This window comes from Eutrigla gurnardus, assembly GCF_963514095.1.
Source record: "Eutrigla gurnardus genome assembly, chromosome: 11".
In the NCBI taxonomy this organism is placed as follows: domain Eukaryota; kingdom Metazoa; phylum Chordata; class Actinopteri; order Perciformes; family Triglidae; genus Eutrigla; species Eutrigla gurnardus.
Window position 1 is genome coordinate 26,992,967 of NC_139925.1, and position 144,179 is coordinate 27,137,145.

A 144,179-nucleotide genomic window follows, 5' to 3' on the forward strand; every position below is an offset into this window, starting at 1 on the left:
TACTGGCCATCAGGGGGCGACACCTCTGGTTTCAAAAAGAAGTCTGATGTATAGAAGTCTATGAGAAAATTATGCTACTTCTCACTTGATTTATTATCTACAAAATGCTGAACTTTGGGGTTTGAAACAAACCAATAGGTGATGTTACAACGACTATGTCTACCTCTTATACACAGTTTATGATGTACGCTAATAAAAGCATCGTGTTGATAGCGATATACTGTTGCACTTTCTTACAACTTATTGTAAGTTGCTTTGGATAAAAGCATCTGCTAAATACCCAAAATGTAAATGAGTGTCCGTCGGCGGTTCTGCTCCCACTAAAGGGCGTCTTTGTTGTGATGGTGTCTGTCTGACATACAAAGTCCAAGACAGACAGACACAGACCTAATAAGCTTCTCCTCCATTTCCTAGTCATGTCACCAGAGCTTTTCTCAAAAGTTCACTGAGTTTCAACTTGAAGCGGCCAAAAAGGTTTGGCGCTCAGAAAAAATACACTTGGTGCAGCACTTTTTAGCTAGGCAGCTTTATTTATTTGGAACAACTGCAAAAGAGAGGCTGTGGAGGGCGTATCATCTAGCATCTCCCTTGCTTTCTCTTTTCTTCCATCAATCCCAGAATTGATTAGTAGGCAGAATGCTTCACATGCTGCCACGGGAATGACCCCTGAAATCCTGAAATCGATACCGTGGTTTTGTGGTAATTTAATGCACTGTGAACCAATCATTTGAGGTATTTAGACTGTCTGTACATAATGTATGTTATATAAATCTAAAGTCTCTCTCTCTCTCTCTCTCTCTCTCTCTCTCTCTCTCTCTCTCTCTCTCTCTCTCTCTCTCTCTCTTTTGTCTTACAGGACCTCCAGTAAGTAGACCAGACACCGTATCTGACCTGCATGTGGTAAAGTGACGGCTTTTTTTTAGCACTTTGGTGTGACGTTGCCAGTATCGCCTTGTGTGGATGCAGTGATAATATGCTGTGCTTTATTATATGGCTCATTATAATTCATCAATTGATGGTATTGTTTTATATTGTTTTATATTTTATCATAGATTTTTTTTTGTGCTTATTGTCCTAACAGTACTGATTCTTACAGGACCTTTAGGACATTTTAACTAAACCCCAGAGGTATGGCTGAAGTGCCTCTAGCCTAGAAGCGCAAGTGGAGAGTTACATCCAGTCACGTTTATCATTGGATAATTTTCCATAATCAGTTCATCATTACAAACATTATCTGCTGATAGGAATGTACTTTCCTCCACTGGGACAATAGTGCATGGATGAAGTGAGGTTTTACTAATTTAAGGACTGGGCAGCTAGATAGCAAGCTAGCTAATCCCATGCTATATTTTCCGAAAATGAAAAGCACCACATGAACTACTGGGCTTGGTCTACATTACTTTAACATGTAGCTGGACTGGTTTTAACTTGGCATTTGTGATGGCTGATGCTAAATTGGTATATGGTAATGTTATGTCTAACAAATATTGTTTGAGGAGTGACCAAATGTTCTGCACCAAATCATACTAAGTCCTCAATTTGAGGATATTCAAGTAAACTTGTGTCCGTTTCTCAACAGTAATATCCATTCTTATTCTTGCCAAGCAGTTACCTATAGTTACCTATGCGTTTGTTATGATTATAGCTAGCATTAATACTAATAGCTAGCGCTAATCTCAGAGGCTAATCGCTAGCATGCTGGCTATTGTTATGATATTGGTTAGTTATGTCCGGTAAAGGTCTGTTAGCATGACACAAATTATAAACATTTGCGAATATTCATTTAAATACAAGGCTGTGTTTAACAATTCTAACAGACTAACTAAAGGTTGAAAGGGGGGTGGAGGGGAGGGTGGATCAGGCATTGGTGACGGAAGCTGCCTCCATATACATCACCTGTCTCCAGATCAGCTAACAGCAAAATTCAACTCGTAGAGGGCAGTCACGTTCTATATTTTTAACACAATTTGAAATTAAGTGTTGAGAGTTGGACCTGAATCCATCAACAATACTACTAAATACATACTGTAGATACTAGGGGTGGGAATCGAGAACCGGTACATTGCGTCACTCTCTGCGACGACCCTGCGCGCAACGACAACCTATAAACAACGAGGCAGCATCGAAAGTCTGGCTACATTTCACCAAACGCAATGAAAATGCTGCCGTGTGTAATCAGTGGAGGCATAGACCCATTGTAGCTAATACGCTACAAAAGATCATGTCGTCTTTAGAGCGTCATAACTCCGTAATGGTTTGCGCTAGGAACATGCATTTTTTCCTCTTAAACTAGAGAAAGGGGGCTAAACAACGGTACCCTGCTTGCCCATGTGAGCGATTAATTTCTGACAACAAAACAAATGCGTATAGTTGTAAAGATGTGACTAGATGTCTCCTCGTCTCCGTGGCGCATTTCCCCCTTTTGTTTATGTATGTCGATCAACTTCTCATCCGCCATCTTGCTAGTGACGTATAGAGTTACGTTTATGCATCGGACATTCGTATTTGCTCCCGCAGCGGCTTTTACAGCCAATCGGAAAGCCTGATTTACGCTTGGCCGTGTTTGCCCAAATAGGAGACACACACACACACACAATCCAAACAAGTGTGTGCAACTTTCTATGTTGAGCTTTTCTTTCGTTATAATGGTTTGCGGTGCTTTTTTAATAAAATGTGTACAAATTCAAGGTGCGTTTTTTATTTATTTTTAATTTATGGGCTAAAATCCCTTATTATAGTGTGTATAAGTATTTATTGAACTACTCAGGAATCGGTAAGAGAATTGATAAGGAATTGGATCGATAGGCAGCATTGACAATGGCATTGATAGTTTTAAAAACGTATCAATTCCCACCCCTAGTAGATACATTGGTTTTCACCTACAAAGAAAAGTGGTTTCGGGGTTTAGTTACTCTTTACTGCAAGTCTTTTGACTTCACTGTGATTTAAAGCACCTGGGGCCTCATTTATAAAACTGTGCGTAGGATCCTGACTAAAAGTTTACGTACGCCAAAAAGCCAAAGTTTGCGTGCGCCCTGGCTAGTATTCATTAAGTGGTGGCTTGCAGCTCTGTACCCATGGTAACTCTTCCTAGTTCTGGATCTTCTTCTGTGTGGAGTCTACATCTTCCCCTCATGTCGGTGACTCTTGCCTGCCTGTGTGAGCAGAGTGATACTGTGAGTCGTTGTTGGCCAGTCGTGCAACGGACTAGGGACCTGTCCGCCTTGCGCCCACTGAATGCCGGGATAGGCTTCAGCTCCATGCAGATCTGCACGCACAGGATGAGTGGCTCACATCTTAGCATTGAAATCAAGCCTTTGGTTAAAAGGAAAATCTTATGAATCTGAGCCTTGATGGCACAAAGTTTCCAAACATCTGGCCACTATGAGTTTGACTTTTGTACAGCCGTGTCAGTTTTAAAGTCAACTCTGCCAAATATCCCTCCCTGGAAAATTTGAGGGATAGTTCCTACGAAGGAAGTTTAAAGGTACATGAGGTGGATTTTCCACTCTCACTACACAGGATCCCAGCATTTTAAACTCCAAGACATGGTCAGATTCCACATGCTCTCTTACTTGAGCTACAGCACGCCAAACACCTTGATGCCGGTCTAGCATGCTGAACAAGCTGCGATAAAGATTATGGTTCTCCTTCGGCTTTTAGTATGACTTCACAGATCTAGTCAGACAGACGAAATCATTCAGGATATTTCAATATTGGACACAATATTGATGAGTTAAAGTCTTGTAAATATTACAGGTAAATGTCCAACACAGTCTCACGGAAATCGCAAAAAAAAATCACAAAATTTAATTTATTGATTTTGTGGTAAGCGGCAGTTTAGGCAACCTAAACCAACATTAGGTTTAGACAACAAAACCAACGTAAGCTTTAGACAACAAAACCAACGTTAGGTTTGGACAGAAAAACTATGTTAGGTTTAGACAGCAAAACGAACGTTAGGTTTAGACAACAAAACCAACGTTAGGTTTAGCAACAAACCAGACGTTAAGTTAAGACGACCAAACCAATGTTGTTTGTCCACCAAAAGAGACTGAGAGACATGAAACCATAGTCGAGACATAGACATTTGGTGACCATTTCACAACCTGCCATGAGACAGGGCTGGAATGTTCTATTGAGCAGTAAATATAATGTATTCACGAATACAGTATTTCACTGTTTACACCTGCTCAGGCTCACAGGTTTCTGGTTCCCATCCTAGCATCCACTACACGCAGGCCAGGTTACTTCTCCATCAATCATCAGTTTTTTAAACTCAATTTTGGACTGCTGGTCTCCGTTAATGTAAATATGAAACATGACAGGGGCTTGTAACACACTTGCCTAAACTCACTGTGATGATTGTTTCACAATAAACTAAATGGTACGATGACAAACCTAAGACACTCTGAGACTTTCTGGACAAGAAAAATTATAGTTAAAATTGAAAAAACATCATATGTGTAATTCATGGTACAATTCAAACAGGACTTAATCCCCATATATACAGGTTTGCCCATACGTTTGGAATAATTTGCAAATCTCTTTTATAGCGCCAAACATGAATTCATTTGGCCTGGGTAATTGTGACACATAATGTAATCATTGCACCTGGTCAAAGGTGATTATTGATGCATTTAAAAAGCAATAAACAGAGAATTGTGTCTGAAAATACAATATTCCAACTTTATATGTGTATATATATTTTGCTGACTACTATACATATTTTTTTCCAAAATTAATTCCCATGGGGGATGCAGGAAGGGGTGGGACTTAGCCTTTCTATTGAACAGAGGATAACCAGAGGACCATACATCCAGATATACCCCTCTCCCAGCACCCACCTCCCTACCTTCCATTCATCCAGCAGCACTTTGCCAAATGGGAGCCACATGTTGGAGGGTTACTGTGTAATTCAAGTGAAGGGTTCCTTCCGGCAGTGGGTGACCTTTGCCCCCTGTGTACGGCCCCAGGAGACCCAGTAGCTAACGGACAGGCGCTTGCATGCAGTGTGTTCACACTCAGCACCTGGCCATGCACCTTCGTACACCGCCCCCTCACTGCTAGTGGGATTTATTACAGCCAATGCTTCTCCAACTAGACAAGCACCAGTCACAACATTGGCTCCTCTACTGCCCCACCAATGTGCGTTGTCACCATAACGACTAATAACATTTTACCATTTTATGTTGTGCTTGTCACATGTCACACTGAAGACAGTTCATTGGTTGTGTTCCAATTCAGCAACTCCAGCCTTGCAAGGACACATCGACCGGGAAATCAAATCATTACCGCCGCACAATGGATCTTGGGATAAGTTGGGCCGTGAAGGATCCATCAGTTGGATCTTTTTGAATCAGCTGCTGTGACACACTCGGTTTTCAAATGCAGCCGCTGACTTGGGACAAAGCTTATGTCCGTTCAACTCCTACACTCTTTCTATCATGATTTTATTTTTCAATTGTAAATGGACGTTTTTATTCAGTCATCAAAGCCACACACAGACACTCTCTCTGGACCAGAATATTTTATTCATGCCAGGATTCAAGAGCAGCTTTTTGGAAAATGTCAAGATTTCCTGTTTTGACTTCCAACCAATTAGCGCTCCATCCTTTACTGAAGAGCTGCTCTCACAAAAAGCATTTGTGTTTCTGTTCACTCAATGAAAACAAAACACTCTTGGCTTTTGACGGTGTGCTCCTTGCTCTTAGAACATGCTCATAACTGGTGGCCATTGTATTCTAGCTCTTGTGGTGGAAGCCACCACGCTAACATGTTGTCACATCCGCATTAGCAAGGTCCTCAAGTAGGGTGAGGTCACTGAGGAGCTTTCAATAGGGTTTGTTTGGACTTCCAGCATGCATTCTCCCAAAATCTTTGCACGAGTCTTTGAGATGAAATTAGGATTGTTGTTTAATTTTTACGAAAATGTTGTGTTAAAATAAGTTCTGTCCATTCCTGGGACCCTGTTTCAGAAAAAATATGTATGGGTGGGAGACAAATATGACTTTGATCCCATTTGAATTGTACCATGAATTACAACATTTGTTAATTTAAATAATCACTTTGCACACCAAGAACATCTAATTTTTTGTTGAAGTACTAGACTTTAGCTGTTGAAATACTAGACTAACTGTTGAAGTACTAGACTAATTGTTGAAATACTAGAATAACTATTGAGGTATTAGACTTTAACTGTTGAAATACTAGACTAATTATTGAAGTACTAGACTTTAACTGCTGAAATACTAGACTAACTGTTGAAGTACTACACTTTAATTGTTTAAATATTAGACTAACTGTTGAAGTACTAGACTTTAACTGTTAAAATACTAGAGTAATTATTGAAGTACTAGACTTTAATTGTTGAAATACTAGACTAACTGTTGAAATACTAGACGTTTACTGTTGAAATACTAGACTTACTGTTTAAGTACTAGACTTTAACTGTTGCAATACTAGACTTTAACTGTTATTAAATACTAGAATATGAAATGATGTAATTCTCAATACTTTAGTGGCGTCTCTCACTGAAGCTACAATGATAAAACACATATAACGTTACATCAATACATCAATGATGAAATGTAGCTAAATTAGCTAGCATGCTAGCAAGATGCGTGAGACCAGAGATGTAGTTCACTGAGCTGTTTGACAGTAAACTAAATACGATGACAATCCTACGACACTCTTTCTGGACTGGAAACATTACCTTTTAAATTGATCACATCATATCATCTGATGTGGAATTCATGGTACAATTCAAACAGAGTCAAATCATTGTCCTTTGCCATTGACTACCATACATATTCTTCCCAAAAATAAGATCACAGGTGGTCCACAGTAAGGGGCGGGACTTAGCCTCTCTATAGGATTCACTGAACGCCTGTTGGAAATTTAAAGAGGCATGTCACTGCATCAGCATTGTTCTTCCTGTGTGCTGTCACTGAGCTGAAAAGGCCAAAATGAAACCTAGTAGCTACCCGAATTCTCTGTCATTTGATTCTGGCCCAGCTTAGTGCAGCCATGTTTCATTATGTGGACTTTATCTGTTAAACTCACACTTTCCTTTTTTGTACCAATTTTCTCTCACCCCTTTTTCAGGGTCCTCCTGGACGGGCAGGTTTTCCGGTAACTGTCTTTTGAACTTGTGTCTGTGTGTGGCTCTAGTATTTGCATGAGTTAAGAGTTATCCCTGCAGTGTTGATCTCTTGCCTGCTCTCGACTGAGTCATTGTCAATGTGTTTGCATGATCATAGAAATAGTATCATTTTATTTCCAGCATTCCTCATCAGCTGTTTTCTTTGAAGTCAGTGTACAGATCATCTAAAACAACTCCAACAAAACACATCTATGTCATCCTAATTGCCTTTGCTGAATTTGTTTTTGAGGGAACATATTTGCGACATTGGACTTTTTAAAGAGGCTGAAACTCTATTTTACAAAATGAAAGGTTTAATTCCAATGTGTCTCACAGCTAGACAGTCCCTCAGTTGCTCCCCTCACACTGTCCTTGTGAAACTATCACTATTTTATAATCTTCTATTTGTAAAACATGAATGTTGTACTGTTTTGAAAACATGAGGTTTTCCGATGTATAATCTGTAAACCAACTGTTTGTTGTAAACTATCATTGAGAAGTCTTTTAACAGTGAAGTTGTACCAACTTGGTAAATATACAATTTTGTTATTATTATTATTATTGTAATGTATAATTTGAGTATAAACATCTTGTAATTATTATTATTTTGTTTTAGTTTATTACTTACCATGGATTCATATTGTTTAGCTTCTCATCTTTCAAATGAAGCCAGATGTATTCATGTAAGCCTTATGGTTGAGGAGCTATTATTGATTCATTTTGAGTGTATTATTTTGGGTAGTTTAACTAATGGATAGGGTTATAATAATATAACATTTTCTAGGTTTCTACAATATATATTTCCTCACTGTGGCGATGAAAAATCCCACCACATCCCAACACATTCACATATTAGTTTCATATGAATGTAATTTGAAGGAAACAGTGTTGCATTGAAATTGAACCTTCTGCACTTCATCAAACACTTCAACATGTCCAGATACATTTGCCGGGGAATTAAAATGAGTCCAACAATGTTATTTCTATGATCTCAGTGAGATGTCAGTACAGCAGTGATGCTTACAGCTTTAAAACCTTAACACCATCCATTCATAACACCGTGGGCTGTTGGCTGGATGTTTGAATTCAGACGCCACTTCTCTGCTTCAGTTTGGATTTAATTCCAGTTTGATCTCTCTGACTAAACCTGCTTCTGTTTGATCGTCTCTACGCCTCCCTCCTCCTCCGTCCAACACTCTCCTTCCCTTTCTGTCCAGTCTCAACTTGTCAACCCCACATGGTTCCCATCATGACAACAGGTGGCCCTCTCGTATCTGACCTTTGTCCTGGGTTGCCAGTCACAACCAGCAATCCCCCCCATTTGGTTCTGACAAGCTCACTGGTAAAACAGGTCCATAAAGCAGTCTCCAGCAGAGATGCGTCACATGTTTTCTCAGAGTTTCTCCGTGTCAAAGCGAGGATGAGATTCCTTCCAGGATTTGTGATTGATTACAGCCGCCAAGCAGCGGGAAATTAAATCAGGAGCGGCCTTTGAGTGGATGGGGGCGGGAGGATGTGGTTTGTGAAACGACGGGCTGTAAGAATTGGAAATCAGGGAGCAGTGTTTTCCAGAGAATGTGGTTATTTCAGAATGTGACAGTGTAGGTCTTTATAAACACAGGAGGTAAACCCCACTGTTCTGACGATGGATCACCATCACATTGTGTTCACCGCCTTCCTTGCCGTCTTCCTCTACTTCCTACTAATGAAAATAATCAATAACTCCTTGATGATTATATGTACAATGATGGAAAGGTTGACATCAGATGTCTGGACACATTCTCACTCCCAGCCATGCTTGGCATTTCAAACCATGAAACTTTAAGTAGTCATACGTAGTTTTGGTTTGCTGTTTTGCATTTCAAAGTCGTATATCCATACAGTTTGATTTTTTTGAGCCGTAAATGTCTTTTTTTTTATTTTCTGTTGGCTTTGCTGAAGTTTACTGCAGCATTTTATCAGGTTACAGGTGCATCTTATGAAGATTAGCTGCTCCGCCAATGATCATTTTGATTAATTCCCAATCAGCTGATATTGGTCCTAAATAGACACTGTACACACTCAGCTCAATCAGCTGGAGCCCGGGAGCCTGTCCCAGTGTGTCCTGTCTGAACAGGTCAGTTGGTTATGTATAGACCAGGTGGAAACCTCCGGTTCTAAAAAGTAAAGCCAAGCTGCCAACTGGCCATCAGGGTGCGATTCCTCTAGTTGTAAAAAGAAGTCTGATTACATGGAAGTCTATAAGAAAGGGGCGGGACTACCTGATGATTGACAGGTCGCTTCCACGCTACCAATACAGTTAGCTGCTAAGATGACTTTAATACTTAGCTGTAAAGTTGACCTTGAATTATGAAGTTAACTTTGTTAGCAGCTTCACACCAGATGGATCCGTCTTATACAGGTGTGTCTGAGTTGAGATAAGATCGGGTTTAACACCTGTCTTCCACTGATTCACTGCAGAACTATATCAACAAATACGGTCTCATGGGAGCCTTTTTCCCAAGTAGTACATCTACTGGTGGTGAGCAGAGGTGTGTGTGTGTGTGTGTGTGTGTGTGTGTGTGTGTGTGTGGTGTCTGGTTGGTGTGAGTCCAGCTGAGGCTCATTAAGGCTGTAAATTATGCCTCAGACACCTTGACGTTGCACCACTAAGGACCTGCATAAATCCTTGTGACTGACATGTGTTTGCTAACGCAGGGCCTGGTGTGTGTGTGTGTGTGTGTGTGTGTGTGCGTGCGTGCGTGGGTGTTCGGCGGTAGAGGAAAAACAGCCTACCTGACCTTTATCTGTCCAGTCAAGAACCAATGAGTAGAAACATGGACCATGCAGCCGTGCAGCAGCAGTGATCAGGTTTCATCTGACTGTAGTGCAACACCGGACTGCATGAGGTTTTACAAAACACTCTATTCGTCTCATGGCTATAAAACCTACTTTAGTGTAAGTTGTATTTTGTGGGCACAGCAAATAATCACGTTAGGCACTCTGTAAAGTCTGGATTAAAACCATTTTGGTGGTGCCAGATTCTCCCCAAGGCCTCGGTTTAAATCAAGACCATGGACAGGAGGCTTCAAAGAGCCCAGCTGGAGCCTGGTAGTAGTTCAAGGGTTTCAAAAATAAACTACATACTAATGACAGAGACACTAGCCCATCTGATGTATCAGGACCGAAACATCTGAATCTGTGGAGATTGGAGGGGTCAAAAAAAAACACGGGACTTTCACCCAACGCTGTTGTCCCGTGTGAAACCAGCTGATTACAACTCTGTCTCCCTCAAAATTATGTTCCCATTCAACTAAACTCTACTCTCAATTGTGTTTCCAGGAAATATATTTTATCTGGACCGAACATTCTTAGTTTTGAAACACAAAACAACAATTCAACAAGGTTTGGGCAACAATTCTACTTGTTGTTTCATTATGTAACCTTAGCCTTTTATACAGCCTTTTTGTTGTGGGAGTATTCCGCTGTTAAATCCGCCCCGCCGTCAGTCTAAATGCTCGCTGAGGCGGAAAGGCGTAACAGAATATTACACCTCTGAGACGCCAACGGAGATCGCCACAGAACCACATCAGAGGAGAGACGAGGCGATACGGCGTTGTATCTAAACGCTCCAAGCACCCGAGGCGGAAAAGACGTGACGTAGTGAAGACGTGTTACCAGGGCGACACGCCGCCAGCGGATTTAACGAGCTCAAAGGGTAGATCAAGAAGATAAAACACCGGTAGTTACTCGTACAAGGCCGCCGTTATACGCATCCATATGTTTATGATGCAGCAAATTCACTTGTTGAAGAGTCGTGTAAATATGTGAGACGAGCAGAAGTTCACCTTTCATTGTTGTTTGTAAGCGCTCGAGCAAAAATCGGATTTCAACGCTCATTGAACACAGCGTCGCTCTCATCGCCATGTGGTGTCTGTCTCGTTCCGCAAAGCCGGGATGCTTTGTAAACGCAGACACTGTTGTGGTATAAACGGTGCGGTTTGCGGTATATTTTGACTCTCCTTTCTGCTATTACGGCAGAATAGTCTGTGTAAAAAGGCCTATTATGTTTTTATTTGAACAAAACATTTTTTTTTTTTAAACGTTAACGTGATATGGGGCTGATATAAAACATATTTATGAAAGGCATTCATCATTTAGAAACAACAACTTTCAACATATTGTGGGTGCAGAAACATATCCTGCTAACATTTTTATTTGCCGACTTGGTTGATACATTTTATTTTATGCATTGGTTCAGGCTGTACGGCTGAAATTAAGGTTCTGAAATAAAAATTCAAGGAGGGTAATTTTCTCATAGACTCCCATGACTTCTTTTTGCAACCAGAGGCGTCGCCCCCTGATGGCCAGTTGAGAGAATGCACTTCAGAGGTTACCGCCTGGGCGCGACTGGTGCGTCTACATGAGCCGAAGCCACCAGTCCTCCGTGTGAAGTCCTAAACCACACCGACATCTAAAAGGCGTCCATCAAAATGAATCATTACAGTTTTATCATAACAGGAAAAGATTGTGGGTTTAGTTACAAAAAAGTCTGGTGTATTTAGACCCACCTGCCTGAACTCGTCACTACACTGACTGATTTATGGTTATCTATAGTGTGAAATCTATAGTGTTCATAAAGCTATGGAACCGCCTTAAACTGGATGTGTCAGTAGAGTAGAGTAGTAGAGTAGAGTATTTGTCTCGGCCACTAACAACTTGCCTCAAATAACATCAGGAACATTTGATGCACATTCTGCAACATTATTCAACATCTCAAAAGTGTCAGGAGTCTCTGGCATGAATGCATTATTTTTTTCCTATCACAGTATGGTGGAATGCTTGCCTCTAGTCTCAACAATAGGTCTGCATCGTTAACTAACAAAGCCCTCTCAGCACCATTGATTCTGGTCCTTGAATGGATACCATGACATTAGGACAATCCCAGTATCACCTCTTTTCCAGTAACGCACCCATTAGGCTCAATGATCAACAATGTGCCCAGTGCAATTTGATTCAAAGTAGGTTCTGTTTAATTGGATGAGATTTGATCAATGTGGTGAAAACGACCTGACCGAGTCTGAATGTCAAGGTATTCCTTTAAGAGTTTACTTCAGTCTCCAGTCTAACCTTCACATTGACCCTTGTTCCTTCTGAATTTGCATTAATCAATAGGGTGACAAAGGAAGTATGGGGATTCCTGGGAGAATGGTGAGTGACTCGTGGCTCAAGAGCACTTCAGTAATGCTTTCGTATGTGCTGAGAGACAGAAAGGAAATGTGACTATTTATTTTAATAAATGGTTTTTCACTTCCATTCTCTGAGCCTCTGCTGCTAAATGAGATTGTGTATTGTTCATGAACAGCCTTAATGTAACTACATGAGGGACAGCGATATAGAATGCATAGAATAATGTGGTAGGAACCACGCAGTGATGCTGCTATATCGTCCTCTGCACAGAGACAGTAACTCAACATAAAAACCTCTCAGTGTGTCTTTAGGGCCTTCCAGCTGTCAGTGGCAGCCTATGTAATATATTCTGCAGCTATTAGACGTCGCTGTGTGTATTTAAGACAGCTTGTGCTTGATGTCCCCCTCGGCCCACCCAGGCTGCAGTGGAACCACTTATTACAAAATCTGTTTTACTTTGGTATTACCTCCAGTCGCTTCTATGCAGTTAACGGCCTGTAATTTTCAACGTTACCGCTCACTTTGTTCGGTTAGTTTTGAACTTTTCTTTTTGGATTTGGCCATATTTCAAGCTACTCCAGCCATGCCACATGTGGGTATATTTGAAGGCCTCTCACCTGGATGAGGAAAGTCGCCGAGTGAAAACAATTATCAGACCTTCAGGTCTCAGTATGCTTTAAATGCATGATGAGAGTCACTGTGGGAATAATGAAAAGCACTGCAGAAAACTGACCTGAATGTAAAATTCATTTTAAGAAATTATTTTTCTGGCCAAGACTGCAGCACAAAAAATCACGTAAAAGCACAAACAATAGAATTTAAAGTAAAAGGGAAAATTACATCAAACAAGTAAAATCTAGTTTAAAGTGTCTCTGTTGTTCACACCAAGACGAGGGACAAAAACCTTTAAAAGCACTTTGACCAACAATGGTGCACGTTTCAGATGCTAGTAAACTTCTCTGCTCGAACGAAGCCTGAAGCTTTCAGGAGTGAGTGGAGAACGTACAGAAGGAGGCCATGTGTTTAATATGGCTTCACAAAGAAAATGTGCAATGATGTGTGCAGAAACATGAATCAGACAGGAATCATAGTGCAGCATGAGACACTGAGTTTAATGTTGTTCACACCAAACGTGAAATTAATCATCTCGTCGTTTCAAATGAGTTTGACCGCTGGATAATTTTTGTTTATTTGCGTCACTCACACTAGATGCACCGGAGAGGAGGCTGGGCTTATCTCCATGTAGACACCAACAAGGTTTCATCCATCATGGCTGAAATCACCACTGTTGCTGCTTTGTACATGTTGAAGTCCAGGATCCACCATACTGTCTGAGTTCATGACTTCATCCAGAGGTGCTCTGTGGATTTCACTAAGCTGGATTCACTGCATCTAGCAAGATACATCAGCTGGTTTACTACAGCTGGATGAACCAGAATAAACTATTTATCTGTAATTTATTATCAATAACCAGATGCTGAAATAACTCCATAATGATGGTGATCAGTAGAAGACATACTTTGTTAGGTCTGTCTGTAAGACCACAAGCTAACTACTTTTAAAGTGTTCTGAATGGAGTCTGCTTGATGGATGCTAGGCTATGCTAACGTTGTAGCTGCTCCATCAACACTCCAAATAAGGTCATCTAGACATAAATACAGCAGAGACCTTGTTGTTTGGACCATAGACAGTCTCTGGTTTCTCCACATAGTCTGGTCTGGTCTCTGGACTAATGTGAGCTACTATCTAGACCTCTGGGGGACCACAGACAGTCTCTGGTTTCTCCACATAGTCTGGTCTGGTCTCTGGACTAATGTGAGCTACTATCTAGACCTCTGGGGGACGACAGACAGTCTGGTTCCTCCACATAGTCTGGTATGGTCTCTGGACTAATGTGAGCTACTATCTAGACCTCTGGGGGACCACAGACAGTCTCTGGTTTCTCCACATAGTCTGGTCTGGTCTCTGGACTAATGTGAGCTACTATCTAGACCTCTGGGGGACCACAGACAGTCTCTGGTTTCTCCACATAGTCTGGTTAGGTCTCTAGACTAATGTGAGCTACTATCGTAGACATCTGGGGGACCACAGACACAGGCAACATTTGTTTCCTCGAGAATCCCAACACCGATAAGAATGATGCAAATTTTCATATTTGCATCCTTCATTGACTATGTATGCAGTTACGCCACACAAATAATGTGCTTTGCGTTTGGTGTGAACACAGCATAACATGTTGGGATTCCCGATTCCACCAGCAGACAGGATGATTCCAACACTGTAAGATGATCTGAGGTACACACTGAGGCCATTAGCTCCACTTAACCTCCACACAGCTCAGTCATGACATCACCTCCTCATCACTAGTCCTGAGGATGCTGCATGCCCCGATCCCTCTCCATGCCTCTAACACTGGTTCCTCTCTCTCTTGTGTCTCCTCCCTTCACACCTTTTTGCATGTGACTGTATCTGCTGTGACTGATCCCAGGGCTTAAAAGGACAAGCAGGACAGAAGGTAAGTTTAGGTACACGTGCCGTTAGCAGGATTGCACAAAAAGCTGGAATTTAGCACCAGTCAAACACAACCTTTGTCCATGAAACGTTTGGACTTTGGTTCGGTGTCCTCTTCGGTCATCGTTGTGACCAGGCTGCTCCTTTGAACCGCTGCTAGGGTGACACGGTGCAGGTTAGCAGTGCAGAGCTGTGCACTGTGCAGGTAGCATGTGATTTATTTCACTGAAGACTGAAGTCTGTATTTCGTACGCTGTGAGGGTCACATTCTGCTAATGGTTTCCCACCCTGGTTGGATTACCTGAACTCTTTACACCATGAAACACAATAGTAACCATTTGTCACATAAGCGTCCGAAAATTCTAATTTAAGACTCCCCAAAGAAAGTGGTTTATAGAGGCCACAGCAGAGGAGGAGGCTCTTAGAGAGAGCTGAATAGAGTTATATATCGAGATAAATATATGCATGTCTTATAGAAGTTACCCTGAATATAAGCAGCCGGCTGGGACAGAAAAAGATTGATATTGGCCTCAAGGTGGAAATGACATGTTTTTCAAATTTTACTGGAGGCTCCGATGTCTCCCGCTTGGCTTCATGAATCGCAAAAGCGTGTCAACAGAGACGGTAAACATGCAGTAAATCTGTCTCGGTCAGCACATTAAACCTAACGAATCACTTTTATTCACTTCAATGAAACCGGAGGATTTGATGTCTGCTGCAGTTTGTCGGAGGTTGAGTTTTAGTTAATCAAGGACAATGAACTCAGGTGTAGAAGTGACAGCATAACACTTTAAACCCTGTGGAGTTGTTGATGGTGGTTTTAAGAAAGCGTCTTGCACTGATCAACAGGTGGCAGTGGCGTGCCAAGAAATGCAATAATACCTCAAATACGACAGGGAAAAAAGAAGAGGTTTGAAATAGAACGACGATTTATCATTTGTCCGACTTAAGAAAAACAGCTCAAGTGAAAAAATGTAACAGACACATGACTAATGGTCAATATGTCCCATCATGCTCTTATGTATATGTTTGTGTAAGTTTATTTACTTCATAATATCGGAATTGGACCCACAAATCCCATATGGGTTGGGCTCTAGATTAAAAGTGTTGAATTTTTAAGTAAAAGGCGTTTTAAAATCGGCTTTGCTGGTGTTTGATGAGGAAGGAAATATGTGCCACAAGTGTATTTCCAAGTGTATATAAAAAAATAAAAAATAAAATAAAATATGTTGAATTTAATGTTTGACACCTAACCACAGTGTGAATTCTGTCTCCTACCAAGTTATGTTTCGACAACCAAACTACTTTGTTCTAACGGGACACTAACGTCGGTCTCCTGGTGAAAGCCAGACCTGTCCACCACCCAGACCCCTCCCTACGTGGACTTCCACCGACTCATTTGAAAGTAATGTGTGATACATCCAGAATAAATATGATCTACGACAAAATACGTTTCCCTCGAAAGGTAATTCACAACGTAGTTCGGTTGTGTGGGAACCTAGTGTTTAGGAGAGCAGGATGCTTGAGAATAATGGCCATCATATACTTCCATCACACTGTTCTTTCCCCTGACATGTTATTTTAATTATTTATTTTTTTCTGACTTCCTCTCAGCGTTTAACAGTTGTCTCGTTGGCTTCAATGTTTATGTCTTCAAGCCGGCGACTTTCTTTCATAATCACCTTTGTTTCCAGCAATAACACCTGTCCTGCCCGGCACCAAATAGCAGACAACTTTAACAACTAGTTTTAATAAAGTGTCTCCTGTTTCACCTCAACATGCAACGAACGCATGTGCCTGTCGGATTTGACCCCATCTCCAAAACTGGCCCTCCACATTTGCTAAAGCCATCTATCGGCTGTATCAAAGCCAGAAACAGCAGATTTACAGATTTGTTCTCATCAAATACAAAGTGATTTGTGACGTGTAGTGTTTTCAATGAAAACTCAGCACATTCTTGACTGTAATATCACAACGACAAGTGTGGTTATTAGCCAAACGTCTTTATTGATATTGTCAGTGAGCCAACGTAAAAGTAGTTTCAGCCTCAGCCGACGAGCAGACGGTGTAGCTTTCTGGATCGCTCCACAGATCTGCAGCCAAAATCATCTATTGGTTTCCTTTTTATTTCGAGGCAGGGGATTAATTGTAATAGTGCGATCGGGTTTTGTCCCATGTGTGGCTGGTCTCTCAGAGTCGAAATGAAGAAATGCAGGAATTAAACCGAGCAGACTTGGCTGTAGATCATCCAGCGACGATGGAAGCATCTTCCCTAAGAAAGCAGAGCCAGCTTTTTTTCCAGAGCACTCCACTCTTCAAACAAGTGGCTTCTGTGGGTTTTGCGGGCACAGCGAGCCCGGCGGAGAGAAAAAACAGAACGACGTGATGGATAGCTTTTGCAAAAGAACCACAGCAGATGGACGTTCTGCTCTTTGTGGGCTCGAAAGTCCATTTAGAAGGAAATGAGATCTGCAAAGTTACGTCTGCTTGTGACTCCGCAACACATGAGTGGTTTTATGCAGGTCCTGGTTTTAATTCACCCCGTTACCTTGACCTCCAGCAATTGGAGTAATCCAACCTCTGCACGAGTGTATCTGTAGATCTTCACTTGTCTAATCTACTTAAGCTTTAGAAAACCAATGAGCCGCCTGAGACGACAGGAAGCCTCTTTTTCCATCATTACCTTTTCCTTCTGGCCCCCGAGTGACACATCTGACTTCAAACCAAGAGTGAGAAACTGGACATTTGTTCTGAAATGTTTAGATCTGATGGATGACTGGGACAGATATGATATCAGATATGTCCTTGAGATAGTGTTTCCCTTCAGGAGGAAAGGAGCTAATAAGGAAAAGTGCTGGAAACCTGAGTGGGCCAGTTTGGTCCCTGTGGTTTGTTGGATTGTGTAGGGGGGTCAGACGGACGTCACAGGCCACTGCTGTCACAGTGCAAATCCAGAAACCGGAGGCACCTTTAGAGTCACTGACTACGTTTACATGCACTAAATGTTCCCCTTATTCCTAAACGGACAATATTCCTACTAATCTGTTTACATGGCTGATGAGAATGAATATTCCGTTTACATGCAGCTGTGCATATTCCCATCAACATAATAGTTGTCTTATTCCCTTTACTTACCGGCATCATCTGGTCCATTTGAATCCAACGTCGACGCCAACATCCTAACATGTTGTTAATCACGTCAAAACATGGAAAGTGGAAGGGCAGAAAACGCGACTCCTTTGGTTGCAAAAAGAAGTCTGCTTGCTTGGAAGTCTATGGGAAAATTACCCTACTTCTGACTTGATGTATTATCTCATTAAACATTGTAAAAATTATTGTATGGTCTCAATCTCTAGTTTCAAGTCTTGCTTGCTCGGGGAGCCGATCTGCTGCTTACGTGCACAATCAACCTATTGCTGCTCCACAGTCCAAATGGTCACTTCCTTCACTGGTTGCAAAAATTCCAAGATGGCGACGGACAACATGTTGAACTCTAGGCTTCATAACGTAGTCAACAAATCAATGAGTAATGTCATGGTGACTTGGATGGGTTGTTGCCTAAACCTAACATTGGCATTGTTGTGCAACATTGTCCCGACTGACAGAAAAACAGACTTACTTCTAATTGAAATACATTAGTTTGGATGTTGTGCTGAGTGACAAGAAGAGAGAAAAAAGGAACATTTGTCCGTGGTATCCACGCAAATCAGAAGTTCTTAATTTTGTGAAAATTCACAAACTAGCGTGAGATTGTTTTGTGTTAACTGACATTAACAAGTCAACAGGGAAATAGGCTGAGCATGTTCCTGGCTGGCATATCAGCAGTTAGCTTGCTCGCTAAAGCCGACTAACCCAATAAATATATCTAAATATAATATATGCGTTTTCTAGAATCACCTATAAGATCAAGCTGAGCAAATGAACTGTGGAGCTTTCTAGTGACCGGAGCTTTTATATTTCTTTGCACATCCACCAAGAAGATATTTATATGCCGGGATCAGAAAGAGTTGAATATATGCTAGGGGAGGGATTGAATTATTTACCATCGGAGGAATGCAGTGATATGCTGAACGTCTCTAATGATACCTACCTATTTCTTTTTCTTTTTCTCTCTGTATATAGGGAGCACCAGGGGAGCCAGGTCTTTCCATCATTGGACCACGAGGACCTCCTGTAAGTGTTCCTACTACTAATAGACATCCTATCATATTGATCAACTAGTTTATTAGACCTCTGTTGAACACATTCGTTTCTTAAACAGCAACAGATTCCTCAGTTCTGTTGATGAAAGTAGACAAGTGGAGAGCCCAGCCAAGCACATGAATGCACCACATGTGATAGAATAATGCTATATAATTACAGACAGAAGAACTGTGATTTGGCCATATGGTGGATCATTAGTCATGTATCAGAAACTCCATCCTGGTCCAACTGTGACACCTGTTGTTGTTGTTGTTACGAGGCCAAATTTGTTTTTCATTTACTTTCTGGGTGTTTTTAATATAGTCCTCTTTAAAGGTACCTGACTCAGTCCTCTTTATGTGGACCTTCATTCATCACTGGTCAATGACATGTTATATGTCTATGTCTATGTTTATATATATAAATAGCATGATGGGAAATATTGACCGTCAGTCAGGTGTTATATTTCTCGACTCCAGCTGACAGGGCCCAGCTCATCTGCATTGTATAACTTAATACCAGGTTGTATTGCTGTTGAAAGTAATAGCGCTCTCTGCTGGGAAAACTATGTAATAACACCTTTTCCGAACAATTTCAGCAGTACTTTCAATATTATATTCTTTAAGAATTTATGTTTTATATCAGCGCATATCGGTCAGCATATGCACTGATATTGACTTATCTGTGATCTGCTAATTCAGACAGACACTCTCATGGTCCATTTGTCTTTTGTTTTAGGGCTCATATGTGTTGGCACAAGATTTGAGCATAGGAGTTACACCTTGACCTCAGGAAATTTCATAAAAACAATCTTAACGCCCACTTAGTAGCACTTGGACAACCATTTCATATGGTCTAATTCTCATCAGCGTTAATCATGACATTTTATTCTTCACCCTAGAAATAATATTTTGCTCGAACAGAAAATACCATACCTCAAGTATACTTCCTTTTTCCAACAGCTTTCAGCAGCATTCCATGGTCTTCATCTTTTAGGTCTTTGTTTACATGACTTTGAGAAGTTTTGAATGAACCTTGTACCCTCAGTTACGATATTGTTTTGTCAAATAAATAATCTTGTGAAAAAAACAAAAAGGCCGAACATCCCCGGGGGTAGAAACCATGTGAGGCTTCCTGTAACTCAGCCTCTGGACTGTCTGTGTCATTTGTCACTTCACTACCTTGTAATTGCCTTCCCCTGCATCTTTATTTTCTCGGCCCTCCTTTTCCCGGGGATATTAAATGTCTCGTTCCAGTTAAAAAAGCTACGCTGGCTAATTATTATTGACATACACTCATTAAGCTTGCCTTCTGTCCCTCGTCCTACATTGTTGTGAGATTAGAACGCTTTTCTTATCAGTGGTTCATTTCCTTCTGTGCAGAGACAACACACACACACACACACACACACACACACAATCAGTGTCGGCCCTCACCTCATGCCTCAGTGTCTCTTCTTCCACTGACTTGTCTTTCTGTGTCTCTTCAGGGACAACCTGGGACAAGAGGATTTCCGGGCTTCCCAGTAAGTCATGACCACGTCTCGAGCTGAGATTTTTGATTTCACTTAAATAAGAAAAGCTATAAAAATAGTATAGTAGTAACTAAAAAATAGTAGTAGTAACTATTAGTTGCCATGGAAGTATAAGTGCATACTAATAAATAGGTAACTTGTAGTTTGTGATTCCCTCTTGAATATATAGTGATAGCAGACTGAGTGAATTGAGAGCTAGATAACATGCTAGTGAATAGTTAGTTCCTGTGTCCACAGAGTGCCGTTTTCTCTACAGTGACGTCATCAGCACTCTTCTGAAAAGTTCACACATTTTATATTAGAAGCGCTTACGCACCACAAAGGTAGAGCACTTAGAAAAAAGACAATGAGTGCAGCCCTTTTTTTTCGAGGCAGCTTTTTCTGCTCATTCAGAACTATTGAAAAAAGCTGTTGGTGCTCAGAATAAAATGCTTTGTGGACACAGATCATGAGTTAGATTGATTAGATTTTTCTTTGTATCGGTATCTATCGTATCTGCATCAACATGTCGACACGAGCCAACTGACAAAGCTACAGAGAGGTTCATCACTTTAATCACTGGTCTTAAAAGTGACGTTCCCACAAAACTAAACTGCATTGTGAATTACCTTTGTTGTGTTTTACGTTTGCTCACAAATTCAGCGATGGTGTAGTGTCAATCAACTACCAACTTGGGTTTACTTACGCAACCAAACTATTTGATTAGGCTGATGTTCAAATGAGAATGTTTGTTATAGAACTGGTGTTAATAAAGTACATAACGTACGTACATTACATACATTATTGTTTCAAACTGTTTAAAAAGGCAATTGAGAGTGTAGTCTAGTTGTGTGGAACGTAATTTTGTAGGAGTTATTTAGGAATTATGTGAAAGGCCTTTCTAGGCACAATCCTGAATCAGGGCTCATTGTAATCTGCCAACGTTATTTAATTAATCTACACTGATGACACCTGAACATTTGACCTGCTGCGTATTTTTTGAGCCTTCCATCTGATGTTGTAATGGGACCGGCTGTTGGTGCCTTAACTTGTGATGCCGATCTCCGTATGAACTCAAACATCCCCTCCGCTTCTTTTATTCCAGGGTCCCATTGGGTTGGATGGCAAGACTGTGAGTTTCCCCCCAAGTTCCTGTCAAAAAGAAGCACTCTGTGATGATAATTAGCATAATTAAGCTAAGAATGATTATGGTCATTATAGTAATAAAATCTCTATTAGTGTTATTACTGTTATTATAGGGTGGGGTTAAACATGCTTTAGATATTTCTAAGAACGTTTTCCAAGCAGAGGTATCTGTTTAGATAGCATTATTATACCAGCTGCACTCACTGTTTTAATGTCCACACAGGGACAGACCGGGCCGAAGGGAGACATGGTAAGCATTCCTTGAATTAGCGTAAACATTGTTAATACCATTACCACCAGTCCCACACTCATTTCAGCCCATAAAACCTTTTTTGAGCATGTTTATCAAATTTACCCCACAAAGCCAAAGCAAATATGAAATAACCAGTCTCACAGCAGTATGTGAAATAGTCACAAATCTATTGGTTTCATGTACAGGGACACAAATAGTCAGAACTAAAACAATGTCAATGGAAAGTTAATTATGATCATTTCATCAGCATCCACATGGCATGGGGTTGTGGATTGGTCCAACAACGCAGGACTTTCAACCACCAGACACCACGTGTGCCAACGTGTTGTTGTGAAGTGACGTGTTCGTCAAACAAAACATTGCTGTCACGACTGACAGAAAAAGAAGTCTTGCTGAGAAGTGCAAAAGAAAAACCAAATAACAAAATGATAATTCATATCGCTCAGCACGGACTTTCAAGACTTTTTCACAAACTGCCGTGAGACTGGACTGAATAATTGCATTGAACCTGGTTTTGCTGTTTATTCCCTACCCAGAAAGTTATAATGAAAACAGAGTGGTGGCCTGATTTATGCCACACTGTGATGGGCTACACGCAGGAGGCAAAAGGCCCAGACAGATGGGAACTGTTAGCCACTCTGGCTTTCAATTAGGGTTCGTAGGTAAAACTCAGAGTAAGTGAAATGGGGCCTCAGGGATTTTTGACTTACTAAGACATTTAATGCCTCACCGCTTACATTTTCTAGTGCCAAATCACTTGATTCCTTATGAGCCGTACAATGAGCTTCATGTTGTTTCCGTGTCATTCGTAACCAATTATCTGAAGACGACTTATTCTGGCCAACTCACACAGCCAAACCGAGTATGTGGGTTTCCAGCGTCCACATGCTATTTAAGTTTATGATCAGTTTCAATTCAGGGAGTATTGTGTCCCGATGTCATTGAGGTGGAAAAGGAAGGTCTGCAGTTAGCTAGGTATCTTGTCCCTTTCTAGAGTCGCAGGAAGTGAGGTGGAGGAACTGTTAGATTCAGTTCAGTTCACGAGCCTGCTTCTCGGCTCATTTTCTGTAACCAGTGTAGCGTTAAAGAATTACATAATTAGCAAGCTACCTAAGTAACCAACTGTCCACTAGTTAGCTTGCTAGCTCGCTAATTCCACTGCTTTAATGTTGCACGAGTTACAGAAAATCATCTGAACAAAGTTGTCACTGATATGGCGATTTAAATGTTGTTTCCTACGATGTGATCAGAGAGTGGATGAAGCATTAATTAGAGTAAATTTGACTAATATATTCTGTCTCTCTGTACTTCGTAACGTTACGACTCCACTGATAGTCATTACTGGGAAACCTCAGCTCAGTGAGTCCGACACTTGATGTAAGTCAGTTTACTTTATACAGTGGCCAACTACATCGATCACGATAGCAACGATAGAAATGAAAATGGCCGCTATGACTATCGTGCTAATTTGATTTGAATGGGAACGTCCGTTATACTCCTGTTTTATTTCTATGGTCAGGGACAATTAAATAGAGCTGTGAGGGCTTGTATACTAGATGTACACAGATGCTGTTGCCTTCACAACGTGGCTTTGGAGCTGCTGAGCCTGTGGAGTCACCAGCATGGGGTCCACTGGATGTGTCCTACTGGGCCCTGAGTTCATTAATCAACCAGTCGCTGAGCTCTGACAGTTTACTCATGTTTATTGGAGGTATTTGTGTTCAGTCATGTTGAATTCTACTGCGACTTGACTGTGTTGCTGTCATCTTTCAGGGTCAGCGGGGTGCTAAAGGACTCCCAGTAAGTTTCTCCGCTCTGATTTAAATAACCTAGAGATAATAACCACTCATTCATCTCATTCACTTATTTTCTTTGTTGTTTCTTTTAGGGGGAAACTGGGCCCAAAGGCGAGAAGGTGAGCCATGGATTGCAGTAGTTTAGCAGTGAACAGCAGTGGCAGAAATGTTCAGATATTTGACTTAAAGAGTAACCCTCATTTTTTTCTTTCTGATATTCATTTGTATCTCCATCATCTTGTTTCTTCTAAATGAACTGTCTTCTGTTCTCTTTAGGGCGTTTGTGGAGACTACACACACCGGGTATGAAAACCTTATGGGGGAATTAATTCTTTCTTCATCAACAGTGGTTATGATCAGCCTGTGTCGATGTCCAAATGTTATGACACAAACTGAACCTGCACCATTCTCATCATACAGCGTTGTAGTATTCATCTCTCCACAGTTTCAGAAAATAATAGAAAAGTGAATTTGGAAGAAGAAGAGAAACTGGTAGAGAAGCTGGACGGACACATGACGGCAGCACAGTGACGGGTAGCACATGCAGAGGTCTGCAGCTCTCCGTCTCTGGGGTTTGGCTAGTTGAGAGAAAATAAGGCAATTACCGGCAGCCTGCCGGAGCACTGCGTGATAAGAGCCTCTGTGCAGGGTGCCAAGAATAAGAGTCTCCTGTGTAAAAGGGGATTTTTCACATCCAGAGTCCATTTTCAGCATAATTCAACCTTTCTTTCTTAAATTGCTCCTGCTAAGATGATCAAAGTTACGTTTTTTGGCATGCTTTGCCATCACCATGACGTTTGCTACCTTGTGTAAAAAGCCCCTAAAAAAAACAGTATGGTGCTGAAATGGTTTTATGAGTTTATTTTTGATAATGCATCAATGCTGTGATATTCATCTCTGGACAGTAAACGCTTCAGAGGAAGAGGGACCCACAGAGGATTTGGGGGGTTTGATGACTTTAGCCTGCAACAAGCTTGTTGAATTTCTTTTATTTGCAGAAGTCTGTACGGGAGGTCCAGTCCCAGAGTGTGATCAGAGTCGAGGCCTCAGTTAATATTGAGACCCTGGGGGGTAAAATGTTCAGTATTTAGGGACTTTGACTTTCAGGACGAAGCCAACAAGATCAGCAAATTCTTCTTGTTATTGTATAATGTGTATTTCAGCAGTAGCCTCACTGTTAAAAGAATAGTTCAGCATTTTGCCTTCTTTCTGAGAGGATCCATGTCACATCTGTGCAAGTACGAAGCTGGAGTCAGGACGTAATTAGCCTAGCTTTGCATAAAGGCTGGAAACAGTGGGAAACAACTAGCCTGGCTCTGTCTTACTCACAACCACCAACCTGACTACCTGACGGTTGTCTGATGGTATCCCTTTCATTTCATTGTTTCAGGAAGGAAGTAGCATTGTTGTGTTTGTGAGGGTAGTTGCGTTTGTTGAAGGCCATAATTGATGTGTCGCTCTAGTGCAGGTTCCTCATAATTCCCAAAACATCTTAATCATAAAGTGCTATTTTACATTTCTGTTCAAAGCTAAACCAACAGGATACATCATGAGGTGAAGTAGGTGTTTTTTACTATGCACCAAGCCAGGCTAGCTACTTCCAGTATTTATGCTAAGCTAGGCTTACATCACCTTGACTCCAGCTCTGTACTTTTCTATCACAAAGATGTAAGATAGCTGCCCTGTCTCCTGCAAAATTACATTCCCATATAATGAAACTACACTCTCAATGACTGAGTTTCCTGTGCCACACAGTCGCTTCCACGCTACCAATGCAGGTAGCTACAAAGATGACTTTAACACCTGACCTTGAATTATGAAGCTAACTTTGTTAGCAGCTTCACACCAGAATTCAGATGGATCCAGATCCAGTAAGGTTGCTGCTTGGGGTGTTGCTCTGCTACTACTCCACCCGTCTCTCCTCCACAGTCCAAATATGGTCACCGCATTCACTGGTTGCACAAATTTAAGAGTGACGGCCCAAATCCAAGATAGCGACGGCTAGAATGCCAATTTTAAGGCTTCAAAAATTTTGTCCAGAAACAAACGGGTGATGTCACCATGACTACGCCCACTTCTTACATGGTGGGAATGTAATCTTGAGGAGACCAGGCTGAAGATTGATATCCATCCGAACATCAGACTCTCTGAAAGCAAAGAAATAAACAGTCGTATTCCTTTAGGCGGAAATCATTTTGGATTCAGGAGACATGACTTACTTTTGGTGTGGTTAGAAAACAGCTTTTTGACTGAAACCACCACTTCCCTGGTGTGTAGGGCCTCTTTGTGCAGGATCTTCCTCTGAAAACCTTGGCTGCCTTACGTTCCAGTCAGGCTCTGATGTTGAAGGTTTGTGGGTGCCATCGAACACCCAGATAGTTAACCCTCAGCAGGGGTGTCACCAAGTCATGCCGCAAAGAGAGCCAGTGCCCTTGAGCGAAGGCAATCCTCATGCCCCTGCTCTCCACCCAAAGAAAGAAAAAAAAAAAGATCAGTGTAGTAACAAGGTTGCTACTGTTAAGGTTCAACATATTTTCAAAAAAGACATATCTTTAAAATAAAGATGAAAATAATGTTATATAAAATGCAGTTAGTAGTATTTGAATTGTTCTTGGAATTAAGGGTAATTGTGTTTATTACAGAAGCACAGGGATGCCAATATTAAATCCATGTGTGTGCACTTTCAAATGTCAGTTGCACCTGGTCTGCCCTTTGGAAATTCCAAATTAGATTCCATTATAGTTATATCAATGTTTAATTTGAAATTAAAATACATCTTGGTCTATCAGAAGGATGTCTGCCTTCAGAATGGTACCATAGAAAAAGGATATAACAGATTATATGGCTCTACAGGCTGAAATGGTAATTAATTGCGCAAATCTTTTTATAATAAACCACACATTTGATGTAAAAAGGGGCGCTGATACACAAAAATATATATTTCAATGGAGTTTTCTTTTTTTGTTAATATTAAAATTGTATTTATTTTACATACAAAACCACAATTGGATGACATTCCGTTGAATGATTGACTTTAATATTGGCAGCTCTTGACTTCCAACCTGTTGTGGTGGATAGCTGGAAATGGTGAGGGACAAAGCTGCACACTTGCCTACTTACTACATTTATACCCCCTACTTATATTCATAACATTCTGTATATATTTCCATAGATATGCTACTATTGCTATATTTAGCTTTAAACTTCAAAATAGTGTGACTGACCAAACAGTGAAAAGAAGTATATCTAAACAAACGTGTGTTTAAGTAAAACATGATAATACTTCTTTACTTTAGAGCTTCCTGCAAAATCAAATTGTGGAAATATGTACTCTGTGTAAAAAGTAGGCAAGTTGCATGCAACTGGTTGTACTTGGTGTCAGCGGGATCATACCTGCATCGTCCCGTCCTAAACCTGTATCTGATCATGCTGGTCGTCTCAACAGAAGCGGCGTATTGTACAGCCCTGTGTTGGACAGTTGGCCACAGTAAGTCTGGATGTGCTCTGTAACTGTACTGCTGTACTCTCTTTGTGGCAAGACCGGCGCCCACCTCTGCTCCGCTGCCAGCTAGGGGCCTGGCTGCCTGCTAACGGGGACGACGATGTACAATGTGACGATCGCTGCTTTCAACCGGCAGATTCAATAAGAAAAGAAGCATCGCAGTACATCGATCATCCCCTTTGCTGCTCCAAGCCCATAGTTTGCCTTTTCTTCAACATTGTTTCCTTTTTCTCTCCTCTGCCCTCCCATTTCCTTGCTTTTCACTCCGATGTTCTATTTGTCTTTTCCCCTCCTCCTTCTTCTCCCCTATTTCCTTTCTCCGGCCTCCTGGTGACCTTTGCCCTGTGCCCATTTTTTCACCGCTGGCTACCTGTGCTTGTGAATCCCCCTTCCCCCCCGACAGATGTTGCCCATCACCGTGCGCAACATGCCCTCAATAAGCCCTCTAATCCTAAAACGCCTCAAGGTACAATTCTCTCTGCCCCCTACTTGCCACCCGCCATCATCTGTCGCCAAAACACTCTTCCTCCGCCGCCGCTGTCGTGCTGTAATTAACCAACTTTTGGCTGCTGCTGCTTCTGAATGGTCCGTCGTGTTCAAGTCCTTTTCTGTCAATGATGCATGACAGGAAATGAAGATGCATTTGTTCTGGTTTCACACAAATCATGAAGCATTATGTTTTATTTTCAAACTCTCTGTAACCTTCCTTTTGGAAGTCCAGCTTCCTGTTTCACAGGTTGGGTAGAACTCAGCAATTAATCAGCTCACCTGTAATCGGTGCTAGCCATGTGCACATAGAGAAGAAATACAGTTCATATATATGCACACTAGTTCTATATGAACAATGTGACAAATATATGGCATACCATTAATAATAAAAACAACATTAATAACCATAATAGGCAAACACAGTTCTCTACACGTTTGGAAAGGGAGGGGAAGCAGAGTACTTAGTTTGTTGCAATCAACTTCAACACTAGATGCCACTACATTCTACACACTGCTCCATTAATCAACACAGTATTGTTTAAATGCGATGCTACCTGAAGAACTATTTTAGTTTATAAATCTATGACTATAACCGTTAGTAGAAAATAGAAAGTAAAAATGAATATGGAGCATAACATTACCAATACTGTAACCATATATTTGAGCCATTCACAGAATTATGTAAAGTTATAGAGAGGCTAAGTCCCACTCCTTCTGGTGTCCCTCATAGGACCTTAGTTCGTAAAAAATATGAGAGGAGGCAAACTATTTTTTTGATTCTGTTTTAATTGTCCCATGAATGCCACATATGATGTTTGTTAACATAAAAACTAATGTTTCAAGTCCAGAAAATTTTAGAGCGTCGTAGGTTTGTCGTCGTATCATTTAGTTTAGTGTGAAACAACTCAGTGAACTACATCTCTGGTCTCACGTACCTCACCAACACGTTAGCTTGTCTTGATAGCTAGCAAGCTAACTTACCTACGTTCCATCACTAATGTAACGTTATGTTAGCTGATGTGTTTGATCCAGCAACTCATTTTATCAGCAGGAAGAGAAAGAGGAGAGAGACCTGTTGTTAGTGTGAGTAACGTTACATCCTGGTACCCAACACACAGAGAGACCTGTTGTTATAGTAACGTTACATCCTGGTACCCAACACAAAGAGAGACCTGTTGTTATAGTAACGTTACATCCTGGTACCCAACACACAGAGAGACCTGTTGTTATAGTAACATTACATCCTGGTACCCAACACACAGAGAGACCTGTTATAGTAATGTTACATCCTGTTACCCAACACATAGAGAGACGCCACTTACTTCACTATTGGTGGAAAGGCTTTAGAATGATACTTCAACAGTACAACCTCAAGATGAGACTTTATTGAAATTAACTTTGTAATTGACATTTGTGATGATAACTGGTCATATATTTTCTGAAATAAGGCCCTATGGGGGACACAGGAAGAGGGCGGGACATAGCCTCTACATTTAAAGTTATTACATGTCCTGCAGCCATTTCGGTCCAAACGTTCCACCAGACAAAGCTGTGTGTGGAGGACCTGGCGCTTCTCCTAGTTGGCATTGCACCAGGACACAATATCTTGTTTGGAGATCAGTGACAAGATGGACTGACATACTGGACCCAGTTAATGTTGCCACATGATTATAAATGCAGACATCAGCCAATCAGTGTTGACCATCTGATATAATGAGGTTTGATTCGTGACGAGAATTAAATATAGCTTTTTCTTTTTAAAAACATTCTTTTCTTGTGGTCAAATTGTGCAGAGCGGCACATTTTATTATCAGCTATTGGCAGCTGCACACCAACAGAAACAGTGTGTGTTTAACCCCCGAGACATAAATCATATCTGGACACATGATAAAATATGGATCCAGTTTGGATGGAGAGTTCTCCATTATTAGAATAGAAGCTTGGAAGCATCTCTGGTCCTGAGCTACTGTACATGTGTGTCGTCCTGCAATAACACAGAGATTGCTGAGTGACTGAAGTGAGGCCAGTGCTTTGTGTGAGGAACTTCTCTAAGTCAGAACACATGTGCAAATAAATCTCAAACCGGAGCATCATGCATAAATTTCATGCCATGCAAACTTGCTGCCCTCTATGAAAATTGCATATTTCCATATGGAGGTGTCTTCTCTAAAAAATATTAGCAATCAAGAAATTTAAATTATGAGCTCCAAAAGTTGCGTAGCAAAAATAACTTTAGGGTGAAACAAAGAGGACGCAGCTTCAGAACAGATTTTATTCCAGCCACTGAGGTGTATTTATTCCCTTCACATCCTGTGCTCATTGTAAATGTCCTTTATTTGATTTGGTTTCGGATCATTCCCAGGGCTCTGGCAGTCTGCCTTCACTATAAACACACATAGATTTGTGTTTCAAAGAAGCTGCAGGAGAGATCAATGTCAAAATTACGTTCATTTATTTCAAATATAAACATTAATCATTTTTGCAGTTACAGATCTTTTACCCGAAAGAAACTTGAAGCGGAACTCATGGCTTATTTCACGTTTCCCAGTGCCTTGCTCTCCGTTCACAGCTACTAACCGAGAGGAATACACTGACTGCACTCACCAGCTTTCTCGGGAGCTTTTCCACAGCTAATGGAACCTGCTCAGGTGCCATCATGTGACCGAAGTACCACCTTTGTTAACATATGGTGTCAAATAGTAACTGAAGATATAAGATAGGAGTAGAAGGAACATTCCCATTGAAATCCACATAGCAGGATGGTCGGCGGCCATTATTGATGTGTACCTTTGCCATTGCAACCACTATAGTGGGCCACTATCAGTGGAGTCGTAGTCTGGCTTTGACGTTTATTAAAACAAAAGAAAAACATAATTGGAAGATCGACGACCCAGCGGTGAAGCCCGTCTATACTTAAACTCTGGAGTACTGGAGTAGCTCACTTGACTCATTAAAAACATCAACAATTTGCTAGCTGTTTGTAGCTCTCTGGAACATTTACATTTAGGGCATTTAGCAGACGCTTTTGTCCAAAGCAACTTACAACAAGTATAAAAAAAGAAACCACAACATATCGTTGCCGATAAAGTAAAAGCGAAAAAGTAGAAACAAGTGTTAGGTCCTCGTCTGAGTAAAGTAGTAACTGTTCAGCAAGAATACCTTAAGAACAACAGTGCTATGATCAAAGTGCTATAGGTCAGAACATAGAAGTGCATTTTTTTTGTGGAAGTGGGTCATGCTATGCAGAGTCGCAGTAAAGTCTGGACAGGTGAGTCTTGAGTCTTTTGCGGAAGATGGGAAATGACTCTGCTGTCCTGACATTGATCGGGAGTTCGTTCCACCACTGAGGCGCCAGAACAGAGTCTGGATTTGCTAAGCGACATTTGTTTGATTTCAGCGATGGTGGTACCAGTCGGCCAGCCGAAGTAGAGGAGCAAAGTGCTTGCATTGGGGCATGTGGTTTGACCAGTGTTTGAAGGTAGACGGGTGCCGTTCCATGGTTTTAGAGAGAAATGCAAGAAGAGATACAGGTCTGTAGTTTCGGATGTCAGCACATTTAGTTTTTTTTTTTTAGGAGTGGCTTCACCGTATCTGTCTTGTAAGCCGCTGGAAAGTCATCAGCAGTGAGGGAGAAAGGAGGGGTGTGTCCTGTTATCTAGACTAGTGGAGTCGTAACGTTAGGAAGCAGAGAGAGACAGACTGCAGGAGTAACATTTAACAACATAATGCTTAATCAACACATTGATATGACTTAGCAAGCTAGCTAACTAGCAGAGTTAGCTAGTTAACTGTGCTAATTGCTATTCCACTTGATTGTTGTTTTCCCTGGTTGATGCTGTTTGAAGTTGGTCTACGCTACCGCGGTTGCAATGGCAAAGATACACGTACACTCTGGCCATCCTGCTACATGATCCTATATTATTTCTGCAGTAGAGCTGAAGAACAAGCTTATGTATTCTACGAGTTGGGAGTGAGAACGTGTTGCAGCAGGTGACTGGAAAAAGATTAAGAATACCTGTCACAATCTCCTTGAAAGGGACACTGAGTATGCTTTCACCCTTGTTCTTCACTTCATGACTGAAGTTCTATATTTAGACCATTGTTTGCTATTGTTGCTCTTGAACTTAACATGCTGCGTTCCTGGGTGAAGCCAGGCAGCTAGTTACAACATCGACAAGGAAGAGGTCAAACATTCATCCAAGCCCCAGAGGAGAAAACTAACCCAGCCAGAGTACTTCCTAATTCTCCCACAAGGGGTCCTGGATCATGTCCTGACACCTAAACAAGCTATATTCCTTGAAGTCCATTGGATGTGGTACAAGCCCTGAAAAAGAGTGAACCTTGAGTTTGGAATATTTATCCCACATACATGTTCCAAAGGTCAGAATGAATCTCAAGCATTACAGCATCACTGCTTGGCTTGCTCCCCGGCTAACCTCCTTCTCTAACCCCCCCCCCCCCCCCCCCCCCCCCGCTGTAGTTATTTGTGCTGTTGTGTGAAGTTGTTGTGTTGGCATGGCCAGTGTGGCAAGGCATTCTCCAGCATGGCAGGTTGTAACTCAAGGTCTCCCAGCAGGGCGAGCCTGGAGCGCAGGGACCACCGGGCCCTCCAGGACTCCCAGGCACCCCAGGCCTGCATGGACCCAGTGGCCCAATGGTGAGTTCACACGTGTAGCCGCTTTACTGAAGTAACGTTAGTAAGGAGTGTCCGTATTTTACTTTAAGGAGTTATTTTAAGCCAAACCATGACGTTTTTTCTCAAAAAATCATCTTAATGGTTTTGTTGCCGAAACCCGACATTGAGTTGTTGTTGCGTCACAGTTCAGTTCCACCAACAGGCAATGTGCTGTTAAGAGCTTGTTGATTCAACTTACTTCTGTGAGATCACATTGGTTAGATGTTGGCAACAAAACTAGCCTAGACTGGAAATGGGTCGAGTCACACATTAATCAGGGCCATCATTAAAACATGACTCAACTGTTTCAAAATTGACATCAAGACATTGTTGCTGCCTGAGAACATCCAAGTATGAGACAAATGTTCACTTTGACAACCAATGGAAATGTTAAAGGTGCAAGTTTAATCCTGATACTTTCACTCAATAGATTCTGTCTCCCAATAAGAGTTGTTTCACTTCTCTTACAGGGTAAACCTGGTGAACCAGGAAAACCAGGAAAAGATCCGAGGGTAAGCATTGGTTCAGTGAGTCCTGCACTTTCTTTTCTCCAGAATCTTCTCATTAGTGAACATTTCTCGGCGTGATATTAACCTTCTTGTGAATTTCTTTGTTGTTTCTGCAGCTTTTACCAGGACTGAAGGTAAACACATTCCTCTTCTTGTCCAAACAGCAAAATAATCATTCCGAATAGCGTGATTAACTTCACTGTGACCTCTCATGAAGTTATTACAGTCAAACACACCTAGGCCCAAATAAAACCAGGGATCAAGTCAAGATGTTTCCACTTGGTCTGTGTGCAGCTGCTCTGATATTCAGACCAAGCCCACCTACACAACAAAAACTCTACACATTACAATGTTTCCTTTGGACTGGATGAGTAGATCTCCACATGAGGCATTAATCGTCACAGATTATTGAACAGGGGGAAAGTAGATTGTGAGGTCAGAGGCCTCTAAATGCCTTTCGTGATGGAAAACAAGCCCAATCTCGCAGCAGGAAGTGGTTCAGGCTCGTGATTGGCTTCAATATGAGCAGATATAACTGAGCTGACGTGGAGCTCTCGATGTTCCTCTGCTGGTGGATGGGGAGGAAACATAAACAGATACAAACTGAAAAATGATATAGTTCATGCTATTTAAAAAAACATTAATATCAAGCTTTCATTGTCACATGACACATCTACTGCCATCAAAACAGGAAGGAAGGAGTAAAGCCCGCATCTTGTTCCATTTGAAGACCAGGGTGACTCCACGCTGGAGCTGAAGTTGAGAATATTTAAAAAAAAAAACACTTGAAAAGTGCATTGTGCAATAGAGGAACACAGACCAGGCAACAATGGTTTTGCTGATGACATGTTTCTAGTGATGTGTTTTGGTGTGATTTGCCCCGAAGAAAACAATGGTTCTTTGGTTTCTCTTTGGAGGTATTTCTAGAGGCGTGTGCTAGAGGTGTCTTTCTAGAGGTGCGTTTCTTTCTAGAGGTGCGAACCAATGGTTCTGCAGGCACCACGTTTCGTGCCGAGTGTCTTGCTGTGATCGACCCCGAAAAATCTATTATTTAGCGGATGACACATTTCTGGCAATGTGTCTCTGTGGTGTGATCTGACCCTAAGAAAACAATGGTTCTGCAGGTGTGATCAGACCCAAACAGGATTTTGAAGTCCTTAAATAACCTCAGCCACCTGCTCTTCTGAACCTACATGTGTCACGCTGGCTTAAAATGTACTTTGTATTCACATACATTCGTTCATATCTCCAGGGTGAACCAGGTGTGCCAGGACAAAAGGTGAGCTGACTTCTTCACTTTTGAATAAGAATATGGTTGGTAGAGTCCAGGATGTAGCTTGGCTAGGAAATACTTTTTCACTACACAATCTACTATACACATTGTAATTCATAGACTTTCCTTCACAAATATAAAACATATTGTGTTGTCCACTGTCAATCAGTGTAAAGTTATAATATTTGTCCGACGGTGCCTCCACAGGGGGATCGAGGTGATCTTGGCCCACTAGGTCCTGAAGGCTCAAAGGTATTCCAGTTTTTATAATGTGTCATGTTTAACCATGGTGTCAAAAAGTTAATACAACCCCGATTTGCTCTTTCTCTAAAGCAACTATGCTCTGATATCCTTTCAGACCAAACTTAGCCAGCTTATATGCATTTTTTTTATAGATTGTGAAACATTAAAACAGGCATGACACTTCTTGATGGAAAAATACATTTGTTTTACTTTTTCCATTGATTGTTGAGAATGAACACACACACTGTGAGGCTCTAACCTTGACTCTGGAGCTCTGAGCGACGTTACACTCTGCACGTGTTTGTCCTTCTTCACTTGTCCATGCATAGCAGATGTCCTCTGGAGGACACACACACACAGCCATGCACTCAGCACTGTTCTACACTCACATGCACAGGCTTATATGGCATTGTTGGGGATTATGGAAGAGGATGCTAAAAACAAAAATGATAAAGTAGAAAAAGTAAAGATTTAGTTAGTTTGTATCTGTGGCAGGCGGGAGACGGGATGTCATGGTTGGACTCAAATTTCCATTAAGTCAGAGTGAATTACAGGGAAGGATTTGATGACTTTTCAGCTACCAAAACGTTTAGAATTGTCATTGGCTGAAACTAGACTACAACTATGGAGGATGAAAATGACTAAAATGTGATTCAAACTAATAAGCATTTTGTTTAGAGATGAAAGGTGTATTCACACCAAATACAAAGTGAATTTCACTCGTGTGAAAACCTATTCGTCTCATTTGCGTCTTTGCATGGACTTTGCATGAAATGTTGCTTCCAGTTTGGTGCCAACACAGCATAAGACTGAATCTCAAATAGCTGCCAAAATGAACAATGGCCCAGTAAACACTGTTAACATGAGTTTATGATCTCAATTTTATGGTTTCAAGTATTCTATAATACAGCTTGAGATCATTTGTATCAATGGGAACGTAATTGAGTAGGAGACAGGGTTTTATCTGAGGTGTCTACTGTCTGCCTGGATGATAAAATGTGGATTGGACTGAAACCAATGTTTCGTGTGTGTCTCTGTGTGTCTCTGTGTGTGTGTGTGTGTGTGTGTGTGTGTGTGTGTGTGTGTGTGTGTGTCTGTGTGTGTGTGTATGTGTGTGCCTGTGTGTGCCTGTGTATGTCTGTGTGTGTGTAAATGAATAACTGGAGAGTGGGTTATGATTCTTTGCGGTTTGGTGATTAAACAGTTATATGATTCATTGTTAATTGGAAGAACTGCTTTAAAGATTAATCTTGTGATTTTTGAAAACTTCAAAAAGTAATTCATGAAAAGTAAAGATGTAGTTAATAAATGGTTCAGAACTTTTACTCTTCCCAGGGCTGAGATGATGAGCTTTAGCACATCATCTCAGCCATCTGTGTCTCATCAAACGTCATGCTGCTGCTGTCACAACAGAACCACCATTTATATCTAGAATGTGACTCCGAGGCGGCAGAGGCCGCTGGAAGAACCTTGTCGCTGCGAGCTTCTGTGCAGATTATTGCCTTGTAAACTTCAACCATTCTTCCGTCTCACTTTTTTTTCCCATGAACTCAGCCGAGAATGCCGATCCCACTTTCTGCCATGAGCTTTATGAGCACATTAGGCAACTGAGCTGAGGGTTGCTGGGAGGACGGAGGAGAGGCCTTCACAGGCAGCAATATCTGGCTTGGGTTCCAGATGTTGCACAACAACTTGAAAATGCTCCTTTAGCTTACACATCCACTGGCTGGCTTTGGACACATTGTAATGCTTATGGAGGATCATGTACGCCATCTAGTGGATCGCTGTTGTTGTTACATTTACTTCATCTTTATTTCTTTCTGCTTTACTTCACAGGGAGTAAAGGGAGACCAAGGAATTAAGGTAAGACTATTTTTAAAGTGTCAGACAATATAGTAAATGGCTGCCAATAAAAGTTTCAGCCTGATAATGTGTTCTGTTCAGGGTCATTAGAAAAAAAAGGCAATGCCTACACATTACTCCGCACCAAAATGTATTGATTGTGGATCTTCGATTGTGGATCGATTTTACAAAGGAATTATTTTTAGATAATAAACAGCAAAGAAGCTGCATGACAGGCTGCTTCATGATGAAATCTCGACAAAGTACATAGAAGAAGTTTTTAAAAACAGCGATATAAAAAATATATATCAGAAAACACATCACCTACGATCAAAAAAATATATATATAAATAAATATATAAACATTTTCTATCAATGACTTGGAATTATTTTGTTAAACATTGAGTGAATTTAAAAAGTCAAAAAGCCTAACTATTAGTAATTGAAAGGTACAGCACTTTCAGGGACTAAAACTATATACTTTGAACTTCATGCTTTTATATTTCATCAAAAAACAAACACTAAACAATACAAACTGAGGTCAGTTGTAGCTTCGGTCCAGATCAGCTTTAGTGTGTTTTCACATGTAGTGCTCTTTGTGGCAGTCCGTAACATTTTCATCTATTTAATTGTCTTTTAAGTTCCTATCCATCACAGAGTGAGTTAAAACAATGGTGATTGATCACATGACCCACTAATGAAAGAAATAGGATCTCTGTGTCTGTGGCCACATTCCCGCTAAACTCTAGAGGCCGCTAGAAGCAAAGCATCTCACATCTTACGGAGTACAACTTTAAAGGAACCAGACCTTGTAAAGTGGACCAACAGAAGAGGGACTCAGCTCTATTTTTGGGTTCACATTGTCGGTTCATTTGAGAGGACTCTATTCTGTTTCAGATCTGTTTGGGCCCCAGTCCTGTTTCTGCTGGTCGATCTGCTGGTTGATTATGTTTAATGTTGTTTCCATGTAGAACTCTGAGCTTTCTCTTCTTCATTCCCTCTAAAATATCTATTCAATTCATGTGAAAACATCTCCTTCAAACACTAGATGTATTTAACTTTTCTCAAAAAACTTTACTTCACCTCTGTTAACATTAACATTGGGACTGAGCTCCCCACCAGCAGCTGCTGATGAGTTCAACACAGATTTGTGGATCGGTGACTAGAAAGCCTTATTACACACATTGTCTACTGATAATGGTCGGTGACTGATCAGATGGGCAGCAGCACGGCTAAAATCCAACAGCAGAGAGCAAAGGGAACCGTATTCAGACCACCTCCTGAGGAGGTCTAAGTATGTTTCACCTCACTTCGAGGTCTTTTGGAGGGCTGAAAGGGACCACATGGATGTAACGAGAATTAGGGACCTTGCATTGCTTGTATCTGTCTGTTAACTTTGTTACCAAGAACAGAAGATAGAAGGGCCCTCGTATCATCTCTGAAGGTTTAGGTCTCCTCCTGTCAGGTCCATGTCAACATGGAGAACTCCCCGTATCCCCTGAGCCTTCACTTGTCTTTTAACATGGTTGGTCTGTTCTCTGAGCTGATGTTTCCATGCACTCTGTAGGGAGATGAAGGGAAGAGGGGTTTCCCAGGAGAGAGGGGGGAGAAGGTAGAGCGAAAGCCAAGCATGGAGTTGTGTGTTTGTGTGTTTGTGTGTGTGTGTGTGTGTGTGTGTGTGTGTGTGTGTGTGTGTAGCATGTCAAGGTCTATTTATGCATGGTGAGATCACAGACAGGGCCGCTGAAGTCTGGATGATTGAAAGGCTCCAAAAGCACTTCAAAAGTCACCTGACATCCATCATGAATATAAATCCATTAAAATCCATTTGTGAGGACATGGATTTATTCTGTAAAGGTATAATCAGCTGTGCTATCTGAGTGTCTTTACCTTGCAAGAATTCACATTGTATCAGGATGTTTTATTTATTTATTCATGGTGGCTTATCTGGCCTGTTTTCTTCTATTTGGATTTATTTGGATGCTATTTAATAGAGACATCTTAGTGTTGATGAGACACAAACCAAAAGGTGACATGACAGTGACTATATACTGTACATCCACTTCTTATAATCAGTCTCTGACCACTCCATAATTCAAAACAGCACAGCCTCGAGTTCAGTAATTTGGCTATGACCATCATGGTTCACGGCCTTCGCCATCTTGGTTTTTGGCTGTCATCATCTTTTTTGCAACTATAAGTGATCCAAGAGGGTGAAGCTACGTACAATCGAATGCTGATTTCATTTTAGGCAATTTTAGGACCAACAGACTCCCAGACTGGAAAATGCTGTGTTTTGTTTATCACAAGGTACCTCTGCTTTCTGGTCTCATTGCCTCTAAATGGACGATCATTCACTATATGAACATCATGCTGGATTGGAGAAGACTTGAAACTAGAGAATGAGACCATGAACTCATGTTTTACTGAGATGATGATATTATATTATTATGATTATGATTATTATTATGATTATTATTATTATTATCTCATAGACTTCTATAGAATCAGAGAAGAGTCACCCCCCTGGTGGCCATTAGGGCACTTTGGCAATGGCTTTACTTTTCAGAACCGGAGTTTGCTGCCTGGGGGGCCTCAAGGCTCTGTTTTCCAGTGCCCCCTGATATAACATATCATCCACTTTTATGTGGACAACATGGAGGAGTCCCAGTCCCTGCTGACCTACAGCAGCTCTCTGGCCACAGTAGCATGGCAGTAGCAGCCGCTGCCATGTGTGTGTTTTCTCCATTAAGTCTCACAGATGGACAGATGGGGGGAGGGGAAAGAAAAAGTATAAAAAGGAAAACTTCAAGGAAAGTTCATTTTATCCACAGGAAACAGCATTCTGGAGAGGGTTTTAACGTTTACTAATAAAGAGAAAGTGCTTTTGCAGGCCAGTCCTTCCATGTTAGGGTATGACCACCTCAGAGTAGAGGATACCATCAACTCAGGGGAAATCTGTTCCATATACAGTCTTTTGCCAGAGTGAAATAAAACGGGTAGAGGTAGAGGTTTTGTGAACCATTAATATCTGCAAGGCCCTGACCACAAAGGATGATGATGATGTTGACTCGGGCCCATGTCATGAAGAAAGCAGACCCAACAACCACCTCAAGACCTGGGGCCTTATTTATCCTGCCAAAAAAAATTGAGATTCATAAAACCGTGCATATGCAAACTGTATGCAATTTTCCCTTTACAAATCACAGATCACCTACAAGTGTGCGTACCTGAATCAGCCTCTTATCTCACCCTGTACATGGCCATTTTTAACCATAAGCCAATGCAAAGCACCAAAACACATTGTATTTAGAGGCCACAGCAGCAGGAGAATGAAAAAAAAAAGCAGTGCGAGTGGCAACCCATTGCTGCCACAGTCAACGTTATCAGTGGGACAGAGCGGACCAACATGAGTGGACTAACATGAGCGTACCAACATGAGTGGACCAACATGAGCGGACCAACATGAGCGGACCAACATCAGCGGACAGTGGCAGAATTCAAGAAGAATCTAGGCACAGCGTCCGGCACCAAGCAGCATGGCACACCAGGAAGCGGTCAGGTTCTCACGGATGCCGTCCTGTGACTCAAGCGAGACTCCATCAGCGCAATAAACAACGTTGCAGATTCCCTGGTGGAAGTCACTGAGCAAATCAACAACTCCTCAGTGGCAAAGCCACGGGAATTGATGAGATCCGTCCAGAAATGCTGAAGACTTTGGTGGTGGAGCAGCTATGTTGGACATTGCATGGAAGTCAGGGACAGTGCCTATGGAGTGGCAGACCGGGGTGGTGGTCCCCCTGTTCAAAAGGGGGACCTGAGTGTGTACCAGTTACAGGGGTATCACACTACTCAGCCTCCCTGGTAAAGTCTACTCCAAGGTGTTGGAAAGGAGGGTTCGGCCGATAGTCGAACCTCTGATTGAAGAGGAACAATGAGGGTTCCATCCTGGCCGTGAAACAACGGACCAGCTCTTTACTCTCATGAGGATCCTGGAGGGGGCCTGGGAATATGCCCATCCAGTCTACATGTGTTTTGTGGACTTGGAGAGCGTATGACCGGGTCCCCCGGGATATTTTGTGGGAGGTGCTGCGGGAGTATGGTGTGAGGGGTTCACTGCTTAGGGCCATCCAATCTCTGTACTCCCAAAGCAAGAGCTGTGTTTGGGTACTCGGCAGTAAGTCGATTGTATGTTCAGTGCGGGTTGGCCTCCGCCAGGGCTGCGCTTTGTCACCAATCCTGTTTGTGATATTCATGGACAGGATATCGAGGCGTAGATGGGGGGAGGAGGGTTTGCAGTTCGGTGCGGATCTCATCGCTGTTTTTTGCAGATGATGTGGTCCTGCTGTCATCATCGGTCTGTGACCTCCAGCACTCACTGGATCGGTTCGCAGATGAATGTGAAGTGGTTGGGATGAGGATCAGCACCTCTAAATCTGAGGCCATGGTTCTCAGCAGGAAACTGGTGGATTGCCTGCTCCGCGTAGTCAATGAGTCCTTAGTCCAAGTGAAGGACTCATTCGGGTAGGGAATGAATCCTTACCACAAGTGAAGGAGTTCAAGAAGGTCAGGGTCTTGTTCGCAAGTGAGGGGCCAATGGAATGTGAGATTGTCCGGTAATCAGAGCAGCGGGGGTGGTATTGCAATCGCTGTACCATACCGACGAAAAGAGAGCTGAGCTGGAAGGCAAAGCTCTCGATCTACCGGTCAATCTTCGTTCTTACCCTCACCTATGGTCATGAGGGATGGGTCATGACTGAAAGAACTAGATCGCTGGTACAAGCGGCTGAAATGAGTTTCCTCAGGAGGGGGGCTGGCATCTCCCTTAGAGATGGCAAACAAGAGAATGCAAGTAATGCAAGAACTTGGCCAATTAATAAAAGATTCAGTAAAATGAACATTGATTGTTGTTTTTCCTTACATAACAAACGCTGCATGACAGTTTGATAGGTACGCACACTTTCCCGTCAAGTTTGGTTTTTATAGCTCACAACCTTTGCGTACGCACGTTTCCAGCCCCGTTTTGTGCGTACTCAAGCTTTATAAACGAGGACCCTGGTCCCATGTCTCACTCTGGTGAAATACTCTGCTACTCTGCTGCAGGCTGATCTAATAAGTTCCCTCTTTGATCGCAGCTTTGATTTGACTTTACCTTTGGGAACAGCAGCAGACAACAGGGAGACAGAGTCAGAGAGTCAGGGAGTGTGTGCCAACAGTCGCACTTCTTTGACCAAATGAAAAAGTATCTCTGCCTTCCTTCACTGCAAATGAGGAGCAACGAGCTCACCAGCTGGAGGGAATATTAAGAGCAGAGGGGAAGTTGTCCAATCACTCACTGTGTTCTTTTATTCTTCAGGCCATACATCTTTATGCAGCACTTTTTTGACTCTATCAGTAAATTTAAATGAAAAAAATATCAGAAGGATTTCTTTTATAAAACAGTCTATGGGCAGCTGGTTTTGAAGCCTCGAGTTCGGTATTTGGGCATCACCATCTTCCTTTTGGCAGTGATCATATTCATCTTTGATAGTCACCAGCTTGGTTTTTGGTTTATTGAAAAAAATCGATCTTTTTTGAGCAATCGAAATCTTCTGAACTAACCAGTAAACAATGGCGATCAGGTTGGGTTAGACACAGTGGTCCAGAGCAAGATACCAAATACTAATATTTTGTCCACATTCATGATTCCCAATCATGAATGAGCTTTCCTGTCTGGGCACTCTTAGACCGTCCAAGGTCGTCCAAACCAACAAAACAAAGTCCAAAAGGTAAAGGTCACAAACCTGGCAATATAATAAACACAAATAACAGATTGTTGGCAGATTTACAGGAAGGGTACTGGTCTGGAGCAGGATAGAGGGAGGCAAGTACCAACACAGGAGTCACTAGAATGGCACTTAAGTAACTGTGATGAAGGCAGGGTGAACTGATGAAGGGATTGCAGGCTATAGAAAAGTGGAAACCCACTGAGGACAAGTGCTGGACATGCAAGTCAGTTTTACGGTAGTTTGTGAAATAGTCATTAATTGCAATCTATTGGTTTCGCATACAGTGATACGAATTGTTCATTTTTTCAGGTCTCTCTGCAGTAACCTAAAACTAATGTTAGTTTTGTAATATAATGTTGTCCCATCTCAGAGAAAAGAACATGGTGATTGCAACATGATGGCGATTCCAACTGATTCGTGCTGAGTGACACGAAAAAATGTTTAAATTGATAATATTTGGCATTAGTGACACAAGCTGACTGATATAACTGTTACGATTTCATACACCTAATCTGGATCTAATCCTCCACTTGTTACCAAGTTTACCAGTTCGCCATTTGTACACATGGACCTTGTACTTGCAAGTCATGACCAAAACTCTGGCAGTGAGTAGCTGTGTCTCCGTGCCCTCCTCCTGAGAGTGAGTGTGACAGGACGCCTTGGCCGCAGTACAAACAGAATGAAAAACAAGCGGTCTTGCAGCATCATTGGAGGATGATTACGGTTCCTGTTAGTGTGAGGGTGATTGGTTCAAACTCAAATGCCCTTCCTCTGAAGTGAAAAGCCTGCGGCTACGTGGCTTCAATGAAGAGATTAGCGTATTGATAAATCATGACATAGCATGCCAGTGTGACAGGTCCACGTGTGTTGACACGGAAAGAGAGACGTTAAAATAGAACAGAGGACAAACTTTCCAGGACCAGAGGAATGCTGTGAGCCAATTGGAGCAGATGAAAGGGAGATGCTGTTTCCTGTTTGAGGCAGTTGGTTGTCAGGGTACGCCTCTAATGAACCCCCTGTGCATTTTGTGCCATCAGCACTCAGGTCCTTCTGAGGCTAGCAGGGATAATGGAGATCCAGCAATGCTTTCATCTAGACCGATACTCTGCCCTGATGTGGTCCCTTCCATCTCCAGCTTCAAACTGACACCATGACATCACCGATACTCTGATCATGTATAATTAGAGCAGTACTTCAGTTTCCCAGGATACAGTAACAACAATCAGAGAATGAAAGCTTATAATAGTGTCTCAATTATGCCAGATCCTGAAACAAGAGTTGTTTCAGAGCCAAGCAGTAGCCATAGAAATAAAACAGGATTAGAAGGGACATTCCCATACAAATCAACGTAGCAGGATGGTCGGATAAGTGGCGATTTTGATCTCTACTGATGCCATAGTGACTGTTGGCGAGTCACTATGTTTTTCATCCACACTCTGATCACACCATAGGAAACAACATTGATATTGCCAGATTGTTCAGATAATTTTTGGTAGCAAGTGCAACATTAAAGCAGTGGAACTTGCAAGCTAGTGGACAGTTGCCTAGACAGACATTGACATACACGAAAGCTCTCACCTTCTGACACCTTCTATGATTTTACCAAAGTACTTGCTACAGTGATTCAAATAGAAGCAGTACAACCTGGAAAACTGCCCAAACACAATGCTTTGACACATGGGAAGTAATAGAGTCCCAAGTCTTTGAACTTCTTGCCAGTGAGACGAGGGTGAAGGTTAGTTAGCGTAATTTAATTGAAGCAAAGTAAATATGCACTAATTTGTCTCTTAGTGCTACTTTGAAGGACTTTGTTGGAATGATACCTGTATCATAATTTCCCTTTTGCATCATTTTTAAAGCGTAAATCACATCCTCTGACAGAACACAAACTCAACCTGTTTCAGTTGACAGCATTGTAATTCCACAGGGGCGAACATGACTGCAGGAAGTACCTCTAGCAGCCAGCCATGTCTATGCTTGTGTGGTCACAGCTGTGACTGTTCATCATCCTCAAAAAACTCATTAATCTGAAAAGATGAGTAAGAAGACAGATGAACGAAGAGGCTCAAGAGTGCATCCTTTCTATTTTTAACAACCAATTTCAGACACGTCACTTAACAGATGATAATCAGTCACAGCTTTTCATTTCACCGTAGACTTTTACATGGGCAGCTAATGAGACAACGGGGCCTGAGCCCCCATCCAGGCTGAACCTAGTTTTGCAGTTGTATTCCGTAGTGAAGCAGTACTTTAGACACAAAAACAACAGATGCCATTTGTTCTCTCTTTTGTGTAGCCACTTTGCCTCTTATTATGGTTGTTTTGCATGTGTCTGAATTGCACTTCATACTTCTACACAAATTGTCTCTCAGCACTAAAAGATTGTTAATGTAAAGTAAAGGATCCTTTTTCATGGTGAAAACAAATTCAACGCATCCATGTAACTATACAATATCCATAGCCAGTGACGTAGCATTAAATATTGAGAAAACCTATGTATGGTGGGGAGGTGAGGAGATGGATAGGTCCAACAACAAAGGACTTTGAACCACCAGACAGATGTTTAACACTGCATGTCCCAAAGTGTTTCCCATTTATGACGATTTTGTTGTCGAAACCCAACTAATGTTATAACGTTAGTTTTGTTGCCTAAACCCAACATTGGTTTTGTTGTCTAAACCTAACGTTGGTTTTGTTGTCTAAACCTAATGCTGGTTTTGTTGTCGAAACCTAACGTTGGTTTTGTTGTCTTAACCTAACGCTGGTTTTGTTGTCGAAACCTAACGTTGGTTTTGTTGTCTTAACCTAACGCTGGTTTTGTTGTCTAAACCTAACGCTGGTTTTGTTCTCTACACCTAATGTGGTTTTTGTTGTCTAAACCTAACGTTGGTTATGTTGTCTTAACCTAACGCTGGTTTTGTTGTCTAAACCTAACGTTGGATTTGAAGCGTAATCTTGTCCTGACTGACTATTGAAAAAAAAATTCAAATTTGTGTATGTGCACGTACACAAATCAGTAGATTTCAATTTTGTGATTGTTTCAAGAACTGCCTTGATGCTGTTTTGTTTCTGGATGTGTCTGCGTGTCTTTTTAAATACCTTGAAGAAAAAGCTGTATATCAACTGTTTTCTTTTTTTCCTCTTCCATCATTTCACCTTTATGCCATCTTGGCCGTGGTAGGGAGCATCAGGTTTCCCGGGCTCTCATGGGTTGAAGGTAAAGTAATTTATCGGCTGATCATGTGTGTGTGTGGCAGTTATGACACACTCAAACAGATCAGTGGGTGATAACTGTCTTTCTTCCAATGCAAAGGGTCAGGCTGGAATCCCTGGTACCCCTGGCATCCCTGGCAAGAGGGGCTACAGGGTAGGCCTGGAATGGAATGAGTCCCCTAACTGTTTGGTTGTCTTTCTGTCAGTAATCCTTATTCCTTATTGTCCAGTCAGATGCTCATACATTATTGTTGTGTTTGAGACCAGCTAATGCTCCAATGAAGGAGCTCAATGTGCTTTGTTTACCTCTCTGTGCTGTCAGCTGTACATTTTGTTGGAGTGCTTCTGTCTTTACGATAGACCAGGCTAAATGACTGCTTCAGAACTGGGCTAGCTAACTCTTTATTGTTACATGGTAGGCCTACAGGACATGAACTGGTTTAAGTGGTCATTTGACTATTACAGAAGTAAATGTTGCAGCTCATATTCTTTTCATGCCACAATGGTAGCATGGATGAATGAATGACAGAATTAGCAAACTATCTGTCTACTAGTTAACTAGCTAGCTTGCAAATTCCACTGCTTTAATGTTGCACTTGTTACAGAAAATGATCTCAAACTGAAATCACTGACAGTGAAAGTTGCTGTTAAAGTTTTAAAAAGGGTTTCTTTGACTTAAGGAGCAATACGATATGATCAATAAAAAATAAAAAAGGGCCGTCTCCTCAAATTAACCTTTCGAACATTGTGCACAGAGCATGAGTTGAACATTTCTCATTGTTCTTGTCTGTTTGATGGTACTGTACTTCGTTGAGCTAAGACTTTGTTACGTACTGCAGGGTGAGCCAGGTTCTGCAGGTCAGGGAACTAAAGGAGAACCAGGTTCACCAGGACTGCCAGGCCTAATGGGACCCAAGGTAAAAAAAAAAATAGACACCTGCATACTGTATACAATACCTCCATCATAGATGTAGTAACGCATCACTGAATGATATTCCTCTTGCAGGGTGACACAGGTGACCAGGGAGACAAGGTAAGATAAAAAAAAGCACCATGGAAGGAATACTGTCCTAATACTAACTAGTCTTTTGGGAGAATCTAAGTGTTATACCTTCGTTTCACCTCTAGGGGGGAGCAGGACCTGAAGGTCCAGCTGGACAAAGAGTAAGTGGTGACTTGTTCGACACAGTACACAAAATTTCCAGTTTACAATCATTATGTTCATCGTGATGTTAACAAATGGGTTTTTTCAACTTATAGGGTCCTCCAGGCCCGACTGGAGAGCCAGGAAAGGCTGAAATCAACAGCAATGAAAATGTATGTAACTATTAAATAGTAACTTAGCCCCAGTCTTTCGACTGATGTGCCTCCAGGCTGAAACTTATAAAAATGCCTCTAGAAATTGAAATAATGTATCAACATGTGCGGGTGGAAAGACCCGTCCAGTCTACCAATGTCTCATTTTCATAACCAGTGTATTATTACAATCACAGGCCTTTTCTCTCTTTACTATGGATTTAAAATTAACCTTCAGAACATTCATACATCTGGTGAATCAGTGTTATTGAGTAATTATCTGCTGATAGCACTGTGCTTTCTGACACTGGGACAAGAGTGTGGATGAAGCATTGAGTTGATCAATGTCAAAATTTGGACCTGCTTTAATCAACAACTCCACTACATACCCACACACATTGGGTTTCAGCTAAAAAAAAAAGGTGGTTTGGGGTTTGGTTTCTCTTTAAAATACATAATTGACATTCACATTTTATTCTTCCACAGGATATTCGCAACATACCCCTGATGGTAAGTACTTTCTAGGATTTATCACACATGAGCAAACACTCAAGTGATTTAAGTTCTTCAAATAACGTGACATCTTCTCCTCCTAGGGCCCCCCTGGATTACCAGGAACCCCAGGGACCCCTGGACTCCCTGGTACCAAGGTAGGAGACATTTTAGAATGGTAATTTCCATATATAGAAAGTGTGTGGTCAGGAGCCAGATTAACCTGTTAGGGGGCAATGCTGGTTGTTCTAAATGTTTATTTGTGGTCATTTGTAAATGTTTTAGGATTATGCACCATATAAATACAGCTTTTAAAACTATCGGTCTTGGTACAGGGTTCATTCTCATAAAATTAACAGGTTTCACTAATAATTCAAGGTCCATTTCAATTCATATTAAATTAGCTAACACAGTATCTTCACAGGAGGATTAGCATGAGCAGCATCCTTATTGAACTTCATCTTTCACTAAAGGTCAAAGTTTATATAAGATTTTATGTTTTTACATAAAAGTCACAAAGTAAAATATAACCACTGTTATATTAGAAAATACACCTTGGCTGCACTAGAATGTCACCATTAATCACGAAAAAAAAAAAAAAAAAATCAAAGTCAATGGCTTGCAGAAAACCAATTTCAATATGAATAGGTGCTTTGCGTTGCAATACTGCCATCTAATGAGCACTTCGGCAAACATACCACATTAAATGAATAGCCTAATATTGCTACTCATTTGCAATTTTGATACGATTTTAAAAATGAGTCTGAACACACACAACCACCTTAAAATGAAAAAGATTTGTCTTAACATGCGCAAACTCCTGGTGCATCAATAATATTTTTATGCAGATGAATTTGCTATTGTTTGTTGTTGTTGTTTTATGTATTATTTAACTGGCATTTGCCTTTATGTACAGAGAGGACAATGCAAGGGTCAAAGGGGGACGGTAACTTGCGATAGTTGCGGGGAGACAAATTATGTACTGCCACGATGAGTTTATGATTATTAAACCCTGAGCGGTCTCCTTTTGGCATCCTAGAAGCCTTAAAATGAACAGTTCTGTTACTTCATGTCTCAACAGTTCCCTAGGCAACGTGCAACAAACACAGCCACTTGCACTGTTTTAATGCTTTTTGATCTGAATGCCTGCTGCAACTGATCTAAGTACTTGAATCTAAATGGCATGAAGTGAACCAGGGGACCCTGTGGGTCTTTGGCCCTGGGATAGTTGCGAGTTGCCTACTTGGTAATACAGCCTTGATGTGTCCTCAGGGTGAAGTTGGTCTGCCAGGTGCTCCAGGACTGGACGGAGAGAAGGTAACACTTACTCCATTATTAGTCAGGTAGTTGAATTATAACATGTATGTATATCATGATAGATAGTCTATTAATACTGATGACAAGTGATGGTTTAATCTTATACATTCATTTTGTTAATTAAATTAATGTAATGTTGATCATGAGCTCTTGTGTTCTTAGGGGCCCAGGGGAAAGCCTGGAGAGCCTGGTCCCGCAGGCCCAGCCGGTCCTGAAGGTCCTAGAGGGGAGGGTGGCATCATGGGCTTCTCGGGACCCAAAGGAGACAAGGGAGACATGGGTCCATCTGGATCACCTGTGAGTGTATTAACCACACAACATTCCACATCACATGGCTGCCTGGGTTTCCCTGACCGGAGTTCGAGTCCCGTACATGTTATTATCCACAGGGAATGCCTTGGTTTTCTCCAGCTGCCCTCTTATTATCTAATTAGACTTCACTCACTTGGAAGGGACCCCAGGAATGACACAGTGTTTAGCTTTTAATTCCCTGTGGGATGAATCCCAAATGTGCCCCCATATAAAAGGCTCTGCTATTTGTTGCCAGTGTTACTTTGCCGACAGCACAAACTTCTACAAACACAATAACTTTGCTATGTTACCTTTTAAGGCAGACATATATTTTGCTCCGGTGTTTCGGCCTACATCTGGTGTTTCCTTTTGATGTAGGATGGGCAGCACTCTGGATGGGGAAAGTGAGGGTTCTTGCTTCATTATAGGAACAATACGTGTGCCTATTGTGAATTAAAGGTTCTAAAACCCAGAACTACTCACTTGTAAGGGGGGGGGGGGGGGTTACAGTATATTATTGCAGTGGATCACCTGACCATAGCATTTTTTCATTAAGAAAATTGAAAGAAAAAGGATTGTCACAAAGTAGCATGCTTTATAAATCTTTAGCTTTAGAAATGTTGGATTTAATTTTCACATTGTTTACTTAAAAGCAAAAAATATCACTATTTTTTCATTTCAAATCAAAATGGACGCCCATAGACGTATACTGGCCCTGGTGGCAACAGGTGTTCTTGTGATGGATACTAAGATTGGATGGAAATAAAACGTTCTCATTTGTTTTTAATGCTTTGATCCTAACATGGAGATGATCTCATCAGTCCATAAACTGAAACGCTCTGCCGTTATCGTGATGTCCATCTCCCCTTTCTTGTTCTGTAGGGTTTAGATGGCCCTACCGGTGAACAGGGGGCTACAGGGGCCCCTGGCCCTATTGGATTACCTGGCTCAATGGTATGCAAAGGTGCCCCTCAGGCTGGGTGCAGTGACTGACCTGGCAGGGGGAACAGTAGAATATATATTGTAGTCACCCCAAATGCTGTATGAAAAGCTGCTGTGTAGCCTCATTTTGTAATTTACTTAATTGTAAAAGTCTGAACGTGACCTTGTGCATCTTTGCCCCCCGCTGTCCCCCCAGGGTCATAAAGGAGAAGCTGGAGAAGGAGGGAGGTCAGAAATGGTAAGGGTCAGTCATTAACCCGCAGGTTTGACTTGTCAACTTCCTGGTAAATTAGAGCAGTGTGTTTTTGATTTTATTTCTGAATTGTATTGTATTTGTGTGTTTGTATTTAGATCTATGGTCCTCCAGGGCCCCCGGGACCTTCAGGACCAGTTGGCCCAGCAGTGAGTCAAATATGCCATTCAAGCACAAAACGTTCACGCTAGCCCAGGCTTAAAGTGTTTCCAGTTAATTTGGCCGATAAATCCTCAGCTCAGGTTGAAATTGGACAGATTTAAGTTGAAAAGAACATGACATCTTGTTACGTAATGACAATGATGAAGCTGTAAGTGTGTAGGAGAGTGAAAGCACAACCTCCCCTACCAGCCCAAGATGAGTTTCTTATCTATTTATGCATTCATTCATAAGGTTATTAACCGTGAATGTGCTAATTTAAAAATGGTCCACGATACTTTACTGCCCTTGACATCCTCTCCTCCCTTGACAATGATCAGGCTATATTATTAAATGTATATAAGGTGATTCTGAATTCTTTTGTCATTTATATGTGTACCTTGTAACTGTAATATTGGTGTACTATTCATCTCTTGGTGCTCCTCAAATACACCAGTTGGATTCACTAGCAACTAGCAAGCTGTATGCGTTTGGATAAAGTGTAGATTGTGTCAGTAATCCCACTGTTTTCGTTCCAGGGATCTCAAGGAATGTCAGGGCCTAAGGTGAGATATGGTTCCAATAAGATTATACCCATGTCTATGTTGTCTACATCATAGCCATTCAAGGAATGGAAGTGTGAAATAGAGATTCTATCTCCTCCTATCTCTCAGGGTGAACCAGGCATAGGCATTAGAGGAGAAAAGGGAGCGACGGGTCAGAAGGGCGACAAGGGAGACAGAGGCCATCTTGGACTCCCTGTAAGTACACTGTCCTTCCTGTCCTTCTCCAAGCTCCTCCCTCCATCTATCTTCTACTTGTGTTTAATCCTCTGAAGTTTTCTTGCTCCAATTGGATTATTTCAGGGACTCTATCTGCTTCAGTACAGACATGTAATGCTATGTTCACACCAAACAAATGAAAGGGAATTTGGGAATTTGCCTGAAAGATGGAATCATTTTTATTCATTCACGGGATAATTTGTCTTCATTCACGGGATCATTTGTATTCATTCACGGGATAATTTGTCTTCATTCACGGGATCATTTGTGTTTATTCACGGGATCATTTCTGTTTATTCACAGGATCATTTGTGTTATTTCACAGGATCATTTGTGTTATTTCACAGGATCATTTGTGTTATTTCACGGGATCATTTGTGTTTTTTCACGGGATCATTTGTGTTATTTCACAGGATCATTTGTGTTCACTCACAGGATTATTTCTGTTATTTCACGGGACCGTTTGTGTTTATTCACTGGAATATTCGTATTAATTTGCATCACTCACTGTCCTATCTGGGTTCATAACATCATCCAGAGATGCTCAGTGAACTTTCCCAAACTGTATTCAATGTATCTAGCAAGACATGTATATTTACATTTAGGTCATTTAGCAGACGCTTTTGTCCAAAGCGACTTACAATAAGTACATTTGTCAAAAGAAGGAAACAAAGAAACCACAACGTGTCATTGCCGATAAAGTAAGAGCTAAAAATAGAACAAGTGTTAGGTCCTCATCTGAGTAAAGTAGTACCTTAAGAGCAACAGTGCTATGATCAGAGTGCTATAGGTAAGGGTTGTTTTTTTTTCTGGGGGGGGGGGGTGTCCCGAATTACGCATTAATGGGTTTTCCTCATTAACGGCATTTGCATAATTTGCTTTGACTTTGTATGCAATTGTACAGCATTTGTGCTTGGTGTAAACATAGCATTAGTATTCAGCAGTAATAACCTGAAAAACCCACATTGCTTGAACCCTTTTTCAGGCATGTGTTATTGACAGATGTTTCATGTCTCTGATGTTCCTTCTATGTCGTCAAAATGTTGTATGAAAGGGCGCATTTTTTCAAAGGAAGTAAATCATTAATACTCACATTTCAATTTGAAAATGTAATTCAAATGATGTTTCATTTTTTTTTTCATACTCTTCAAAATTATGTCAATCACTTTTGGTTTCTATTCTTTGGTTTTCACTCTCAGTGAAAACTCTCAGGTGAAAACCAAAACTTCTTGCACCAAATTTTCAGGTGGTACCTAACAGTCATCATCGGTGCATGAGATGTGAATGTGGATGAATATTCCACAAAACATGATTGTGGACATTGAGAGTTAAGATTAGTCAGTTAAGAACAGTCAGATGTCAGTTTATTTTGACTCCAATCAACATACATTGTCCTGCTGCCCCAAATACCCACCGGAGCTCTTAATGCGGATTAATTCGCCAATAAAAATAGTCCTAAACATATGCATGAATCCCTCCTGTTCGATAGAACTACAGTGAGCAGCTGTTTACTGACTTGGAGTCTGAACCAGGATTTTCACATTGAATGTCAGTGAGAGTAGAGAGCATCATCTTAGCCCCTTTTAGACTGCCGAGTAAGTATTCCGCTGTTATTCCGCCCCGTCGTCAGTCCAAACGAGGCGGAAAGGCGTGACAGAATTTTACGCCTCTGAGACACCAACGGAGGTCGTCACAGAGCCGCATCAGAGGAGAGACGAGGCGATACGGCGTTCTATCTAAATGCTCCGAGCACCCGAGGAAGAAAAGACGTGACATAGTGAAGACGTGTTACTGTGGCGACACACCGCCGGCAGATTTAATGAGCTCCAAGCGTAGATCCAAAGACGATAGAACGCCGGTATATAGTTGCTTGTACGAGGTCGCCGTTATACGCATCGACTTGTTTATGATGCAGCAACTTCACTTGTTGCCTCAGAGTCGTGCAGAGTCATATGAATATGCGAGACGAGCAAAACGTCACCTTTCGTAGTTGTTTGTAAACTCTCCTTTCCACGATTACGGTGGAATCTTCTGTGTAAAAAGGCCTCGTGACATCATCCACTATGATCAGCCAAAGAAGCTGCTCACCATTACTGTCACTCACTTTACCTCCACCACTTCCATCACCCTTCATTTGTCATCATCTGAATGTGTTTTTGAGGTCACTTGTGTCACAGCTTCACTCACCCACCTCCCCCCCCCCCCCCCCCCCCCCCCCCCCCACACACACACACACACACCTTCCCATCCCAACCCCCCACCCCTCCTTCCTCCCATCATCTTTGCTCTCTAACTGTGTACAACGCTATACAGGGGGCTCATGGGTTAGACGGCAGACCGGGTCCAGTGGTGAGTGGCACAAGTCCTGTTCAGGCCCCCCCTCTCCCACCCTTCTCCTCCTCTTCCTCCTCCCCCCTGCTACAGCTTGCTTGACGTCTGCTTGTCATGTCCGCTTGCTTTCCTGCTTCCTATGCTTGTCCTGTCTCTGCTCTTCCTAAAGTAGCTCTTTGAGGACAGGACTGTTCAGGGTTGAGTTCTGAGGATGCACTGGCATGAAGAATCCACTATCATGGCAAACAAGGCAACTCTACGTACCAGTACCCTTGATTTATTGACAACCCTTACAGCATCATCTTAACTCCAAAGTGAGCAAAGAGCAGAATCCCATAGACCAGCCTTGATTGTAATCATATCAGCCATTACTAGCTTATAGCAGATACATGTATATTGTTTGATGAATAACAGTAAATATCAGTACAGAAAATGATATCTTTGAGGTCATTAGAAACACTGAATAGGTTTTTCTTACACAGCGGAAAATGTGCTGCTCCCTACATAACTTTTCACAATTCTACAAAAACAGGACCCTTACAAAAACAGTTTGTGTTCATGAGACAATCATAAAATGGAAAAAAGGAAACAGCGTGGTTAGCTTTAGGAAAAGATTGTGGTTTCTGTTCAAATAACGATGAATGTGGTGCTACCCAAGTGTACGTTTTGTGAATATAAGTCAGCGATTCTGCTTAATTAAATATGTACGTCGAAGCGGGTGCGTTTACATTGTAGTGACTTCAAAGCTAAAACTAAACAATTTACACAAAACAAACAAGCACATTTAGGGGCTGAAATGGGATAAATAAAATCATAAACAACATTTTAGTGAAGTAGTCACAGAGAGGAGGAACAGGTGAGTCTCAAGATTAGATTAAAAAACACAGTGAGTCTCAGCCTCAACAACATGAGGACTTTGTGGTTATGAGAAAAAAAATGTAAAATCTTGAAATTGGCCCAAACATTTTCACTTTGTCGCATTACATTACGTCAGGCTAATAATATATTTACATGTCCTTAAACGTGTTTATAATCCCTTACCACAAAGTGGAACGTTGCCTCGTGCTGCTTTGAATGTCCATCTCAACAGTATGACTCCTCAGTCCTCAACCCTGCCTCGTCAGCGTCCTGCCTCTTGGTCCTGTATCAGCAGCAACTATCCTGAACGGAGCATGCAGAGATGCCCATGCTGCATGTTGACATGTCACATAGAACGGACGGCCGTGTTCCATGCAGCACTGTACATACTGGATGTGCCTGAGATGCAAGGTCTTCCTCTCCAGTCCTGACAGAGAACTGCAGCTGTTGACATGTTATTTATTTCCCCTCATTTTAACAGTTTTGGACAGTAGTTCAACAAGCTTGGTGTGTTAATGCTACAGGTGTCTGGACAGAAACTGATAAGTACAATGTATCTAAATGGTCCACGAGATCACCTTCTGTGACATCTATTCATTTCCACCAGAGAGCTTGTTGAGTTACTGATTTGAGGCATTTACTTGTGATATTTTTCCTGGCTGTATGTGCTAACAGGTATGTTTATTCCCTGTTCTGTTTTAAAGGGTCTAATAGGACCATCAGGTGTTTCAGGGCCAGCAGGACCAAAGGGAGAGAGAGTAAGTCCTTTTTCTCTAAGTAAACATAGTTTTAGGAGGCGATCCGCTTACACAGATCTTCTCTCGTCACTACAGGGTGAAAAAGGAGATGGAGGATTGCCAGGACCAACTGGGCCTCAAGGAATCCCTGTAAGTCTGTCCATGTGGAATATCCATCACAGCAGGAAACAGCTTTAAGCTCACTGGAAGCAGCATGCTTTTAACAATTAGGAGCAGACGTCACATTTACATGACTCTTCACAGGAAATACCATCTAACTTGTGAATGCGGTGTCCAATGATCACGGAAATGTCATGTCATCTGCCGTGCTTACTAACTAACTATATTTGCCTATTTTAACTATACTTTCCTGTTTTAAACTGTAAGGTGACCTTGAGTGACCTCGGGGCCCTGAAATAAATTGTCATTTTTATTATTACACGTTTATAAAAGAAAACACATCTCCTCTGTCACGACAATGTTGAGATAAACAGTCGGACACATTCTAAAGCCGTCTACTGGGAATGCTTTCATACATGAGGTTGTAGGTTCAAGTCTCTTCCTGGTATTGTTCTGCTTCATTGAAAGCTGCATTGAACACACATGTCAGTCTGAATATGGAAGACAAGCTTATTTCCCAAGCAAATATGCACAGCCACTAATGTTATTTCTCATCTCTTTTTGCAGGGTTTAGTGGGACCACAAGGACTCAAAGGCAACCGGGTAAGTTACCACCGATAATGTTTTAAAAGCTATAAAGCTAACAGGAATACACCATCCGACACATAATTTAACCTCTGCCATTATTGCCATATGGGGCCACCTGAGCAGAACTGTGATGAGAATTAAAGAGCTGAACATGAATACATTGGATGTTCTCTTTGATATCAAGAATGAAAAGAAAACCAGATGAGTCTTTTAAATAATTAACGCTAAGATGCCTTTCTGAGGCAAATGTATTCATCTTGCAGTGGCTTTGCTTTGAGGGTCATAATAAACTTCATCAGATTAAATGACCTGAATATATCTTGACAACACTCCAGGCATAATTAGAGTCTGTCAAAGAAAAATAATACATTATGTCGTGAAGTGAACTTGGAGACAGTTTTATTGTCTTTTATGTTAATTTCAGATCAGACTTGTGATTCAGAAATGGATATCAGTTTTAATATCTGTGTGTTAAAACAACAACGTTGAACAACTAAACCAACGTTAGGTTTAGACAACAAAACCAACGTTAGGTTTAGACAACAAAACCAACGTTAGGTTTAACAACAAAACCAGCGTAAGGTTTAAACAACAAAACCAACGTTGGGTTTAGACAACAAAACCTGAGCAGATGACACAACAGAAGAGAATCCGGTCATTTTCAAAATAAAACAGCTTTCAGGCAATAAGTCAATTTGACTTGTTTCAGTCAATAAAGCAAGATATTTATTTTTTTCTCTGCGACCACATGGTCTGTGAAGCGGTACCGGTGGTTGGAAGACCACTGTTTTAGATCACATCCTTTGTTTGTCATTTTGTGCCTTTATTTAACAATAAATGCTGCAAAATGTTCTTCCTGGATAACTAAATCTGTTTTCTTCAGCTAGTAGTTTATCAACCAATTTGGACCAATTATATCATCCTTCCATCAATCGGAGCAAGAGAAGTTTGTGAGCTAATCTTTTGAACCATCATGTCCCGTCTGTCACCATGTGAAAGATAGATTCTTCTAAGCACAGCAATGAGATTGATATCCATCTTCTTACTCTGAGGTATACAGCTAATTTGCATATTCCTCCAAATATTGAACTATTCCTTTAAACATCACTGAATATCAAAATGATGCCCAGGTTTCACTGTACCAGAGAATCAGTTTGTAATGTCCACATACCCTTCCTCTAAGAGAATGTTTCTGTTTCCTTCCCATTAACCTGTGACTCTTTAATATTTCCACTCCCATCTTTAAGTCTTCACATTTCATCAGCTCTCTCAGCACATCCAACCGGCCCCACATCCAAAACGTACAGCCAGATGAACACGCTTGTGTCAAACATGTGACTGCCGGTTGAAAGTGCTGAAGACAAAGCTATGGGATAGTGTTGGTGTTTTTACTCTTTGTCCTGTCTTCCTTTGTTTCCGCAGGTCTTCCTATCCCCTTTTCCTTCCCTCCACCTTGCTCTCTGGCCCGTGGCTCTTTTTATTGCCGGGGTTGCCCTCTCTCCCCCTCACAAACCTTGGCCTCCTGCTCTTCCTCCTCCTCCTCCTGCATTCTAATGTAGTCCTGGGTTAATCTTCCTCCTCTTACACCTCTTCTTCACTGCTCCTACTTAACAAAACCTCTTCCTTGCAAGTCTTAATGTAGTCCCTCCAACCCCTGACCCATACCCCAAATTAGCATCTCCCATCTCCTGCAAAAATCTTTTCCCATACAACTAAACTCAATTATACGACAGCATATAAGGGCCACTGTAGAAAAAGAAAAAAAAAAAGAAAACGGAGCAGAGAAAGGTGGGCAATATTCAGAGGGAATAGAAATGTGAATTTGCGAGTTTATACAGTAGCAAATTTGCTAGTTTTAAAGTAGTAATCTTTATATAATAAAGAATCTTGCCCCCCTCTCTCTCCTTCGTTTTCTTTTGGCATATATTCAAGTGTACATAAAGCTAATATAAACAAGTTGCTTGGATCTGCTAACACCATATGTTTGCCATTGCTATGACGAGTGATTTACCCCCACCACCCAATCAATAAACACCGATAAGATGACAATTTGGCCCCATATAAAATTAACCAACAATAACCATCAACATCATCACCCTAAGGAACTTAACGAGGAGTCGTCACACGTTGTGATGTATTAATTAGAAGAATAAATGTGACATTAATGGGATTTTAGCTAGCATAAATACCAGTACTTAGAATCGTAATTAAGTAGCAAATCTGCAACTTTATAAAGTAGCAAATAACTAGCAAATTTGCTTTTTTTTTCTACAGTGGCCCTAATACGCCTTTGTACAATTATGTATCCAGGGAAACTTATTTTTTCCTCAGTTTGAAACAGGTTGATAACGAACAAAAAGAAAGCTGCTACAAAATGATGTAGTTAGGTTTAGTAAAATAATAATGTTTTTTAAAATTACTATGAAATTGAAATAAAACAAAACAAAATGCAAACACCAATTACTTTCCGTATGTTTAGGCAGTAACACTGTGTTTCTTCAGACTCCCCCCCCCACATTGAATGTGGTTTAATTGTGTGGAAACGTAAATTTCAGGAGTTCAAGATGCAAAATGTATTCTACATTGATGCTAGCACGCCAAACCTGTTGCATCATTCTAATGTGTTCACACCAAATGCAAAGTGAATTGACAACTTCTGTTACTCACTCATGTTTGACCGTGGGATGATTTGTGTTTATTTGGGTTGAAATATTTCAACTCGTAGACGTGAATGAGACGAACTTTGCATATTGACCTAATTCACCTCGCATCATTCACATCGTGTACGCCACCTGCTGCGTACATGCATCCTAAAATTGCTTTGTGTCCGGTGTGAACGCAGCATTCAGGACAGAGATCAGGTCAGAGTCCACACAGACTCAGCCTTTCATCATGAAACAAGTGCATTTCAAACAGCTGCAGTATTTGTAGTCCTGGCATGATTTGCAAACTACTAAAAGTTAATGCAGTGGACTTCATCATTTCAACTTTTTTAAGAAAGTCCACAAAGAAACGTTTTGTTATCATGCATGAACCTACCTCATCTCTGAATGTGAACCTCAGCAACACTAGCAACACTCAAAGCTTGGCTTTGCATCTGAGCTAAAAGCATATGAGACACAAAGTATATAATATGAGATTCCGTTTGTGTGGACAGCAGTGGGAGAATACTGAAGTCACACTGCTTACTGCTCTTTTGGTTGATTACGTTTACATGCACAAAATATTCTGTTTTTTGCCCAGAAAACAAGACTAGATGAAACCTCTTATCTGGCTGAACCGTGTTGGTCAATGTGCTTAATTGCCGATAAAATCCATCTCTCTCTCGACTCAAACCGTCTCTACAATCTGCAGCATGTCAGTCAGTCACCATGGCAACACTCTTGTTGATGATTTTGGATGAATCACGTGATTTCACATGAGTTTTGTTATTTTGACATCAGCAGCACCGCTGTGTTAGCACCGTTGTACGTCTTACTGTGATATTTCCCCATGAATAGTCTGCAATTTATGAATTCTGGTTTCATACTAAGGTGTTCTCACACAGTGTTCCAGTGACTAAATATCATGTTGGTGAGGAGTTTCAGGCACAGCCAGTGGCTGAGCATTGGCTAATGCTACTAAAAGCTAAGTCAACCAAGACAGTTATGATTGTACACAGCCCACTTATCTCCAACAACGTATCCAATGGGCCAATTCATCACGTAAAGATGAAGTTTGCGATGCTTCACTTAAGAGTTTTGCCGTCTATTAGGGGTGAAGTTAGATTGTTTAGACGCTGGCTGCAGGCGTGCTTACACTAGGTATAGCTGCTGTGCTAACGCTAGATACAGCTGCTGTGCTCAATGTACGGCTGCTTCTGTGCTAACGCTAGCTGCAGCTGCTTTACTACGGCTGCTGTGGGGGATATAACTTTCAGGCTGTGATAAAGGGTTCAGTCTTGAGCATTTAAATCCACCCTGTGTGTTTTAGACGTGTTGACTTCTCCAGCTTTGCATTTCACTGCAGCAGTGATGAATGCAGCTTGAATGCGACTGTCAGTGGCGGCTCCAGAGATTTTCTGTTGCAGGTGCCATGGGGATGCTCAACACTTAAGAGAAGGTGCTTTGAATTTCGGGGCATTTCATTATGGCGGTCGCATCGGACCAGCCTTGGTAGGCCTATATATAGCTACACACGCGTACACGCCCACATTAACTATACTCGTTCCACGACTATAAGCATATATGTAAAAGTATTCAACACAAGGGCTATAGATACAACATACATAAGCTTGCCAATGTAAACCTCTGAAAATAATATTTCACACAATTCTTTCACAGTCGAGCCCTGAATACAACGGAACATGACATTAAAATATAAATATAAAAAAATTACAGACATTTCTTGGGGGTGCTGGGCGGGTGCTATGGCTATTATAGGGGGAGCTACAGCACCACCTAGCTCCTCCCTGGCACCGCCACTGGCGACTGTTTCTGCTGCTCGACTTTCAACGCAGATTCATGAGCAACGCCCCTTAGTGACGTTGTAAGTCTATGTCACTCGACTGACCTTTGGTTGCAATTTGATCAGTAAGTTACTTACTTACTTAGGCTACTTACTTACTTTCAGCACAGGAGCCAGTTATAGGGCTGGCCCGCTACAGTCCAACCAAAAAAAACAATAATTACCAATATGTTTACAAAATAGGATGTCTTTAAAGTTGATGAAACTGTGTGAACAGTTTCTGTCTTTCATTACTTCATCCTCCTTCTTGAAGAGGTTGGTGTTGTGATATTTGTTCTTATCCAAAAACCTGCTGATATCCAAGTCCTTGATAATGTTAAAAGTAGGTGTATTTTTCCTTCTTTTCTTTTGGCCATGCAGCTGCTGAAACCTGAATCTTCTTCTGAAAATGCTCCATTGAGAGTATTTCAGAATATCCATGTTAACATGTCCCGTATCAAATTAGGAATATGGTCATATTGTGAATATAGTGGAATATGAGTGTGCATGTAAACGTAGATACATCATTTTCCAATTTCTTTGTCTGATCCCTTACAGCCTTTGATCTTGGTGAGCAGGTGTTGGTAGTATTAAACAAACACATATGCATAGAAGGCAACAGCAGGAACAGATGCCATTGTTTTTATTAGACACAAATTATTTGAAATTGACCATGCACATGAGCATGCACATTGACAAGTGATTTAATTATAGCCAATTATTCTTTTCAGGACAGGAAATGCACAGGAAAGTAATTTACCACAATATGTCGGATGGATGATGGGTTGATGGATGGATGATGGATAGATGGATGAGCGTGGATGGATGATGGGTAGATGGATGATGGATGGATGGGTAGATTGATGGATGGATGGGTAGATTGATGGATGGATGATGGGTAGATGGATGGATTGATGATGGGTAGATGGATGGATGAATGGATAATGGGTAGATGGATGGATGAGGGATGGATTAATGATGGGTAGATGGATGGATGATGGATGAATGGATGATGGATGGATGGATGATGGGTAGATGGATGGATGGATGAATGGATGGATGATGGATGAATGGATGATGGGTAGATGGATGGATGATGGGTAGATGGATGAATGGTAGATGGATGGATGATGGGTAGATGGATGAATGGATGGATGATGGGTAAATGGATGGATGAATGGATGATGGGTAGATGGATGGATGATGGGTAGATGGATGGATGTGGCCGTTTTTAATGAGTTTGGCGATAATGATCCCCATCCTGATGAATATATCTATGTTGCATGCATAGATGTGCATGACTGAGGGAAAAAACAAAGTATCACAATATTTTGTTTGGCAATATCAATATCAAAACATCTTATTCGATAAAACAGAAAAACTAAATCATTTGCAGTTGAAAAAAGAAAACAAATCACGGTTTAAATTTAAATACTCCATTCACTGAAAAATGTTTAAAATCACAAGAAGATCATATTGTTACTTAAGAATCATATTAATATTGTATTGTGGGGCTTCTGGGTAGTCCCACCCCAAAAATAAATACTGTCACAAACTCAACTAGATTCGTTTTATGTCGAGTGTTACTACTGTTGCTCACTTTCATATCAAATTATTTGTTCAGACAATTATCTTCATAAAGATAAAAGCATTTTCTAAAACTGCCTTTTCACTGTTCAAGACTTTCAAACCTCTGTTTCCATTTCCTTGAAGTTCATCCTGCTCACCAACTGCTTTGGCCTTTAATCTATCTTCCCTAACTCCCTCTACTGACCTTTCCTTTCCTCTAAATGTATGTACAACATCATGTTGGTTTTTGAACAGCACAACAAACATGGTCGTGAATTAAAATCACATTTTCTTTCATTTTGTCTAAATTACATTAGAAGAATAGTTGACAGATGAAATCTTTCAAAAAAACAAACATTTGCTTCATGTGTGGCTTAATGGAGGACTAAAGTTTGTCTTTTTTAATACGCTGTTGTTTGCAGGGAGAGAGGGGCAAGAAAGGCAACAGGGGGGCCAAAGGGGATAAGGGAGACCAAGGAGCACCTGGATTAGATGCCCCCTGTCCGTTGGTATGTCAGGAGTCCCATGTGTAACCACGAGGCACAAGGAAGCAGCACTAGTTAAACATATGACACAGATTGGTATACAGTCATCAGCTTCCTTGTGGCTCTGGTCTTCAGTGGTTCTAATCAACCTCAGGAAGGGTTTGGTCCAAGTGTCCTCTGCAGCCTCTCAGAGATAAGTTATTGGACTGGTGACATCCTAAATGTGATGTTTTGATCCATACAAATGTTCAATGAGAGGTTTGAGCATTCAGGTGAAAGTGACTTGAAAGGACCACAGACCATACCTTTTCCTGAGGAACCTCTTTTTTCCAGGAATAAGACGGACAGGAACGAGGCAGCCACTGCTGATGAGTATTTAGAGATACCAAAGCTCTCGTCATGATTTTCAGCCATTATCCTGCAGTTCTGCAGCTTTGAACAGAGAACAATTAAACTAGAGTATAGAAGTCTATGAGAAAATGGTCCTAATTGTCATTTGATTTATTATCTCAGTAAACATTGCAGACACAAGTTAATTGCCTCAATCTCTAGTTCCAAGTCTTCTTCAATCCAGCATGATGTTTATTTAGTCAATCATGGTCCATTTAAAGTCAAACAGACCAGAAAGCATGGGATGCTTTAGGGCGGGGCTACCTTGTGAGTGAGTCTCTATCACGGAGGTGCTGTCATGGCTACCACACTACCAATGCAACCTCACCTCACCTCACCTGGCCAGAAAGGAAACACAATGGTGCTCATTTGCATCTCATTCAGATAAGCCCTCCCCCCTACATCTGTAAAGCCCTGATTATGCTTCCGCGTAGTGATCACGCAACGGCCACGCAACGGCCACGCAGTTGCTTGGAGACCGTGATGGTTCTGCGTTGGGTTGACGTGTCGAAATGCAATTCAATGCCACAGGTAAAGTGCGCTATGTTTTTTGTAAAGAATGACCGACCAACCGAGACTCTTGACGTATATCGTCGTTAGCCTCGTTATAGCCTATTTGTTTACTTTCCGGCTTTAAACATCCACTATTTTTCAGAACGTGGTGTTTTATTTCTTTGTGCAAAAGCGACAAGGTGCAAACAATAAAACGAGGTGCAAACAATAAAAGTAGCCTTTTAAAAGTTTAAATGGCGGTGTTTATGAGTGGAAACCGGATAGCGGTCTCCAGCGGATGTAGTTAGCGGACCAATCACAGCCAATGCCGCTGCGTTGGTGTTGTGTCGCCTCGACGCGCGTCTAGGATTTTTGGGAGGTACACGTCAGGCCCTTGCGTTGGACGTAAGGGGGGTCCGCAAGGACGTAAGGGGTCCGCAAGTCCCCTTGCGTTGTGTCGACGCGGAAGCATAAAGGCCTGATTATGCTTCCGCGTAGTGATCACGCAACGGCCACGCAACGTCCACGCAGTTGCTGGGAGACCGTGATGGTTCTGCGTTGGGTTTACGTGTCGAAATGCAATTCAAAGCCACACCGGTAACGGGCGCTATGTTTTTTGTAAAGACTGACCGACCGACCGAGACTCTTGACGTATATCGTCGTAGCTTCGTTATAGCCTATTTGTTTACTTTCCGGCTTTAAACATCCACTATTTTTCAGAACTTGGTGTTTTATTTCTTTGTGCAAAAGCGACAAGGTGCAAACAATAAAACGAGGTGCAAACAATAAAAGTAGCCTTTTAAAAGTTTAAATGGCGGTGTTTATGAGTGGAAACCGGATAGCGGTCTCCAGCGGATGTAGTTAGCAGACCAATCACAGCCAATGCCGCTGCGTTGGTGTTGCGTTGGTGTTGCGTCGCCTCGACGCGCGTCTAGGATTTTTTGGAGGTACACGTCAGGCCCTTGCGTTGGACGTAAGGGGGGTCCGCAAGGACGTAAGGGGTACGCAAGCCCCCTTGCGTTGTGTCGACGCGGAAGCATAACTCAGCCTTAACTCAGCCTTAACTTGGGCTTAAGCCTGCAGGCACCATCTAAGTAGCTAGTGCTAATGATTTAGCAACTATAGGCTATATTGTCCTCAGGTAGGCTAGTTGCTAAACTATTAGCATCACAGTCAATTCAAGCAATGCCAACAGGCAACTTGGCACCTTACTGTCAGATGCCCACATTACGAGCCAAAAACCTCCCATTACAGCTTAGTTTCGATGTGCATATACTTTTAAAACGACAGTACTGAGCTAGCTTAGCCATGTGTTTCGCTTCTAACATGCAGCTGATTTGCCGAAAAAATAACAACAGCGCGTGAATGGCCAACGGTAATCAGTATGGAAATGAACTGCATCGCCGTACACGGGCCTGCAGGGACACAGACAACGGACGGTTTTTTCCGAAACTACAAATACAAAATGTATACTTTTACGGCAACCAATACTGTTATCTGAAACATGGAGTGGCTTCATCATGATCTCAACTTGCATATTCTGCAAAAAAATGAAAATCACTAATTTTGAAAAAAAAAAGAAGCTTATTTCGTCTTTTACGCAAAATCGTCCCACCCGACTTGTTGCTGGTTTTACAGTGGCGGGTCACATATTTGACCCAAGGGAGCAATAGTTCAAACCAAAGGTTGACCCAAGCCCATTATTATGCAACAAAACCTGATTTAAAACACAGTAGTGTTTGTTGAGACTCTTAGGGTCTATAGCAGAATTCTTGATCAAAGTAATTCCCATTAAGAAACAATTTGTCTTACACAGATTTATAGACCTTCCAAAGTCAGTGAGCCGAGTTCCTGTCGGTCCCAGGTTGCCTGCATGTTTAGGGAACCTGCATCCAGTCTCGCCGTGGACAGAAGTGGAGATCTTCTTTCCGTCAAGTAGCAGAAGCCAGACACTTCTCTGCTACAAATGAGCTGTAAAAATGGTTTTTGATTGGTTGATTTCACAAACAGGCTTTCCGAGGCTTTAAAGGGGATAAAGGTGAACCGGGCTTGCCAGGCCTGGATGGGCTGGATGCCCCTTGCCCTGTGGTATGGTGCTCTTTTTTTCCCTTAATTTACCCAGCACGCCTCTAGCTATCCCTAACCACACTCCTGACTATAGCCACACAGATGTTGCATTGTAACTTCATTAAAACATGCATGTTTGCATGCATATTTTTAAAATCTACTACTAGTTGAACTTTCCTCCATAGAACTAACATGAACAAGCCTTTCCCTCTAGAAATACTCAATTAACTCAACTTTTCCATCACAATACTACTACTACTACACCTTCACATGCAGGTTGGGACTGATTGCATAACCCATCTTAAATCTTAATTCTTGAGTTTGTTGTTAAAGTATACTAGATCCCTTCTCCTTAATCCCTTGTTTCCTACATCACCTTTTGCATGGAGCACCAATGATTTCCCTCTTCAAAGCATCAGAATACCACAGGTGGTTAACAACAGTACAGAATTACATGAAGTTAAGAGTGGTTTTATCATTGAAGGCATCATTGAAGCATGTTTTTGCTTTTGGCCAAAGAAAGCCAACCTGAGTAAGAGTAAGACAAACAAGCTATCGCCATGGTTTCTGCTTTTGTTGTTGCTGATTTGGGATCAGTTGGTTCAATTATAGTTGGACTCTGCTCAGGCAGATCCAGGTATGATCAAGAGTTCCTGGCACTGTTGTTTATTGTGATTAGTAAAGCAGATGCGTCTTCAAACCATTGTTCACAGGTTGTGAGAGTTTCTGCTTATTTGTGAAATTGTCAGGAAAGTGAAATCTAGTGATTTGCATAGATTGGACCCGCACTTTCCAATTTCTTCATGTTGCTCAGCACGACTTTCAAACGGATGTATTTCAGTTGGAAGTATCACTGGTGCCTGCACCATTTTATTTTTTTCTGTCAGTCAGGATGACATTACGATACAAAATCAATGTTTAGACAACACAAATTTGAAGATGGTTTTAACTGTTAGGAACATGTCTCTTCACAACAAGACTTTGGGACACTTGGTGTCCAATATTGCGTCACCAGCTCTGGATGTTGCAGTCACATGGACGTTTTTGAAAGAAAAAGTATCCTTATTAACTTTACATTGGCATTGTTTTAGTGCTGAGTGAAATGGTCAATTAGTGTCCACATACATGAATCACTAGATTTTGTCAGTATTTCAGATACAGTTAATACTCAGGGAAAGCTTTACTGTGTCTTTGGAAGGCTGATGGATTCTAGGTGGTCCGATTGGGTATTGGAAGGTACCTTTATCATGGTTCATAAATCTGATATTGACAGATTTATTTCTAAAGTCCATCTTCACAGGTAAGGCTATTATACACCAACATGTAAATGGAAGCATGGCTCCTCAACATAATCAGTGAAATAAATGAAAAATGTTGCAAAATGTTGGTAGTCTCTCTGCACAAAACTAATATTGACAATAGTGTCATATAATATCAAGGAACCTTTTATTTATTTAGGACCTGAAAAGCTTCAACATTTCAACAATGTCATCCTCCTGCCAGATGTAATGATAAAGCTTACTGTGGATATATAAATATAGAGCCTGCTTTCTGTTTGTGGTTTCATTTCTTCATTGTATTTTAGCTCAAAATTATGAATCCTTAGTTTAAAATGTGGTATAAAGTGGTGAAGTTTAGGGATTATGTGGTTCTGGGAGTTATTTTTATAACATCAAACGTTTCTTTTAATGATATCCTTCATGTCCCTTCATACAGGAACACAGAATGTTCCTGGATCATCTGATCTGTCAAGTTTTTATTCTGCCAGTTTGTGGTGGAAAGGGGCTGTAAATACCGAAATACATGTAGCAAAGAGGCACGTCTGGCTCCTACCAGGTTAAATTCCCACACAACTAAACTACACTTCCAATTACGTTTCCAAGGAAACCGAATGGTCGCAGTTTTGAACTGTAGTCCCTACATGGACTTCCACGGACTCTAATTTGTGATACATCAAGAGCCAATGTAATCCAAGACAAGATATGTTTCCCTTGAAAGGTAATTCACAATGTAGTTTAGCTGTGTGTGAACATCATTTGTAGGAAACCAGGCTGCTCAAATTAGCTTGGTAGTAAATGTATGATACTTTGTTGTTGCAACTGGGAACCAAACATGGTCATAGTTGCTGAAATTCATCCTAAATTGACCTGATTTAGATGATAGGTGTCTTACGTGGTTTCTACAAATTGCTGCTTTTATCCATTTGCATGTATACCACATAGTATTAATTTTCCCAACATTACAAAAACTATTTGTCGACAACATATTTTTATGTCAAAAACACGTAACCATTGAAAATAAGAACTTTAGTAAAACATGCTACATTGTGGGTCATGGATAAAGAAACTATACACAATAATGTGAAAGTTGGGAAAATAAACAAAATAAAGAATTACTGTTTTAATGGAAAATATTATTCAACGACCTGAATGCATCTGCAGGATCACACATGGTAGCAGCTGTTAAGTAACAGTGATGACAACAAGGTGATTGACTTGTTGATAAGGTGCATCTTATGTAGAGTTCTGCAGGAATGAGTCAGCATTTTTACACTCCTGTTCCCTCGTCTCCAAGTCAAGGTGTTTTTTTTAATGTGTTTTTGGTTCGATGCCTGAAATAAGACCTGTGTTTACTGAGCTGAAGAGATTTGATCATGTTTTTCTCTATGATATAATACATCAGTCACGTCATGTCACAAGAGCACTAGTCCGCCTTTATTTCAATGGAGGTGCCTTGAAGTCATGTGACCATGGTGTCGTTCCTTTACACCCTAACGTTAGCTCTTAAATGATTAAAGATTGTCTTGCTCAACACAACGTGTAAGTATAGTATAAAAAACGTTTGTTTGCCACAGAGTTTGTTTTCTGTCATAATCCAAAATACGATGGAAGAATCCTGTTGGCTTTTTGTGGAGGGAACCGGTGTCATGCTAACTTCCTGTTAGCCCAAAAATATACGTCATCCCTGCAGCACTCTAGTCAGTAATGTTTTACGATGCTACCAGTTCCTGTAAGAGTCGGTTTTATGGAATACATTCAAATACCACACACACACACACACACACACACTTATACATTTTATATTGTATAATATCGAGTACCTTTCCGTGTGTTTCTTATGTAGCAAAATGGAACTACAAACTCATGCAACCCTGTGTTGCTAATAACAATAACTGAAACCACAAACTTGATCTTGATCTTGTATAGGTAACAAAGAGACAGAGTCACTAGAACATAAGGTATACAAATAACATAAAGTAATTCACATAAATATTTCAACTTTTCTTATGATGCGTCATGCAAAAATAGAAAAGGACTTTTAATTTCAGATGGATGACTCTGGATGACCAAAAATAAAAACTCCAATGTTGTTTCTATAAAGAAAATGCTAATGTCTGTATAATTGTAGCTGCTGTCAGACATGATACAATTGTTGATCACTACATCATTTCTCACTTCACATCTTGTTTTCCTTTGCTCAGGGCGACGACGGCTTACCTGTACCAGGATGTTGGAATAAAGTAAGCCGGAGAGCTTTTGGTTTTTAATGCTGATCACATCCCGTTGGCTGACTCCAGCGTTGTTCCAACTAACGTGTGTTGTGTTTGCTTTCTCCTTGCAGTGACCATAACTTTGGAATGGCTTGTGTGATTGTACATAGGATATTTATTTTTTTACTTTTTTCCCTATTCTGTTATACTTGGAGGAAAAAAAATGAAATCCTTAAAAAAAAATATATGGCAACATTTTTGTACAGATTGTTTATTTTAATACAGTTTTTATGTATTGGATTTTTATATATCTATGCCGTATTTTAATATTGGATCGGATAAGTAAAACATATGCATGATATTTGTGCATAATGTGAAGTGGATAATGCTCATTAACTTATTGTATTATCTTGTTGTGTTGTAACCGACCATGCTGCACTGAGTTGTGGGGCTGGAAACACGTTCCAAAGTCTTAGCTGAACTCTCCTCTTTGTGAAGACGTGTTGAACGACAAGCGAGCTCTGCGTGTGCACTACTTTCAATTGGATTCAATGCTAACACAGCGACAGGAAGCTACTTCGAGGCTGCATTTTGAATTGTCGGTCATGTGCTCATATTATAGTGATAAACATTCACATCACAACTAAAAGGATCAGATTTAGGGCTGCCGTAATAATTGATTGATCGTTAATGTTAAAATCTGACGATGGCATAGAAGCACAATATCTCCATATATACACTCAATAGTACAGACGAAGTGTAAAAAGAAACATAAAGCATTTTACTAATTTCTTCCACTTTCTGAACAGAAGAATAGGTGTAGGGAAAAGGTCCAACACCTTTATTTACTGCCTTTTGCTGTTTGCCACGGTTCACTGTTATTTCAGTGTTTCTTTCCATTTAAAATCTCATGGTTACAAGTATTCGAAGTATGTCAAGGATAACTACATGTGTTTTTCAGTATACCAACAAACATGGTTTATACTAGAGTTCGACTGACTCTTGGTCAGGCTGATATATCAGCAGATAGCATCTTATTATAGATATATCGGCCGATCAGTCAACACATTGCAGTACAGAAGCAACAAATTGGGTTTGAGGTCATATAGAAACAGTTTTAAAATGCCCCTCATAGTATCCTTGACACATTGAATTGTATTTATTATTAGTGTTTGTGCGATGAATATTCAATTTTTTTGTTTAGCTTCCTGTTGAAAATCAAGAAGAAGATCAATATATTATATATTGCAGTGACAAGTGGTGGGTTGATAAGTCATTAAGGGGCAGCCTAAAATCCAGTCTTTGAGATCTGATTCAAGAATTCCAGACCAATGCTTGTTTCCTGGAGGAGGCTGTTAACCAAGATGTCTTTAAAGTTCAGGCATGAAGAGTAAATGTTTAGTTAGACAGCAGGAAAGCAACAGCTCAGTGTTTTAGCTTCTTGCATTCCTTCTGGTCTCCGTTCATTGTAAATAGTCGTACAGGCAGCCACTTCCTGCTTTGTGATGTCCAGGCTCTGGTTTGTTCGTCTGATCTGAGGCTCAAACTGTTGGATGGAAATGTTGCTGCTCACCTTTAAGGCATGCTGCTGCAATCGTCACATTGTCTCGTCCATTTATGAAGAAACCGGCTTGGACAATGGAGGATCTTTTTTTTCTCTCTCTTTTTTGTATGGAGTAGCTGAACTCATTAAGCTAACCTCGTTAACTTTACCAAGTGCCTCAGTGTTAAAGAAATGGATGGACTGACCAGAGTGGAGCTTGATCCATTATATGCTGCTGCTCTTTGTTGTGTTTTTGTTCTGCCTGGATTTGATGTTGCCATGAGAGATTGTTGTTGGATCCTCGCCAGCAATAAAATATTCATCGTGTCTTGTTGCTGCTCAGTACCTCACATTAACACATGCCTTAGTCTCTAGATGGCCTTCATTTGACTGTTGCATTGATCATTATGTCCACATATGTTCTGAAAATTGTTGATTGTGTTCAAAGTAACAATCATAATTAAAACTACATTTCTGAGGATTTTGGTTGGGCTATAAAATGATGTTTCACTGCTCATGTGTGGAGGCTCGAGAGTGCCAACCCTGTCAACCGACAAAATTATGCTCCCATACAACTAAACTACACTCTCAATTATGTTCCAAGGGAAACAAGTTTTTCTAGACCAAACGGATACCGTTTTAAACAGTTTGAAACATGTGGTTAACAAACAAAAGAAAACACGCTACAGAAGTATATGGTAGGTTAATTAAAAACATTATGTTTGGATTCAAATGTGAAATTGAAACAAAAGAAAAATTCAACAAAATGACTTGGTTCTCACAGGACACTGACATCAGTCTGGTGATGGTCTAGTGTTTTAAATCTACGACAAAAAGCTGAAGATTTAACAAAATAATATAATAATAATAATAATCTTCACTTGTAGATGCACGTCTTCAGAAGTTCTTAAAATGATTGATAGAAAAATGAATCTAGATCTAGATGCTTTTACCTGACTTTCTTTCTAACGTTTCCTTATCCAGCCCTCTATGTCCACGTGATCCTGTCGTCACTTTGACCGGTTTGCTGATTGTCTCCACAGACTGTGTGATTCACAGCTGAACTTGTGTGTCTCACAGCATGAGTTGAACGGTGTGGTTTTGTTACAGCTTTCTAATGATGTTCATGACAACAGCTGTAGCAGCTGTGGTAGCTCTATTTGATAAAATGGTGATAAATTATGGATATAATCCCAATGTACTTAATCTATGAAAAACTATATACTGTATACAAGAATACTGTATCGTGAATGTGACATCACTCATTGGTTTGTGGACTACGCTTTTGAAGCCTCAAGGTATTTTGCAACCAGTGAAGGAAGTGACCATATTTGGACTGTGGAGGAGCGACGGGTGGATCTGATGAACACAAGCAGCAGAGCAGCACCCTTACTGGATCTGGATCCATCTGGATTCTGGTGTGAAGCTGCTAACAAAGTTAGCTTCATAATTCAAGGTCAACTTTACAGCTAAGTGTTAAAGTCATCTTAGTAGCTAACTGCATTGGTAGCGTGGTAGTGACCTGTCAATCACAACGTAGCCCTGCCCCTAAAGCATCCCCTGCTTTCTGGTCTGTTTGACTCTAAATGGACCATAATGTACTAAATTACATCATGCTGGATGGAAGAAGACTTGAAACTAGAGATTGACACCATCAACTCATGTTTACAATATTTACTGAGGTATTGAATCAAGAGAGCAACAGGGAGCCGATCCCATCTGTCATTGGGCGAAGGCAGGGTACACCCTGGACAGTTCGCCAGTCTATCACAGGGCCGACATGTAGAGACAGACAGTTAACCAGTCTATCACAGGGCTAATGAGCTCCGTCTGTCATTGCCTACTCGGAGAGAGACAGGATGCCGCTTGCGCTACGTGGCAGCATGCAGCAATGTTTACGTGGATGTATAACTATGGCTCACGTATGTGGCTCAGGTGAAGTTGCTGGGGCCCGTATTGTGGGGACAGATCCATTTATGAGGGTCAGTGTCGAGGCAAAGCCAGCTTTGTACTGACCCTCGTTACTGAAGCAACCCAATGTGAAGTGGTAAGCACACACATACAAGCTAACATGGACCGTAGCCGTAAAAATGAAAAGACCAGACCCGGACCGCCGTGCACGGCGCTCTGTCGGACACGCGCCCCCGGGCTCCGTCCTACCGGAGGCAGCAGTGAAGACGCACCAGAACGCGTGAGACAGAGGGAGGATTGTCTCCAGCTTCACCTGCACAGGGATTTATTCACGGAGCACCAGCTGGATCACCCAGCGCCATGACTGGTAAGTTGGGCTGCACTGTACGCCCGTGCTCTCGCTCTCAGTGCATGCTCTCAGTGCACTCTATGGGTCTGTCGGTCGCGCTCTCCCTCGCTGTCTGTCCGTGATGTCGTCCATACTTTCCACGCGCTGTGGGTCAGCTGCTGTAAGTCTTTCCATGCTCTCCGTCAGCGCGCGCTCAGCGCGCGCTCTGTGTCTCTCTGGTTGGCACTGTCTGTTTCTTTCTCTGTCCGCGCTGTCAGCTCTTAGCGCTGTGATGCGAAACGCCCCCCTTTCGGATCTCCTATCATCGTGCAGAGGAGTTCGGGCTTATGCAAATGACTCCTTTCGTTACATAAAGAAAGGAGCTGAATCTGAACAGCCTGTAGGAGCACCGTTTTACCAGAGGGTGGGCTGCAGAGACCATGCAGGAATTGTTTGTTTTCCTCATCCTGGGAGTTGACAGGCTCAGGGAGGACCAGTTTCTAGGTGTAGAGACCAGAGAAAACATAATATGGCCCCTTTAAAAGATGATGATGGTGATATTGTCACAGCAACATTCTACGTCTTACTTTTTCAATGAAACCAGGCGGCAAGCTCTGGTTGTGAAGCCAATATTGAATGCCTTTATCTTGCATTAATCCCTGCTGGCCATCAGGGGGAGACTCCTCTGGTTGCAATAAGAAGTCTGATGTATAGAAGTCTATGAGAAAATGGTCCTACTTCTCTCTTGATGTATTATCTCAGTAAACATTGTAAACATGAGTTTATGGTCTCAATCTCTAGTTTCAAGTCTTCTTCCATCCAGCATGATGTCCATTTAGTACATTCTGGTCCTTGTCCAACAATGCTAGTTAGCTACTAAGATGACTTTAACACTTAGCTGTCAAGTTAATTTGAATAATGAAGCTAACTTTGTTAGCAGCTTCACACCAGAATCCAGATGGATCCAGATCCAGTAAGGTTGCTGCTCTGCTGCTTGTGTTCATCAGATCCACCCTTCGCTCCTCCACAGTCCAAATATGGTCACTTCCTTCAATGGCTGTAAAAATTCCAAGATGGTGACAGTCTACATCCAAGATGACGACTCTCACCATAAGTAGTCGCATTAATATTTAATACTAGCTCTGGATGTTGCATAGTCACGTAAAGGTTTTTTATTTGTGTGTCCATCATGAAAATTATCCTAAATAACGTTCCATTGTCATTGTTTTCATGCTGAGAGAAAATAAATGGACGATTCCAACAGCATTTCATTACTATTTAACCAGCTGGCTTAATACATTCTTCAAAGCAAACAAGAGAGTGCAGCTGCTGCATTTTGCCATGTGAGGCTGAGAGAGAAAAATAGAAAAGTCAATCAGGAACTAAGGCTGAAATAAATGCACTGGACATCAAAGACTGACGATAAATAACCTTTTATACATTTGCTTGTGGGTTTCTGATGTGATTAAACGGAGTTTAAACATTTGTTTTAAGGGTCAGCATCCTTTCCAGCTGGCTAAGAAGTAGACCGTCTCCGTGACTGACACCACAGAACGGAAACTTAAAGGCATCTTTGAGTTTTTACCCATACCTGGAGTTGGCATTTCAACGTTGTTTCCAGGAGGCCGGACACGGGGGCCAGCAGCGGCGGGGGCTCCGGGAGCAGCGGTGAGCACAGTAACTCCAATCAGACTGGAAGTAGAGATGTTGCACCATCCTTTAGTTAGTTGTTAAAGGCTCTCTGGACAGGACAACCATCACAGGGAGACACTGCACCAACCGACGTGTTTCTTTGACTGCATAATCTATTTAACTCCGAGTGAAAGCGAGGCGTGGACACTTGAGCGCGTGCTATTTGTTGTGTTTGACGTGACATCGATACTGTAACTGTGATAAAGAATCCAGAGCAGCTCACAGAGCAGGTAGATGCCATGTGTTTCCAAAAAAACAAAACAAAGGGAGACCCTCTTGATGATTCCTTCTTGATATTATCTGACTCACTGCCTTTTCAAAAATCCCTTGACATGCAGCTATGGCATTTTGTTTGAAAGATTGTGCTGTATAGGTAAATACACACATCTTGCCTGGTCATATATTCTTTTCTTTGTTTGTATCGAGGTGTTCTCAGACACTGTGATTTCGTGCTTTAATTGTAAGTATTGTACTATATAAGACAAAGGATTGTATGTATAAAATTACTCAGTCTTTGTAAATAGATTGCATTGATGAAACATGACTTTACGTACGCAATAAGCATCAGGATTCTCAAAGGGCAGCATTCATATGCTAATTATGTACAGATGATTGACAGTTGTGGGAGGTGGGGGGAACAACATTTGAACGATTCTCACATATCAGACTATCACATGCATGAAATAGATTTCATGCAAATATTATTTAGTGAGAAAGGGTAAGAGTATTTTAACAGCTGTAACTGTACATGCAAATAATCTCAACATGTCCTTTGTCAGTGAGACATACTTTCCTGTTTCACTGAGTCAAATGTACAGAAGCATTCCTTATGTCATATTGACAGCTGCCTTGTAAACAGAACTGAGTCGACACCGTGTTTCATTTCTATTGCTCTGTTGTCTTTCCAGTTGTTTAGTTCAGTAGCTTGAAATTTAAAGAAAATGTCATTGTTTCAGAAAACCATGTAGTGAGTGTATGATGTATCTATTGTTTTTTGTTGTTGTTTTTTTTGGTTTATTAGAAATAGACAAAGTCATATTTTCTTATTATAATGATTGAATATTACATTGAAAAAGAAACCTTTGGATAGCAATAGTACAGAGAGCTCAAAGCGACTTCAGAAACTATGAGCAAAAAGACAAAGAAATATCACTATTTACATCCTTTAGTGTATTAGCTTGTGTTTTGTTGATTTGCTTGTGTTTTGTCTAATAGACTCTTTAACAGTTTGGAACCAACGATGATGTATGTTAGCATGTTCACGCAGTTTGGCAACAGAAGTATGAGTGTAACAGCTTGTCAAGATATGGAACATACTTTCTATCAGCCATTATTGATGTTTAGTGTCCACATATCTATGTATGTATTTGTAACGTCACACCAGAGAGTTGTTACGAGTCACGAGATGATCGACTCCGTTATACGTGGTCATGTACAGAACATCAAACACCAGGAAGTAGACTCGGAGCTTTGACTTTATTGACTTTTACAAACAGGCCAATGGTTGTCAACATGTCTGTCGGCACCACCGCCGGTGTTTGGGTTTTACCAGTGACCGTGTTAACTGGTGACTCTCAGCTGAATGCCTCCGTGGTTGCCCGTAGTGATGGCAGCTGTTAGAAACATGTAGGTGTCCTGGAAAAAACCTTCAATCTATTTAAATCACACCTGTGTTTATTATCTCTGCCCACCATTTACTGGAGTTACTACAAGATGAAAGTCACCAGTTAACACGGTCACGGGTTCAACTGAAACACCTGTTCTGAAATGCTTCTGTCTGGATTCTGTAGAACTGGAGTCTGTTGGAAAATCGATTCTGACGTACGAACATGTAACAAGCATTTATGCTAAAAGTTTTAATTCTGTGTTTAAAGCTTCTAAATCATCTGGATGACAAAACCAGGCTAACGTTGACAACAAGAGGATGAATATTTACGTCGGCTGTAAAAGGGTCTTTGAGCTGGACTGTCGATCTGTTTTTGTCTGTTTACTTGTATGTTTTCTTTAGTTGCATTGCCCTGAGCTCTCCCAGCCACCACACAGAGGATCATATCATCTGATTGTTGAAAGTTGTCATGTCAATAACAACTTTCTTGTCAGGCAATGTAGCATTTTCCGAATAATTTATTTCAAACATGTAATGCTTGATTCTTCCCAGGACTCAACAGCCCTCTCCATTAACATCCTTTCATCTTCGAAACATCAACATGACACGAGGGGAACGTTTGGTTGTTGTTGAGTACTGTAGCAGAAGGGGACTGCATCCCATTTCTTTCTGTTTTAACATTTACATTTCTATTTTGCACAAAAACAGAACTACACCGTTTTCTTTGTAGAAAGAAAGCAAGTTGTTCAGTTGCTTGATTAACTTGGTTTCACTTCATGTAGTCCGACTTGTAACAGCATGCTTTTCATATAATACGCTGCGAGCAAAGCAGGAATCACTCCATTTTTTGCATGAAATTGTTACAGAATATTTTAGTTTTATGCAAGTAGATGAGAATGTACTTGCATGTTTTAATGAACCATCTGCAACGGGTTGTGAACAAGAAAATGTGTTTTTTAGCAGTGCTGTATCCAAACCACGGCATTATGTGACTCAAGAAGTTATTTTTGGTTTAGTATCAAAGCTGTGGTTGGTGTGGCGGATGTGTTGATGTCAGTCAGTGCAAAGTTGCTGTTTTCTTTTACTTCACCTGATGAGTTCTTCAGGTGGCCATAATGCACTCCCATGAGTCCCATGATCACGTTGAAGATGTTTTGTTGCCTAAACCTAACAAAGAGGTTTTGTTGCCTAAACTTAATGTTGGTTTTGCTGCCTAAACTTCACTCAGAGGTTTTGTTGCCTAAACTTATTGTTGGTTTTGTTGCCTAAACCTAACGTTGGTGTTGTTGCCTAAACTTCATGTTGGTTTTGTTGCCTAAACTTCACTCAGAGGTTTTGTTGCCTAAACTTATTGTTGGTTTTGTTGCCTAAACTTAACCCAGAGGTGTTGTTGCCTAAACCTTATGTTGGTTTTGTTGCCTAGACTTAACCAAGAAGTTTTGTTGCCTAAACTTAACCAAGAGTTTTTGTTGCTTAAACTTATTGTTGGTTTGGTTGCCTAAACCTAACGTTGGTTTTGTTGCCTGAACTTCATGTTGGTTTTGTTGCCTAAACTTAACCCAGAGGTTTTGTTGCCTAAACCTAATGTTGGTTTTGTTGCCTGAACTTCATTTTGGTTTTGTTGCCTAAACTTCACAAAGAGGTTTTGTTGCCTAAACCTAACTGTACGTTTTTATTTCAAGGCAAACCATGATGTCTTTACTAAACCTAACAAAGAGATTTTGTCGGTTGTTGGTTTTGTAGTGCAGGCAATGAAATACATTAGTTTAAAAGTTGTGCTGAGCAACACAAATAATAGTAAATTTGTGCTGTGCTGTGACACTGTTGAAAACTGGGATTGAGGCGAATCACACAGAGTCCTTTTAACAATATGCCAGGCTTTATATCAGTATTTATTAGATTAACACAAGCTGTGAAGTGTAGATTAATGGAACCAATTTATCTGAAATGTAAAGCTTGTCTCCTGCTGTTTTCTATTTAGGTCATGGTTACCACATTTGGTTGAATCATATAGCTCCGGGACTCCAACAAAAGTGAGACAATGAGAAAAGCCAATGCTAATTCACCACTCAGTTACACAAAACACTTCTCAATGAAAACAAGTAGAAAAGGCATCGTCACGCTGTGAGAACGTACACTGTTAAAACACCAGACCTGATCAAGACACCAGAATCAGAAATGTGGGTGGGGCTTTAGAAGTCTGGCTAGGTGGTCATGACCTCAGAGTGCATTATTGTGCTGACCAGCACCTGTATTTGTATTTACAGCAGCAGTTGCACTGTTTTATTTAAGTCACACTGTTTGTGTTTAAATTTGGTAATAGGGCATTATACAAAACCTGCATGTTGTTTTTTCATGTTTTTCCTTTATTTCTAATGAAACATTAGATAAACTGTACATTTGATGTTTTCTTGCACATTCAAAAAGAAATCTGCTAACTGAGTGACGTTTGTGCAGATTTCCGTGCTCCCACAACATTGAATTGAGATGTTTGTTTTCCAAGATTCAATGTGACTTCCAACCACAGGTGAGGTGTTCACTGCTGAGTCGCTGTTAGTTTAGTACAGTGTCAGAGCTGAATGTTTATAAGGAAATTATGTTGTTTTTGTTTCCAAAATAATTTATTTTTACTTTTTATAATCCAAACAATGGCAGCTTTCGTCACTGGTTGTCAAACAGATTCACTGTTCAGTACAAGTCAACTTTTTAAGTAATTTGTCACTGACTCAGAATAAAGAAACCTATTTTCAATGGAATTGTTTTGTTGTCTGTTTGTGTACATGAATGTCTTTTGTTGTAGGATTGTTGGCTATAGAAACTGCAGTGAAGCATCTTCCATCTGACACAATCCTATTGCCAGAACATACTTCAGTATTTTTAGATTTCTGTCACATTTTTGTATATTGTCAGCATTTTTACATCCAGAGCCAACATTTCTAAATGTCTGTGGCCATGTGCAGGACATCCTGAAAAGATTTGCCAAGAATGAATTAATACTGTCTTATGCTGTTTACACCTGACATTGAAAGGGTCTGAGGGGATCTCTTCCTACTGCCTCCCTGTCCACTCCGACCCTCTGCTCTCTCCTATTGCAGACGGTGTCATGCAGGTTCCTCCACATTTGTATAACTGCTAACATTATACAAAACAAGGCAAATGTACAGAAGGCATGTTAAGTTTTGCAAAGAATTAAAGGAGCATAAATACACGGTTATTTATCACAATAATAGAAACATTTACATGTATATCACATGGTCTCACTTTGTCATGGTTGTGCATGTAATGCAATCTGTGAGGACATCTGTGTACCATCTTGCACCAGGAAAATATTAATTAACAACAAACGCTGGTTCACAGCAGAACTCAGCCAGCTACGGTCAGAAAAGGAGAAAGCATTCAGGAGTGGGGACAAAGACTCTGAAAACGACCCAGCATCCGTCTGGAAGGGACTGATACTGCTAACAACTACAAAACGTCTGCCCCCCCCCTCCCACACTCCATCGATGTCCCACGCCTGAAAGAGTTCTATTGCCGATTTGAAAGACTATGCATTCCTGACACCATCCCGCGTACCCCCGCAAAACAGTCGAACCAGACTCTGTCTCCCCCTCCACCGTGAAACACTGTGCAGATCAGCTGTCTCCAGTGTTCACACACATTCAACACCTCGCTGGAGCCATGTCACGTACCAGCCTGCTTCAAATCCTCCTCCAACTTCAACACCATAATCCCGACCCTGCTGCAGGACAAGCTCTCCCAGCGCCCAACTCCACCTGTCATTGGATCACCAACTTCCTGTCTGACAGGAAGCAGCATGTGAAGTTTCCAGGGGAAGGGGAAGTCTCCAACAGCTGGACCGCCAGCACCGGTTCCTCACAAGGCTGCTAATTTCCCCACTTCACTTCTCCCTGTACTCCAACAGCTGCAACTCCAGTCACCAGTGCATCAAGCTCCTGAAGTAAGCGGATGACACCGCCCTTGTTGTGAAAAAAAATATATGATAGGGGCATCATATATTTTGGTGGGTCTTTTTCTTTAGTCAGTGCAGTTTGCACTAACCTGGAAACCATGGTTCTCAAACATGGAATGCAGCAGCACCCACAGGTGACTAGTATTGCCAGGAAGATGGCTATTGAGGCTGCTAAAGATATTATTACCGCTTTCCATTTTCCAAACACTACTTCCATCCATTTGGTGAACGGGTCATCGACCCCTGATGCTTCGTGCATTTCTTTGGAGAGTGCTCTTAGGTTTTCTAATGCTCGAGTTACTGAGCCATCTGGGGCCGTGTTATTGGGGATTATGGTACAGCAAAGTTTTCCGAACATGGCACAGACACCCCCTTTTTCAGCTAGGAGCATGTCTAGCGCCATTCTATTTTGCATAGCGATGATCGATGTGGGTGCGAGCTGCTCCGCCAGCCCTTCCACTGCATCCCTAGTGGCATTAGCGAGGCGCAAAAGATTGTAGTGGATATAGTTAATGCGGTCTACGTTTTTATTGGGGAGTATCCAGAGAAAGATCGATTCGAACCCTGCCCCTACTTGATTGGCCAATTTATACTCGTCTGGCACGCCTCGAGGGATACCTATAGCGTCCACGTATGTGGTCCCTCCAAATGGGTCTTGCAAGCTTGTGTCCCTTTTAGCAAGTATATGTCTTCTTCTTCGCCGGACGAGGGCGTTAGGTCCTGAGGGGTTTTTTATCACTCGACTGCCTATTAACGTAAGGGGCATCCCTAGTCTGACCATGGCGCAGGTGCCTATGGTGGTGTCGGCCTCTACTCGAGAATAGAGACGCAACCCTCCACAATAGTAAAACAGTCCCGCTCGGGCCCATGGTCCTATCACATCCCCAGATGTTGTCCTATTACACCAATCTGAGGGTATGTTTCCTACATTGACTTTTGGTTTGCTGCTGGCGAAGTTGAAACACTGATACCTGGGATCTTTTCCTTTTATGGCGGTAAAATAGCCGGCCCTAGTTTTATTATCAATGGGTGGGAAGACTGATGCCAGGGATTGGCATCCTGAGGGTGTGGCTTTTCTGGTTAAGTTCATCATACATTCATAACCTACTTTGTCTTTGTCTGGATATAAGGGGGCAGGTTCGACGAACATGGCAGGACGCGCAGCCGCGCATGCTACACATCCCGTCATGTTCTGACGCTTAGCATTATCCGTAATCCACCTCAACCAAATGTTACTTTCTCCGAAGCCTGTAGCCATTTTTACGACGTCTAAAGGAGTTAATTCTGTGTAATCCTGGGTCATCACTATCGGACTGGTAGTGGGCAGCTTTAGGGCAGTGGAATTAGCTGTGGTCGTATTCGTTGCACTACCTTTACTAGTGGGGGCGTATTTGGGCGGGTATATGTTTACTTGTATTCCTCGTATCTGGTCTTTTCCGGTGACGTCTACTCCTAATGCGATCCATATGCAATTTTTTTCCGTGGAGCTTGCCTTAATGTTATTGATAGAGAGAGTGAGCGGATTGCCGGTTGGACTGAAATCTCTTTGGAACGAAATGTGGTCCCAAAACTCGCTGTGTGTGTGTCTGGTAAAACCGGACCAAGTCCCAGTGAACTTTGTTACTAGATACCACTCGGGACAAAATGGCTGTGAATGCACCAAGAGCCCAAACCCATGTTGGTAAGCATTCCCAGTGGCCTCGCAGCCTTCCACTATTCGTGGACTATTACACAGATAGACATCGTAGCCCCGCCAACTTGCTTGGGATTCCCCGCAGTCTATCACGGAGCACAGGTCGAATGTGAACATTGTGGTATCCCCGGCAGTATAATTTAAAACTATTTTAGCACCGCACGCGACTTCGGGGATCTGGAAAGTTTTCGTTTGTTCCCTTTTGGGACGTGTTAGGTAAATGTTGGTGGAATTGTCTCGCTCTTTGTTTATTAGTTCGAGTCCTAGTAGAAGGAGTATTACCGCCACCCCGGTTACACCTATGATCACGGTGCACATCGTTTTCCCCCATGGGAGATAGTCTGCATATCTCCACCTCCGTCTTTCCTCCGGTGCAACAGACGGATCTCCGAAGAGTCTCCTAAAACTCCTCGGAGTCGTCATTTTGGGCCAAATCTGTTCTCACTTCCTGGAGTGAGCGAGTAGGTGGTGATGCTGGGGCACAATGTGTCAGGTGGTGCCAGGGAGCTCCTGCTTTTCCCTTGACCTGGACCGAGTGTGAAGTAACCTCCTTCACTTCGTACGGACCAGTCCACCTGGGGTCTGTCCACTTTCTTTTGTGAACCTTGACCCTGACCCAGTCTCCTACTTTGACTATCGTCCCCTGCTCTTCGGGATCCTTCTCCTGTGCCTTCTGCACCTGTATTGAGAGGGCTGAGACAAGAGATATTAGTTCTCTCATGTAGTCTGATTTTTCTATCTGACACACATCTAAAGGAGGTATATGTCCTCCATCACGTGGCGGGCCAGGCATTGGCCTTCCCGTCAACAACTCATGGGGCGACAGGTGCGTGCCTCCCCCTTTTGAGGTTCTCATGGCCATGAGAGCCAAAGGGAGGGCCTCCAACCATGTCATCTTACTGCCCGCACATACCTTGGCTATTTTAGCCTTCAATGTTTGATTCGCGCGTTCCACCAGTCCCTGGGACTGTGGATGGTAGACCGAACCAAAACTGTGTGCAATCCCCAGGAATGCCTCCACTTCACTCAGCATCTGATTGTTAAAATGTGTCCCGTTGTCTGATCTGATACGTTTCGGTACCCCATATCTGGGTATTAGCTCTGTTTGCAACCACTTTATTACTGTCTTCCCGTCTTCTCTATTTGTGGGGATTGCTTCTACCCATCTTGAAAATCTGTCTACCATTACCAAGATGTACCTCTTTCCCTGTACTACGTTCTCCTGTCCCATATCTGTATAATCTATACTAATATCTTGGAATGGTGCGAGAGGTACGGGGTAGGATCCCATGGGCGTTTTGAATGGTTTTCTTGGGTTGTGGTTTCCACAGACGACGCATTCTTCGCAGTATAGTTTTGCCATGCTGTCTAGGTGTGGGTGCCACCAGAGTGCTGAAATTTTCAACAGTGTTTGTCTTTGTCCTTCATGGGTTGGTCCATGGGCTTCTTTTAGTAGGGTCGCTACTAGTTTTGCTGGTGCCACTATCCTTCCATCATGTGATCTCCAGAGACCTTCTTTCTTTGTGGCCCCCTTTTGTGTCCATGTCGACCATTCGTACGGGCCTGCTTGTTCTTGTATCTTTTTTAGGTCTTCTTCGGTGAGTTTAGGTTGGGGGGGCGTCAGCCTGAGTACCATTTGCTTTGGCTGATATCCTCCTGCCTTTTTGGCCGCCTGATCTGCAGCCTCGTTTCCTTGACTGATCCTGGTGCCTGTTTTCTCATGTCCTTTGCACTTCATTATGGATACTCCTCTTGGTAGGGTGATTGCTTCCACCAGCTCTTGTATTTCTCTTTGGTGTTTGATTGGGGCGTTGCTGGATGTTACGAATCCCCTCCGTTGCCACATGGGTGCATCTACTTGTGCCGCCCCATGTGCATAAGCAGAATCTGTAAAGATGTTCACCGTCTTTCCTTTGGCCAGTTTCAAGGCTTCGGTGAGCGCCTTGACTTCTGCCATTTGCGCTGAAGCGGGTTGTGGTATTACTTCTGCTTTGAGCGTCTCATGTCTTCCATTGGAGTGTTGCTGAACCACTGCATATGATGCCTGGTTCAGTCCGTTTTCTCCTCGGTAGCAGCATCCGTCAGTGTAGAGCCAGAGTTCTGCTTTGGGATCTATGTCATTTTTCAGGTCTTGTCTGAGCTTACTTTCTTTGACCGCAAGTTCTTCACATGAATGTGGGGTTCCTTTCCCAAAGTTTCCAGCCATGTTCCTTTCGGCTGCGACAAAGGTTATATGTGGCCTGGTGCATTCTCTTTGAATCTTGGTTTTTCTGGCCATGCTGAAAGTAAACTCCTTACTTGCCAAAAACGCTGCAACTCCATGCTCAGTGTGGACCTGTAATGGGTGACACATCACTACATTGGTTTTTCTGGCCATGCTGAAAGTAAACTCCTTACTTGCCAAAAACGCTGCAACTCCATGCTCAGTGTGGACCTGTAATGGGTGACACATCACTACATGTGCTGTTTTTTGGAGAGCTTTTGCTACCGCTGCAACATATCTGGCGCACATTGACTGTCCGGTTTCCACTGCGTCGAGTTTTGAAGAGTAGTATATCAACACATTCCTCTCTCCCCCTTTTTTCTGATACAAAACAGCATTTAAAAATGCATTTTGTTCAGAAACATCCAAATGGAACACTTCTGTGTAGTCCGGTGAGGTGAGTGCAGCAGCTTGGGAGAGTACTTGTTTCATGTCAGTGAATGCTTGTTCAGCTTCAGAAGTCCAGGGTAGTCGTTCTGTGAGGTTTCGAGCCCCTACCTCGTTGATCATTGTCCGCAAAGGTTGTGTCCGATTGGAGTAATCAGGTATGTGGGATCGGCTGTAGCCTGTTAGTCCCAGAAATGACAGCATGTCTGCCACCGTGGTGGGCTTTGGATGGTGTAGGATTGATTCCCTGTGGGCCGTAGATACTCCCAATCCTGATGCCGAGATTTGTCGGCCTAGGAATAGGACCTCTTCTCTGCATAGCTGCACTTTTTCTCTCTTGACTTTGTAGCCCTTTTTGTGCAGAACTGAGAACAGTAGGGCAGTGGCCTCCAGGCAGAGGGTAGATGTTTCTGCTGCCAAGAGAAGATCATCTACATATTGGATGAGCACAACCCCTGGTGGCCATTGGAGTTCTAGTAGGTGTGCTTTTAGTACCTGATTAAAGAGACCTGGCGAGTCCCTGAACCCCTGTGGCAACCGATTGTAGGTGTACTGTTTGCCCCCAAACGTGAAAGCAAACATGGCTTGTGATGTTTGTGCCAGTGGAACACTGAAGAAAGCGTTTGCCAAATCTATGACAGTGAAGTATCGAAATGCTGGGCTTAAACTCGTGAGTGCTACGTGTGGGTCTGGTACTGGATGAACATCTGGAGTCGTTGCATCATTTATAGGGCGGAAATCTTGTACCATTCTCCAGCCCTTTCCCCCTGCTTTCTGTACCGGTAATATGGGAGTATTCCATGGGGAGTGGCACTCGTATATTACCCCGACATCCAGAAGGCCGTGTATCGTGGGGGCAATTCCCTTCATTTGATCTTGGGTTAGAGGATACTGCCGTCGATAAATAGGAGGTGCATCTGGGTCTTTCAGGGTGACAATCACTGGTTGTGTTTCCAGGGCTCCTACGTCATGGGGGGTTATAGTCCAAAATCGTGAGTTCACCGCATTCAAAACCGCTGCGGCTCCTGGGTGGTCCGTACATGGGAGTCCATGTTGTCTTGGCAGTGGTATGTGTTCTGGGAGGGAGACATCCGCGGTATGGGGGCCCGTGAAGCACCACATATCTTCTTCTTTAGCCTTCAGCATATCGGGTTGTGCTGTTTGTTCCCATGTGAGGGTGGTTGCCCTCCTGACCATGGGTCCCAGGCTCCGCGATTCCTGTCCGAATCCTACGGCCAGGGTTACATGTGGAGCAGCTGAGGGGCCCAGGCGATACCAAGGCAATAGCCATGAATCCAGAAGCACCCTGGCCGCGACTCCCTCTCTCCCGCAGTAGATATGGCTGCATACAATGGGAGGGTGTAGATGAGCCATGTTTTCGTCCCAGTCTTCGGTATAGGGGCTATCCGGATCTGACTCCACATCCATGGTGCAGTGTATGTGATCCAGCGGCGTTTTGTATGGGTGCAGGGCGAATATGCGTGACTTCAAAAGGTTGAATTGGTACTGTATCTGTGGGGTCCTTGGGCCATTTTCCAGGAGGCGTAGCCAAAACACCTCTTGATCCGCCATGAGGGGTTCATTTGCTTCAGGTGCAAGCATCATGAGTCTCACTGGGTTTTCGGGTGTCGATGGTGGCGGGCTGGTTGTTACATGTACTCCGTCATTGTTCATATAAATTGTTAGTCTCATTTTGCACATTAGGTCTCTTCCCAAAAGATTTACCGGGCACTGTGGTGCCAACAAGAAGGAATGTGAGATTTGGTGTCCCTGATATTCCACCGAGAGTGGTTCTGAAAAATACTGTATTTGTGGTAAACCCGTCACGCCCACCACCGATTGGGTTACATTCGAAGGTTGTTGCGGTGTTGTTAGACAAGAATAGGTGGCTCCGGAATCAGCCAGCATGGTGTGTGGCCGCCCATTAACATTGAGTGTCAGGAGAGGCTCTGTGGTTAGCCCGAAGTGCACCGATTCTTGTCCTGATGGAGGGGCGTGTCAGTAAGGGCCTTGATACTGGCTCCCCGGTCCCTGGTACCAGTCCCCAGTATATGCCTGATGCTGGGGCGGCTCAGCCCCCGGTGTCGGTGGGGTGGGTTGTGGCCCGTACGGTGGCGGTCCCCCTCTTCCTCTTCCCCTATAGGGACCAGGTCCTCCTCTTCCTTGTGGTGGCCCTGCGTAGTTTCCTGGTTGTTGAACTCCTGACCGGCAATCTCTCGCATAATGTCCAGGTTTGCCGCAGTTGTAGCAATAGAAGGCGGGCCCTTGGGCGCGACCCCTTCCCCCTCGAAATCCTCCTCCCCTTTGATAGCCTTGCTGCTGCATCTGAGGGGGCCATGGCTGCTGTGGTTGTTGGTACAACTGAGTGGCTGGTGCTTCCGGTGCGGGAGGCGTCACAGCCGGCATTTGTTTCGCCTTTCTTGCCTTCTCTTTTTCTTCCAATTCTGCTAGTTGTTTCTTCAAGATCTTTTTTAGTCCTTGTATCTCATCTTTCTGTCCTTGCTCTCCTTTCTGATGTTTTGTCAGGTAATGTCGTATCTGTGAGCACCACATGGGGCCGTCCATTTCTCCCAAACCTACTACATTTTCCAGGTTTTTTCTTGCCCCTTCTGGCAAACCTTTGATCACTGTTGCCCTCCACAGGGAGAGTGTGGTCTCGGTGCTGTCGTGTGGTTCTCCGAAAGCTTTTTGCCATTCTCTCTTTGCTCGTGACATATAACTGTCCAGGAATTCACTCTCTTCATGCTTCAGTGTGTCCACCACTGATCGATCCACTGGGGTTGGGTAATGCTGTCTCAGTACCGTCCAGAAGATGGTGGCAAATACCCCAAATGGAACTGTTGATGGAGCCGTGTCCGGTTGTCCGCATTGTTCCAATATGGTATTTGCTGTGACTGTGTCTGTGGCTCTTCCCAGGATTGCCCTCATGTCTCCCAGTGCCATGACGTTCCCAGCGGTTTGCGTCAGGAACGCCTCCATCCACGGTGTGGACCCTGAGTGAAGGCTGGGCAGCCTGGAGTTCAGCATGTCCAGATCACCGAAAGTGAACGGTGTATATTGGACGTGTCCTCCTCCTCCTGGTACCGGTCTCAATGGGAGAAGAAGCTCCGTTCCCAAGCTTTCCTCCAACGGACTCATTAGGGGCCCTGGTGTGTTGTAACATCTGCTTCTCCTGGAGCTGGGAGGTTGTGGAGGCAGCACCACTCCTGACCTTAGTTGCATTCCTACTGATGAGGGTGCCCCCGCGGGTGGTCGTGGAATCCTGGTGGTTTCCCCATAAAACGTGCCCTTCAGTTGCAGGTGTGTCTTTTCTGGTGGCAGAAGCAGTCTGTCTCTTAGGTCTGCAATCGCTTTGTCCAGGCGCTCATCCTCTGTTTGTCCTCTGGTGGGGCTTGGGCTCCTTTCTGGGGTTTTTTGACTTGGAGCGGCCATGTTGCTTAGATCAGTCAATTGAGATATGTCTACCCCTCCTGTGGGGAGGCCAAAGTGGTCCTCGTTATCTCTCATGAAGTCCCGATCGTATCCACATGCCGCTGATTTAGGGTTGTATCCTCCAGCCGCTCCCCGTTCCTCTTCCTCTTTCTGGCCGCCAATACTGCTGGCAGGTGACTTTACTCTGGTTGACCCCTCCTTCCTTGGGTCGATATGGTTTCCACCACTAGGTGGCTTCGAGGGATTTTTTGTGAGAGGTCCTTCTGGTTCACTTTCTGACCAGGTCTTTTCTGAACTGCCTTGACTCCTTGATCCTCCAGGGGGCTCCAGTGCCGTTATTCGCTGTTGCAGTCTTTCCACTTCTCTCTTCATTTCCTCTCTGTCTTGGTCTTGTACAAGGACTTCCATGCCGGCCAATGTTAGTACTGGTGCTTGAACTGCTGTATCTGTGGTCTGTGCAGGCATAAATGGGTTGTGGTGGTTGTAGGGAGGTGGGGCTGTTGGGGGAGGTGTCGTTTCCAGAGGCCCAGCTGTCAACTTCTCTGGCAGGACTGGATATATGCCCCCTCCCCCTCCCTGTGTCTCTTCATGTTTGTCTCCCCTCTCCATTCTTCTCTGCTGAAACAGGTCTTTTAGCATTAGATTTGTTACTCTTGTCTCTTCTTCTTGTTCTTCAAACATCTTTTTGAGTGGTTTGAAAAATGATTGCTTGTCCTTTTCAGCCTCCATGTTCTGTCGAGCTCTCTCTAATCTTTGTTTGACATCATTCACCATTATATTCATAGCTTCTCTTGATGGCAGATCCATCCCTTTATCTCCCACCTTTTCGCTACTGATTTAACTATCTTCCCATCTCCCTTTTTACTTCCATCCTCAGTCATAACTCTAGCCTTCAAGGTCTCTACGAAGTCTTCCATTTCCCCCTCGTTCAATCCCTCAATATAATCAAAAGAATCGCTCCTAACGTTACCCAGACCAGCCCCAATCCCACTAGATTTATTTAACAGACTCGTCTTAATAAGTTTTTCTAGTTCTAGTATCTGTCTACTCACTTCCGTTATCGTTGGTGTGTGTGTTTCTGCTGTTGCTGCTGAGTGGAGAGTGTCAATTCCTGGAGCGTGCAACAGGGTGTCGGCTACTTTCTCTTCTTCTTTGTTATCTATATCTCTGAACTCTTCTATGTCTATATCATAAAACTCCATGCCATGTCTAAATTTTCTTGTATTACAACCACTGCCTACGCTTCTCTGCTCGACAGCGAGGTCCCGGAGGAGTTGTATCGTTTCCAAATTACAAAGTACTATTTATGCAGTCTGTTGGTTAACCCAAAACACGCTATGTTCGTTAATAGAGTGACTTAATTATGTGCAAGAATTCTCATGTTTCACGGAGTGTGGTGGGTCCGCTACTTCACGATACACATGTGTACACACTATGGCAGGTTTATTTTATCACTTTTGCAGAATATGCTTTCCTTCTATTTTTTAACATTTGATCCTTTAGTTAAATTTTGTCTAAAGTATTCATACTCACACTCGGTAGTTGTTGATCACCTAATTTATATTTTTCAATATACAGAATTCAATTAAATAGGTTTCTGCTTACCTTTTCGGTTGAGCGCTCAGTGATCAACTTTCCCGAGAGTGGATGAATCCTTCTGGCCTCCACTTTCTTTCAGGAAGCCCCCCTCCTTCTGCAAGACAGGAGGTAGTCGTTAAAATTCTTTCCTCCTCAAGCTTTTCTCGAAACCATCCTCTGCTACCAGATTTGTTGTGAAAAAAAAAGTAAGCTTGAATATACGAGGAGAGTCTATGAGTTGTATCAATAACAGCGCTTTATTAGCACAAATATCAGGAAAACATATTCCGGCAGTTATACGTGCACGGACCTAATAGTCAACTCAACATAGGGTTGAATTCACTCAAAAGGCGCTTTACAACAGAGTGCGCAGCTTATTTCAAGAGACTCCACATGAGTCTGATTGGCTCATTCTATAGATGCAGGCGGAGCGTAATTTTAGCATGCCGCGGCCTGGTTGGAGCGCTGGGTAGTTCCACCCACACTGGCTCATACGGTCCATCCCTCCGGGTGATGTCATCTATGTATGTGTGTGTATGTTGTCGAGATGCATATCATGTGCTTGTCATGTGCTCCTTCCTGGTGCGGCTACACAATGTGTCCGTTCATTGTGTGTTGTCGGGTGTATATCATGAGCTTGTCATGTGCTCCTTCCGGGTGCAGCTACACAATGTGTCCGTTCATTGTATGTTGTCGGGATGTATATCATGAGCTTGTCATGTGTGTGTGTGTGACCCAGATGTGATCCTCTCTTGTGTTTCCTGTTTTCAACGTATGGCGTACAGATGGAATGCCCTGACACAGTTTCTAACTCTCACAATAGTTTTCCACTAGCCTGAACATCTGAGTCTATGTGTAGTAATTTAAAACATGTGTGATTAGCTTATGTATTTACATTTTTCTCCACACCCTCATTGGGCTGATCTCTGGTGGAGATGACACCACCCTCATTGGGCTGATCTCTGGTGGAGATGACACCAACCTCATTGGGCTGATCTCTGGTGGAGATGACACCACCCTCATTGGGCTGATCTCTGGTGGAAACTGCCTCCAGGTGGGAGATTGACCAACTGGTGACTTGGTGTGGCCAAACCAATTTAGAGCTCAATGCTCTATAGACAGTGGAGATGGTTGTGGACTTCAGTAGGAACGCTGCCCCACCCTCCCAGATCACCCTGTGTGACTCCCCAGTCGACACTGTGGAGTCCTTACACTTCCTGGGCACCGTCAGCAGCCAGGACCTCAAGTGGGAGGCGAACATCAGCTACATCACCAAGAAGGCTCAGCAGAGGATGTACTTCCTGTGGCAGCTGAAGAAGTTCAACCCGTCAAAGGCTATGATGCTGCACTTCTACACCTCTATCATAGAGTCAGCTCTCACCTCCTCCATCACCATCTGGTACGCTGCTGCTACCGCCAAAAACAGGAGCAGACTGCAGCGTATCATCCTCTGTGCTGGAAAGGTGATCAATGGCAGTCTGCCGTCCCTCCAGGACACTGAGGTGAGCAGGGAAGATCATGTTCGACCCCTCCCACCCCGGACATAAACTCTTTGTAGCACTCCCCTCCGGTAAGAGGTTGAGGTCTGTCAAGACCAAAACCTCACACCACAAAAACAGTTTCTTCCTGTCTGCAACTGGCCTCATCAACAAGGTGGATCTGATAATCTCTGGGGAAAGAGACATGAACAAACAAAGAAGAAGAAGAGAGATAGTAAACTTTGTAAAACTGCTACCAGGTATGTGTTGAACGCATTGTACAGGTTGCATTTATTTATGATGATATGTGTGTCTTGACATGTTTCTTTCTTTTATATTCCTCTCTATATTGTAGTGGGGCTGTGAATGAGGGGTTTCCCATTGGCCCCTGCTCACTGTCGCTGTGGAATGCAGAGATACAGATATCATAAGAGCAGATCTTTTCATTAACAACCAACCGGTGAGAGACTCGCACTTGTATGGTCTATGAAAAGGTGTCACAGCCCCACACAATGTGTTAGACAGTTCTAGACCCAGTGATGGAGGGAGTTTACAGAATCAATGTGAAGTGTATACATTTGCGCATGCGTGGCGTCCTGACCCTCCGTCAGCTCGGCTCCGAGAATATTCCTTTTTAAACCAAGTTTTTAGCTATCTTTTTGAATTATACCCCTACACCACTTATTATTTTTAAAGTTTATCTTCTATTGGCGGATAAACCGTTGCCATCTGATCTGGGGTTAAAGCAATCTCGGTAAGAGCTTGTCTGACAGCATGGGAAAACATTAACCAGCTGTTAACCACCCGGGTTACCGGATACCAAGTCACCTCATCGGGCCCAGTTCTGGGCCCGTGCCGGTAAGTTTCCCATCCTTGGAAGGCTCTGCTTTCATTTCCTGACTGACTTCAAACGCTGTGGACTCCGATTGGAGTCCTCGCGTGTCAGCTGCTGACACCACATCTGCTAACTAATGCTAGTGGCTAATGGTAAACAAACAGCACACCTTTCTGCCGGAGCCTTCTTCCTTCTTCCCCCAGCCTTCATCCGCTTCTACCATGGCCCCACTCACCTCCCCATCTGGATGTGATAGTTGTCTTCACCTGAGCCGGACCATCGCCGAGTTGGAGGGACGCATCTCCAGTAGGGTTGTGAACGATAAACCGATGCGACCGGATATTCGGTTCAACAAGTGAGAGATACGGCTGCATCGGTAGCAGCCTCCTCAATCGATACGAATTATCAATGAATTCCTAGATGAATCGGTTACAGAGTCATGGATCGGGTATCGCGAGACTTTGAAGCGGTTAGCGGCATCACACCAGCGTCTCTAAAACAACGCGAGAGCTGAAGCTGCCCGCGAAACGCCGTAGCTGCCTAGCTGGTATGAGTGATAAACAAAGGACAACACGGAAAATGGAGGAGGTGGAGGTGGAGAGGCGGGCGCAGCACAGGTAGGCGGCTGCGACGCTGCCGTGAGACCGCAGGCACTCCACGACCGCACGTGAGAGATGGATGGCTTTGAATGTCAATCGCTTGTGTCTCAACTTGCGCCACAAGAGGCGGCCACAGCACGGGTAGCGTCCACGACACTGTCCTGTGTCCGCAATCCAACGATTCAGCCAGACTTTTTATTGGTCCATGTCTAAATAAATACATTGACATGTGATTTTGTTGTTCTGTTTTTGTTTTTTTTTGTTTATTTTACCAGTTCCATACAGCCACAATGCTTGGGGATATGTGGTATTTTACATATTTGAAAAGAAACTATTGTACTGTCACTTTCATAGAATTGGCTTCTTTATTTTATAAAATATCTACAACAAATATTAACCGTAGAATCAAATCGTATCGTTTTTACACTGTATGGAATCGATTCGAATCAAATCGGTCTGTAATAAAAGGATATCGTTTTTGAATCGAATCGTAACCTGTGTATCTACATGCATATCGAATCGTTTATCACAGAAAGATGTGCAACCCTAATCTCCAGCCTGTACCACCTCCGAGATGAAGAGAAATTCATTGAGTCGCTGGTTGTAACTGGGGGCGCTGCTGCTGCCTCTGGTGAAGCCGAGCTGGACACCGCTCCAGGCATAACACACCTGGATGCCTCCATCCCTCCCGCCAACTGCTGAGGCCCCACTCCAGTCCACCCCTGTGGTCAGCCTTCCCACTCGCTGCCCCGAGTCTCACTGGCTGCGAGTGGGAGCTAAACCCAAAAGTCGGCAGTCTATGGCCAACTTTACTCCCAATCCAAAAACTCAGTCTTCTGCCCCTGTGCTGAGCGACTTCTATTTGGTGAATAGAAAAGTTAATCACAAGTCTAAGTCACTGCCTCGTTATCAAGTTTTGCTGGATGACATTCCGCTTACAAACCGTTTTAGCCCCCTACAAGAGTAGGACTTTCCCCCACTCCCCCCATCTGCAGCTCTCATTACCACCGACCCCGGACCGCACAGCTCTAAACATCCACGGAAAAAACAGAGTAACCTCTGGGAATCTGCCGTGCACAGGCCGGGGCAACCGCTGGCGCGTCACCGGGGGAAGTGTGCGGCAACAGCTTCCAGCTCTCGTCACGGCGGAACGCGCTGGTTGGAACCTCTGCCCGGCTCCTCCGTCACTTTTGATAGGCCTGGGTCGCATACCAAGCTGGACTCTAGATTTGACAGCTTTCCCGTCTTGTTGGTGGAGTCAACAAGTGCTACTCCTCATGTCAGCCAGGTGCAAACACTTAAAGGAGTCATCACCAGATAATCGCAATTTCTCTTGTTAAAACATGCATATCTGTGTTTGACCTCAGTTGAAACTTGCCTGAAAGGCTGGAGTTTGAAAGTGGCGCCGTTTTTTCGCTTCTGCTCTTTTTCCGAACAGGAATAGCACACAAGGGTGTGCATTCCTAAAGCACGAGATTTTGATTCTGCGCCTTCGGTGACGTCACCGTGGCGGCTACTTGCATAAGCCCACCCCTCTTTCACCACCCAACCCCGCCCCGTCCGCTACCTGAAATCGCCGAAGCGCCGCCATTATGTTTTGGAGTCTGCATGCAGGCAAGCCCCCCCCGGCTCTGTCCTTCCTGCGGCGAATCAACGCGCGCCTCATTACATATTATACAATGCACATCCGGACCAGTCAAAACCTCGCGCGTAATCTCGCGTGATAAAATCGCGTTACGAAAAAGGGTCAGAACAAGCTCAATGTTTGATTAAAATTTTTTTTTTTTTTTCTAATAAGTTTTACGAATTGATCCAAAGCGATCCAAGGGGGGCTGGATACGTATAAAACCAGGTTATGACTCCTTTAACAAATTAGATGACGTCATCCCACAGCTGCTGCACGCTCGCCCCTCTGCCCGTACTGTTGTGGCTCATCTGGGAGGAATTAATGACCTCGGGCTACAACAGTCAATAAAACTAAGGGGCGACTGTATTCACCTTATTGACAACATCTTGCCCCCCCCCCCCACTTGTGGTGATTTTAACTTTAGCCAACTCCAGCAGCTTCATGTATGGCTCAAAGGATATTGCAACAACACTGGCATCCCCTACGCTGATAATTTCACCACCTTTCTGAACAGACCGGATCTCTTTAAACAGGACCGTCTCCATCTCAATTTTGTAGGAGCCCGCCTACTATCCTGCAAAACCTTCTCCACCTGACTGTCCTCATCTCCCACAGTTCACAGTGTCAGCGCCCCCTACTGTCCACCTCCAAAAACAAATCCACCTGATACTGGTTTCACTCCCACAACTATTCCTGTCAAAATATCAGCTAGATCAATAACCTCTGTATTTGATAAAACTCATGGTTCCAGAAACAGATACATTTTTTACCCCTCCTGCTGGTCATCATCAAACCAAACATATAATATCCCGGTTTTAATTAGGGAAAGATCCAAGAAGGGAAGGTGTTCACATAAAGATTCTGGGCCCTAGTTTCGTAGACCAGGCGCAGTCAGCTCTCAGCGCACCTGCGCCACGCCGACGGGGTGTGTCCGCCTGGACTTTGCAAGTTTCCTGCGCGGTGCACGAGCCCACCCGCGCAAGTGGGAAAGAGGGAGGAGAAGAAGGCGTGAGTGGGAGACGAGGAGGAGACGAGGCGTGGACTGGGATTAATACTAGGGATGCACGATAATTATCGGACCGATAATTATCGGCCCGATAATAGGAATTATGACGTCAACCCGATAAATCCGATACAATTATTAATACCTCCGATAATCCGAAGATAGGATGTTTGTGTTAAAACAGCGGGTGGATTGGGATGAGGGACGTTAGTTTTTTTCTAGGCGCCTCCCGTTTAGCATGTGATGTGGTTACTGTGGTATCACAGGTTTCGGAGGAGGGAGTTAATCCACAAATCGAGCGCTCCCTTCTCATGCCTGGCTGTGACGTAGAGGCTGCGAGCGAGTGGAGGAGGAAGACTAGTAAACAAACACGCATGGCGTCTGTACTGTGGGACTACTTCAAAGTTTCTGAGGAAACTGAATCGTTTGCCATTTGTAACAAATGCAATGCAGAAGTTCCAAGAGGAGGGAAAAAGGCATCGAGCTTTAATACATCCAACCTTAAAAGTCACCTCGCACATCACCATCGCTACGACGGTGTGTTAAAAGCGTATGAAGACGCCGGCGCCGCTAAAGAAGCAGCGAGCCCGTAGTTTAGCGTTTTGATGCACGGGTGAAGTAGCGGTCCTTGTACCTCGGGTCCAATATAGTTGAGAGATAATACAGTGGCTTTTCCTCGATGTCACCAAAACGCGTTTCCACTGCTTTTAACGGGGTTTCCTTTGATGTTTTCACTCCGTGGTCTGTTGGTAACGTTTGTTTTAGCAGTCGCGTCAGCGCTTGAATGGAGGGGATCACATCCGCAGTAGTGGCTGTTGCTTTGCTGATATTTCTGCCTATTACCGTAGTTTACATTTCTGTGTGGATCAGGACCAACAGTTTAATGTAGCAGCACTTGTGTGTGCATATCCCATGCTGCTCAGGGAAAGTTGTCATTGACTGACTGACTCACTTACATATTTATTTGAAAAAAATAAATATTGTCATTTTATTGAAGAGTCAAAACTGTTCTTGGCTTTCTTTTGTTCATAGTAATAATTATCATGTCACTGTGATACATCTGGTTAGGTGTTTGGTAAAAGGCAAAGCTATGCTAAATCTACCTAAGCTTAGTCATTAGTGTTTTTGACCTGAATTTGATCTGAATATACATTCAAAAACGAATAACAATATTATCGGTTATCGGTATCGGTATCGGTCCCGAGGAGCAGAAAGTTATCGATATCGGTATCGGCTTCAAAAAATCAATATCGTGCATCCCTAATTAATACAGCCGATTCAGATCTTCACCAATCAAATGAGCTCCTCTCCTCTCCTTTAATGCGTTAGGGGAGGTTCAGTGCAAGTTCCATCACTTGACAACCCGATGACAGAAGCAGCGCCGCCGCTCCCACCACGCGCATCACGCGCTGTGCGTGCGTATCATAATAATAACAATGCCGATATTATAAAAAACAGGAGAAAGAGAGGGAGATGTTTTGGTCCGAGAGGCTGAGTTTCCGTTACGCGTGCCATCCGCCTTTGATCTGACGTCAGATGTGACGGGACAATCTATATAGATATAAATTCACGTGTTGATTCAATTAGTTGCATTAAATAGTGTTTGTTGTGATTATTTATTGCATTTAAATGTGCCTGGAACTGTGGAAACCTGCCTGTGAGATCTCGGTGACGTGTGCGCACTGCGCGCCGTCAGCCAAACTTCCACTCCGCCAGCTGTGATTCGCATTGAATGAATGGACTTTATTTACGCCTTGCGCCTTGCGCCGAAAGTAGACCAGGTCGGAGCTGGCGAGCTTTCAGCGCAGTCTCGGCGAGGCTTTTTGCCACGAAACTTCCGCTACGCCAAGCTGAATCTGTGACGCCTCCCCCTGCTGCGCCGCCACACCCATCTTGGCGCAGGCGATCCACCAAACTGCCAAACTGACCGTGCGCAAGGCTGCATGGGTCGAAACTTGCATTACGCCGGCTCCGCCACCCTGCGCAGCCCTGCGCTGCGCCACGAAACTAGGGCCCAAAATGTGTTTCCCCGCAGTTATCTCTGCAAACTTAATCCCGATCACCTTGAAGCCTGGTATTGTTGGGCCCTCCAATGGCTCAAAACCACCAATTGGCCCTGAGACATTCAAGAGCAGGAAAGGTCTTGGTTTACTTCACCTGAATATTAGAAGCCTGTCTCTACACCTAGAAACTGGTCCTCCCTGAGCCTGCCAACTCCCAGGATGAGAAAAAACAAGCAATTCCTGCATGGTCTTTGCAGCCCACCCTCTGGTAAAATGTTGCTCCTACAGGCTGTTCAGATTTAGCTCCTTTCTTTGCGTAACGAAAGGTGTCATTTGCATAAGCCCGAACTCCTCTGTACGATGATAGGAGATTCGAAAGGGGGGGCGTTTCGTAACACAGCGTTGAGAGCCGACAGCGCGGACGGAGAAAGCGGACAGACAGCACCAACCAGAGAGACCCACGGAGAGCACTGACAGACCGACAGCAGGACTGACAGCCCGGGCCGACAGCAGCACGGACCGACAGCACGCATGGACCCACAGCACGCACGGACCCACAGCGCGCACGGAGAGTGCAGCCCAACTTACTGGTAATGGCGCTGGGTGATTCGGCTGGTGAATAAATCCCTGTGCAGGTGAAGCTGGAGACAATCCTCCCTCTGTCTCATGCGCTCTGGTGCATCTTCACTGCTCCTCCGGTCGGACGGAACCCAGGGGCACGTGTCTGACAGAGAACCGTGCACGGCGGTCCAGGGGCCTCATTTATAAAACTGTGCGTAGAATCCTTACTAAAAGTGTATGTACGCCCAAAAGCCAAAGTTTGCGCGCGCCAAAAAAAAATCTGATTTATAAAACTGTGCGCACGCACGTCCTACGCCGATTTCCCTTCATAAATCACAATCCACTCTAAATGTGGCGCACCTGTGTGCGGGCCATACCACGCCCATATTTGCCTATAAATATTCAGAGAAACGCCCCTCATGACTATTGATTCATGACTGAAATCATGCCAAAATCGGAGCGAAAGGCCAACAAACGAAATTTCACCCAGTGTGAGGTGGAAGTACTTGTCGGGGAGGTGGAGAAGAGGAAGGCTTTATTGTTTGGTGGACTCAGTGTTCGGGTCACCAATGCCAAAAAGGCCCTAGAGTGGCAGCATGTGACGGATAACGTCAATGCTGTTGCCTCAGAAGGTCAGAGTGTGGCCGAGGTGAAGAAAAAGTGGTCAGACATCAAAGTAGACGCAAAAAAGCGCCTGGCGTCACGCAGGCAGAGCGTCTGTGCCACGGGCGGGGGGACGGGCCAACCGGAGCTCACCCCGCTGGAGGAAAAACTGCCGGGGATCATCGGGGACTCCCTCCTGAGTGGAGTGGTGATGGAGGTGGAGGGGGACACCGATGCCGGCCCACAAGAAGCAGAAGACCAAGGTATGTAATTTGTATTCCCATATTTGAAAAGAGTGTAAACCAAATGCATTAAAGTTGTGTTCACCCATTTATGTACAGAAACGATTGAGACTCCATTCACAAAACAAGTGACTTTATTCAAAAAAATGTTTGTAGTTGCTGCGGGTCCAAGCGAGGTCAGTGGTGCTGCAGCTGAGCCATGTGCGCCCAGTGTCTCCACTGCACCTCGTGCATCCCAGCCCTCCAGCAGCCGTGTCCTCTCAGATGCAGTCCTGCAGACGCAGAGAGACACAGTCACTGCAATCAACGAAGTTGCTGGAGAACTGCGGGAGATAAAACATGGCGCACGGCAGCAGCGTTTGGCTCAAATGCCTGGGGATAGGGGTCCGGGTCGGGGCCAAGACGATCAGCGTCGGGGGGCAGGGCCACATCCCTCAGTTTTGCCACGTTATGCAGCACAGCACACGCTCTGACAATGTTGCAGACCTTCTCGGGCTTGTAGGCTAGCGTTCCCCCTGTTCTGTCGAGACACCGCCACCTGCCCTTCAGGAGCCCGATGGTGCGCTCTACAATACTGCGCGCCTGGCTGTGGCGCAGATTGTAGGTGCTCTCCTCTGCGCTCTGTGGGTTGGGAAAAGGGGTGAGCAGCCACCGCTTGAGGGGGTATCCACTGTCGCCTGCAAGGTCGGTGAACGGGTTAAACACTAGTACAGAATTGCAAGTCTCAGGATTTCCACATTAATTATCCGTACCTAGAAGCCACCCATCACGTACAGCGCCGGCCTCCAGTCTGCGCCCAAAACTGCTGTGTCTCAGTATAAATGAATCATGGGTTGACCCAGGCCACCGAGCCACTACATTTGTGAGCAACATGTCTGCATCACATACAATTTGGACATTGAGGGAATGGAAATGCTTACGATTAATGAAAGCAAATTAATTCCCACTCGGTGCCCTTATAGCAACATGAGTGCAGTCAATGGCACCGATTACATTTGGGAAACCGGACATTGCTGCAAATTGCGCTTTTTTATTTGCCTGTTCACCCACCGTATAAGGAAACTTTATGTACTGATTCGACAAACCAATTATACCTCCTAACACGGCTGAAGGTTGGCTGGGATATCCCTGACCTGTCAGCCAATTCCCTCTGGAATGTGCCGGTTGCCAGAAACCCGAGTGTTGTGAGCACTTGGAGCGGGACTGGCACGGAATGGTTTCTGCGGGTGCTCCTCTCTAAGGCTGGGCCCAATGCTGCACACAGATCCAATAGGACAGCTCGTGGGAGTCGGAAACGGCTCATCAGCCACTCATCACTGTTGGCCAGTGGATCTTGCTGGTCTCGGAAGTTCCGCTCCCTCTGTATCCTTCCGTTTGCCACATCCTCTAACAGTGCCAAAGCAGCCATTGTGCGTCATGACGCATTGTGAGTACCTGCCTTTATATGCCCATCTATTAGGTGGTATCTGCTACACGTGTGAGGATTACCCCGATTAACTAACAGTTCTTCAGACTAACAATATAAGATCATTATAGTCTTTATTTGTATGGCAACAAAACACAGTTACAAAGTGTTTTATGCGTTATGCATTGAAAACGGAGATGAAACGGAATGGGCTATATGATATAGGATGTTAATATATTACACTGCATTCATATCAGTGTGAACATACTTTGCCCTGCTGTTGTCTTACTATTGTCCTAAATCATATGTTTCCCATGTGCACTCCAGGGAGTATGTTATGCATTGTAGAAATAGTGTTTTTTTATGGCTACATTTCTTGCAAATGAACTGTTCATATATGAGAGGTAATATAACTATTTATTTTAAACGATCAGTATCAGTCTCACACAGTTTCTCCCGTTTCTTTCTTCTGCCATCAGTGGCGCAGTTTCTCATTACCCCAGTTATGTGCGTACGCATGGGTCAGAGTTGGCGTGGAGGACCGCACATTTTCCCGTCAAGTTCTCTTTTTATAAATCCCACGGTTTGCGTAGAGAGTGGCGTACGCCTTCTTTTGTGCGTACGCAACGTTTATAAATGAGGCCCCAGGTCTGGTCTCTCGCGTTTCATTTTTACGGCTACGGTCCATGTTAGCTTTTATGTGTGTGCTAAACACTTCACATCGGGCTGCTTCAGCAACGAGGGCCAGTACAAAGCTGGCTTTGCCTTGACACTGACCCTAGTAAAAGTATCTGTCCCCACAATACGGCCCAGCAACTTCAGTTGAGCCACATAGGCGAGCCATAGCGATACATACACGTAAACATTGCCGCATGCTGCCGTGTAGCGCAAGCCGTCCTGTCTCTCTCCCGAGTTGGCGATGACAGACGGAGCTCATTAGCATTTAAAGGTGCAGACACAGAAGCAGCATGTTCTCAGTAGAGCTCATTTGAGCAACTTTTAGACAGCTGAAATTCAGGACCACAGATGGGTTTGGGACAATGCATATCGAAAACAGTGTTGTCTGACCTCTGACAGCTGTGTGGAATTGATGAAAACAGTATAATATGGGAACTTTAAAGCTGTAGTTTTACAGGCTGATCCTGATATTTTGGTTTTGAGTGAATCGTGGCTGCATATAAGTATTACTGACTGTGATGTGTACCTGTCTGGATACAGTTTATTCAGAGCTGATAGAGCCAGAAGAGGAGGTGGAGTAGCTAAGGCTGATGCGTCTATTCTGGACTCTATTTCCATATCTAGCTGTTTTGAGTTTATTTCCCTGCAGGTTCACCTGGGATCTTCATCGTTGGTGGTGATTGGTATTTACAGACCTCCATCTAGCAGTGTTAATTGTATAGAGATAAATTGACAAAGTATGTAAATTTGGAAATGATTGTTGTGGGTGATTTTAATGTGAACTGGCTGAGTGGCACCTCCGATTATATGAGAGATTTATTCCTCAATTTTAATTTAACTCAACTTATCACTGAACCTACAAGACCCAATATGAAGGACCAACCTTAATTGATCTTATTTTTTCTAATAGAGTTATATTAGAGTTAAATAGAGATATTTGGTACTGGAGTGTTTGGGCTGGGTAGCAGTGGTCATTGCCCCATAGCATGTGTGAGGAGTGCAAAAATAGAAAAGATGGGATCTCACATAGGGAGGAATATTAAGACTTTTAATTAACAACTTTTCTGTGAAGAAGTAGCATATGTTTTTGCCAATCTTGCAGAGAACAACAGTGATGTTCAGGTTGCTCTTCACTCCTTTGCCAATATCTTTTATTTCAATTGTTGATAAACATGCCCCTCTTATGACGTTTAGATTTAAAGAAAGGATTGCACCCTGGTTTAACAAAGCCTTACTCTGTGAAAGGAATAAAGCCTTGTCCCGAGCAAGGCGTTCAGGTGATCCTTCACACTGGTTACTCTTCAGACAATTTAGGAATAAATGTACTTCAGCCCTGAGAAAATCAAAATCAAATTATTACCTGAATCTCATCACTAGCTCCTCCTCAAACCCAACAATGTTCTGGAAAGCAGTAAATATGGATACAAATAGAAATAAGATATCTAAAATCCCCCTATTAAACAATTAAATGGGTAACCCAGTTGCACTAAATGATTCAGAAATATGCCATGTCTTAAACAAACATTTTGCAGAAGCTGCAACTTTATTTGAAAAGGAGTATCCGGAGCGCCACCTCGTTAACTCTAAAGTCTCCCAAGGGTCACATCTCTAGGCAAGGCAAGGCAAGGCAACTTTATTTGTATAGCACATTTCATACACAAGGCAGACTCAAAGTGCTTCACATCATACAACAAAGTGAAAAAAAAAATAGAAGAATTAAAAGAAAATAAAGGCAAATTTAAAAATGCATTACAGAAAGAAAGGAGAATAAAAACATATTTGCAATAATTAAAAACAGTGCAGACATTAAAAGATTTAGCAGAAAGCTATGGTGAACATAAAAGTTTTCAGTCTAGTTTTAAAAGTGGTCAGAGTTGGGGCAAGTCTTACATCTTCAGGAAGTTTATTCCAGCCATTTGTTGCATAGTGACTAAATGATGCTCTCCCGTGATTGTTGTTTACTCTGGGAATCACTAACAGATTGGTCTCAGAAGATTTTAGTGGTCTAGAAGGCTTATGTAGTGGGAGAATATCAGTAATATACTTCGGTCCTAGACCATGTAGTGATTTATATAGTTTAGTCTAGTTTCTCCTTCCACCCATTCACATGCAATGAGGTGTATGATGCATTACAGGCAATACATCCTAAGTGCTCTACTGGTGAGGACAATCTGGATTCCTTTTTCTTAAAACTTGCAGCACCAACCATCACCCAGCAACCAACAAATATTTTTAATCTATCCATCTCAAGTGGAAATTTTCCGAGTCAATGGAAATCAGCACATGTGGTCCCCTTACATAAAGGTGGAGATAGAGATAACTTGAATAACTATCGCCCTATTTCCAAATTACCCTGTCTGGCAAAAATAATGGAATCCTTGGTCAGCTCTCAACTTAAGCTTTTTATCTCAGACTACTTACTTTTAAATCCTTATCAGTCTGGTTTCAGGGCCAACCATAGCACAATATCAGCAATCACACTGGTGACAAACGACATCATATCAGCATTAGACAGGAGGTATCATTGTGCTGCTCTTTTTGTAGATCTATCTGAAGCATTTGATACAGTCGATCATTATTTGCTCTTGAGAAAATTAGATGCAATGGGGTTGGATGTTAATGCATGTGCATGGTTTCGGAGCTACTTGACTGACAGGCGTCAATGTGTTAAGCTTGATCATGCAAAATCTGATTTTTTGTCTGTAAGTGGAGGTGTACTGCAAGGGTCTGTCTTGGGTCCATTGCTTTTTACTGTTTATATTAATTATATTATTCCTTCTTTAAATGTATGTAATGCTGTAATGCTCATTTTTATGGGGGGGACGACAGTTCTATATTGTATATCGGATTCTGTTCAGACAGCCATCAACAACTTGCAAACTGCTTTTAATTCTTTTCAGGAATCATTAATCAAACATAAACTACTGCTTAATGCAAATAAGACAAAATACATGTTGTTTTTCACTTTCATTTTGTCTGGAGAAAGGAAGGAAGCTGCTTTGTCTCTTGTTGGTAAGTCAGAAACTAATTGTAGATTTGGTTTAGGCATTCTGTGAGTAAAGCTAGTTGTAACATTTAGTCTTGTGTTGATAGCTTGTTGTTTACATTCTTGTGAAGCTGTCTATACTGAGTGGGCAATCAGCTAGTTTCAGCCAGCTCAGCTGTAGTCAATAGACTTAATTGGAGGGAGGGGCCCCAGTCAGAACATAAAGGACTGCCAGTGAAACTCCTTCAAACCACATTTTGTCTGTAGAAAGGAAGGAAGCTACTTTGTCTCTTGTTGGTAAGTCAGAAACTAATTGTAGATTTGGGTTTAGGCATTCTGTGAGTAAAGCTAGTTGTAACATTTAGTCTTGTGTTGATAGCTTGTTGTTTAAATTCTTGTGAAGCTGTCTATACTGAGTGGGCAATCAGCTAGTTTCAGTCAGCTCAGCTGTAGTCAATAGACTTGATTGGAGGGAGGGGCCCCAGTCGGTGCATGAGGTAAACTGAGCACTTAAAAGGCTGTCACTACAGCGTCAGCTGCAGTGTCAGGACAGCAGAATGAAGACAAGGGAGTCTATCTGTGGGAGTCCATCGAGGAAGTCCATTGAGGTAGGCATAATATCTCAACCCCCTCCCATCGCAGCCATGTGTCTTATCCCAGTCAGGACATCACACTGGAGAAGATTTTACCACACCCTTCGCTCGAGGCTGTAACCCACCCAATCTCTGCTACCCACCATTCTCCACCGGTAAGGAACTTGAAATACTAGGGGGGCTGTGGAACTGCCAGTCTGCAGTCAAGAAGGCGGACACCATTTCAGCCTATGCCTCCCTACAGACTCTCCACTTCCTGGCCCTTACGGAGACCTGGATCACCCCAGAAAACACTGCCACTCCAGCTGCCCTTTCAACTGCCTACTCGTTTTCACACTCCCCAAGACAAACAGGGCAAGGAGGAGGAACTGGGCTCCTCATCTCACCCAGATGGTCCTACCAGGTCCTTCCTCTGGACCACCTACCCCGATCTGCACTTCAATTCCACGCCGTCTCTGTCACCCTTCCTTTCAAGCTTAACATCATAGTGATCTATCGCCCACCCGGTCCTCTCGGTGACTTTTTAGATGAGATGGATGCCCTCCTGAGCTGCTCCCCTGATGATGGCACACCACGCGTCGTCCTCGGTGACTTCAACATCCACCCGGGAAAGCTGCACTCATCTGAATTCATTGACTTCTTCTCCGCATTTGACCTCACACTCTCCCCCTCTCCACCAACTCACCGGGCCGGGAACCAACTTGACCTTGTCTTCACAAGATCCTGTGGAATCTCGGCACTCTCTGTTACCCCGCTCACCGTGTCCGACCACCACTTTGTGACTTTCTCTCTCCCCATGAAGCCCACCACATCCCTCCCCTCTACGCCTCGAACTGTCACCACCCGCCGCAACTTGAAATCCCTCACTCCCTCCGCTCTCTCCTCAACTGTTATTTCCTCACTACCATCCACAGAACAATTCTCCTGAATGCCTACTGAGGAAGCCTCCTCCATCCTGATGTCCTCACTCTCCTCTTCTTTGGACACTCTCTGTACCCCAATCTCACAATCTCACGACCTGCGCGATCATCTCCCTCCCCTCCCTGGCTGTCTGAACCTCTGCGAACCAACAGATCATTGTTGCGAGCGTCAGAGAGAAAATGGAAGAAATCGGGCCAGCACGAGGACCTTGCTCACTACCACCACCTCCTCTCTGACTTCACCTCAACTGTTTCGGCAGCTAAATCTGCCTTCTACCTGGCACAGATCAACTCTTCCGCCACCAACCCCAGGAAACTCTTCTCCATGTTCTCCTCCAAAACCTTGGAACGTGCCGCTTACAACCAACTGTCATACTATCTCTCGCAGAACAACCTCCTTGACCCTAATCAATCAGGATTCAGGACTGCTCACTCCACTGAGACGGCCCTCCTCACAGTGACTGAGTCCCTGCGAGACGCCAGAGCCTCATCCCACTCCTCCGTTCTCATTCTCCGCGACCTATCTGCTGCATTCGACACAGTCAACCACCAAATCCTCCTCTCCACCCTGGCTGAACTTGGCATAACTGACTCTGCTCTCACCTGGTTTTACATCATACCTGACAAATCGCACCTTTCAGGTCACATGGAATGGCTCTATGTCCAAACCCTGTTCTCTGGACATGGGTTTCTCTCAAGGCTCAGTATTAGGACCACTTCTGTTCTCACTATATACCAGATCACTAGGTTCTGTTATTACATCGCATGGATTCTCCTACCATTGCTACGCAGATGACACCCAGCTGTTCCTCTCTTTTCCCCCAACCTCTGACACTCACATTGCAACTCGCATCTCGGACTGTCTGGCTGACATCTCTGTCTGGACAACTGCACATCACCTCAAGCTTAACCTGAATATAACCGAACTCCTCTTCATCCCAGGGAAAGACTGCCCTCGCATGGACCTGTCGGTCACTGTCGAGGGCATCACAGTATTACCTTCCTCAACTGTGAGGAACCTGGGTGTAATCCTCGATGACCCTATCCTGCACCCCCAACATCACTGCTGTTGCCCGATCCTGCAGATTTGCCCTCTACAATATCCGCATGATTCGGACCTTCCTCACAAAGGATGCTACACAACTCCTGGTCCAAGCACTGGTCATTTCCCGCCTTGACTACTGCAACTCTCTCCTGGCCGGACTCCCGGCCTCTGCGACTACACCATTGCAGCGTATCGAGAACGCTGCAGCACGCCTTATCTTCAATCTACCCAAATTCACGCATGTGACCCCCCTCCTCCGTGACCTCCACTGGCTCCCTGTTGCAGCACGCATCCAATTCAAGATGATGGCACTGGCCTTCAGGGCCATCAACGGAACGGCACCCATCTACCTTCAAACACTGGTCAAACCACACGCCCCGAAGTGAGCACTTCGCTCCTTTACTTCAGCCGGCCGGCTAGTACCACCATCGCTGAAATCAAACAAATGTCGCTCAGCAAAGTCCGGACTCTTCTCTGTTCTGGCGCCTCAGTGGTGGAACGAACTCCCGACCAATGTAAGGACAGCAGTCATTTGCCATCTTCCGAAAAAAGGCTCAAGACTCACCTGTTCAGACTTCACCTCGATTCTACATAGCATGACCCACTAACACCCCCCCCCCCCCCCCCCCAAATAAAAAATAAAACTTACCTATAGCACTCTGATCATAGCACTGTTGCTCTTAAGGTACTACTTTACTCAGATGAGGACCTAACACTTTTTCTATTTTTTAGCTCTTACTTTATCGGCAATGATATGTTGTGGTTTCTTTGTTTCCTTCTTTTGACAAATGTACTTATTGTAAGTCGCTTTGGACAAAAGCGTCTGCTAAATGACCTAAATGTAAATGCAAATGTTTACCCGAGCCAAAAATATCTTGGCATCTAGGATTCAAGTATATTAATGAACTCATCTTAAAGTTGAGACAAAAAATTGGCTTTCTGTACAGAAACAAATCTTGCTTTCCAGTGCTCTCAAGAAAAGTAATAATTGAAGCAGTGTTTATGTCTGTCATGGATTATGGTGATATCATCTATAGACATGCTGCTCTCTCCACTCTGAAACATCTAGATTCAGTCCATCATTCAGCTCTAAGATTTATCACTGGTGATAAATATGATACTCACCACTGCTATTCTGTATGGAAAAGTTGGTTGGCCCTCACTTGAAGAAAGAGGCACTGGTTTTTATATATTTATAAGGCCCTCTTAGGCAAATTACCACAGTATGTAACAAATATGTTAGAATGGAACTCAGGCACATACATGACCCGCTCAGCTGAATTACTGCTACTCAAAGTTCCTCGAGTCTATATGAATATTGGCGAGATTGCTTTTTGTTATGATGCCCCTAGCTCTTGGAACGCGCTACAGCACATCCTGAGATTGGACGCACTCCCTTCATTCACAGAGTTTAGGACCTTGGTCATAGATAGCTGTGTTTCTAATTGTAGCTGTTTTAGATGACTGTCTTTCTTGTTTCTTGTTATATGTATATTGTCATGTAATCACTTTCAAATGACTGTAACCACTGTAAATATTTAAATTGCCTTGTAAACTCGACGTCATTGAAAATGAGGGTAACCTCAATGTCTCTCGGGAATAAATAAAGGTTATAATAATAATAATAATAATCACTAGCTGGTTCAAATGTACCGCCATCCTCAACATGCAAGTGCGTAGGTCTATTACTGGATATGAAACAGTTGATAACACACCCGTCAATGAAACCTAGCTGCCACCACTAGCACACCTGTTAGGACACCTAGAAAGCAGTTTAAGTCACTCAGAATAGACCCTCCAATTTTGACACTTTGATTGTACCTGTACAATATACCTGTTGAATGTATTTGTCCCCTATATATTCTTTTTATATGATTCTATTACACTTTTGAATTTCTTTGTTCTTCTGAATGTATTTTCCCCATATATTTCATTTTAGAGTGTTTATTATTTTTTCATTTTAATCATTTCTATGACATTTAATTGTTTTTTGCCACATGTATTGTTATTTTGTATATTTCTATGATGAGGGTGAATGTGTTTATGATATCTGTGATGTAAAAAGCCTGTTGCTCTCACCCTCTCAACATGTCAATGACCACCAGGGGTCGCCAGATACTTCCACTTCATCATCATTGGTGCCACAGTTGGAATCAGTGAAAGAGCCCCCAGCCTCCTGCTCACATGAGTGTCTTTGTGTTTGTGGACTGCAACCAAATAAGACGCAACTAGATTCTAGATGGAGCTTGAAGCAGAAATCCCATAGTAGGATTATCTTTTTCAACATATTCCTCAACGACCTTGTAAGTAGCCTAAATAATATACTGTGATATTTCTTGTAAATAGACTGTAGAGAGAAATAGAACGGCTGCACGGTACAAACACCTGATCTGAGACTTGATTTGAGACAGACAGTCCAGTGACAGGTGTATTCTGGGTTTGGATGAGTAATCCCAATGAGTCAGTCGTATTAAAGGATGGATCAAGGCAGGATTCTGTAAACCTAAAACTGTTTTATTTTATGAAATTATATTTGAAAAAAATTTATTTTTTAATTATTATATTTTTGGTGCAAAATAAGATTACATAAAGACGTAGGACAATTGTGTGTCAAAACATACAAACATTAGGAAACAAAGTCAGGTACAGTTCACTAGAAAGGAGGAAAAGAGGGAATTATGATTATAATATTACAATAACAGCAACAATATTGTTAATTATAATGATAGTAAAAACAATAAATAGAATAAATACAATATGTTTAGTGTTATAGTATAGTATAATGTATAATAATAGTTATCGTAATATTAGTACTAGTAATTATAATAATACATTTGATTTTTTTATAGCATTTCTTTTACAACTCAAAGACGATTTACAGAGGGAAAAAATTAAAACAAACAGACAAGACAAAACAATGCCAAAACAGAACATATAATGGAATTGAGGTAAGGGGCATGGGGGAAGAGATGGGTCTTGAGGCGGTAATGAAATATGGTGAGGGACTCAGAGTCACGACGATGAGTTGGGATAGGGAGTTCCAGAGCCTGGGAGCTGCGATGGAGAAGGCTCTGACCACAAAATTGCAGAGGTTGGATCTGTGGGTGGAGACGAGACCGAGAGGGTTGGTAGGCGGGGAGGAGGTCAGTGAAAAAGAGGGGGCCAGATGGTGGAGCACTTTGAAGGTGAGGACTAGGATGTTGTAGGTGATGCGGTGGGAGATGGGAAGCCAATGGAAGTTTTTTAGGACTGGGGTGATGTGGTGCCAGGTTTCGGTGCGGGTGATGAGTCTACAGTAGTCCAGTCAGGAGGAAATGAAGGTGTGAATAATAGTAGTTGTAGTAGTAGTAGTGATAATAACATATATTCACAACAAAAAACAGGTTTAATATTTGTTTTCATTTCATATTAACAATGATAATTGATATACTTATTGACACTATAATCATATTGATTTCTTTGAAGAAGACAGAGCACCTTACCCGCCTGCAGAGCTTCCTGTCAGACAGTCGTCACAGTGAGACTCTGGGCCATTCCTATGGTGGCCAGCCAATGCCTGGCCATGGGCAACGGTTCGATAAAAGCCCCGCGGGCTGGGGAGACCAGCTGCCCGGCCTCCATCCACTCAGAGCCTCCTGGTCTGGACACAGACCTTCTAAGGTAAATTCATTAGAAACCGTCGTTAGAGAAGTACAGGATGACCTGGGTATTCTATATGTTGTACACCTTGTTTGACTTATGCGAGATATGTGTTTGTTTTTATTTGTCCTGGAAATTAAACTCCATAATAATAATAATAATAATAATGATTATTATTATTCTGTACACAAATAAAAAATACTATTGCCATGACCAAGATTTCTACCAAAAACTACAAAAATGAGGGGGCAGCAGCCCAACACCATAATGGGTCATTTCATACTTTCATCTTGTGGTTATTACCATGACGATGCTTTTTTTATTCTTTACATTCTTAAAGGTGATTTGTGTTTATATTTAAGATTAATAATATGGCAGCATAGGAGTTTTACATTGAAAAAATAATTTGCCAATAATCAAGAAAAATCAAAATGAAAGAAAGATAAGCGTGTGGTGGGCTGATACATTCCTCATGAGATGATCTGTATTGTTTCCTGTAGTGAAGACTGAGTTGCCTTGTGAGGATGACACAGGGGTAATTAATAACATTAATTAAGGCCCCGTTCTCTCCGTTTAGGTGTGCCAGGACACTGGAAATGTGCATTGTGACCATACTTAATTGGATCATTTACAGCCGTGTTTTATAGAGGATATTTTTGGTCACAATTAAAATTAAAAGCCAAAATAGACAATTCAAAGAGACAATTTTTTTTATTTTGCTACGTTACTAGGAATAATCAGGCCATAATTAAAATTAAAGGGATATTTTAAAAAAGCTATTAAAAATGTAAAGTGACAATCAAAGAAGTGTAAATCAAAATTCATAACCTTAAATGTAAATTCTCAAACTGGAAGCTTAAATTATAAAGATGAATTTAAAAAATCTAAATGGAAGCAGAAAAGGGACAAATCAAATGTGAAACTCAAAATGGGAAATGGAAGTATTTAAAGCTTAAGTTAAAAATTTCGTCTTTTCCATGAACCTATTCAGTAATTGAACCAATCCTGATCTTCAGGTCGCGGATCACCCACCTAGAGGCGGAGCTGGCACATCGGGACCAGGAGTTTCAGGCCCAGGAACTCCAGTTACAGCACCTCCAAAGGGAACTGGAGGCCAAGATCTCCCAGATTGAGAAGCTCCAGGATGCTATCGGCTACAACAACAGCCTGGGTCGCTCTCCGCCAGCCCTGCGCCACCACAGCCACCGCCGATTCAGTGTCATCAACCAGGGTCCCAGCCGCTTCCAAAGGGTCGCTGTGGAGGTCCACCGCAGGCTCAAGGCCAAAGAGGGCGTCTCTGCTGAACCCACCTCCGAGAACTTCTGTGGAGGGTTCAGAGCAGCACACGTCTCCATTGCAAAGTCCGTCCGGAAAGACTCGCAGTAAGTTAAAGGGACATTACACACCATATACCTATGTTTTAAATGTCAAACATGAACTGCAGTGGATTGAGGGTGAGGGTGCCTGAGCCACATGACCATGTCAAGCCCACAGTGTGTGCTAGTTTGTACACATTAAGCAGACGTATTCTAGAATAATGGGATTGTAAGTTATGAGCCTTGTGCTTGTCTGAATGCAATGGGCTTCTGTATAGCTTCCTATCTTTGAGTGCGATCAGGAAGCAGGTCCCAGAGAGGAACTTCAGTGCTCCTCCTGACAGAACCAATAGCCAATGTTTCTGTAAATAATCATTTCATCAATCTGTATTCATTCATTTCACTAAGGACTGTTATTTTGACCTAAAACGGCAGAGTTAGTTAACTGAGGTCAACTACACACCGAGTATGAGCTAGGGAGAAGGTTCAGGGCGTTTTCAGCTATTCTTTCTCCCAAACTCAGTTACTCCTGAACAAAAATAAGGGAGGGAAGGAAACATCATGACATTATAGTATATTCATAATTGGACACTTTCTTGTAATGTTTTTAAAATGCAATTTATTTATTTAATTTAATTGGGGAAAGGGTATGGGGGGGGGGGGGGGGGGGGTCAATGGGACAGTGGCTCATTGTGTTTATTACTATTTCAATAATAACCTTGATTTTAATGATAACAGCTTTATTTTTTTGTCCATTTGCTCTCCATTTTCTCATGGTTGAAGAGCTAGTCCTGATTCATTTGGGCTGTATTTTTCCTGAGGGACAGGGCTAGGGCTTAAGAGTGATTTATGGTCACTGAGCAGTGATGGCTGGCTCTGTTTTCTTTCCAATTGGTAGAAATAGAATGTGTAGAGGGTGAGTTTGTTGGTGAGCAACAGACGTGTGTATGGAGGATGACATTGGACCCACAGGTGTGGTTACTTTGGTACAATGATCCTGAAGTCGAGAGAGAAGTTGTCAAACGCCGACATTACGCCAATAAAAAAGTTCTTCAGTTGCTCAAAAAACGTCTTTTAAATAGATCAATTGTGATCAACACAACGTGACAGCACAGGCGAGCTTTTGTAACATCCCCCACAACGGAACATCTGTATTTGCATGGCAGGATAATAGAAAGATGTGGAAGGAAACAAAAGGCCAGGAAATCTAAATGCAGGAACTGGGTCATTATGGGCTTCAATTACGCAACCTACGCTGCCTCTCGGATCCATTCAGCACTCCTCCTCACTGGATGCATAAGCACATCCTCTGTGTGATGTGCTAATCAGGGAAATCTGCTGAATACATTGAAACTGCAGACATTAATGGAGTTGCCTGGACCAAATACCCACATTTGTGAGATCCTATTGGTCAAGCAGTCCTGTCTGGTAAAAAGCATAGCAGTATTTATTGTTGAAAAAAATGCACATTCTAGCATCCAAATCAGTATATTCCCTTTCTTGGGCCTCTAGATTGAAATACCATGAGGCTGGCAACAGGGTTAGCAGTTGAAGCATGAGGACGTCACTTAAAGAATGTAATTTCACACTTAAACAGATGTTTGTTTTTAACCCTGTTTACATGCACCAAATATCTGTTTACATGGCTGATGAAAATGAATATTCCACTAATATTCTTGTTTACATGCAGCCGTGCATATTCCGATTACGGTTACATTAGTCATCTTTTCCCCCTATTCTGAAAAGCATCATCTGGGGTCTCATTTGTAAAACAGTGTGTGGGATCCATACTAAAAGAGAATCAGACGTATATGTGTATGCATATATTTAAGCAATTTTCCCTTTATAAATCACAGCCTCATACCCTGTCCTGCACTCGTCCACATTCAAACATAAATGGTCAATGCAAAGCACCTCATGAATATTGCTGCATATAAATGAGCCTGCTGATTCGTTTTTCTTAATGGCGAAGCAACAATTGAGAGGAGCAGCCGCAGAGCGTCCACCAGTGTGTCCTGTGCACATGGCATGCCTAGAAGTGGTCGGGTTCTCAGTGATGCTGTCCTAAAAACACAAACAGAGACAAGCAGTACAATGAATCTGGTAGCAGAAGGACTGAAAGAAGAGTGAAGACGTTAAAAGAACTTATACAGACACAGATAAATTTGTGATATTGAATAAAATAGACTTGACTTGACTTTGGAACTATTTGTTTCTGCTTCTTCCTGAATCGCAGTACCAAGAAACTCATCAACGATGCCATCATGAACAATGACTTCCTGAAAAAGCTGGAGCCGCAGCACACAAGGGAGATGGTGGACTGTATGTACGAGAAGGTTTACAGCAACGGACAGCTGGTCATCCACGAGGGGGAACCTGGAAACCACCTCTATGTACTAGCAGGTCAGATTCCATCGGCCCAGTCACGCTTCAAGGGGCTGACACAATTACAATTACAACACAATTGGTATAGAAAGTCCTCAGTTAAATGTTATTCATATTGCCCAAATTTGTCTCATACAATCTGTACAGCATACAACATCCTCTGTCCCGGGACCCCCCATCGGATAAGAAAAAACCCTTTTAATGGGGAAAAAAGGATGAACCCTCTGAGGAGGGACAGATGTGCAGTTGATGTCATGTGTATAGAACAACCAACAAAAATGACAACATAGTCAATCCATATGACCAAAATGACACCTGTAATGAGAGCAACTATTGTAGTAGTAGTTGTAGTAGTAGTAGTAACAGTAAAAGCAGAAATAATAGTAAATAATAATAGTAATAATAAAGATAACAGTAGCAGTAATATCATGATGATACTAATAATAAAGCTGAAACAGTATAATATAATAATAGAAATATGACTAAGCAATAGCAGCAGTAGGTGTCGAGGGCCACGGCAGCAAGTTACCACGGTGAGAACAGTAGTTTGAAACAAGCATTAATGGGACATGAATGAGACTGATGGAGAGGGAGAGACCTCCGTCAGTCTAGGCCTTTAGCAGCTAAACTAAGGGCTGGTCCAAGACAAGCCTGAGCCAGCCCTGCCTATAAGCCTAGTCTTAAATGTGGAGAGGGTGTCTGCCTCCCGGATTGAAACTGGGAGGTGGTTCCACTGGAGGCGATCTTGATAGCTGAAGGCTCTGGCTCTCATTCTACTGTTGGAGACTCGAGAAAGCAAGTAACCACATGTAACCCTGCATTCTGGGAGCAAAGTGTTCTTATGGAGTAAAACGGTGCTACAAGCTCTTTAACATGTGATGGTGCCTGACCACGAAGGGCTTTAAAGGTGAGGAGGAGGATTTTACATTCTATTCAAGGTTTTACAGGGAGCCAGTGCAGAGAAGCTAATTCAGGAGTAATGTGAGCTCTTTTCCCAGTTCTTATAGGAGCTGCCTGATAATAAGGAATTAGAGCAAAGCTGTGATAGCAACCTGTCAATCATAAGGAAGCCCAGGCTAAAGCATCCCCTGCTTTCTGGTGTGTTGGACTCTAAATGGACCATAATGTACTAAATGAAAATCATGCTAGTTTGAAGAAGACTTGAACCGAGAGAGTGAGACCATAAACATGTTTGTAGAACAGTGTACACAGGGCCACTGAAGGAAATTCTTTTTTTTTTTTTTTTTTTTTAAAGCTGGAACTGAGAGAGGGGGGGTAATATTCCAAGAAGAAAAAAAATTCTACTTCATTACAATGCTAACAACCAGCATTCATGCTAGCTAAAATCCCATGAATGTCGCATTTATTTTTCTAATTAATACATCACAACGTGTGACAACGCCTCGTTAAGGTCCCGCCATCGTTAAGGGTGATGGCTGTTGATGGTTATTGTTGGTTAATTTTATATGGGGCCAAATTGTCATCTTATGGGTGTTTATTGATCGGGCAGTTAGGGTAAATGCTAGCAGTAGCTTTCACTTGTTGTCATAGCAACGGCAAACGGTGTTAGCGGATCCAAGCAACTTATTTATATCGGCTATATGTACACGTGAATATATGCCAAACGAAAACAGAGGCGAGAGAGGGGGGCAAGATTTCTTATTATATAACAAAGTGGCACATTTCCTACTTTAAAACTAGCAAATTTGCGACTTAATTTTCTGGAAATATTGCCCACCCACTTTTTATTTATTTTTTCCTACAGTGGCCCTAATACACTGTTGTATGTTTTACTGAGATGATAAATCAAGAGATATAGGGTCATTTTTTCATGGACTTCTATCCAACCAGAGAGTAGTCGCCCCCTGGTTGCCAGCAGAGAGAATGCAAGTTTCAGACACTTCAGCATCTAACTCACTTTTCAGAACTGGAGGTTGCTGACTTAGTTACTCCATGATTGGCCAGCGATCTCACATGGATCTCGAGGTAAATAAAAATATTTGTAGCTGATAACTTGTCGCCTTTTCCAGACGGCTTGCTGGAAGTGATCCAGAATGGGAAGCTGCTGGGGGAGATGCGTCCTGGAACGGCGTTTGGAGAACTGGCCATTCTGTACAACTGTAAGAGGACAGCAACTGTCAAAGGTGAGGGATTTTAACAAGACCAGACCAGTCATGATTCTTGATATGTCTCCTTAGGGATCCTACCTGCCTACGCTCCCTGGTGCTTCACTGTTTATCAGGTTGTGTGTTTGACAACCATATCCATATCATGTGCAGTTTAAGACACCTGCTGGCTGGATGGTATTCACCGAGGAACTCATTAAACATACTATAATTCTACCCATCCACGTGTCATATGCTGTGCAGACCGGCTGATATTGTCATGCTTGCAAGCTTTTGTGTAACTGTAGCAACTGATATGGTAAATTAATATTATATGGAGAGTTGTACATTTTATAGGCGAAATTATTTCTCATGACGTGATGCTATTCAACATTATAATGTAGCTTGCGAAACGTTTAGTGAGGAGGTATGGTTGAGGCTGCTAGGTTACACATTCTTTAAAAGTGGTGTGATTGGTTGATCCAAAAAAAAAGAAAAAGAAAAAAACTGTAACATAAGAGAAGCCAGTTTATTTACACTCACCAGCCACTTTATTAGGTACACCTTGCTAGTACCGGGTTGGACCCCCTTTTGCCTTCAGAACTGCCTTAATCCTTCGTGGCATAGATTCAACAAGGTACTGGAAACATTCCTCAGAGAGTTTGGTCCATATTGACATGATAGCATCACGCAGTTGCTGCAGATTTGTCGGCTGCACATCCATGATGCAAATCTTCCGTTCCACCACATCCCAAAGGTGCTCTATTGGATTGAGATCTGGTGACTGTGGAGGCCATTTGAGTACAGTGAACTCATTGTCATGTTCAAGAAACCAGTCTGAGATGATTGGCGCTTTATGACATGACGCGTTATCCTGCTGGAAGTAGCCATCAGAAAATGGGTACACTGTGGTCATAAAGGGATGGACATGGTCAGCAACAATACTCAGGTAGGTTGTGGCGTTGACACGATGCTCAATTGGTGCTAATGGGCCCAAAGTGTGCCAAGAAAATATCCCCCACACCATTACACCACCACCACCAGCCTGAACCGTTGATACAAGGCAGGATGGATCCATGCTTTCATGTTGTTGACGCCAAATCCTGACCCTACCATCCGAATGTCGCAGCAGAAATTGAGACTCATCAGACCAGGCAACGTTTTTACAATCTTCTATTGTCCAATTTTGGTGAGCCTGTGTGAATTGTAGCCTCAGTTTCCTGTTCTTAGTTGACAGGAGTGGCACCCGGTGAGGTCTTCTGCTGCTGTAGCCCATCCGCCTCAAGGTTCGACGTGTTGTGCGTTCAGAGATGCTCGTCTGCATACCTTGGTTGTAACGAGTGGTTATTTGAGTTACTGTTGCCTTCCTATCAGCTCGAACCGGTCTGGCCATTCTCCTCTGACCTCTGGCATCAACAAGGCATTTGCGGCCACAGAACTGCCGCTCACTGGATATTTTCTCTTTTTTGGACCATTCTCTCTAAACCCTAGAGATGGTTGCGTGAAAATCCCAGTAGATCAGCAGTTTCTGAAATACTCAGACCAGCCCGTGTGGCACCAACAACCATGCCACGTTCAAAGTCACTTAAATCACCTTTCTTCCCCATTCTGATGCTCGGTTTGAAATGCAGCAGATCGTCTTGACCATGTCTACATGCCTAAATGCATTGAGCTGCTGCCATGTGATTGGCTGATTCGAAATTTGCGTTAACGAGCAGTTGGACAGGTGTACCTAATAAAGTGGCCGGTGAGTGTAGAAGGACCTTTAAATGCCCCTCAACATGATGATTAAGTACCAGCTAAATGAGTTGTTAATGGTTCCGTTCTCATCCAGCTGTGTCCCAGTCTCTTATCTGGGCTCTAGACCGCCAGACCTTCCAGACCATCATGATGCGGACCACACAGGCCAGACATGAGGAGTACTTCAGCTTCCTGCGCAGGTACAGACACAATCAGACTCCTGTGTTCAGTGACATTGGCGGTGAAGAGTGCTGTTAATGTGTAGCACCAGCTTGGCTGGAACTTGGTGGTGCAACATGGCGGACTCCTTTAAGAGGATCTGCTTTGGTATTTTAACGCTTTCATCACTTATGAGGATGGAGTCTGGTTCCTTTAAAGAGGACTACGTTTAAAAACCATCCATCCATCCATCGTCTACCACTTATCCTGTATTCAGGGTCACGGGGGGGTTGGAGACGATCCCAGCTGTCATTGGGCAAAGGCAGGGTACACCCTGGACAGGTCACCAGTCTATCACAGGGCTCACATGTAGAGACAAACAACCATTCACGCTCACATTCACACCTACGGGCAATTTAGAGTCATCAATGAACCTATCCCCATGCATGTCTTTGGACTGTGGGAGGAAGCCGGAGAACCCGGAGAGAACCCACGCTTACACGGGGAGAACATGCAAACTCCACACAGAAGGAACCCGGGCCGACCCGGGAATCGAACCCGGGACCCTCTTGCTGTGAGGCGAAAGTGCTACCCACTACACCACCGTGCAGCCCCACGTTTAAAAACACCCTATATATTCATTTTCTGCCAGTTTTTTTCTAAATGATATACACTGAAATTTAAACCATAACCAAACGCTTCCAAGTGTTTCAAACAATATACATTAAAACATTTTTACAGAATCAGATGCCTGTTCATGCTGAAGAGAGCTAACATCCTCCACACATACCCCTTTTCCACCAAGGCATTTTGAGGGCCGGTTCGGAGCCGGTGCCCAATCGCGAACCAGTTCTTCCTGTTTCCACAGACAAAGAGCCGGCTCTCGGCCTGGAAAACTGGTTCCCGAGCGGCCCCAACTCTTTGCTGGGCTGGAACTGGGCCTGGCTTACGTTAGGGGCTGGGGGCGGCGTTGACGCTCGAGGCAACGGGGGAAAATACGCCGCTGCGGAGTTTTACTAACGTTACTGTTCCCGGTAAGTTTCACTTTTAAATTGTTTCACCTTGTTGCAAACTAACGACACATTTCTGTTTAGTTTACCAAGCTAGTGATTACGTTCGTAACAGCAGCAACTAGTGGCTTTGCTTCCTCGGGTAATGTAAGCTGACCGGCTAGCTAGCCAGCTAGCGTGATATTGCTAACAACAACGTTAGCATGCCACTTTCTGACTGCCGTTGGCTCACTAAACGTTACCAACTACCAACGTGACTTAACATCTGTGTTCACAGCGTCGTGGACACGTTTGTGATTAAACCGCTGTTCTCTGGTTTGTGTTTGTAGAGCTGTCGGACATCGGCGATATCGAACGGAGGTCCAACCTGCAGATGACTAAACATCAAACACTCTGATCTATTGATCACACACTGTTCTACACTTTAAAAAATGTTGTTATTTTAGTATTTTGTGTATTTTATTGTTATTGTTATTGTTATTATTTACCAAAATAAACACTTTTTCTGAAGAGACATGTCTGCTATGCTTGAAGATAGCGCTGCGGGGAAACCTCAGACGTATACAGTGACGTAATGACGTGGCTCTCTGGGCTCTCTAGCCGGTGGAAACGCAAACAGGTTCTCGGACGGTTCGCAAGTTGAACCAACTGCGAACCAGCACGGCACCGGCCCGGCTCTTGAACTATGGTTCGCGTTGGTGGAAAAGGGGTAACAGAGAACTGTGAGGAGACAGTGCTGACTGCTGCAACAGCCATAATGAATGTGTCTGTTTCTCTGTAAGTGTGTCTCTGCTCCGAGGGTTGCCTGAGGAGAAACTAGCCAAGGTGGTTGATTGTCTTGAAGTGGTGAGTATTTCACAGTCATCTAATCTTTATGCATTTTATTCATAACCATCCAGTATCTGTTTCTCACTCAATAGTTTCAGGTTTGTCCAAGTGGATAACACAATGACACACCCTTCTGTCTTTTCAGGACTACTTTGAAAAAGGGGAGTATATCATTCGAGAGGGTGAAGAAGGGAACACGTTCTTTATTATTGAAAAAGGAGAGGTGAGATGTCGGCACAATCTTGTCAAATGTGCCGTGTTAAGCCTTTGATGTTCTTCATTGAGAGCAAAGATTAGCTTGAGGCTTGTTGAGTCGGGTGTGGACAGTATAAACCAGTTAGCCTTCTCAATCTTGTGTTCCTTTGGAACAACCCAAGTACCAAGAATGCAAATACAAAGAATGCACATGTGACAGATCAATAAAGGTGCAAGTATAAAAAAAAAAAGCAATAAAATCCAAAATCCATGAAATCCAAAATAAACACCAACTATAATCCTTATAATGGTAAGAATTATGGCTGCTCATATTTAAGTTACATCTTATAAGTGGTATAGATATAAGTGGCAAATATGGGTAACTGTACATGGTTAATTCAAAATTATTATGCAACACAGTGACACAGCACAACATTTAGAGGTTGAGTAGGTGATTCTATTCAGGAACACCTTCTGTTATATTATCTGAAATCCTCGTAACATACCGATAGCAATGAATACATTTAATGCTCTGACTCGTTTTGCGTTCTGGGGGAGGGGCTTTGAACCAAGGTCTGAATGAAGGGGGCAGGACTTTTTCTGTCCGGCGTTGCGTTCAAAGTTTCTGTGTTTTTTCCAAATGACCTATTCTACCTTTAATCCAGTGGTTTAGTGCTGTGCAACACACATTTTTTTTGTTTAGGCAACAAAACCAGGTTTAAACTAGGTTTAGGGAACAGAGCTCAGTTGATGATAACTTGACTGAGTCACAAGACATGTGACTAGCAAGTGACAAACGAGTCACATGACTATCGACGATTCGCATTACAAATGATTAATTAACTAAACAAAATGTAATTTTTTCCTTTTAGTTTGATACGGGACACTAACAGTCTGGGTCATCTGGCTATCTCTCTTTATACTAGTTCATGAATAAAATGACAGTCTATACATAAATTAAATTGAAAAAATAGAACATGTACTTATCTGTTGTGATTAGTTAACTGTTAATATTTTAAAGGATCAATTCAAAAGTTGTAACAAGAATGCTCACCTTCTAGAAATTGGATAAGAAAAGAATGTGGAAAAATAACAAGCAAATATTTGCCTCATATGCTGACTTGGAATGAATTGTCTCTATTTCAATGATAAGCCAACAACGAACAGCAATGTAACACTGGTGAAAACACGATTTGATGCCTCATTCTGTTCTCTCTCTCTCTCTGGAGGTCATAGTCACTCAAAGCACTGAGGGCTTCACTGAACCTCAGGAAATCAAGACCCTGGGGGTTGGAGACTACTTCGGGGAGAAAGCTCTCATCAGGTACCAACAGCAGCCTCACAGGAGAACACAAAGGAAAACACATAGAACATTGCAGTTCAATGACGTTTGTTTCTTTTGACTGTCTTATTCATACACAATGACACAAGGACTTGTCATTCTGATGGCACCGACATGGTCATTGACAGAGATATTTACTTTTGAGAAATTAACTAAGGATTTTGAGCAAGAGACTGGCTTTTGCAGGTAATCCATGGTGTTTTGCTATTTGTATGAATTGTTTTGAGAAATGCACTTACTGTTTTGCAAATGTCGAGAATGATTCGAGAAATGTACCAAAGCGACTGAGAAAAACTGTAAGTGGACTGAGAAAACAGAAGATGTAAGCAGCAGCATTTCTGTCCCACTAATGATGAGACATTCAGAACATTCTTTGCCTCCAACTCACAGAAACAATAGAGACAAAGATGCTCCTTCTTGTCACAGCTGTGTGATGTGAACAAGCTCTCCGCTGAGTTCACGTGAACCCTGACAGCTTCATCGTACTGCAGTGTGTGTGTGTGTCTTGTGTTTGTGTGTGTGGGACCAAACTGTGCGTGTGTTTCCAGTGAAGATGTACGCTCAGCCAACATCGTCTGCAACGACAACGACACACACTGCCTGGTGGTGGACAGAGAGTAAGTACAGCTGCATGCTGGTCACACAACTCTGTAGGTTGAGTAGGTGATTCTATTCAGAAACATTTTGTTATATTATCTGAAATCCTTGTAACATACTGATAACAATGAACACATTAAATGTTCTGACATAAAAACACGAAAAGAAATGTCATCTGTGGCCATGTCAGATTGTAAAAACCACGTCCATTCAAAAAAGTCGGGTCTAAGAAAATAATTGGACGGCTTGCCTGTCTGCCAATCCTTACTTCCTGATTGGACTGCCGATCTCGAGCACCCGTTCGGTGTTCTGGGCTCGGCTTTGTACACAGATGTTTGAATAAAGGGCACGGGACTTTTTCAGTTTGGCGATGCTTTCAAAGTCAAAGTCTCTGTGGTTTACTCTGCCTTTAAACACACCTCCACAAAACTACATAGTTATATTTCGGCAACAAAACAATGGTTTGGATTAAAATGATTATCAAATTGAAACAAAACAAAATCACAACATATTCTTGGTTCTAACGGGACACTAACATTGGTCTCCTGGTGAAAGTCCTGTGTTTGGGGGGGGGGGGCTGTGGCTCAAAGGTAGCGCAAGTCATCATCCAATCGGAATATTGGCGGTTGGAATCCCAGCTCCTCCAGTCTACATGGCGAAGTGTCCTTGGGCAAGATACTGAACCTCGAATTACCCCCGATGGTGCGCCATCGGCATATGAATGTTTTTGAGTGAGTGAGATAATAAAATATGAATAGTAGTGTGAGGCGCCTTGAGTAGTTAGCTAGAAAAGCCCTGTATAAATGCAGGTCCATTTACTATTTGTTGACCCGTTGACCCACCACCCATTCCACCTGCATATGTGGACTTCTACCGACTCCTTTGAAGCTAATTTGTGAAACATCAAGAGCAAACGTAATCCACAACATAATATGTTGAAATATAATGCACTATGTATTTATGTTGTGTTGGAATGTAAATAGGACACCACTCTGGTTCATGTTATTATGTACAGCCCTTTAGTTAAATACAACTTGATTGCCTGATAATAGATGACATTGTGGCGTAGTGGTATTCAACCTTGGCCTAATCAGGAGCCACTTTGACAAAAAATATTTTTGCATGAGCCAGAAATAAAAAATGTCCCTTTTTTCCCTGAAAGCATTATGCATTTAATAATAATAATAATAATAATAATAATAATAATAATATGATATTATGATATTAAGTAATTAAAAGCATGACGTATAGTGCAGTAACTAATTTATTATTGTCACTGCAACTGTGAATGTCACTACTGGCAGTCTTTGAACAGTTTCAGTAAAACAATCATTAGGCCTACTAAGTGCTGGTCATCAGTCCATAAGAGTATAACACACAGCACATTGCTGATCAAATGTTTATGCATTGTGATGTTTCCCCGTTCTCTCTCCTGTCTCTCCTCCTGAAGGGTAAAATATAACAGACTTTCAGTTCTTCTCTAGCATACATCAGTCAGGTTTCACAAAATGGCAGGCAAGAACCCAATTGCACGACAAAACAAAAACAATTAAATGCAAGATGAAGCTCAGCTTAGATGTGCTTAGCACTCTTTATGCTGCAGGTCAGCAAACTCACCAGTGAGTAAAGTAAGTAAAAAAAAGAAAGAAAATAAATTACCCTCTCACAAAGAGGTCTTCCATAGCTTCTTACAAAAGGAAACATGTAAACTAGATTCAGCAGTCATATGCTGTTGTAAACAAACACCAGTCTCACTTTGAAACAGTCGTAACAGAAGCTTAGCTTATCTGTTGTGAGAATAAACAAACATGTGCAAATTATTTAATGAATCAAAAGAAAATGGTGTCAACAGAACACCTTGTGGCCATCCAGAATAGTGCACAACGGTCAGTCATTTAAGCCAGGTGTTCTACTCTCAGATTTTTCTTCAGGAATATGAGCTGATCGACATGATCAGGGTGAAGTAAACTGCGTTGTGCCGTAACAATGTCACCTGCAGTGCTAAACACTCTTTCAGATGGCACGCTTGTTGCTGGAATGGACAGGTAACTTTTTGCCAAAGCTGAAAGCAGTGGAAGGTCAACTTGTTTTTTCCACCACTGCAAAACATCCCCACCCAGACATAAAGAGTCCCTCTCTCTGTATTTTAGGATTTCCTCCTTAGCTCTCTCCCTAGTGGTCTTCACTGGTGCTCTTGCAGTGAGGAAATCACCGAACATCTGGTCCATGGCAGTCCTCTTCTTGGGAGGACTGCCATGGACCAGATGTGAGGAAATTGCCGAATATCTGGTCCATGGCAGTCCTCTTCTTGGGAGGGATATCATCTACACAGTGGAAGAGAAGAGAGGCTTATCACTTGTAGTGAAAAAATATTTCTATCAGTACTACACTATGAAAATAAACTAGACGTAGATAACTGTATATAATAATACAAAAAATTCATCTTCAAACCAATAAAGTTTTCCAACTTCTGGCACCGTTTCCATCAAAACCAACCTGAGCATTGTTCCTCTTCATGGAGGCTCCTGACACCGTGTTAGGTGACATCAACTGCTAGGTCCTCCTCGTCCAGTGTGTCAACAGCCTGGTCCTCATTCTGCATTTCTGTGTCACTGCCCCCCTCCTGACAATAATCAGTAACACATAGACTAGCAATCAGATTTTCTTATTTGAACCAAACAATCAGCATCTAAATAAGACATTAGTTAATAAGCGAGGGTGAGAATTAGTTATGTCATTTGACATAAATTTGCTCAGCATATGCATTCACTTTATATGTATTCATTCAATCTAGACAAGTCATCATTGTATTAAATTACATAACAAAGGCAAAAATGCACATACAGGATGATAAATGTCAGGTTCTAGAAAGAAAAATAGTATAACATGTGATGATAATCTTATTAAGCATGTTCTTCTTACCTGTCCATTCATCTGAACCACCTCTGCTGTTAGCTTCATGAAAATCAGGTCCTTGGCTTCGTTGTCATCCAAGAAAGCCAGGTCTTTAAAACGCGGATCAAGTGCTGAGGCGTAGTACCCGAGATCCTGGAGATATGCATAGCGTCCATCAAAGTCCTGTCTGAATCGCTCCTTCATCTGGGAAATTACCAGCAGATCACTCATCAGGCTGGAAATGCCTCTGCAGTTTGGCCTGGATTGGGGCAATCATTGAGATGGTGGGGTTTTTCTCCTCACTGAGGAGTGTGGTTGCTACTTTTAGGGGAGACATCAGTTTGATGACCTCTGGGATGAGTGTCATGTCATCCTCTGTCAGACTGACCATGACTTCTCCCCTCTTTAACTTTCTTGACAGCAGGGCGTTCAACACAGCTGCTCCCAGAAACGCTCCAACATATCAAGGGTACTATTCCATCTCGTGGAAACGTCATGGACTAGCTTGTGGTGTGGCAGGTGTAACTGGGTCTGTATTTCACGAAGAATTTCAGTTGCTCTGGAGCTTCTGTGGAAAAAAGTGACCACCATCCTCACTTTAATCACAAGCTCTGAAGCAGTGTCCAGTCTCAGAGCTTTTTGCGACGCGAGATTTAAAGTATGGGCGATGCAACGCACATGTGGGTCCATCTTGGCACTCGCTCCAGCCAGATCATATTTTTTGCGTTGTCTGTGACCAGCGCTGGCCTCTTGTCTTCAATCATCCACTCGCGGCAAATGCCCTATAGTAAAACTGCAAGATTGTTACCTGTGTGAGCCTCATTTAACACTCTGGTCTGCAGAACGTGGTTTTGTAAAACCCACTCGTCATCAATATAGTGCACTCTGGCTGTAACATATGATGCAGTGGCGCAAGATGTCCAGCCATCCATAGTGAACTCTTTCCACTTTGCTCAGTGACTCGGCTATCTCTCGTCTTACTTTTTCATACAGGGCAGGGATTTGCTTCTCGGAGAAAAGCTTCCGATTTGGTATTTGGTACCGTCGGTCCAAGACATGGAGAAGGTGTTTGAAGCCTTCGTTCTCAGTAACACTGTAAGGCTGGATATCTTTACAAATAAAGAAGGCTATAGCGCCATTTATCGTCTTTGCACGAGCGGAGCTGTTAGCCAGCGGAGCATGGAAAAAGTTTTCAATGCGTCGCTCACCGCTCTTGGACGTAGTCGCCACATCTGACTCCACGGTGGGGGATGCCGGGTTACTGGCGGAGGCCTCTACGGTCACACCGTGCCGTCGCTTCAGGTGACTAATGAGGTTTGTGGTACTCCCTGTGTACCGTACAGCAGCATGGCACATTTTGCAAATTGCGTCTGACTTGACAAGTTCTCCTTTTTCTTTGTAAAATCCGTAGTATTGCCAAACTTTGGATTTATAGTTGACAGGAGAGTGGATATTCTCCGCCTCCGCCATGTTTGTTTTGAACAGCGCGCGCACGTCCATCAAAACGTCCCAGGCGCATAGTATAGTATACATCCGCGGTGCACGTTAACGTAACATAGATCCTGTTTAGTCAGAGTAAAAATGTCCAAAAACAACATCTTATTTGGTTTGTTACATGTACAAATAAATGCAGAAACCACTCAATGATTAAAATATAGAATTTTACCGATGCAAACTTTTAATAATCGATGCATCTCGATTTTATTTCAAAAATTGCATCGATTCACAGCTGTTCTACCAATGCACTCGCATCTCGCCTGCGCGTGTCCGTGTATCGATGCGTATCAGTTAATCTTCCCATCCCTAATTGAGACTATGGCGGCCTAAATTAGACGGGTGGTGGTGCGCCATAGTCTCGTCAATGTGTGGAAAACACGGCACTTCCACAAAAAACTGGCATTCTGGATCTGGTAGGAGGAGAATGGGAGCAGAAGAGAATCATGATCTTAACTCACTGAATGCCCTCTCTGCAGCAGGGTACCATTGGAAGGCTGCCTTATGGGAGGTTAGGGCTGTCAGGGGAGCTGCCACAGAACTATAGTAAACCTACGATAGAAATTGGCAAACCCCAGGAACTGTTGAAGCTTTTTCCGGGTCCCCAGGAATGACACCTCAGTAGCATGGAACTCAGACTTCTCTGCCTTCACAAACAGCTGGTTCTCTAGGAGTCTCTGGAGAAGACTGCACACAAGCTGCACATGTTCCTATTTAGACTTAGAGAAGATGAGGATATCGTCAAGATACACAAACAAAAATACATTGAGAAAATCCCGGAGCACATCATTCACTAAGGCTCGGAATACTGCAGGAGTATTAGTGAGTCCAAAAGGCATAACCAGGTATTCATAGTGGCCCCTAGGGGTATTGAATGCCGTTTTCCACTCATCCCCCTCCCGAATGCAAACAAGGTGATCAAGATCAAGATTGGTAAACACTGAGGCCCCAGTGCAACAGTTCAAATGCAGTTGAGATGAGAGGGAGGGAGTACCTGTTTTTGAAGGTGACATCATTCAGATGCAGGGCCGGAGGGATTTGTCCTTATCCACGAAGAAAAATCCAGCTCCAGCAGGGGACGAAGAGGGACGGATGATGCCTGCTGCCACTGAGTTATTAATATACTCATCCATGGCCTTGGTTTCAGGGGCTGACAGAGAGAAGAGTCTCCCCCTTGGCGGTGATGGGCCAGGGAGGAGGTCAATGGCACAATCATACGGGCTGGGTGGGGGAAGCGAGGCCCGTACTTTGTGAAACACCTCCTTTAAGTCGTAGTACTCGGACGGGACACCTGAGAGATCTGGGAACTCTTTAGAGGAAGAGGTGTTGAAGGCAGGCAGCAAAGCAGATTTCAGACCCTATGACAATGTTCACTCCATTGCAGAATGGAACCAGTCCTCCAATCAATGTGTGGGTTATGTTTTATTAACCAAGGAAACCCCGGAATAATTGGCTGCTGTAAGCTGGGTGACCATGAAAGCGACTCTCGATCTCTCAGTGGGATATGTGAGAGGCTGTAGTTCAAAAGTCAATGAGCACAAAGTCAGAAACGAGTGGCAGGTACCTGGAGCTCCAGAAAAGCGCTCTAGAGCACTTAAACAGGGTTCTGGACCCGAGACGGCAGGAACAGAAGGACCGGTGGGTGGTGAAACTGCTGGCTCGCTCAGAGTCTCCAAATGTTGGTTGTGGCGTGCAGAAGCCTCCCAGAAAGCCACCCCCATAACGGTGAACTGTTTCTCATGCAGGTGTAGAGCAGCAGCTTGTGTAGCCATTTCCTGCTTGAAATTCTCAGTGTCGGCTGGGTTCATTTTTGGCCAGATGTCAAATGTCAAAAATTCAAAAGGCAGGTCGAAACACAGACAGACTTTTTTTTTAGTAGCCATAAACGAGCCGCAGGTTGAATAGAACAGTAATCCATCCTCAAAAGTGAATAAGCACTTTACCAACTTTCAAACACATGACTGATAGCAGGCACTGTCCCAAAGTGTTGTCAAGTGATGCGCTTGTCATGGTTATCCAACTGTTGAATTGGTTTTATTGTCTAAACCAAACTGTACAGTTATTTTAGATATGTTTCATAAACCTGACAACAGGTCTTGTTGTCTAAACCTAACGTTGGTTTTGTTGTCTCAAGCTAACGTTGGTTTTGTTGTCTCAACCTAACGTTGGTTTCGTTGTCTAAACCTAAAGTTGGTTTTCTTGTCTAAAGCTAACATTGGTTTTATATACTGTACATCTAAACTACATTGTGAATTACAATTGGAGGAGACTATTTTTGTAGTAGATTACATTTTTTCCTCAACATACTGTATCACAAATTATTTTAAACAAGTCTGTGGAAATTCCACGTAGGGAGGTCTGGGTGGTTGAAGGGTCACAAACACGAACTGTTTCTCACACACACACACACACACACACACACACACACACACACACACACACACACACACACACACACACACACACACACACACACACACACACACACACACACACACACACACACACACACACACACACACACACACACACACACACACACACACACACACACACACACACACACACACACACACACACACACACACACACACACACACACACACACACACACACACACACACAGAGAGAGAGAGAGAGAGAGAGAGAGAGAGAGAGAGAGAGAGAGAGAGAGAGAGAGAGAGAGAGAGAGAGAGAATAAAAGTTGTTCCTTTCTCCTCATCTCCAGAAATTTCAACCAAATGGTTGGAACTTACGAGGAGCTCCAGTCTTACCTGAAAGAATACGTGGAGGAACTGTCGAGGAGTGATGAGAGGAGAAACGCCTTGTAAGTACCCGGCTGTGCAACTGTAGAAATGTTCATTAAGTAAGGTGATAATTGTAGTAGTCATTTTAAATTTTACTGGTGGTAAGCTGAATTAATGCTTTTTAAAGTAGAGTGTTACGCCCCTGGTCTAGGGGAACCAGAGACATGACAAGATGAGCTCTCCCCCTGTCTTCCCACTCCCAAGAAGGCCAGTGTCACAGGTTATATAGATTACAGGTAGCATTTATTTTCAGAGGGAGACAAGGCCAACACAACAAACAAAAGAGTATAACCCCCTACCTTCCTAACACAAACAAAAATAGTAACAAAAAGACATAGGCTTACCTAACTCCTAAGTAAGAAAAACAGGAGAAAAAAGGTTAACAAAGAAACGGCTTCTCCCTCCTACTGGGCTACCACACTTACTTTCTACTTGTTTACAATAATTCAGACGAAAGCTACGGGTCTCACTAAAACAGGGTCTGACAATAGGCTACTACACATTTGACACCAGTCCTCGTTGGATGTGGGGAAACGGGTCGAGAGAGAGAGAGACTGCAGTCAGCCGGTGCTTGAAAAAGGCTCCTCTCCTGCCTCTGACCAATCCTGGGTCGGCAATCAGCCAGCTCTAGCCAATCCGTAGGTCCAACCTGCTATCAATCACACCCGCCCACACACACACACAAACACACACTCAGAGGAGATTGCTTACACCTTGGGAGGAGGAGGGACAGCTCAGTATACCTAGTATACACAAAATAATGACCCAGGGTCATAATACCTCCCCCCTCGAAAAATCAAACATTTATCCCCTAATAAATATTTGATTCAGTAAGCACGTGATAGAGCATCAGCCAGGATGTTGTCTAACCCCTTTTTATAACGAATTTCGATGTTGAATCCCTGCACTAATAACGACCAGCGCATCAAGCGCTGCGACGGACTGGGGGAGAGAAAATTGAGCTCACGACGCAACCCTAATCCTACTAAACTAACTCTACTAACCCTAACTCTACTAAACTAACCCTAACTCTACTAACCCTAATCCTACTAAACTAACCCCACTAACCCTAACTCTTCTAACCCTAACCCTACTAAACTAACCCCACTAACCCTAACTCTACTAACCCTAATCCTACTAACCCTAACTCTACTAAACTAACCCTAACTCTACTAACCCTAATCCTACTAAACTAACCCCACTAACCCTAACTCTACTAACCCTAATCCTACTAAACTAACTCTACTAACCCTAACTCTACTAAACTAACCCTAACTTCCGAGATCAGACGAGATCGGGCGTTTTGGGTTGTCTAATTTGCTCTTTTCTTTTAAGAGTGGGACAGGCGCCGATTAGATGTCCCTGCTCGTGACAGTAGAAACACTCACGATTTTCACGGGCAGTAGTAGCGAAGAAAGTACTTCGACGAGCACTATTTGGAGATCTTACTCTTCGGTCTGTGGTGACTGGTTCCCGACGGACTGGGGAGAGAAAACACTGATGTGCGTTAATGCAAATTCATCTGCCAGCACGGCAGCATCAACGAGTGTCACAACCTTCTGCTCATTTAGGTAGATCACAATTTTATCAGGAAGCCGATTCTTAAACTCTTCCATCAACAAAAGTTCACGTAAACCCTCAAAGGTGTCAACCTTACAAGCTTGGCACCATTTATCAAATAGCGCCCCCTTCTCCCTTGCAAACTCCCCATATGTTTGGGTGGCAGTTCTTTCACATTTCCTGAATTTCTGTCTGTATGCTTCAGGTACTAACTGATACGCACGAAGCACGGTGGCTTTCATCACATCGTAATTTAAACTGTCCTCAATTGAGAGAGACGTGCAGACCTCTTGGGCCTTACCCACTAATTTACACTGTAACAGCAGAGACCACACATTTTTCGGCCACTTCAACATTGCGGCGATACGTTCAAACGCATTGAAATATGAGTCGACTTCAGACTCTCTAAATGGTGGAACTAATGCAATGTGCCTGCTAACATCAAAGCTGTCCTGAGGCGTTTGGGAGGGTGACTGTGTGGTTGAGGGACTGGCTGCAGCAGCAGCTCCCCGCTCTATCTCAAGAGCCTTCCACCTAAGATGCATGGCCTCCACCTCCAACTCCAACTCCCGATTTTGCACCTCCACCTCCCTTATGCGCAGAGTCAATTTTAACTCCTCTGCAGACATGCCAGTCTGAACCGGGAGGGCCTGGGGTGGGGCAGGAGTACCAGCCAGTACCCCTGGCTCAGCCAACACGCCACTTTCAGTCAGCTTATCAATCAGAAGCTCCATTAGCTCCTGCTTCTTGATGTTAAGTGGCACAAACACCTCAAAAGACTCTGCAACCAGAATTAACTCAGTTTTCTTACATTTTTTTAATGTCTCAACCGACGGATTTTCGGTAAACTCCTCCAACTTAAACTCCATTTCTATGCTACCCCCACAAAAGAGAAAACTGCCACACAAACAAATAAGCAGAGACAAGGACAAGTAGGCCCACCAAAAACTCACCTAATTCACGACGATAGACGGAAAAAAGAGCGGACGAGCCCCCAAATCATGTTACGCCCCTGGTCTAGGGGAACCAGAGACATGACAAGATGAGCTCTCCCCCTGTCTTCCCACTCCCAAGAAGGCCAGTGTCACAGGTTATATAGATTACAGGTAGCATTTATTTTCAGAGGGAGACAAGGCCAACACAACAAACAAAAGAGTATAACCCCCTACCTTCCTAACACAAACAAAAATAGTAACAAAAAGACATAGGCTTACCTAACTCCTAAGTAAGAAAAACAGGAGAAAAAAGGTTAACAAAGAAACGGCTTCTCCCTCCTACTGGGCTACCACACTTACTTTCTACTTGTTTACAATAATTCAGACGAAAGCTACGGGTCTCACTAAAACAGGGTCTGACAATAGGCTACTACACATTTGACACCAGTCCTCGTTGGATGTGGGGAAACGGGTCGAGAGAGAGAGAGACTGCAGTCAGTCGGTGCTTGAAAAAGGCTCCTCTCCTGCCTCTGACCAATCCTGGGTCGGCAATCAGCCAGCTCTAGCCAATCCGTAGGTCCAACTAAATTATTAAAAAATCCAAATCCAGGCACTCTGGTAGTGTTTTCAGTAGCAGGCCTTTATTCGTTTTTTTCGATTGCTAACTGACGGTGGGCACAACTACATGTGTAAAACTCTAACACAGTCTGCATCACCAACAGCCTGAGCTAAACATCACAACAGCTGCTTTTTTAATTTTTCTGTAGTCATTTACTAATGCTATTGCTGACAACAACCATGTCAACAACAGCATTTTCCTGCATCTGAACAGATCCTTCCTCTTCCTCCTGTTAGGCCTTTGGGTGCTATTGTAAAAATATACTGTGTTTGGGTTACACCCTCTTCTCCCTCCATCAACCTGTCTCCCTGCCACTCTTCTCCCTCCACCAACCTGTCTCCCTGCCACTCTTCTCCCTCCACCAACCTGTCTCCCTGACACTCTTCTTCCTCCACCAACCTGTCTCCCTGACACTGTTCTCCCTCCACCAACCTGTCTCCATGACACTCTTCTCCTGTCTGACTGTAGTTAGAGTTTTGCACATGTAGCTGCAGTCGGTAATATGGGCTACAAATCATTTAAAACATTATATCGTATCGGCTTAACGCCTTCCGCAGGGTGTGATTATCTCCCGTCTGTCGATCTTGTTTCTTTGAGAAATAGTCCCCATACAGAAGATAGACACTCTGTATATGACCTGATATGTGGCCTGAAGGGGTCCAGATGTAGTCTTACCTGCTATGTGTGATTCCTCTCTCAGGCCACACTCCCCTCAGGTTGAATCTGCAGAGGTACATGAGCTGAGGAGGCTGAAGGAGAAGATCTCTCTCCTGCAATTCCAGGAGCTGGATTTCGTAGCTACACTGGGGATGGGAGGGTTTGGACGAGTGGAGCTGGTGAGCTGCTGATTCATGATGATCCCCGACTGTCACCAGTCAGTACTGCTATTGGTTTGTGTTGCTAAAACCCTGATCTTCATCCAACCAGTCATATGTTCATCATCTCTTCGAGAAAAATCAATTTAGCAAAAAATAAGTTACACTTTATTGGCAAAAGTATTCACTCACCCATCCAAAATATTGAAATCAGGTATTCCAATCACTTCCATGGCCACAGGTGTATAAAAGCAAGCACCTAGGCATGCAGACTGTTTCTACCGACTCGAGATTCAAGTCCAGTGGTGAAATGTCCTCACTCCTAAATATTCCAAAATCAACTGTCAGTGGGATTATAACAAAGTGGAAGTGATTGGGAATGACAACAACTCAGCCAAGAAGTGGTAGACCACGTAAAATGATGGAGCGGGGTCAGCGGATGCTGAGGCACATAGTGCACAGAGGTCACCAACTTTCTGCAGAGTCACTACAGACCTCCAAACTTCATGTGGCCTTCAGATTAGCTCAAGAACAGCGTATAGAGCTTCATGGAATGGGTTTCCATGGCTATCAGCTGCATCCAAGCCATACATCAGCAAGTGCAATGCAAAGCGTCGGATGCAGTGGTGTAAAGCAAGTCGCCACTGGACTCTAGAGCAGTGGAGACGTTCTCTGGAGTGACCAATCACGCTTCTCCAACGTGCAATCTGATGGACGAGTCTGGGTTTGGCTGTTGCCAGGACAACGGTACTTGTCTGACTGCATTGTGCCACGTGTAGTTTGGTGGAGGGGGATTATGGTGTGGGGGTGTTTTTCAGGAGCTGGGCTTTGCCCCTTAGTTCCAGTGAAAGGAACTCTGAATGCTTCAGCATACCAAGAGATGTTGGACAATTCCATGCTCCCAACTTTGTCATCCTTCTAGAAGGATTTAGATCTGCCAGACTTGATCCCAAAAATGACATTGATATGATCTTGAAGGACCTTCAATTTAAATCATTTGGACAATGTATGTGTATTTGATCTCTTGTCTTGTCTGTGTATTTAATCTCGTGTCTTGCTGTTTGTATGTCTTTGTATACTGCTTCTGACTGATACTGTTGCCTTCTTGGCCAGGTCATCCTTGTGAAAGAGATCCTGAATCTCAATGGGCTTTTACCTGGTTAAATAAAGGTTAAATAAAATAAATCAAACAGTTTCGGGATGGCCCTTCCTGTTCCAACATGACAGTGCACGCACCAGTGCACAAAGCAAGGTCCATAAAGACATGGATGAGAGAGTTTAGTGTGGATGAACTTGACTGGCCTGCACAGAGTCCTGACCTCAACCCGATAAAACACCTTTGGGATGAATCTACCCAAATTCTCCCATGTGACCCCCCTCCTCCGGGACCTCCACTGGCTCCCTGTTGCAGCACGCATCCAATTCAAGACGATGGCACTGGCCTTCAGGGCCATCAATGGAATGGCACCCATCTACCTTCAAACACTGGTCAAACCACACGCCCCGAAGCGAGCACTTCGCTCCTCTACTTCAGCTGGCCGGCTGGTACCACCATCGCTGAAATCAAACAAATGTCACTCAGCAAAGTCCAGACTCTTCTCTGTTCTGGCGCCTCAGTGGTGGAACGAACTCCCGACTAATGTCAGGACAGCAGAGTCATTTGCCATCTTCCGAAAAAGCCTCAAGACTCACCTGTTCAGACTTCACCTCGACTCTGCATAGCATGACCCACTAACACCCCCCCCCCCCCCCCCCCCCAAAGAAAAAAACTAAAAAATCTTACCTATAGCACTTTGATCATAGCACTGTTGTTCTTAAGGTATGTTTACTGAACAGCTACTACTTTACTCAGACGAGGATCTAATACTTGTTCTATTTTTAGCTCTTACTTTATCGGCAATGATATGTTGTGGTTTCTTTCTTTCTTTCTTTTGACAAATGTACTTAGAGTGGAGACTGAAAACCAGGCCTTCCCCTCCAACATCAGTGTGTGACCTCACAAATACTCTTCTGGAAGAATGGTCAAAAATTCCCATAAACACACTCCTAAACCTTGTGGAAAGCCTTCCAGAAGAGTTGAAGCTGTTATAGTTGCAAAGGGTGGACCGACATCATATTAAACCCTATGGATTAAGATGTCACTTAAGTTCATATGGAAGTCAAGGCAGGTGAGCGAATACTTTTGGCAATATAGTGTATAGTTAAATTAAGTCAAGGTCAAGGTAAACTTTATTATCCCCCAGGGGAAATTCATGTGGTCAATTGCACGTCTCACAAAACATCACAAACCAGATGACAGGACAGATAGACAGACAAAACAGTAGACATACCACATTATATACACAACAGAGATACAGAGACCATGAAGGATAAATAGAATAAAACAAAGAATAAATAGTAGTACCTGAGTTACATAGGGGTGAATTAAAGTGCAGCAGTGCATTTTCTTGGTCTGTTGTTGTACAGTCTGATTGCAGAAGGCACAAATGACTTGTGGTATATAGTGGTCTTGATTACTCTTTGCAGGATTCTGCCATTTGACCTACTACTTCTGACAAACTTGAGGAAGAGGGGATGTGTTGGATCAATTAAAATTTGCTCCATCTTTCCTAAAACAAGTTCATTTTACAGCTGAGCTGCAGATACCTAATCAACTCCAATGACCCTACTGGCTGTTTTGATAATGCGCTGCAATCTCTTGTGATTCTGTGCATGCATATTACCAAATGTGCATATTAGTCCAAAAGACAAGACACTCTGCAGAAGAGCTTTGTAGAATAATTGGAGAATGCCACTATCTAATTTAAACACTCTTAGTTTCCTAAGAAAGAACATCCTCTGTTGCAGTTTCCGGCACTTGGTCTGTGCACACTCATTAAAACACAGCTTGTCGTCAATTTCAATTCCTAAATATTTATAAGATGAGACCCACTCTATCTGTTCACCATTAATTTTGGATTGAGAGACAGTTATTCCTTTCTTACTGAAATCTATCAACATTTCTTTTGTTTTCTTCACATTGACCATTAAAAAGTTACTACATTACTATAAACATTACTGGTCAGGGTAAGAAGCGCATCTTCAACCCCCCTCTTGGCACGTTAGGCAAATTGGCAGGGTCTAGAAGATGTGAAACCTCAGACTGAAGCTGGTTTAAAATAATTTTTTTCAAAGCATTTCATTACTGTAGAAGTGAGTGCCACTGGATGCAGGTCATTAAATTCTTTAGGTCTGTTGTTCTTGGGCACTGGCACTATTAATGATTTTTTCCATATGCTGGGGACCACACCAGTGTCTAAGGACAGCTGGAACAGCCTCTGAAAAGGCTGTGCCAGCTCATCTGCACACATTTTTAGTGTTCTACTACTAATACCATCTGGCCCACTAGCTTTACGTGGATTTACACATCTGAAAAAAGTTTTTACCTCATCAATAGAAATGTCAATATCTGCACCCACCAAGCCTCTCACTTCCATGCTAGCCAAACAATGTTCTGTTTTAAAATCATATGTGTCAAATCTACAGTAGAAGTTATTTAGCTCATTAGCCATGTCAAGCTCATTATCTACTACCATAAGATTATTCTTAGGCTTGTAACCTATGATTACTTGTACCCCTTGATTTGGTGTATTTCCCTAGGCAGGTGAAAAGGCCTTAGGCAGAGCGAGATTAATTCAATGTCCTTTGTACAATCCCGGTGCTTCGTTGTGATGTGGTTGGGGTGACAATACTTATTGTTGACAAACACACCCACACCTCCACCTCTCTTTTTCCCAGAGTTTAGATTGCAATCCATCCTCACCAGCGTAAAGCCCTCTAGGTCAACTGACGAGTCTGGGTCCGCCTCCGTAAGCCAGCTCTCTGTCAGGCAGATCAGGCAGGATTGCCGGTAGTCTGAAAGGTATTGAGTGCAAGACCGTAGCTCATCCGCCTTATTCATTAGCATCTTAGAATCGATAGCAGAATGGCTGGATTAAAGGTTGTATCAGCGATTCTGGTTGCCCTCACTTCCGTTGCAAGATCCAAAACAAACAGGGCCAGCTAGCCCCTCCCTCCCGTGTTTTGAAAATTATCATGGATGCGCATTTTCATGAACGTGATTGGTTGGAACACTGTTTATTTTGCTTTTGAGGTGTTGGTAGTACCATTTGTTTTTGTGTGCGATCTCGGAATCTAGGCTGCCTAGAGAGACGCGTTTTTTTGACGGCCTGCTTATGGGGCGGGCAGCTAGCGGATCGTGAGGTAAAAACAGATGAATGTGATCATTTGTGTTTCGGCCCAGAATCGCTGATACAACCTTTAAGCTTCATTGTTTAAATTTAGCGGATATGAGTCTGAGAACTTAAATTATCATCACTGTTATATCGCGACTAGAAACAAAATGTTAAAACAAAGACAGCGACCGTGTCGCCGCTCGCGCATGCGCCACATGCGCCACATGCGAAATGCCAATTTCGTAAGTAATATATCTGCAAAAATAAAGGGGTAGAGTTTGACATCAGCCTCAGGGTGGGTCAGTGGATATGATAAGGGTGAAGGATAAAATATCTGCAACACAAAGACAAACATTAAACATTTAGCAATCATAGACTGTATGTAAGAAGTGGACGGTGTCATGGTGACGACACCCGTTGGTTTGTGGACTACGGTTTTAAAGCCTTCAGTTCAGCATTTTGGCTGTCACCATTTTGGATTTTTTACAACCAGTAAAGTAAGTGGACCATATTTGGACTGTGGAGGAGTGATGGGTGGATCTGATGAACGCAAGCAGCAGAGCAGCACCCTTACTAGATCTGGATCCATCTGGATTCTGGTGTGAAGCTGCTGTGGTAGCAACCTGTCAATCAGCAGGTAGCCCGCCCCCTAAAGCATCCCCTGCTTTCTGGTCTGTTGGACTCTAAATGGACCATATGTATTAAATGAACATCATGCTGGATTGAAGAAGACTTGAAACTAGAGATTGAGACCATAAACTCATATTTACAATGTTTACTGAGATAATACAACAAGAGAGAAGTAGGACCATTTTCTCATAGACTTCTATACAATCAGACTTCTTTGTGCAACCAGAGGAGTCGCCCCCTGATGGCCAGTAGAGAGAATGCAAATGTAAGGCACTTCAGATTTTGGCTTCACTTTTCAGAAATGGAGGGTTGCCGCCTGCTGTCAACAGGATCAGGCGCTTCAAAAACGCCTCTTGCCAAGAGAGCTTGTGTCCATCAAATCAGCTGATGATCCATTGGATTGATGAACCAGCTGATCAAATGCTGGTTCAAGCAGATGTGGAGCTCTTGATGTTGCACTTCTGTTGGATGAGGAAGAGTAAAATAAGACCATAAAAAGATACAGACTGAAAATATATAGTTCATCCTCATTAAAAGAGGCAGGTAATGGTTCTTGCTCCTATAGAATGGCTGCCTGGTCCAAGTGTTTCATTGATGAGTGGCGAGAGTCTATGCCTGGCGCTGAAAAGTTGAGACTATATCAACTTTAATGCCCAATGTACAAGAGAGGTGTCAAGTATAAGCACTCAACCACCACTGTTTTAACTCACTCTTTTATAGATAGTGACTTAAAAGACAATTAAATAGATGAAAATCTTAGTTAGTTAGTTAGTTAGTTTCATTTATTGTCCACGGTGTGGAAATTTGTTTTTGGTCTCATAAAAACAACAAGCAGGACAACAACAACAACAACAACAACACTTACACACAGACATCTTCAGGGCAAAAAGCAGGACAGCAGTTGCAGTTACATTACAACACATCAACGGGGCATGGTGTTCAGTGCCCCAATTGCATTAAACCTCTTCTAAAAAAGCGGAGCCTAGATGCCTCTATTATCAACAACTACAGACCAATTTCAAATCTACCCTTCATAAGTAAAATAATTGAGAAAGTTGTCCTCCAACAACTAAACTAAATCAACTGGCTGCCACAACAACTTCCAGTCAGGATTTTGACCTCTTCATAGGACCGAGACGGCCCTTATTAAAGTTGTTAATGACATCCGTCTTAACACAGACTCTGGCAAAACTTCAATATTAATGCTATTAGACCTCAGTGCTGCATTTGACACTGTCGACCACTCAATACTCTTGGACAGGTTGGAAAACTGGGTGGGGCTCTCAGGCACAGTCTTAAACTGGTTCAAGTCATATCTACAAGATAGGAACTACTTTGTTTCCATTGGCGACTTTGTATCAGAACCTACCAATGTAACGTGTGGAGTCCCCCAAGGTTCAATCTTGGGGCCAACTTTATTCAACATCTACATGCTCCCACTAGGACAAATCATGCAAAATAATAACATTGATCACCATTGCTATGCCGATGACACCCAAATCTATGTAGCACTATCACCAAACGACTATCGCCCCATAGATCTTCTGTGCCAGTGCATTGAGCAAGTCAAAGACTGGATGTGCCAAAACTTCCTACAACTAAATGAGGACAAAACTGAGATAATTGTTTTTGGTGCTAAAAAAGAAAGGTTTAAAGTAATTCAACACCTTCACTCTCTGTCCCTGAAAACCTCAAACAAAGCCAGAAATCTTGGGGTTATTATGGATTCTGATTTACATTTCGACAGTCACGTTAAATCAGTAACAAAATCAGCCTACTATCACCTAAAAAATTTAGCAAGACTTAGAGGGCTCATGTCAGCTCAAGATTTAGAAAAACTTGTACATGCCTTTATTACTAGTAGGCTAGACTACTGTAATGGTCTCCTTGCAGGTCTTCCGAAAAACACTGTCAGGCAGCTACAGCTTGTTCAGAACGCTGCTGCTAGAGTTCTTACAAAGACCAAAAAATGTGAGCACATTACACCAATTCTTAAATCCTTACATTGGCTCCCTGTATGTCAGAGGATTGATTTCAAAATCCTCCTGCTCACATATAAATCACTACATGGTCTAGGACCGAAGTATATCACTGATATGCTCCCACTACATAAGACTTCTAGACCACTAAGATCTTCTGAGACCAATCTGTTAGTGATTCCCAGAGTAAACAACAATCACGGGAGAGCATCATTTAGTCACTATGCAACAAATGGCTGGAATAAACTTCCTGAAGATGTAAGACTTGCCCCAACTCTGACCACTTTTAAAACTAGACTGAAAACTTTTATGTTCACCATAGCTTTCTGCTAAATATTTTAATGTCTGCACTGTTTTTAATTATTGCAAATATGTTTTTATTCTCCTTTCTTTCTGTAATGCATTTTTTAATTTTTTATTATTTTCTTTTAATTCTTCTATTTTTTTTTTTCTTCTCACTTTGTTTTATGATGTGAAGCACTTTGAGTCTGCCTTGTGTATGAAATGTGCTATACAAATAAAGTTGCCTTGCCTTGCCTTGCCTAGGAATAAAGGAATTTTTAAAAATGTTATGATTTGCCCTTGGCACTTTGTAACGTCTACCAGAGGGAAGAAGTTCAAACTCCCTATTGAGTGGATGAGAGGGATCGTTTGCTATTTTGACAGCTTTTTTCCTAAGCACTTCCTCATACATACAACTTAATTGTTTCTGTCTTGTCCCTATGATTTTTGAGGCAAGGTTTACTATTCTCTGCAGCTTGCTTCTTCCTTTAATGTTTAGATTACCATACCACATTGCCTGGTTAAAAGTTAGAATGCCCTCTATCAGGTTCTTATAAACTGTTTCCATAATGTGCTTACTCACTCTAAAGGAGTTGAGCTTGCGCAATAGATGTAGACGTTGGTTACAGGTACAGCATTAAATCACATGATGGTCTTGTTAATTTTAGTTTTTTTTAATACATTTTAACTATTGGTATGGACATTCATTCCTTACTTGGTGTTTATGTTGTTCAGCTGTTACACACTTCCCTTGTCCCTCAATGAGCATTGCTTCTGTCTCAGGTAAAGCTGAAGGATGAGGACACAACATTTGCTCTGAAGTGCATTAAGAAGAAGCACATTGTGGACACCAGACAGCAGGAGCACATCTACTCTGAGAAAAACATCCTTCAGCAAATAAACTCAGTGTTTATCATCAGGTAACACCATCTCACTTTAGCAAGACGCTGTTTTTTTTTTATCTTGATATGATTATGTTGGGCTATGTAGTTGTTTTCTATAATCTGAGGTTGTGGAAGCATGTCAATGTGGATCAGAAGAGGACAAACCCTGATATTCCTTGAGGAGACGATGATATGGGTGCTGGTCAGCATGTTGGCTTTTCTGCAGAGTTGCCAAGGAGCTTGTTGGGAGAATGCTGCTGAACCGGACCTCACCACGGCACTGACATTTATGTAGACTGTGACTTTAAAGAACAAAGGCCTTGTGTTGACTGTCGGTCAAAGTGAAAAGTTCAGCCAAAATGTGATGTTCACTCTCCCACTCACTGATACAACACTACCACTCAGGTACCTCCTTAACAGTTCTGGGCCCGGTTTCCCAATAACATCCACTCTTAGCGCGCTACGAAGACTCCTACATTATGACTTACCAAAGTTGTTTACCTCTATAGTCGTGGTTCCCGAACGGTCTCTTAGGAGTCTTCTTAAGAAACACTCCTTACGTCGTACGTACACGGCGCTGTCCGGAAAGAAAGTGCTGAAATCGATTGCTCAGAGTTCGATTTTCCATTTCATGCGCAGGTGCATGACCACTGGTGAAACACAACACTGGCAATGTGCAGTTCCATGCGCAGCGGGGATTTCTGGATTACTGTACAGTGGCAGCGAGTAGCGTCAGGAGCTGAAACATCGCTACGGTAGAGCTAAGAAGGCTCTAAGAATGCTCCAGACCACTCTTACCAACGTATGACGTACGAAAGAGATTCGTAGCAAAGAACGTTTCGGGAAACACGCGAAATGTTAAGTAGGAACTCTAAGTAGGGGTTACGAATGACGTAGCATTAAGAAGGCTTTAAGAAGGCTTCGGGAAACCGGGCCCAGGGCTGTTTCTGTGTACTCTGTTTAATGAAATCTAATTCAGTGTTCACACCAAGCAGCACATTTTCACGCAAATTTGATTGTGGTCATTTGTGTTTCTTTGCATCACTCAGGAGCCTCCATGTAGACACCAATAAGGTTTCACACTATTGCTGTCTGTACATGTTGTGAAGTCCCAGATACACCAAGCAACCAAACACCGACCTGTACAGAGTTTACTACAGCTGGATGAACCCAATGATTTAGCTGTGATTTAATATCAATAAACAGATGAAAAGGATGCTGAAATAACTCCATACTGATGGTGATCATTAACATTTAATGCATTTAGCAGGTGCTTTTGTCCAAAGCGACTTACAATAACTACATTTGTCGATAGAAAGAAACCACAACATATCATCGCTGATAAAGTAAGGCCGAAAAAATTAAAACAAGTGTTAGGTCCTTGTCTAAGTAAAGTAGTAGATGTTCAGCAAGGATACCTTAAAGTCCCAGTCAGCAAGTCTGTCAGATTTTGAATGTTTACAACTCTCACGCTCCTCCCCCACCACCACCGAGCTCCTTCACCTCGACTTCGTGCCCTTTGAAATCCCTTAGATCATGCCACCTTTGAAACGCAGGTCCGATGTTGACGCTGATTTTATCACGGGTACCGTCGCAATCTTTTTTTTACCTTATTTTCCACCTGTGTTTTCTTTTCCTTGGTTGTTTTGGACCTCCTCGTTTCTGGTTTTAACCGAGGAATTGGAAGCTTGTTGCTACTTCCCTCCGCCTCCCTCCCGTGATAGTGGAACGAGCCCAAGGGGGGAGGGGCTCTGTGTGTGCACGAACACAGCCCTGCGTGCTGATTGGACAGGATGATCCGGGTGCTGTCGATTTTTGCAAAACAAACAGGCTATACGTGCACGTAGAGACGCGTTTTTTTTTTCTAAAACTGGATGATTGAAGTTGTTCTATCGGAGCATAGTGTCGGCTTCAGTGAATATGATCAAAAAAATGTTGCCGACTGGGACTTTAAGTACAACAGTGCTGTGATCAAAGTGCTAGGTAAGACAGGTGAGTCTTGAGTCTTTTGCGGAAGATGGCATGTGACTCTACTGTCCTGACATTGGTTGGGAGTTCGTTCCACCACTGAGGAGCCAGAACAGAGAAAAGTCTGGACTTTGCTGAGCGACATTTCTTTGATTTCAGCGATGGTGGTACCAGCCGGCCAGCTGAAGAAGAGGAGCAAAGTGCTCGCGTTGGGGCTTGTGGTTTCACCAGTGTTTGGAGGTAGATGGGTGCCGTTCCATTGATGGCCTTGAAGGCCAGTGCCATTGTCTTGAATTGGATGCGGGCTGCAACAGGGAACCAATGGAGGCATTCTGGATACGCTGCAATGGTTTAGTCACCAAGGCTGGGAGCCCAGCAAGGAGATAGTTGCAGTAGTCAAGGCGGGAGATGACCAGTGCTTGGACCAGATGTTGCGTTACGTCCTTTGTGAGGAAGGTGTGAGCTGGTGTCTTTTACATTCTTGGTAAAGTAAGTTGCAAAGTCATCAGCAGTGAGGGAGGGAGGGGTAGGATAGGTGAGGAGGGAGGATGACATGGAGAACAGTTCCCTGGGGTTAGAGGCAGAAGAGTTGATCCTAGGTAGAAGGCAGATTTAGCAATAGATTTAGAGTGCCGAGGTACCACAGGACCTTGTGAAGACAAGGTCAAATTGGTTCCCGGCCCGGTGGGTGGGTGGAGAGGGGGAGAGTGTGAGGTCAAATATGGAGAAGAAGTCAATTAATTCAGATGAGTGCAGCTTTCCTGAGTGGATGTTGAAGTCACAGAGGACGATGAGTGGTGTGCCATCATCAGGGGAGCAGCATCTCATCTAAAAAATCACGGAGAGGACCGGAAGGGCGATAGATCACTATGATATTGAGCTTGAAAGGAAGGGTGACAGAAACGGCATGGAATTCAACTGCAAATCGGGGTAGGTGGTCCAGGGGAAGGACATGGTAGGACCACCTAGGTGAGATTAGGAGTCCAGTTCCTCCCCCTCCTCGACCTGTTCATCTTGGGGAGAGTAAAAACGAGTAGGCAGTTGATAGGGCAGCTGGAGTGGCAGTGTTTTCTGGGGTGATCCAGGTCTCCATAAGGGTCAGGAAGGGGAGAGTCTCCAGGGAGGCATATGCTGAAATGGTGTCCGCTTTCTTGACTGCAGACTGGCAGTTCCATAGCCCCCCTAGTACTTCAAGTTCCGTACCAGTGGAGAATGGTGGGTAGCAGAGATTGGATGGGTTACAGCCTCAAACGATGGGTCTCTGGAGAAGCCTTCTCCGGTTTGATGTCCTGACTGGGATAGGACACATGGCTGTGATGGGTGGTGGTTGAGTTGTTTTGACTTCCTCGATGGACTTTCTTGATGGACTCCAACAAATAGACTCCCTTGTCTTTGTTTAACTATCCTGACGCTGCAGTTGAAGCTGTAGTGACAATCAGTAAAAAGTGTGAAGTCATGCTTTGTTAGGTCTGTTGAAAGACCACAAGCTAACTACTTTTAAAATGCTTGCTTTCTGAATGTGGTCTGGTTGATGGGTGCTAGGCTATGCTAACATTGTAGCTGCTCCATCAACACTCCAAATAAAGAAATCTAGAAATAAATACAGCAGAGAATTTGTTGTTTGAACCACAGACAGTCTCTGGTTTCTCCACATAGTCTGGTCTGGTCTCTGGACTAATGTGAGCTACTAAATCATCCTGTCAGCCTCCCGTCAGGCTGACAGGATGACGGGAGGAACTCAACGCTGATGGGCTTTCAAGACACTGGGTCCTGCAAATTTGAAAATTTAATTTTCGATAAAAAAATATTTGCATGCAATCGTGTGAAAAAAATATTTTGTGAGATATAAAGTGTAGCGATTGAGCACCTTCTCTGAATAGCTGCAGCATCAGAGATTTTAATCTGCAGTGCTTCACCTTTTTTTGGTGCCTCTTTATAGACCAATAAAAGTGCATCATTGGCATGTTGGGATTATTTGCATTTTATTATCATGTTCAGCACTACATTACCAACACAAAACGTTGGTACCCATACAAAATATGTAGCCAGTCTTTACCACCAATATACAGCATGTGTCATTCTCCTAATTTTAATTAGTCAATGTATTGTTGTTGTTACTATGCTAGAAGGCGGATTAACGTGTGTCTGTAATGCCAAACAAAGAGCATGTCGATTGTCTGTGCCTCTGTTTCAGGTTATTCCGAACATTTCGGGACAATAAATTTGTCTACCTGCTGTTGGAGGCGTGTCTTGGCGGAGAGCTGTGGACTGTGCTGCGGGACATGTGAGTGTAGGTCCCTTTGTTACATTTATAAGAACTAATGAAAACATCCACAGATTGATATTAAAGGAATATTATACCCCAAAACAATATAAATACATGGAGTGCTCACCTCCCAAAGCTCTTTATGATCCCACAAAGCACAGCAACCGAAAAATGGAAAGATGG

At 42.9% G+C, this 144,179-nt stretch overlaps 2 protein-coding genes across 6 annotated transcripts in view; both read left to right on the plus strand.

The window, feature by feature from the left end:
• The first annotated feature begins 7,113 nt into the window (after positions 1–7,113).
• Positions 7,114–73,767, plus strand: col13a1 (collagen, type XIII, alpha 1). 5 transcript variants are annotated; one of them, XM_084021649.1, is made up of 40 exons: positions 7,114–7,134; positions 12,299–12,334; positions 14,802–14,828; positions 18,947–18,997; positions 20,496–20,531; positions 21,625–21,651; positions 21,889–21,915; positions 23,692–23,718; positions 23,807–23,833; positions 23,991–24,017; positions 27,160–27,201; positions 32,279–32,362; positions 32,851–32,892; positions 33,006–33,023; positions 34,142–34,168; positions 34,370–34,414; positions 36,242–36,268; positions 37,815–37,859; positions 45,197–45,232; positions 45,329–45,382; positions 46,068–46,145; positions 46,235–46,261; positions 46,357–46,392; positions 46,489–46,545; positions 47,011–47,034; positions 47,121–47,174; positions 48,289–48,333; positions 48,496–48,630; positions 49,507–49,578; positions 49,763–49,804; positions 49,918–49,968; positions 50,497–50,523; positions 50,632–50,718; positions 53,053–53,088; positions 54,633–54,686; positions 54,762–54,815; positions 55,353–55,388; positions 61,850–61,936; positions 68,343–68,381; positions 73,628–73,767. In XM_084021649.1, the coding sequence occupies exons 2-40, from the start codon at positions 12,314–12,316 to the stop codon at positions 73,658–73,660; spliced, it is 1,764 nt and encodes a 587-aa protein (XP_083877775.1). In that variant the 5' UTR covers positions 7,114–7,134; positions 12,299–12,313; the 3' UTR covers positions 73,661–73,767. The 5 variants fall into 5 exon arrangements, with proteins under 5 accessions (XP_083877775.1, XP_083877776.1, XP_083877773.1 ...); XM_084021650.1 differs by having other exon boundaries at positions 32,282–32,362; XM_084021647.1 differs by lacking the exon at positions 27,160–27,201 and adding an exon at positions 27,620–27,682.
• Positions 73,768–108,429: 34,662 nt separating this feature from the next.
• The window catches only part of prkg2l (protein kinase cGMP-dependent 2, like), a 54,795-nt gene continuing 19,045 nt past the window's right edge, over positions 108,430–144,179 (plus strand). The window contains exons 1-14 of the mRNA XM_084021631.1: positions 108,430–108,517; positions 108,798–108,992; positions 109,988–110,353; positions 112,524–112,690; positions 114,703–114,816; positions 116,612–116,717; positions 118,469–118,532; positions 118,660–118,737; positions 119,939–120,033; positions 120,600–120,668; positions 127,766–127,864; positions 131,659–131,794; positions 139,662–139,798; positions 143,925–144,014. Coding sequence (XP_083877757.1) covers positions 108,871–108,992; positions 109,988–110,353; positions 112,524–112,690; positions 114,703–114,816; positions 116,612–116,717; positions 118,469–118,532; positions 118,660–118,737; positions 119,939–120,033; positions 120,600–120,668; positions 127,766–127,864; positions 131,659–131,794; positions 139,662–139,798; positions 143,925–144,014 — 1,643 coding nt within the window. The 5' untranslated portion in view covers positions 108,430–108,517; positions 108,798–108,870. The remainder of the gene's footprint in view (positions 108,518–108,797; positions 108,993–109,987; positions 110,354–112,523; positions 112,691–114,702; positions 114,817–116,611; positions 116,718–118,468; positions 118,533–118,659; positions 118,738–119,938; positions 120,034–120,599; positions 120,669–127,765; positions 127,865–131,658; positions 131,795–139,661; positions 139,799–143,924; positions 144,015–144,179) is intronic.

What these genes read in the sequence shown, in the direction of transcription:
- col13a1 (XM_084021647.1), top strand. Translation starts at nt 12,314, where the DNA reads ATGGGGATTCCTGGGAGAATG. An exon ending in CAGGTGACCAGGGAGACAAG is followed by an intron (nt 46,262 to 46,356) that starts GTAAGATAAAAA and finishes TTTCACCTCTAG; the next exon opens with GGGGGAGCAGGACCTGAAGG. An exon ending in TTGGATTACCTGGCTCAATG is followed by an intron (nt 49,579 to 49,762) that starts GTATGCAAAGGT and finishes CTGTCCCCCCAG; the next exon opens with GGTCATAAAGGAGAAGCTGG.